The 144,179-nt window shown below is 39.2% G+C and overlaps 4 protein-coding genes across 7 annotated transcripts; 1 reads left to right on the forward strand and 3 right to left on the reverse strand.

Moving 5' to 3' along the window:
- Positions 1 to 30,577: 30,577 nt before the first annotated feature.
- Positions 30,578 to 41,233, reverse strand: LOC102234757 (glucoside xylosyltransferase 1). 2 transcript variants are annotated; one of them, XM_014473845.2, is made up of 8 exons: positions 40,806 to 41,231; positions 40,284 to 40,379; positions 38,532 to 38,715; positions 37,994 to 38,125; positions 37,644 to 37,895; positions 37,078 to 37,201; positions 36,773 to 36,945; positions 30,578 to 31,572 (listed from the first exon to the last, which is right to left on the reverse strand). In XM_014473845.2, the coding sequence occupies exons 1-8, from the start codon at positions 41,027 to 41,029 to the stop codon at positions 31,435 to 31,437; spliced, it is 1,323 nt and encodes a 440-aa protein (XP_014329331.2). In that variant the 5' UTR covers positions 41,030 to 41,231; the 3' UTR covers positions 30,578 to 31,434. The 2 variants fall into 2 exon arrangements, with proteins under 2 accessions (XP_014329331.2, XP_023182310.1); XM_023326542.1 differs by lacking the exon at positions 40,284 to 40,379 and having other exon boundaries at positions 40,806 to 41,233.
- A 1,151-nt stretch (positions 41,234 to 42,384) lies between these two features.
- yaf2 (YY1 associated factor 2) lies at positions 42,385 to 48,601 on the reverse strand. The gene is made up of 4 exons (XM_014473793.2): positions 48,464 to 48,601; positions 48,039 to 48,164; positions 43,355 to 43,507; positions 42,385 to 43,279 (listed from the first exon to the last, which is right to left on the reverse strand). The coding sequence occupies exons 1-4, from the start codon at positions 48,487 to 48,489 to the stop codon at positions 43,036 to 43,038; spliced, it is 549 nt and encodes a 182-aa protein (XP_014329279.1). The 5' UTR covers positions 48,490 to 48,601; the 3' UTR covers positions 42,385 to 43,035.
- Positions 48,602 to 50,210: 1,609 nt separating this feature from the next.
- Positions 50,211 to 73,777, forward strand: LOC102235017 (periphilin-1-like). The gene is made up of 10 exons (XM_005796403.3): positions 50,211 to 50,390; positions 51,762 to 51,819; positions 52,046 to 52,119; positions 52,238 to 52,465; positions 53,194 to 53,255; positions 54,247 to 54,306; positions 54,774 to 54,931; positions 56,882 to 56,958; positions 64,787 to 64,921; positions 73,013 to 73,777. Coding segments are annotated over exons 2-10 (990 nt in total). The 5' UTR covers positions 50,211 to 50,390; positions 51,762 to 51,818; the 3' UTR covers positions 73,208 to 73,777.
- Positions 73,566 to 104,767, reverse strand: prickle1 (prickle planar cell polarity protein 1). Of its 3 annotated transcripts, XM_023348653.1 has the most exons (9): positions 104,623 to 104,767; positions 104,385 to 104,552; positions 82,214 to 82,415; positions 78,306 to 78,419; positions 77,402 to 77,539; positions 76,513 to 76,716; positions 76,220 to 76,406; positions 75,291 to 76,133; positions 73,566 to 75,207 (listed from the first exon to the last, which is right to left on the reverse strand). In XM_023348653.1, exons 3-9 carry the CDS (start codon positions 82,400 to 82,402, stop codon positions 74,363 to 74,365), a joined length of 2,520 nt encoding a protein of 839 aa, XP_023204421.1. In that variant the 5' UTR covers positions 82,403 to 82,415; positions 104,385 to 104,552; positions 104,623 to 104,767; the 3' UTR covers positions 73,566 to 74,362. The 3 variants fall into 3 exon arrangements, with proteins under 3 accessions (XP_023204421.1, XP_005796388.2, XP_023204427.1); XM_005796331.3 differs by having other exon boundaries at positions 104,385 to 104,767; XM_023348659.1 differs by lacking the exons at positions 104,385 to 104,552; positions 104,623 to 104,767 and adding an exon at positions 87,257 to 87,624.
- Between the last annotated feature and the right edge of the window lie 39,412 nt (positions 104,768 to 144,179).

Consider the following 144,179-nt stretch of genomic DNA (forward strand, 5'->3'; position numbering starts at 1 on the left):
AAAAGTGAATGACATCAAACAGTGGGAGCAAACAAATGAACTGCCAAAGAAGTATAGGAGGTGAAGGTGAGACAAATGTCTGCTAACAAAGAATAGTGATAAGCAGTGCCACAGAATATCAAAAAAATATTCTTTCACATAGATTAAGACTATCTTTGTGAACTCAGAGTCAACATTGCAGCATGTATATGGAAATGCAGTGTGCGGCTCACTTCAGGTTGTGTCAGAGGGCTGCAATCAGTTAATTTCTACCTGAGGCAATCAGGTTTGTAATGATGGAGATGCATTTAATCAAAGTGACTGACAGCCATTCGTGAAAACTGGCAAAGAGGTCAAATATACATTGTTTTGATTTATGACTGCTGTTTAGCTTTTTATTTCCCAGGCGGGAAATCTATTCTTTATATGCAGTTTGGGAGTCATTTCACCTGCACTTGTGTCATGGTTTTCACAGTGCTGAAGGAAAATCTCAGTCCTGGTGCTATTTTTGGAAGCAAAGAAGTTGAGTTTTCCTTTTATATATATATATGTATACCCAATATATACAGTATGTATCCCAAAGCAGCACATACAACAAAATTAAATTAAGTATTATTAGTACTGTAACAGTTTTCTTTCTAAAGGTAAAATTATTATGTACTGCTCTGATGTCCAGATGTACAGGTTTTTGCATCAACTGAAGTTTTCCACATTTTGTCACAGTTCAACAACAGCAGAAAAACATCTGCAGTTTAGAAACACCTTTATTGTTTTTATAAGCAGCAGTTTGGTGTGTTTGCATTCATAACCCCAAAGAATAAAAATGTCCATTTCTGTTTGCTGTAATTTGAAAATACCCCAATCCACCGCTGTCATAATTGGCCAAAAAGCAAATTAACAGAAAAACAAATGATCCACCATCTCAGAGGGAATTTCCATCATTATCATTTGAAATTTCTTTAGAAAAAATATACCTAGATTCAGTTAGAGAAAATAAAGATAATAACCGTGTTGCATACTTTTGCACAGATTCAGATAAGAAGCATGTTGATTTAGATCAAAAACACGGCAGATCTTTGGAAGATAAGTTTATGTTTTTTATTCAGATTTTTAGAGACCCACTGTAGAAAAAGTACTTTCATCTGAATTTTCCAAATGAGTCATAACAATCCTGCTTTTACCAGGCATTGTGACATGTTTCCTCCACTGCCTGTAAGTATTTACACATACAAAAATTGGGGTGCTAACCTGGCTTCTACAAAGGATTTTGTCACTGTGTGTTTATAACATGAGTGTTTTATCACAATTTTTTATTTTTTATTTTTTTGGCCGAGTGGCTTTTCTGTCTGTGCCGCTTTTATTACTTGATAAAACCACCGCGCCTCTTTGCACAAGTGCATATGAATAGTAACCCTGTTCAATATCCTTTCCTTTTCTATTGCATGGTCCTCCATCTGTCCCTCACATATGCAGACTCTCACCTCATATTACAAAAGAAGGGTCTTGTGGGCACGTTGTAAATTAGATTCCATTGAAGAGTGGACGCTGAATAGCTTAGATAATATTTCTTTGGATGATTCAAAAGACACGTGGACCTGCTGGCCATTCAAGTGCGCTCATATTGTTGAAATAAAAATATTTGATGGCTTAAATGAACATAACAAAGAAACTAATATTTCTCACAAATATGACCAATGTGTTTTATCTCCTATGTGCAGCAGTATTGACAAGCTTGCCCAGAATGTCTGGTGCCATCAGTTACAGTCCAGCTCACGTAAGATTAGACGATAGCTGAAGAAATAAAGAACGGGACCATGTATATGTAGCAGTCACTGAAAATGCATACAAAACCACATAGATGTAATAATAACATAGAGTGTATCACAAAAGTGAGTACACCCCTCACATTTCTGCACATTTCCATGAAAATATATACTTAAATATCTGCAGAAATGTGAGGGGTGTACTCACTTTTGTGATGCACTGTATAGTCAGTCTTCAGAAGCACTGAAGGATTGTCACACACAACATTAACATCAGTAAGTAAATAAATAGGTGTTAGACAGTAGAACTGTAATAAAGCAAATCAATAGTTTAGTACAGATTCTCTCAGGGTGGAGATGTTTGCATTTCATAACAATATTGCCAAACACAGGTGAGACATCAGTGTATAGTATTTTAAACAGTGCATCAAACTGACACACACTTCGATTATTTTCAAATGAATAGTAACTGTTGAAAGTTTGCATCCCGGATGTGAAGTTCTCCCAGTTTTACTCAGACTCAGAGTATAATATTTCTAAACATCACCACTCTCACAACACCTTGGTCATATGTGCAAACAGCTCATTATGACTTGTAGCTGCTCTGCCTCTTTGGAGAGCCCCCTTACCTGCCGTAATTATGATCAAAGCAGGTGAGGTGCTGCAATTATACAAAACAAGGTAAGAGTGGCATGGAAGAAAATGTCAAGAAAAATATTTTTCATTGCATTTGAGAGGGAAAGCTAATTCAGCAGCTCATTTCCCAGAAAATGATTTTTTTAAAAAGAAAAAGAAAACAACCTAGACATAATCTCACTTGAGGGTTTTGTTTGTTCAAGCCAATATATGTGCCAGAAAAGTACTCTGCAAACACTTTCCATCGAATGGCAGCATTAACTTCCCAGCAGCTAAAATTGCATTTTATATTTACACTGACACACATAAGTATCATACATAGTTAATTTGTCACACACTTACACTTAAGGACACTATAGAGAGGCCGGTTGACCGAACATGCAAGTTTTTGATATGTAGGACTTTTAATGAAATTTGGATAAAGGTAATAGATAGTCTGACAGTATTTCATGAAATTTGGGCAGCTGAGGAAGGCATTAAATATACCTTTGATAGTAAGTTCATAAAATTTAATAATATGGGACCAAATACCAAAATTGGAGGTACTCCACAGGTTAACATAGTTTTGACAAACCTAGTTCGACTTATAAAGCAGAGAAAAATCCCTATCTGATTAACAGAACGTAAATAATTCAAAGACATAAGTCGGATGCTGTCAGCGCTTAAAGAATGAGTATCTATTCTTTTTAAATAAACTGCTAGTGATGATTGTCATTCGTTATTTCACGACCCGTTGTTGATAATCCTTTTGTACAGGTGTTTGAAACAGCAGCTGAATTATTACGTCATCCTCTGAAAATCTTGTTTAGTGGAAATCTTTTTTAAATCACTGCTGCTTAGCACTGAATTACAGTGTGTATTCTGGCTTTCACAAAGTGGAAAAATGATTTGCACTCTGCAAGCAAAAAGCAATGAGTTCCCTCTCTGACAGTGACAATGCAAAGACACTGGAATGCTACTGCAAAGCTCAATGACCTTCGGCAATATTTAGATGGGGTTTGACATCACCATATCTCACCATCTAGTCACACTCATCAAATGTCAAAAATCTGATGAGAATATTTCAGTGACCCAACTTGGGAGCACATCTTCAAAGAAGGTTGCTGCTTTCATGTGGTGACGATTTAGCAAGTATACTGAGTTCCCTCATACATACTGAACCTCAGGGGACTCAAAAAGAGAAAACAAACAGGTTACCCAGTTCTGGGATGTCATCTATTTTAGGTTATCTAAATAAACGCATGGCCTGCCTCAGCAATATGATAAAAGTGATGAAAGCCGCACCCCCCTCGGCAGGTTTTGGATGGGGGGTGGAGCTGCCAGGGATATCTGGTATGTCTGTCAGATCAAAATCGGCACTCAGTATTAAATGAGGGGAGAAGACGTGCAAATTAAATTCACCTGTCAATCCACATTCGTTTGATCCCGCCTGCCTGTCAGTCTGCATCAACATGCTGAAATACAACATAATTTCAAGACTTTAAAATGCAAACAATGTTCAGGAATCTGAAAAAGAAGTTATGTTTTATGATATCGATGTTCAGTAAAAAAAAAAATCGTTCATAGCTCTTTCTGTTCGTTTCATGATACAAAGAATTTTTGTATATTCACTCTTTCTTTGATACAATGGAATAAAATTGCAACCTATTGCCTTCAAACTTAACCCAATGGGTAAATAGATTCCATTCAGGTGTTGTGTAATCTTAGTTTAATCTCTGTGAATGTCTCAGCCAGAGGTTTGTTAGAAATTTACCATCCCTGCAGTAGTGGCGCAGGCAAACTCGGAATCAACATTTCATGCTGTTGAAATGTTTTTCTTTAACAGGGACAGAGAAGCCGCTCAACGTTTATGTTGAGACCCACATCCTTCGGTGTACTCTGCGTATTCTGAGTCACACGGACGATTGAGATTTCATAGTCGAGTAAACAGATTGCCGACATTTCTCGCAACAGATTTCTTTTTTCCCCACAATCTGAATGGATACTAGAAAATTTGTTGAGTTAGTTTGGTGCATAGCCCCATTTCTTCACCACCAGAGAAGCCACTGCACACCTGTCAGTGTGGCACAGAGAGTGCCAGTTACGCTTGGGACTGATTGCGCCTACTCTTGACCTTATCAGCTTGGTGTTGCACAAAGTTGTTCGATTTGAACACTGTTTCCAACAGAGAAGCACTGTGTGTACATGCAATTGGAATAATTGACGTTTTGCATGTATGTGTCCGGCAGACGTCTGATTTGAGTCCGCTTCGAGTATGTGGGGACCTCTGCGGAATGAAGTACGCCCGAGTATGTGGGAGCCTTTTATGGTTTGGTAGACATTTATTCTTGCAGCAGCACACAAACATGCAACCGGAGCTCCAGTGGATTGGATAAGACCAAAGCCAAGGTCTTTGCAATTTATTCCATATAATCTGTCATCGTCCTATATAAGTCATTTTATTTATTGTTTCTCTGCCAGTCATCACAGTACTTTGAGTTGGTCTGTCATATAAAATACCAATAAAATACAAATATGTTTGTATTTGTAAAAAGAAAATGGAAATGGGGTAAAGATTTAAGGGGTATTAACACTCATGCCAGACAGTGTAGATTCTTGTTGCCTTGTTAGTTCTCTCTTGCACTGCCATTTAAGTTACAGAACAATTGATTTACCCACTGTGGGTTGTCTTGCATAAATTACTTAATCGAATAACCCTTCAGGATACAGTGTCAATTCATCTCGTCATTGCATTAGACTAATAATCACCAGATACTTTCAGAACACAACCGTACCAGTGTCGTCTCTAAAGTCAACCACATCAAGATCCGAATGTCGCCTTTGATCGAAACCTATCAAATATTCATTTCTCTACAGCCGTCTTGAGCTTTCTCTTGTTTGACATCAGCTGTCAGCCTCCTAATAATCTTCCTGGGTTTTGTTTCATTTGTGCGGCCCCATTGAGAGGCCTGTAATCTCCTTCCATATTAATCTCGCGGAGCAGAAATGTCATGCAGGCAAACTCGGAGTCATTTAAATTCTTGTTTACCAGCCCTCCTATTTTACCGTGGAGCAGCCCGAGCAGCAGGCTTTCCTCTGAAGAATACTCCTCTTATTCTGTCAGGTACCAGAATTTGCATCCAGATCTATGGTCCTCCCACATCCACATCCCTCTTATCGTCCCCCTAATGGATCACAATAGCCATTGTGTGTGCTGGTTTGTGTGTGGTAACTGTTTGAGCGACGATACCTTCAGAGTCCTCCCCCCCTGAGGGAATTTTCTAGGCTTATTTTATCCTTTTGTTGCATGTCCTACTTCCTTCTCCCTCATCTCTTTTTCCAGGTCCCCAGACTCCTGCGGCTTTTATGTGGCATTACAGGTTTGCATACCTTGGCTAGAAGCTCCATATGGATTGAAAACTGATGGGCCTTGGCAGTTTGCCTGTAGGTTTTGTATAATTTGAGTGCTTACTGTGGGTGCAGGCTTTCGGGGAGGAAAAAAGGAAGTGTTGAAGACTAAAGGTTGTAGCATGCTTATTTTAAGGTTATATTTTATAGTAATCTCATGTGGTTTAGTCTAGATGTTGAAGAAAAGACATTATTTTAGGTTGATGCCATGTTAAAAAATACATCTAACAAAATCAATATTGGCATACACTTGCAAAAGTAGTTTTCTCTCTGCAAACACATATTTTAATTTCTATAAAATATTTTATTGGGGTGTTATGTGAAAGTCAAACACAGAGCTGTGAAGTAAAAAATGAAGAATGCATGGTTCTCATAATATTCCCATCAACATCAGTTACCTGAAAAGTAGCATCGCACAGTTATGTATGACATAGGCATGGTCGTCGTTGGAATTGGTGCGTTCAGGTTGATGTGTAGTGTTAGTTTTAGCAGTTTCCTCTGCAAATGCCAGGTTTGAAAAATTCAGCATAAGTAGTTGTCAAATTTTTTGCAAGATACTGTATCAATGATGAATAAGAGTTAGAGAATGTATCCACAGTAGAACAAAATCTCAGTCTTTACCTCAGGGCTAAAGTTCCACACAGTTTAACTAAAGAGTTTTAGCGTCATTTAATTAATTGTTTTGGTTTAATGGCTGGGATCTTTAGTGTTTTGTTGATACCAACTGCTTTCATCAAGAAAATGTTCCCTTCCAGCATTTAAAGTTTTTAAAATTTTGGTCATTTATCAGAAACACATACAACTTCACTTTGATATGAAACAACATTTCTGAGAGTTCTTTATTTGAAAATATACAGTTAATGAAAAAGTATCATAAATTGACAATTAATATGACAATTTGTTGCCAATGTTCACTCCCTTCTTTTACATTCAATTTCTTTAAATAGTCTTGGTGATGATTGCACAACATTTCCTGTATGGTAACTATGGCAATCACTTGTCTACACAATCTCCAATGGCTGATGGTGTGTCTGGGAAAGAAACCTAAATAATGATGTTGCTGGAATAGCTGTTGATCTATGAGTCATGACCTATTTGTCTAAATCTTCGGCATGGTAGAAGACACTTACTGCAACAACTTCTCACCGCACATTTAAAAACAGATTAGCATCCAACATTTTTATATTTATTTCTGCACAGATGTGCAAAACTGAACTAAACTTTATTTTATTGCTTGGATTTTTGTCCAGCCTTGTCTGTCACAGACCCCGTTGTTTATTTTTTAATTATAATCCTACAGTGCATAATTTTAAAAAATATCACCTGTTTTGGTAATTTGTTAACTTTTGAAGATCAACACCCATATGCCTCACCTGAAAGACATGTTTATTGTCTTTCCCATTTTGAAGAGTGTCAACTTCTTTTAAATAAATCGGGTTGTCAATTATTAACAATTATAATGTCATAAACACACAGACAAAAAAAGCAAAGTATTCAACATAAAATGCTTAAATTTGTCTTTTATTTTTTCCTTTTTGTGTTTTTTAAATGTGAATATTATCAGTATATAAAACAGCTATTTTTTAGTGATTAAATTTGGTCCAATCAAAAGTTGGTATTTTGCAACGAAAGTAATAAAATATGTTAAGGGAGCCATTAAAGAACTCCAAAGTGGTCTTTCTAAAGTTACGCTGTAAAGAAAATATGTAATTTGACAAAAAGATCACCAAGTTAAGTCCTCGGTCGCTATAACCATGATCCACGGAGTCCTTTGTGGAGATGAGAGAACCATGCAAAAGAACAATTTTCAATTCAGCATGTGACCAATCCAATTATGCCTTTGTAGAGAGGCCAGAAAAAAAGCCTTCTGTGAATTTATCAAAAAAGTACCTGACATTTCTGGGCAACTGGAAGACTGACCACCATCACAGGCATGTCATTCTTCAGGCAAAACACACAGTAATTGAACACAATTTCTGGGAAACGTTAAAAGATCCAAGCAAAAAAAAACAAACAAAGGCAATACTGCCAAAACATTGTGCTATGTTAGAACTAATTGAGTCAACGTAATGGCCTGAAAAGTGTTGGAGCCTTGCAGAGTAACACTTAAGAGTCTGTAGAGACCCACTGGACAATTACAGCAAGTCAAGCTGAAGTGGAAATAATCAGTGCTAAGTTGCCTGAAGCAGCTTAAAAATTGTAGAAATAACTCTCATTATGTTTCCTCCACGTTCTGGCACAGAGACAGTTTTATTTAACTAACTTCTTAATTTAACCCCTCGAGATCTCCTAATATTAGGCCGTATTGAACAAATTTACCTTGTTCTCTAATTTGTCCACACTTATTGATCCATATTTCCCATCAAAATTTGATCATGTGTAAGCTGGAGCCGAATGTTTTGGCCTGTAACTGTGCATTTTGCCCAGTTTAGAAACACAGGTGTTGGCGGTATTTAGACCAGATTTCAGATTAAGACCTCAAGCTCTATGGATGTCCTGGAGGGGCTGAGCCACAGAGGTCTTGGCAGTTCACTGAGCCGGTATATTGGCACTCACCAGCTGTTCTCTCCTACAAGCCTCCTCAACCTTTGTTTGCTGAGGGGTTCATTGGCAGATATGGAAAGGCACCTGTCAGAGTTCTCCACCGGGATTAAGCAGCTCCACAAACAATTGCACAACAGATGGGGAACAAAATATGGTCTGCCTTGTGCAAACTCCTGCTTAGAAATACATATGTGATTCCGTCATTAAAAAAAATGTTTTTACAGTGATTTGACTGTCAAATTAAGAATTTTTTTTTTTTTTGCACAGTTACTGGCATCTTCAAACAATTTCCTTTAAAAACAGTTGCTTTTTTTTTTTTTTCATTTGATTCAGGTTAGCTGGAGAAGGGCGTATCTGAAGGCCAGCGCTGAAGGAGTGGACTTTGTCGTCCAGTGCTTTGTCATTCTGTTTCCTGGGATATAAACATGATTTTATGGGATGTCATTTATTTAAATCTCTATTCAAAAAGGGAGAGGCAAGAGAAGTTGCCATTCAAGTACAGAAAATGTGTACTGATCTTCAGAATGCAGAAAGCCAGCATAAGAAGATGGCTTACTCTCCTCAACGTCCCCATATCTACAGCCAGATTTAATTAAACAGCTGAAAGCCAACAAAGAAACAGGAAAAAAATGTCTAACGATCTAAATTAGGGAACTGAAGCAAACACTAACATCTTGAGGAGACAAGATTTCTATATGTCAAAGAACTGCTTGACATATGTCTGTCCTACTATCTATGGATGTATTGGCTACTGTTCACTATGTTCAGCTGACCTCCCAATGACAAAACTTGAAACTTGTTTACAAACCAGAAGACTAAGATAAAGGGTGAGACCAACGGAAAATAATAGCAGTAATCATCTTCAAAACATAAATCTAAGCACAGAGCGTCTCGCTCTCCTTACTGCTGTAATCAATGACAGACCTTGGACTGTGTGTCATGTGCAGTCATGTCGGGGCTAACTAGTGGACCCATCATCAGTGCTGGCCAATCATTTTGACAGATGTGACTGTGACATTTTGTTTTATACAGGGAAAGATATTTGGTTACATTGGTTGATACGGTTTTCAATCTTTGCCGATCTGTGATGCTGCTGGCCTGTTTTACTTTTACTTGCAGTACAGCTAAATTTTTAAAGACTTTTTGTGCTTCTTTATCCAGTGTGTCAATAAATGCGGCCCAGTCTGTATAAACAACTCTGCTTCAGTTTTAACAGCTTTCAAGAGTTTAGCCCCCTTTACGCAGAATAAAGGCAAGAATGAAACAAAGGTAAGAAGAAAGTATTGGAGCTGTCAGGAACAATGAGTCTTTTGTTGAAGACCTGCTCTGTTGTGTGTTGTCAGCTCCAGCTCCAGGACAAAGGCACTGTCTGCAGATATTATCATTTCATTCAACCTGTCTATTGAAATTCACAAGGTCCTAGACTCGCGTAGAGATGGGAACATGCTTCTCGAGAGCAATATGCAGGGCGGTCTTTGTTTAACACAATGTCTTTTTTGTCCCCAAATAAATTCTCTGTCAAATTAGACGGACATCTGACTAATCAGAGACAGACAGGCAGCACATTATAGTACCAGAAGTATCAGAAGAAAATCTGATGTCTAGGTAGATAATCTTAGAAAAAATACAGCACCTATAAAAAGCATTCACTCTCTTTCATTTTTATGCATTCATCATCAGAATTTGGCTGTTTGGACAAAAAAAATATACAACAAAAAACCTTTAATGTCAAACTGAAAACCAAGTTCTACAAAATAATGTTTAACAGTAATTATTGAGAAGCATAAGTCACGAGATGGATACAAAAAAAATCTCAGTTCAGTTAAATCCATAATCAAGAAACAGAAGAAATATAGTACAATGGTGGACACCAAATACCACACATCATTACAAACACGTCATCTGCACTGTGAAGCACGGTAGTGGCATCTCTGTGCTGTATTGGGAGACCTATCCACTGTGCAGCCAAGGGTGCATCTAATAAATACTGACTTGATTTATGCAATCACATATTTTACGTTACATATTTTCATCTAAATGTCATAATTTTGGCAGAAACAAGTTTTCACTTTGACATTAAAGAGTTTTTGTATAATTTTTGGTCAAATAAGCCAAAATTTGTTGATCATCATTGATTAGTAACATCCAAGGAATAAATATGTTTTATAGGCACTGTAGGTTTGTGCAACAGGAAACTTTTGCAAACGTTTTTCTTTTGCCTGTTTGAAAAGTCCCACATGAGAAAGAAAATTGAGTGGCCATAATTTAAAAGATATTTCTGGAGATGCCTTGAGGTTAATAGATGCTTTCTTCTCTCGTCGAAAGAAGCCTGCAGTTAATGAGAAAGAATGGCGAGGTCTACTCAACTTGATTGGCAGACCTGTTAAAATCAATATATGTGAGATAGAAGTCTCACCTCATAGCAGGGCGTAATTCACCCATGATACAGAAAAAGCGAAAGAGTTTTTTAATTACCGGGAGTCTGTGATCTTTTTTTTTTTTTTTCAAATGCAATGATGCGAGACAGAAACGTACAGCTAGTGTGACACACAAGCTGTCACACTAGCTTTCATTCTGAGATACAGAATGGGTTTTGTCAAAATGATTTATAAAATTCTCTGCTAGCTTGTAATTTTTTATATCCAAACTTAGATCTTTTGGGGTTACTTTAAAGAACTGGCATTTGGATTATCGACCTGATGAATTATTTCAGTCAGTTTTCTAGCATCAGTTTAGGGTTGATTATTTACCTTTTACCTTACCTTACCTTGCCTTTCGAAGCTTACTTTTTGAAAATAAACAACCTTAATTAGCCAAGAGAAGAAATGTGTTAGAGCAAACAAAATCGGACCTTGTAACATTTTTACATTTTCGTCAGAGGTTTCCATTAACTCCTTTTGGACATAAATGAGTTAACCCTGAAGCCACGCTGGCTTTACCGGTGTTGAATCAGACTGGTGTGTTGTTGCTCTCCCGGTGAAACTGGAACTTTGTAAAAACCTTAAGTAGAATGCAGTACCTATACAATCTTTCATCTTTAAACTTCTACTTTAAAAAGCTGTTCATTTGCTCATCCAATTCGTAAATTACCTCAATGGGGATATAGTTCAGTAAAGTTTGACCACGTGTGATAGGGCGGCCATTTAATATCAGAGCTACTGTAACTCTGTTGACACTTTCATTTATTTTAAATTCAGATTAGCTGATCCCAGAGGCTGAAGCTAACAGTAGCCTAAGAGGGGCCAAGACCAAATTAATTAGACCTTTACTGCCTTAGAATGACTCCGACCATAAAAACATCACAGCAGGCTATGCTTAGGCTACTCTACAAACCTTAAAGCCATCATCATGTTTGCGATGGGCTGTTATTTACACAGGATTCAATGATAACCCACAAGAGAAAAAGAGGATGGAGGTGGCACATGTTCAATTCACAATGAAAGAGAATGGAACATGCGATGGATCTCCAGTCGCACTACCTGCTGAAGTATGGTTGTGTATTAATAAGAAATAAATGTTGCTCATGTTATGCCGCTGTTGCAACCGCGTGACATTGCCCAAGCGGTTTGCTCCGCTTTATTAATTTCAGTCTGAAAGAGAACCAGTACAAAAGAAGGTCAAAAATGTTCAGCATTCCCCATCTAACAGAAGAGAGCTCCTCAGATGAGCCCAGCATTAAAAAAAAAAACAACAAAAAAAAACTCTCACTGCTTCTGAGATGTGTCTGGCTTCAGGGCTTTAGCTCAGAGCTGTCTGTTCATTTAAATGTCTGCCAAAAAGAAAGATTTTGCTGCAGCACGTCTCTGTAAGATAACTTCCCTAACTCATCTGCGCACATCATTTGTTTAGGAACTTGTCATAGCTCATCCAAGTTAATTACCTTTCGAATCAATGTGAGGCTTTAACCTTTCTTGACCCGCGTGTTGTTGTGATCCCGTTTGAGCGAAACTCAAGGGAATTATGAGTTTATCTTCTGGTAATTACTGTTCACAACACAGACCAAATTGATTTCCACTACAGCAGAAGTGTTTGTTTAATTAACTCACACCCTAACCCCGAGACTAAATATTTATGAATAAAATGATATTCTTTTCTGATGAAGGAAACAGTGACAAGTATACACCTTCAATTTTACCTTTAAATGTGAGGAAGTGTAAACAACCAGCTCATCCATCTTAACAGGTGCTCAGTTTAGCACAATTCACATTTAAAGGTATGATCAATATGTTATTTGAATTGTTATGACCAGGAAACTGAAGGCCAGTAAATAATTGTCAAAGCATGTCTTGAAATATCTCATTCTACTAGTTTAGAGCTCAGTCATCTGAAATGATTTAAAATTAACTTCTAAAAGTTTTTAATAAATAGATGATAGATTTGTATATTTTTCTTTCGATTATTGTTTGAAAAAATTGTGGATTCTAGTTCAGCCTTGATTTTGTTTCACAACCACGTTTTCTAGAAAACAATTCTCTAGTGGGGTCATTAGTGGCTTACATTACTGTAACTTATATGATCTCTCTAATCCGACTTTCCAACTTTCCAGCAGCAATCCAACTTTGGATTGTTGACAATTTGGCTCCAGAAAGAGAAAGCATCAGTCATCTCCAGTGACAGATGAAAACGGTCGGTTTGTTTGTGAAGACACGATTTTGAAGCCGGATATAACAGATGCCATACTCTAATTAGTAGCTAGACTTGTTAAAACTAGCATGGAGATAAACACTTAGATTCTTGTAAAATTGTCCACAGTTCATGTTGGAACTCTCTTCCAACATGAAGAGAGTGATTTAAAATTTCATTTTAGTAGGTTTGGCGTCTGAGTATTTGCAACAAGAAACAGGTTATACTGTATGCAAAGTACATAAGGACAATAAAAACGTGTTTCTAACTTGTGTATTTTTCTTTCTTGTGTATAAAGTTCAGAGATGTACTAAATACAGAGATGAATGGGTGCTAAGAACTATGGGAGTGAAATTGTATCAAAAAGAATGGTAGGAGGCTAAATGTTTGTTTTTCCTTGAATAAAGAAAGAAAAACCTAATGATTTCTAGTAAGTAAGTAAGTAATATAGATCAGTCCATTGAGTGTATCCTCAAATGTTAGTTTTTCCTTTTTAATTTACAAACGTCTGCTGATTGTGTAGAAGTCACAAGAAATAGGTTTGTACAGCAACACTAATAAGGACTATCTTCAGACAGGAGAGTTCATCTAGATTTTACAAAATGTTTAGAATTTTCTTCTTGTTCATCTTTACATAGCCTTCGCGCCAAGCTAAGTCGTAGTTGTTTGAAATCTGCCAATGTTTATCTTGGATCTCATAGATAAGTCGTTTTGAAAAGCAGCAAGGTAGAATTTCGATGTCTTTTTTTGAAGAATTTTCCATTCACTGTCCCTTACCTTTTTAAATTATCTAAATTTAGAAGAAAGAGTTATGTAAGGTTTCATGTAATTGTCGGTGCTTCAATAGGAAGCCACAATTAGCAAAACAACTCAAGAGGAGAGAGTTTAAAAGGGGCAGGTGTTTTAATTCAACTCAACCTGAAGTTCAAGGGTGTTTTCACGCCATCAGATGCAGATACGGGATTTCTGATTTGCCAACCAATCAGAAAGAGTAAACTTATTGGTCCATGCACAGATTCCTGGGTTGATGGTAGTATATTAAAAATGGTCTCAGTTTGAAACCTGATGCTCTCTGAGTTCTTATGCATGCATTTTGTAAATACTGTCGTAGAAAATGCTTGTAACATAAATACTCGAAAGTGCTTCACTTTCTTACACCTACAGTTGACATGTAAGATACCAAAAGAGAAGAAATTCATGCAACACTCTACGTGTAAAAAGATAACAAATTTATTTAGTAAATGTTTCTGCTAGCATTGACCACTAAAACTATGGAGATTTGCCCATGAACAGCCTCACGTGTTCTCATCTGAGTTTTAATAACTCTGCAGGTAATTGATGCAGCTGAATCACAGTGTGTGGAAATTGCTTTGTTACACTCAAGAGTCTCGCTGTGAGGCTCTCTGTTGTCCTCTGATTTATATTGGGGAATTCAATTGTGTTTCTAATGAAGTTTGTTAATTCTGTGATTTTGTGTTTGTATTCACAGTTTCCAAAAAAGGCTCATGTTCGCTGTTGTGTTGAAGGTGGCCAATAAATCACCGTGCAGGAAAATAAATTTTATGTCAGCAGTTAAATCTAATTAGACCCTGATATTAAGATATTATCCACTGACTAGCTCTGAATTTCCACCATCATATTGTTGGCTGTAAGACTTTGACTGTCTCAGTAAGCAGGGATATTCATTGCCTGTGGTTCAGACGATCCATTATGTGAGTTACATGGTGTGAAGAGGCCCGGTTTTCTTTTCCAGATAAGCAATTTTCCAGTTATTGACTTATTAATATTTCTATCAGATATGCCACAAGGCTATTATGTTATTCAAAGTGTATTTTGCTTCTTTTTAAATGTTTAAAATGAATAATGCACCACACATTTATTTCACCTGCACCATGGCAGGAGGAGAGCAACACTGTAGACTGAGTATTTAATACTTTTTAATAATAGATAATTAAAAAGTCCTTCAAAAGGGCACTATTGTGTAAAATCAACTTTTAGGAGCTTTCCATCATGTTATAACGTCATTTCCTCAACAACAACATACCTGGAGTGTTGCATTAATTCTTTCATGCATTTTTGAGAAATACTTTAATCTCCCCCGGCAACCATTCAGCTATGCAAACCGCCTGCATGGACCGAGCACCGCCTTCAACGGTGAAGCTCCTCCTCGGAAGCTGTTAAGTTTCCAGCTCACACAGCAGCCCTCCCTCACCACTCGTCCACTCAGCTCCTTCAGACTAGCCAGAAGCAATTAGCAAACCCGAGCTACTTAGTGCAAAGCTGGTAAAAACATTGTTAAAGGGTTAATAGAGGGATAAAGCTGTGATGACTTCCTGAAGACATAGTGTCGGAAAAAGGAGGATTTTCTTAAAGAGACAAAGGCCCAATTTCAAGGCATTAAATTTTGTAGTTAAATTTATTTTAAGTCACAGTGAACGTATAGCATTTTTATAACAACTGAAGGTAATGTAGATACTTGATTGTCTCTGCTACGCTGCAGCTGCTATGTTACAAACCCAAATGCCATCAGACAAAAATGTTGAAAAATGTTGAAAGCTTCTTGAAGAAGCAGTAAGCTTCATAAATAAATATAGCAACCCGAGTACAATTTTGTGTAGGTCAGAATACAGATAAAACTAATTATTTTCCCACTCATGTTTTGTTGGGAAAGCATAAAGAAATATATCAGTGGCAGATAGTGACTAGGCACAAACAATTAAACAACATGGGTTATTTAAACTCCTTGTATAAAAGAGAAGTTGATGAGGGGGAAAAAAACAACATCAGCCACATCCTTCGATGATAGGATTTCTCATGGGACACCAACATCTGAATAACAATAAAACAGCCTGACAGTTGAGGGGGGGGAAAGAGTGTTTTCCACAAACCATACCTGTCACAATAAGAGCAAGAAAAAGAAAGAAAAAAAAGCTTCTAGTTATGGCAGATCTGAATAATTCCCACAAGGTTTACTTTTGGAAATATTCCCTTTTCCCCTTCGAAATCCAGGAAATATAGTGGACATATAGATGCAACTGGAATTACAATGACTACATTTTCAATCTCTGTGTAGGAATGTGTTCTCATGGCAACCTGTAAATAATTCAGGAACAAAAACATGTAACTGCCATTCAAAAAAATTATATGTCACACAATGTTTAACATAATAATCAAGGCTCTACTTTTGATTAGCGTCTCTGTCTCTACATAGCGGGCTTCCTTTCAGAGGTGTATTTTTTGCCATTTCACACCTTTTAGCCTCCTAGAGATACAGAGCAGTCATATTAAACAAGCTGAATCATTGCTCCTAACTTGCATGGAGCTCCATTTATGTAACTCGGGAGTCAGAGGACTGAAAGGACATTGAGCTATAGGAGATTAAATGCAACAGTGCACTTTGTGAATCAGCCATAAATGACAGGCCATTTATTTATGATACAGAGAAACTGCATATCTACCCAATGGTAATTGAATCCGGATCTTGGATGGGATTCCTGAATAGCTCAAGATGACTTCAACATGCATGTGCTTTTAAATGGCCCCAGCAATGAAATGAAAAGACCGAAGGTGTTAAAGACATCGTCCTGCTGAGTTTTTCCATTCACATCTCCCCGTATTTGTGTATTTATTTTTACTGAAATGAAAGAAGAGTGCAGCAAGCCGAAAATGTTTAATTTCTGATTGCAGTTGCTTAAAAAAAGTGGCAATCAGACTGAAAGCAAAGTACATTGCAAGTGTGACAGACCAACCGACATTGGCAGGGGCGCTGCCAGGAATCTTGGGACAAAAGATTAGATTGGGCCCCCCTTCGCAGCTGCTGTTACAATTTTTTGAGTCTATTTGACCCATAAAAAGAGTCACAAATTTAAAGGCATAAAAAATATGTTTCCTCCATATTTGTTAAAGCTGTCACCATGTCGTGACAGTTTGTTATGAGACAGATAATCTGGGAAAACAATCAATCTCCTCCACCTCCTCCCTGAGCTGCTATTGATGGATAAAGTAGTGCAACGTTTTTGAAAAGTTCAGAATGCGTTCGTGTTCATACCACTTTAGTGTGATACACCAAAATGAAATCCAGTGCAAACGTTTGTCATCAGAATTGTTGTCTTCATATAAATCCAGCTGTTCTGCAAAAGGCCTAATAGATTTGTTCAAACAGCATCATGGAGACCAAGGAAACATACCAGCCGGTTCAAGGAGAATGTTGAAGGAGAATTTAAATCAGGGTGAGGTTATAAATAACATCTCAATCTAAGAATGTTTCTCAGAGATCTGTCAATCCATCATCTGGAAAAGGAGTCAATCGACCGGACATCCATTAGTTGTGCACTCCACAAATCGGGACTTTGTGAAAAAAAGTGGCTATGACAATGGCCTTTTTGAAAGAAAGCCATGGAAAATCCCACTTACAGTTTGCTGCTAGCCATGTAGATGCACAGTCAACATGTACAAGACGTTGGTGGTCTGATTAGATGAGACCAAAAGAAAACTTTTGGAGTTACATCTAAAACACTGAACGGGAGGGAACATTAATCACCCCGAACACACCACCCCCAATTTGAAACATTGTGGGAGAGGCATCATGCTGTGGGGATATTTTTCTTTAGTAGGGGCAGAAGTGATGATGGAAAGATGAATCAACCAGGACAATCCTGAAAAAAAAATTCCTTAGAGGCTCCAAAAGACTTGAGGCTGAGACAGAACTTCACCATTCAGCTGAACAACTCTGAATATGCAACCATGACTACAATACAATGGTTAAGATCAAAATAAATGATTGTGTTGAAAAGGCTCAGTCAAAGTCCAGCTCCAAATGCAGCTGAGAATTTCCAGCAAGACTTGAAAACTGATATAAATCTGTCAGGTTTTTATTGCTCAAAAATGTTGTTTCCTTTAAATCTCACTTTAGAATTACGAACTACTCTGGTTTGGTCTGTCTCTTAAAATTCCAACGAGTAATATGCTATTAATGTTTGTGATTGTAAGGTGACAAATTTGAAAGGATGCAAAAACAAAAAAAAACAAAAAAAACTGGCAAGACATTATGTTAGTGAAATTATAACAAATGGTATGTCAAATGGCATAAACCATTCATATGCAAAAAGAAAATGAGAAAATTGGAACTAATTTTGGACTCTATTGGAGCATTGTGTGCTTTACTGACAAAAAGCTTATACTAAAGCAACATGCCTATATTTCCTATCCGTCTCCAGCATTAGAGTAAATTTATTCATCCTGCTGAGAGTGTAACTCTCCATGTGGTGAGATGGCTGAGCAGATGGAGCAAATGACAACTCCGACATTAAAGTAAGGAGAAAGCTGTTTACTTGTTTGTCTTTATCAGACGGAGCGCCTCCATAACTCTGAAACAGGAAGTAAAAGTCAATATAAGATTTTCCTCTATGACTGAGAGGGAGTGAGAGAAACAAATCTGGAGCCAAATATTTTATGATTTAACAAATGGCTGTGCTTCATGGGGAAGAAAAATTGAACGACAGAAACTACAGACTGAACACAGAATATGCGGAAGATGCTCACTATGCTGCTGAACACAGATCCAAAATGGCTCTTACTGGTATGATCCTACTGGTCTGATGACAAATGACCAAAGGCGGTTTTACTAGAGACGACCTCGGTCTGATTTGAAAATACTCTTCAGAGCTTCCTGATTTTTGTTTTACCTAATGTCATTTTTTTTAATCATACAAAATGTCTTAGCTGAATGATGGCCATAATAAAAGAATGTGATGTTTAAAAACACTGAGAAGAAGTGCTGTTTTTTTTTTTTTACTTATTTATCACAACCTCCTTTTTTAAATTAAAATGAATGATTTTATTTTATAGTCTTTGGGAAATCAACTTTCAATAAGCATTTTGAATATTTCCAAGTCATAGAATTAACCATAAATACTCTAAATATGAAGTTGAGAAGGGGATCTTGAGCAGCAAGTTTCTTTGGATGCCCCAAAAAGTGTGATCCTTTTTTCAGCTGTTTTGTACTGATCGTGACACTGCTTGCAGTTTGAGCTTAAGGACACAATGGCAACCATCTCTAAAAAGTCCTTACACATCAGATGTGCTTTCTCAGGGGGAAAAGGGATGTTATATCAGCCATGCTGTTTCCCTTTGTTAATCCAAATAAGCTAAATCGATGCAACTCTGCAGTTTAAAAATCTGTTCTTACCCGTGACAAGCTAGCATTGCAGAATCCGCTCAGTGACAGCAGTAGGAGCTGTGAGTTGTATCCATCATCTCCAATCTGACATGCACACACCTGTTTGTGTCTGCCTCCATTTCCATCTCAAAGAGCCGTCCAACAGTGGATCAGCTTTTACCCTCACTCCCTCCACAGTACTTTAATGTTTCATTTTGAAACACTCAGATTTTTGCAACATTTAGGCTTGACACTGAATGCATCCAGAACAACCTGATGTACATCTGCATTAAGACTCGCTTGTCGCCCAGAGGCAGTGTCACAAGAATTATTTATATCAGAAAGTCCTGCAGTTGTTGTCCAAGTCATTTTATCCACATAACCAGTCTGTGATTTACTACTAAACACATATAATTCTCCACGTAGCTTAGCTTAAAATCTTTGTGTTTATTTCTCAATGGGTCATTGAACAGGAGAATGCTAAAAAGTTATATTTCTCATGTGGCCGAAGGAAGAGGATTTCAAAAAGTGAAAGATAATCAGACTGAATGTTCTCTCTCTCGTTTGGCTCAGAAACATGAAAAAGAAACTATGCTTCTGATTAATGTGGGCAAGCCAGCAGGAGGATTGTCTGGACAGAGTGATTTCTGTTTTAACTTAAAATGCAGTTATTGTATTTGGTTTGGACAGAAGATGCATTCAATTGTCAGAATGTTCTGACTTTTCTTTACATAAACTGTGTGTCTCACATTGACATTCTCCATGCTTATCTGTGGCCTATCTTATTGGGTGAAACTTTCAATCATTTATTCCTTTTTTTAATAGATTTGATATGCTATTGATATGAAGTGAAGTGACAAATTAACCCAATTTTTACACTTTCTACCATAACTAATTTAATTATATTGGCAATAATGACATTCATTACCCTATTTGAAAATTATTATAAATCCTGCCCATGCAATTTCTATTGCATTAACGGCTGAGAGGATTATTACGCCAGCATTTGTGTGTTGGTAAGATCCGAGGAGCTTCGTGGATTATCCTCCCATGTGACGCAACAAACCTGAAAGATTAAAGCTTAATCTTATTAAAATGCCATTATGTTAAATGTGACACTTCTGCAAAAATAACGCATATCTTTATCTAAGGAGTCAAACACTGCCAGGATGTTTCCCTTTGTTCAGCATGTGTCGATTTCTTACATTAATGCAGAGGAAGACGTAGCACAAATCTAATCACGAGATTAAATAACTGCCTTATATATTCTGTCTCATGAATTATGTGTCCTACAATGTATAGGACACATTTAGGACACATAATATGTATCAGGTGATATTGTAGCAACTACAACAACAACAAAGATTGAAAATGATTGAAATTGGTAGCGTACATGTTTCTTTATACTTGCCAGGATTCAATTGATCTCTGCAGAAGTCTTCTATAGGTTGAGTATCGAGTGACAGAGCCACTGAATGTCTGCTGGGAGAAAGGTAAAAGAAAATCTATGCATGCAGGAGGAGGATAATGAAGTGGAGTGAAGTCAGACCCTACAGGCGCATGTCAGTGGCTCAGTCTGGATCCCGTGACAATCAAGATTTTCCCCTTTAATTAAAATCCAGTTTCTCCCTAGTTGTGACCGACATCTTTGAAAATAAAGGTGGTGCCGCCTCGCTCCCTGTTTTATCTGTCGATCCACGGCCTAATAATACAATTGATTTAAGTACAGGGCTGCCAATAGAAAAGAGAAGACACAATCTGGTTCATTGGATTATACAGTTATTTTGTTATTTTGCTAAAAAAAAAAAAAAAACAGGAAAAAGTATCCTAATCTCTGGATGCTAGTTGAAAATTTCTCACCTAAATGTCACATCTTGAGAAAAAGATTCAAATCAACAATCACTAAAGAGAGTGAAGAGGACAGGATTGATATATGGTGTGGAAAGAAAAATCTTAAGAAATGTGGCAGGCATTTGTATTCAGCCCCTTTTATTCTGACACGCAGAAATAACATTTTGTGAAACCAACTGCCCTCAGAAGTCGCCTAAATAAACAGAACCCACTGAAAATGAAAACATATTTTTGCTTTCTTACAAAGTGCCATTAATAATCAGAATTGAATGAAGCCTCCTCTAATGGATAAGTGTTTCAACTGTCAAATCTAATTGAAAAACTGATAGCACTTATGCCATTTTTGATGCAAGTATTGGTGACCAGTTTACCACAACAGGCTACGTGTCCTACAGAGTATTTAAATACTTCCAATTTTGGTAACTTTTCATCACAAAAAAATAAAAATACAACCAAAAATAAGCAAATCCTAAAATATGGAATTGGTGAAAAAGAATCAAACCATGTTGCCTTGAAATGCAGCTATTTTAGAAAAATAGGGCAGGAACTCTTAAAAGAATATATATTTTTGACCCTTCCTGCAACAATTTGCCCAAAGGTAAAGTAAGGAGAGCAACTGCAGAATCCTTTCTGTTCTTCAAATACACATAAGGTTAATTCATTCAGTCATCAGCTGAGAGCTCTGTAAACAGTCACTGGCTTATCCAAATGATTTCTGTAATGGTTACTTGGCGCAAACAGTGGACCCACCAACACTGAAACCGACATGGAAAGGATCCAACGCAACTAAATCACACACTCATGGTTTTTGATAGTATGTGGGTATATATATACAGTCTATATATATATATATATATATATTTTTTTTGGATCTGCGGTTCATACAATATGGAAATGTGTGGTATTTTCTCTGATTTATAAGTCTTCCCTAGAGTGGGAAAAGTATTGGGAAGACTTTGAGAAGGAAATTGAGAAATATTGGTATTTTCCAGACTATTCCAAATCCTTTTTTTCTTTCTCTTCAAAAATGTCTGCCACGAGTTCACTAAAACCTTTGGAATCGAAACTCCAAAAACGTTGTAAAAGTCTGAATGCTTTACTTAAGACGTGCATAGGGACAAACGGACAAAACTTTAAACTTTTAATAGCAAAATATTTTTTTATCCATCTAAATATATATCTTCTTTGTAACCTTTACAAAGTCATTGCAAAGTCACTTTTGCGCCGGTCAGAATTTGGTTCTCTTGAAAAATATCCCATTAGAATTTCTTGTCTTCATCACATGTTCCTATTTGTACTATTAATCTTCTCCCTGACAAATGAGGTCCTTTAGTCCCCCAAGCATGCATAAATAATGATAATGACATACCACAGCTTTGGCAAGAAACCATCTTTGTGTTTTGGTGGATGAAGTGTCCTTGAAAATAATAAGGGGGATCTGAAACATGTCTATCTTGGTGCAATCTACGTGCCACTGCTATTGGTAAGCTTAAATTGTATTATTGCTCTAACATGTCTCACTACTTGCCTTGGAGGGAGCAAGAAACACAACTCTAATTTCAAATTTGAGCTTGAAATTAGATTTTAACAAGTTCCACATGGGAAGCATGTCTTCACCTGAAACCCCCAGTTTAAACACATTTCTAACAAGAACCAATGGTCCAAGAGGTCGACGGAGTTCAGTGGAGTTGTGGAACAGTAACAGTAAATGGTGCAAAAGTATTTTGTGACAATACTGCCACAAGATAAGTTGTATTTCATGTTACAAACCAACACAAAAAAAGTGCATAACTGTGAGGCAAAACAATAAATTATTTCTGTCTTTGGCTGTGTTAGTCTTCCTGTCCAATCTGGTTAGACTGGACAGCAGATTGTCCAATCTAAGCATCTTCCTGCTGATTTTCTTTAGCAGGAGGAAAATCTGAAGAATTTTCTTCCTCCTGCAGGAAGAAAATTGTCCCAATTGCATGATACTGCCACCACCGTGTTCAGCGTGATGTACAGTGTCGGTGTTCCACCACACATTGTGTTATCTGAACAACTTCTGTTATGTCTTCTGTGTCCTCAACAAGGCTTGTGGCAAACTCTGAGCAAATCTTTTTATTGCTTTATTTTACAGTGTTTCTCCTTTTGCCACTGCTAACAAAATCTTTTATGGTTGCCTTTCACAAATAGATTAATGACAGTAATGATTTTTTAGGCTATGTTGTGCCGTAATCTCATTTTTTGGGTGGTATTTCAAACAGTATTTTATAAGAAAGCAGTGGCTTTATAGTAGCTTTAAAAAGTATAATCTTTTTTTTTTTCTTTTTTTTTTTTTAAATACGAGAAATCTGAAGATATTTTGTTGCATTTGATTCTATTTGTAGTGTCAGAGTAATGGGGGCCGGATATGAACGCTCGCTACACTTTCAAAAATTTTGATTTGGAGAAAGTACAAAAAAGAAAATAAATAAACATTGTCCTTCCATTTCATAAATATGCACATTTTTTGTTGGTTCATAACATTTGGTCTATCAAGCACGTGGTCTTGATGTGACAACTATTAAAAGTTCAAAAGATATAAATACTTTTGGCAGCCACTGTACTCTCAAATTCATATGAGACACTTTCTTGTCCTAAAAACAACTTTACGAATACCACAGTTAAAAATCATTAAGTCTCACTGTCTCATTTCCCTGAAACTTTGATTAGTTATTAGCTTATGTACACAGCATCCTATATGGTGGGTGGTCCAGCAAATCCATCATGTGTTGTCTGCTGTCAGACTCTGGGAAAAAACAATTAAAGCCACCACTCACAGGTCGAGTTGCTCCAATAGTTATCGCTGCAACCTCTGTGCGAGGGCCTTGGAGAGTTACATTCATTAGGAAATGCCACTGGAGTAGGGATGCACGCACAAGAAAATTAAGTAACCCACAGTATATTAGGTTGAGGACTCATGGGACTAAACAGATGAATGAAAATGACAATGAGTAAACTATGAAGTTTGCTAGGCAAACTTTACAACAGCATACAAAAACATCATACAGTCATCAATTATGAAACAAACATTACATTTTGCCAAATGCCATCATCAAAATGATCAGGCAAGAACACATAAAATATGTTGATTAATGTTCCAGTTACTGATAGTCAAAGGCATTTCGAAACCAATGGGTTTTTATCCTTGATGTAACGGAGCTCAATCTTCCAAGTTCTTTTGTGGTTTCCTGGGAGTTTGTTACAGATTTGCGGTGCACGTTAACTAATTGCAAAGACTTGCATCAAACTGAAAATGACACTTAAAAACTGATGTCACGATGGCAGCTCAAGGCTGAAGCAAACAATACAATCAGATTCTTGACGATCAGTTTACAGGCAACGTTTAGCTTCTGGCTGCGGTCATATGGGCGTAGAAGTACACATTCAATCAGTTTCAGTGAATCAAATTCTCAGTTCGTTAATGCTCTTTGTCAGTAGTGTCTACACAGAGTAATCAGGAAAGTGCAGGCTACTGAATAAAGGACAATATTACTGAGCAATAATATTTGGCGAGGCATTGATTTCAGCTTGCTTTAGGGTCAGATGTAGCTTCCCAATGAGACGTTTTACTAGGAAAAAAAGGTCAGCTGACGTGATTGATAACCTATTTATAACCCCACTTTTATAAAGGGTCGTACAGACAGTATTACTGGTGCATTTCGAATGCTCAATCTCAATAGCATTTGCTCCAACTGGGTCATAAAAAGCTAATACAGGAGCGGAAACTGAATAATGGCATCCTTATTTGTGATCCTTTGAATGTCATGCATCTATAAAACAGGCCTTGTACTCATTGAGGGAGGTGAGAGGCCTCTGGATCTTCATATAGGCTCTTGATGGCTTGTTGTTTATGGCTGCAGAATGAGAGGAAAAGCCACCTGCCTCCACTGGCTCAGAGTATTGATTATTTATTGAAAGTTTAATCTCCAAAGTGTTGCACAAGGAAGTGTGTCGTTATAACGGTGACCCTTCTGTCAAGTGTGTATTTGAACTAATACATCATGGGCCCTACACACCACCTAACTAAACCCACAACTCCCTTTATATACAAAAAATATTATATTTCATCAGAAACGTTCAGTTTCATTAAGTTAGACAGACAAAATATCCAATTAATTTAGCACTGAATCATATGGTTCAATTATATATCCGGAATAATGGTAAATAGCAAATAGCCTGTACTTGGATAGAGCTTTAGTCCAGAGGACTCCAAAGCTTTTCACATTACATTCAGTCAAGAAAAACTTTACAATATCTTCAGAAACCCCATAGAACTGTTGATATGTGCCACCCTATGGAATCCTAAGGACTACCTGCAGGAAGAAATACAACCAGCTAACCTTTGTTATCTTGCTACAGCAAGCTTTTATTAGCTTGTTGTAAAAGCAAGCTAACAAAAAACTTGCTACAATAAGCTCTTCGTAGCAAGTTTTTTTGTGAACCTGTTAGCTTGTCTTTTACAAAGACTTGCTTTTTGTGAATTTGTTTGTAATATGTTAGCTTGATTTGTAAAGCGTTCAGAAGTGCTTATTTGGCCTGCTTTTGAGAATATGAAGGGCAGCAGTAAAACAGAGTTCCAAGAATCTGTGTGCTGTTCATTTTTAGAAAATTAATAACAATTAATAAGGACAAGAAAAACTTTTTTGTTTTTCAAGTAAGCTTGGCCAGAGCAGGTGGACCGAGGAGCTCAAATTTATGCCTGACTTCCTTACGACTAGGTTAGCAGTAACTTCCAACATCATGTTGTGTCACATTAAACAGTCACTGTGTTGTGAGAAATGAAAGAAGGTATGCAATTGGTCAAAAACTATTTTTATTTAAATGTAGAATATATCACCAAATGAGACTTTGTATCTTATTCTGGCAAAGTGTTGATGAACTTAAATCAGTAAGAAATCACCAGAGCAAGACACTAAGCTGAACTTTCTAACAGATTGTCATTTCTACTCTCTGATGGGGGACCCTGAAATAGCCTTCCATTTTATTTTCTTATGGATATTTCTAATTTTCTTCTGCTAAGAGAGGCAAATTTACTTCTCAGCATTATACTAAATGATCCATACATAACTTATGCTGCATGGTAAATCACAATAATTGTTTTGAGCCCTGACGTACCAGCGCAATTATACTTGTCTCAGCACTGTTGGAAAATGTATTATTGATCAAAATGTTCGCTGGTTAAATTATTTTGGCTGTGGGAAAGGAAGAGAGGGGAGAAGTGGATGCTAGGGAAAGAAAAAAATTTCAGCCTGTTTAGTTTGATTAGCAAATAACTGTCAAGGCAAAGCAAATTTATTTATATAGCACCAGGCAATCTCAAGTGCTTCATAGGACATCGAAGGTTAATGTTTCTAAGATACACTGCCTGGCCAAAAAAAAAAGTCACCACCAAAAAATGGTCACACTCTTTAATATTTTGTTGGACCGCCTTTAGCTTTGATTACAGCCTGGATTCGCTGTGGCATTGTTTCAATAAGCTTCTGCAGTGTCACAAGATTTATTTCCATCCAGTGTTGCATTAATCTTTCACCAAGACCTTGTATTGATGATGGGAGAGTCTGACCACTGCGCAAAGCCTTCTCCAGCACATCCCAAAGATTCTCAATGGGGTTAAGGTCTGGACTCTGTGGTGGCCAATCCATGTGTGAAAAAGATGTCTCATGCTCCCTGAACCACTCTTTCACAATGTGAGCCCGATGAATCCTGGCATTGTCATCTTGGAATATGCCCGTTCCATTTGGGAAGACATAATCCATTGATGGAATAACCTGGTCATTCAGTATATTCAGGTAGTCAGCTGACCTCATTCTTTGGGCACACAATGTTGCTGAACCTAGACCTGACCAACTGCAGCAACCCCAGATCATAGCACTGCCCCCACAGGCGTGTACAGTAGGCACTAGGCATGATGGGTGCATCACTTCACCTGCCTCTCTTCTTACCCTGATGCGCCCATCACTCTGGAGCCGGGTAAATCTGGACTCATCAGACCACATGACCCTCTTCCATTCCTCCAGAGTCCAATCTTTATGCTCCCTAGCAAACTGAAGCCTTTTTTTTCTGGTTAGCCTTACTGATTAGAGGTTTTCTTACGGCTACACAGCTGTTCAATCCCAACCCCTTGAGTTCCCTTCGCATTGTGCGCGTGGAAATGCTTTTGCGTTCACAATTAAACATACTCCTGAGTTCTGCTGTTGTTTTTCTTTGATTTGATTTCACCAAACGTTTAAGTAATCGCCGATCACGATCATTCAGGATTTTTTTCCGACCACATTTCTTCCTGGAAGACGATGGTTCCCAACCATCCTTCCAGTTTTTAATGATGCGTTGGACAGTTCTTAACCCAATTCTAGTAGTTTCTGCAATTTCCTTAGATGTTTTCTCTGCTTGATGCATGCCAATGATTTGACCCTTCTTAAACAGACTAACGCCTTTTCCATGACCACAGGATGTGTCTTTTGCCATGGTTGTTTAAGAAATGAGGAGTTACTCATTGCATCAGCTGGGGTTAAATAACTTGTTGCCAGCTGAAAGATAATTGCCTATGCAGTATTTATCCAATAGGAGGCTTGTACCTATTTGCTTAGTTAAATCCAGGTGGCGACTTTTTTTTTGGCCAGGCAGTGTATAACTAGTTTTTGGGCAATTACAGAAGCACACTGGTATATATTTATCATACTGTCTGCGTGCCCAGTCAATGGCTCGGCTTGTTGGAGCCTCGCCTTAACCACACTGAATCTTATATTGCACCTGTGATTGTCGTATGCATTAATTGTTTATATTTTATCCTATAATACACTGACACAGAAAAATTTGATTTCCCCAAGTTTTAGGCAAACAAGATCTCTCTTTATGAAACTAAAAAAAAGAAATCTACATCACCATAAATAAAATACTAACTCACCCTCTACAGTGGGCCACTTCCGGTTCCTAACAACAATTCTCTCGTCGGACCTGAAATAGTCGTCACACGTAAGATACTTTTTGGAGGAAAACCCGGCTCAAATTAAACTTCCTGAGGAAACTCTAGCAGGACAACCTTCCACAGGAGCAGCTGTGGTCATCTTCTACACTGCCATTATTCAGTCTGTCCTGGGCATATCCATCACTGTGTGATTTAATAAGAAAAGAATAATAAATATGAAAATCCTTTTTATCTACCGGACAAAAATGCATTACTTTGTTTGTCTATCATAAATCTTATGCCTTGCAGGTTTAAGTTGCAGACAGGATTTTTTTTTTAAACTTCAAGGGCTTGGGATACCTGTGTAAAATTTGTAAAAAGCTGCTTAAGAAAATTAAAAGTGAGAATTGCTACAACTCCAATGTATCTTATTCTTGCTTCCTTTCCAATGTTGATGTCTTTAAATTCCAAACATTGTATTATCCTTAATTTTTTTATTTTTGCTTTGTACTGATTCCCTTTGGCCCTGGTTGTTTTTAAACGATTTCAGGTGTTTAAATCCCTGCTGAGTACCACATGGGGAGCAGGCAGAGCAGGCTGTAACATGAATAATCCATTGGCGGATGAGGTCTCAATCACCATCATACTCAGGGAGAGTAAAAGCAGGCTGAGGCAGCAATAGCCTGTCCACCTAAAAGCAGAAAACACTTTGTATTTTTAAGCAGAAAAAAAAAAACATTTATCTTTAAATGGGTTGCGCTTAAATATATTCACCATCACCGGGAATTTCCCTCCAGATGTATGAGCTCGTTATGTGAGATAAATAGGCCACTCTTAATGCTTAATCTCCTGAAGATAAGTAGAAAGAAAGTTGGCAATGCTTTTACAGCATCCAACAAATCCTATTTTGGAGTTAAGCAAAAGCTCATTTTGGAAGATTTTTTCAGACACTGTGTCATTTTACTAAGCACGGACAGAAGGACAAAAAGAGCTAACGGGCATTTGCAGCAAACGTACAACACAATAAAATCATTAATTTCCTGATAAATCCATAGGACTTGCTGCAGTTTTGTTTTACACTCATTTGCCATTGATTTACAGATTCAGAGGTAGATGTATGATCACTTTTCTGAAATTATTTCAAACCTTTTCCACACTTGCTGCACACTAAGCGACTCCTTGACAAGAACATGGATACATCAAGCTGGTTCTTAGCATAGAGTCCATTTTAAATTCATCACACAGAACCGTTGCCAATTCGGGGCACGTCCGTCGATGCGTCTGCGAAATGAAGAGCCACAGGCTGCCGACCCAGACACATCAGCTCCTCTTTTGGCCATCTAACAACAGTTTCTCAACTCCTCTTGCATTGATTTCTCATTTTCAGCTCACTGCACCCTTCAAGGATTGAGTCTATGCTCGGTCTCAGTGTGGCAGGAATGAGCAACAAGTAGGCACAGTGTTTAGGGTGGAAAAGTCAAAATTATATAGATTGAATGAAAACAAGAAACTGTCAGCCTCAGATTACTATTTTACTCATAGATTATCTGTGAAAGTAAACATAACCAATTATCCATATTCCCCATTACTTGGAAAGGTTATGTCTAAACCAGGAAGAACATTTATTCAATGTTACAACCCTGCAGAGTTTTTTATATTGTGCAAGTATTCATGGTGTTCATTAGCCACTTTGCTTTTACCCTATGTCTTATAGGAATTACCTTGGTTCTTTGTGGCATACACTCAACAAGATGAATAAATATTGCTTTAGTGATTTTGGTCCAAAATGACATTATATATATATATATATATATCATCTGGTTAACTTTGGAGATCATTGTAGTACAGCAAACTCATTATACTCAAGAAGCAACAAGAAGATGATAGGGTGCGTTACCATCAGAGGATGTGATCATCAGCAAAATTTCTACCAAATACGACAGTCAAACAATGCTCAGCCTCAGATTACAAAGACGCAAAAGTGCGCCAAGGAAATATTCTCCAATCATGAGACCGCCTCCAGTCCAGACGGTGTTCTGCACACCTTAGTCATAGACGTAGCAAGTAGCCTTTGAGCTACTGGTGTCTTTCTAGGGTACTTACATCTATATAGCAGATGGTCAATGGATATATCGCCAGATTATTTCTCTGGAAACCTGGGAGGATTTTGTGGGTGAACTTACATGGTCCGTGTATTTTCAGGCAGTTAGTTTTTTCGTTTGAAATGAAAAATGAAAATAGACTCATTTTTTCGTTTATTCGGAAATCGGATAACGGCTCGTTATCCGATTTCCCAACAAAAAACAAAAAAACAAGTCTTTTTGTTTTTTCATTTTTCATTTCAAACAAAAAAAAAAAAAATAACTGCCTGAAAATACACGGACCTAACATCACCAATCACTCCACGTTTTTAGTAAATACAATCCTGTTTCTTCGTATCTCGGAACTTAAACACACAGAGCTGCTGCTGTATGATTGGCTAGGCTCATGCGCCTAATAAAGTGGTAGGTGAATGTATTATCCAGTCAAACACGGCTTTACAGCAAAACAAACAACTGCTGTTTGTTTTGTTGTAGAGAAGTTTGAAGAAACTTTTTAGTCTTCCAACCTGCAGGTCCGACAGTTTTTGACTTTCCATTTTAACATGTTAAAACATGTTAAGCCTATATATTCTAAATTAAAACAACAGAAGCAGTAGAAATATTTTTTTCGATTTATTTTAAAATGTTTCCTAAACATTCAATATTATTTTCCAGTTTTAAAGCAAACATAATCAAGTACGTCATTAAATTCCTCATGATGTTTGGTGGTTTGATGTCAGAGCACAGTCCCTTTGAAGTTACATCAGTTACACAAACGGATTTTGTTTGGGCAGCAATAAACACAAACAAGACATGTCCAATAAAATATGCAATAAATGAAGAAGAGCGGAGTGTTTGAAATAATACCCACAAATACTTCCAAGTTAACATCATAGATGTCCAATAAATACTGATCCGATTAATATGAAATGTTTAATCAAGAGAACCTTTAAGTCTTTAACCAAAACCAAGAAAGGAAATACTTGTGCAGAATTATATTAAGAATCTAAAATACTAAATAAACTCTCTTTAGGTCAAAATGTTGTTTTCTCATGAAACTCAAAACAAATAAATGTCTTTACTTCTTTTCAAGCTCTCTCTGAATATAAAAGCAAAAAAAAAAATTGTGATTGTCATTGAAAACAGAGATTGTTGTCCTTATCAGCATCATGTCTGTAATCTCTGCCGGGCAAAGTGAAGACAGTGTATTTTCCAGGAAAAGTGAGAAAGTATCTGTGTCCTTATTGTGTCTACATCAGACAGATATGTACCAAAACTATCTATGTGTAAAAATAAAACACATTCTGCTCATTATTTTCCCATTCACATAATCTCAACGTACAATCTCAGCATACACAATGTAAACAAATTACCGTTTGGTCTTAACTACATCATCCAGTAGGTCATCTCCACAGGAGGAACATCAGTCAACAAGCATCAGGCACTGGAATGATATTAGCTTGCGATCCTAGCCATGTCTTCTGGTTAAACAAGCCTGATGCTCTCTCTTAACCTTTTGGTAAACAAGTGGCTGGATCGGCCGCAGTAGGAATGCGTAGTTGCCTGCAACGCCGCTTCCAGTGGCTGAAGCAGGGAGCTCTCCATGTCCTCGCCAAAGGAGTACTGGGGTCAGAAGAAACATGGATGGGTTATCATTATGTTGTCAGAAATCTGACAAGGAAGATATTATTTTATTCTACGGTTCGGTTTCTAGAGGGTCTGGGACCAATTCAACAATTCATGCTCCAATTGGTACCCACATTTTAACATTTTGTCCCAACCCACTTCCATTTGGCAACCATTTACTTGACAACAGCATGTTTTCACCACTTACAACCAAATGGTTACCATGGTTACCATTTACGTAACAACTGTGGTTGGTAAGAGATGGGATTATTTATACAGGCAACGGGACAAGTAATAAAGTCAGAAAAATATATATTTTTTCTATACTTATCAAGACTTGGAAAACAGTGCAATCAAATTCCATGCTTTTAATTATTGGATCAGTTGATTCTTATGAAATAAGGCAGACTCTTTATCAATCTAGAACAACAGTGAGAGACCCCAAATGGAAAGTTAACATTTTTTGATTCACAAAGCTACAGTCCAATTCTTTTTCACTTTAGTACAGGTAAAAAACTTCTGATGTTGCCTCTTGTTCAAGGTTGACTTAACATAAGGAGGACTACGTAACCTATGTACTGAATAGGTCCTTTATTGCAGGGGTTGCCACTGTATACTGTTCCTTGTGTTTGGTGTCAATTACTTCCATTTATTGTGAATCTTCCTCCAAATGGTTGAAGGGTCTTTTTTTCCAGAATCTTGTCAGTGCTGCAATAATCCTTGCTTCCTAAGCGCCTTTTCCAACCATTCTACTCTAACACGCCTGGATACATCGCTCTGTGGACAACCAGCTTCTTTTTCAACATGCTTTTATGCCCTACCCTCCTTGTGGAGGGTGGTAGTGACTGGCTGGATAACTATCAACTCAATGGTCTACCCTAAGTTTGAGTGGGCCACAACAGGATCATAACGCTACATCTTTAGAAACCCGCATCCACCTCTAGCATTAGCCTAAAATCTCTTAGTCTCTCTTAATTGTTGCTCTGTTTCAATCCAATTTGTTGATTTGACCTCACTGGTCAACATACAGGCAGCAGTCCATGGGAAGAGGAGAAACAGTGTCCTTAGCCAGTCTACATCCATTACTAGGAGAAGCCTAACCGGGCCACTATGAATGCAGGTAATGTTCTTAACCATTAGGTAAATGAGCAGGCTTCCTTAAGAGGCACTTTACTGATATATATTTAGGTGTTGTTCTATATGTTGGCTTATACGAACTAATAACGCATCCACATCATGAATTTGGTCTCTGTCAATTCAAGAGAGTAATTTGCATATCTCAACTAACATTGTATGTGGAATATGAATATCTATCACAAGAACAGAAATGGAGTTAGTAAAGAATGGCAGTATGAGACAAAGCAACATCTGCAGCATTTCTAATATGCTTCCTCATATATTCCTTGCCGTCTGACTCCAAGAGCAAAGATAAAACTTCCAGATTTCCAGCCAGCAGGGAAACCAAGGTTCCTACCATCTAGTGTGACAAGATAAAGATGCTGGCCTTTCACTTTCACATTGAGGAGAAGCAATCGTTTATAGCTCCAGTAAATAAAAGGAACAAGTATTTTACAGCATCTTATTTGACTCCAGTTTGGCAAAGCATCACATTACTCAAAACTGTTTCTTTATTATCTTTCATACACTGCGTCAGGCAATATAGTGCCATTAACAGCCGCCTATCGATTTTTATGTGGATGTGGCTGTTACGTTGTCCACACAGCCATCATGATGTCTCAAACTAGCATCAGCACTAAAAATTTTACAACTCTTCAGTGAGCTTGGCTCAGTAATGGTAGTGGCCTTTATTGCAAGCTCCTCTGCCGAGTGAGAGAGCCTGCCTTGGGAGCAGGGCTCACTAAGGAGCTCTTGGAGAGATGGAAATAGGAGTTCTTCCCAGAACCGTCTGCTTTAGGATGTTGTTCTCAAAGGAACAAGTGGGAACAAAGTGGGAGGGTACCGAGGGAAATGGAGAAAGAAGGGCGGATAATAAACTTCAAGACAATGAGGGAAACAAAGGATGGAAAGCGTGGTGGTTCTCTGAACTAATGGGATAATTTTGCAACAAAGACCAATTTTTGCTTGATGAATTAAGCTATTTTTTTTTCCTTCCACAAAGACCCTAAAATCCAAGGACTCTAATATGAGCAGTATGTGCTTCTCTGCTGCTGGGGAGACTGATGAAGCTGGCCGAGTGCCTCATAATGAAGCCTGCTCGTTTACTTAATGGCTGAGAACATTGCCTGCATTGATAGTGGCCAGGTAAGGCCTGTCCTGGTAATGGATGGAGCCCGCCTAATGACGCTGCTCCTCCTCTTCTCATGGATTGCTGCCCGCAGGTTGACCAGTGAGCTCAAATCAACAAAGAGGGATCGAAAAAGAGCAACAATGAAGAGAGACTGAGAGACTTCAGGCCAATTTACCTCCTTACTCGGGATGTGGAATATGCTGAGCCTTTGAGATCATCGCAGGGCAGTCAATACAATGAATGCTTGCTAAGCCAAAAAAATATGTTTGAACCGATGAATGTAACACAACAAGGGTTATGTTGACCATCACTTATATTCTAGGAGAATGAAAATGATGCATATTCTTTTGGTCTGCAGAGCTTAAATTCACTTTTTAGAATTGTGTAGATTTTGTCCCTTCCCTTCTACAAATGGTATGAATGTCACCATACCTATCTTTGTAAATTTACCTGTTCTTGTTCCAGAGGGAAATTATTTCAATAAATTTCAAAAACACAAACTATGAGCACATGAGTGTGGGTTTTCATATCAAACTTGTATATTAACAGGTTCAAATATCCAGCTGTGTCCGTTTGATAACCATCTGATCCAAACATGTCAACCTTAAAGACATGAAGGTGGTTATGATATCGGCAATTAAGCAGGAACTTTTGCTTAATTGCAAAAGCCCTTTCACTCTACTGTTACTAAAACAAGGCTATGTGAGGAATGTGATATCAATCCTATTCTGGAGACATGTGTGAGCTTTAACACCGGTTTTTATGACGCCTTGCAACACACGCTGCTGCTTTACACTGGATGCTCTCGGCACACAGCTGACAGTGCAGAACAGGGTGGCTGTGGGTGGAAAAAGCTTTTATGGAGAGGCAGAAACCAAAGTAAGGCTCTGTGCTCTGAGGGATATGGATATGATGCAGGTTATGGACTGATCAAACATTGATGTGGCAGGGGGCACATACAAAGTAATCAGATTAAATTGATCAGATTATGATTCGAAACATCTCCAAGGGAATAAGAACATTCTGCTCACATGAACCTACTAACTGGAACCCAAGTCTTATTTGGCAAAGACAAATTAAAATATATTTGCGATTGCACGTGGAGCCATTATGCTGTCGTGGCTGTTTCATTTTATAATGCAATGTCAGCCCTAAAAAAAACCCAAAAAACAAAAGATACCATCAGTGCACTAAGTTTGATTTTATCTTTTATTTTTGTTTATCTATTCCACTGCTATTACAGAAGTGCTTGTCCTCTGTTTCGTCCTTGAAATGCAGTCTTATTTTCAACTCCATCAAAACAAAAGACATTCGGTGCGAGTGAGGCAGCAGCTCCATCACGTCTCATCTCTCGCAGAAATGGATGACAACATGCATTTCGCCTCATCTAGCTTCACCTGTTCCTGACTACCACTACAAGCAAAATAACAGCTGAGCTCCAACTTCCTGCCAGCAAAGTTCAGCTCAGAGCATGCTGTACCTTAAGGTCACTTCTAGCAGACGCTGCCTATGGTGTGAGGTAGTGAGGAGAAAAAAAAGAACAAGCTGTGTCCTCCTTCGCAGAGGAGAATGAGCTCATTTTTCCTGTCTTCTTCCATTTCTCACTGCTGTGTATCCCAGCTGGATCCTTCCAGATTATATTGCTGCTGTGACCATCCGAGATCCCGCAACACGAAGCGAAACAGGAAAGATTACAACACACCCCGTGGGACAGCAGCTGTGCTTCCCGGTTAAATTACACCCGTCTATGTTCACACATCACAAAGCTGCCTTCAGCGGCAGAAGGTGTAAAAATAATGTGTATTTAACCTTTTGTTTTAAAAGGTGAATCAAACTGTGCAAATGACGTCTGATATTGTCACTTGACAGATGTAACCACTTCTGTGGTGGAGTCTCGAAAGATGCATCTCCCCTTTCTTTGGAGAACATAAATATGATAAAGGAAATATTTAGCAGAATATCGATTCTGCTCCGGTGGGCGGATGCATCCGTAATAGAAAAGCACAGCCTGAAGCGCCTATTGATAAGAAAATGACTAGCAAACGTTTCTCCAAATAGCTTACACACACACACGATCAGTGGAGGTTCTTGCACACATTGCGCTCTGAGTGGAACACTGATCTGCTTGATGCTAGGTCTTGTGCTTCATAAAAACAATTTTTGCTACATAGAGAAATGGACAGACAAGTCTACTTATTTGTATTTATATACTTACTAGGGTTGGAACATTAAAAATATGACTACACTTAATCACACTGTGGTGTGTGACCCAATAAACCATCTCGATTTGTGTTTAAATGAGTACATATCAGTTATCCAACTGCAAGTAAATGCAATGCATAATAATAAGCGAGCAGGGTTGCGCTCCCCCTCCTTTAATTTGTTTGAATTACTGCGGTAAAAATGCTTTGAATGCTGCCTTTGAGAGAAAACTTTACAGATGATTATTACTAAAAAGGCCCAACATTTAAAATCTAAAGCAGACTGGCTCACTGTTGAGGCCGCTGGGACCTGGGCTAGCGAGAAGCAGCTCCAACCAGCTGGCCCTTAGGAGATTTTCTAAAGCTTCAAACGGACCCCAAGAGAGAAAAATGTTCCCCTCGCTTTTTCATTCCCTTCTAAGAGTTCGCTTTGAGTTTCTTTAACGCAGCAGTGTGACTCTGTTCCCAACGAGAGGGAGACTGAAGGGCGGAGCAGCTGCTTGTGATGTCACGCTGCAATGGGTTTATTGGAGCCCAACATCTTTTTTTTTTTTTTGAGTGCATTTGACAGCCCTCCAGGACATATCAAAAATTGCCACTGCATGCAACTGCTCTCTAAGAAAACAGAACCAGAGAATTTCATCAACTCATTTCACCTTACACAGGATATTTTTTTTGCTCCATCATGATTTTTGAACAAACTTTATGATTTTATTTAATTTTTTTAACTATAATGGTGTCTTTCTACCTGTTTGATTGCCTCGTAGACGGCTCTGAAAGCAGGCTGCTTGTCGTTGTGATAAACTCCTCTGTTACCATGGAGAATAAAGACACCTTCTTCTTCAGCTTGTTGACAGTTGCTGCCATAGATACAGTGGTCGGGACGGTAGTTCCACTGGCAGGGAAACACGTACAGGCTTTCTGCAGAGGAACAAAAAATAAATAAACAAGACATAAACTTGCTTCTTTAATAACAGTCTACTACAAAACAAACAACAGAAACTCCCAACATATGCGATACAATAAACAATACAACAATAAGGTCGCACATACCAGGGTTGTGATGAAATATGATGTTAAGAAGATCCTGGTCCCCCCAGGTGATATTGAGTTTATACTTTTGAAGAAGAGGCTTCAGAATTTCCCCCCACTGGAGCGTTACAGCTGTCATGTCATTCTAAAGTGAGGGGAAAAAAAAAACAGCAACCCAAGAATTTATAGCAATTTACGTCAAGAAACCAACAAATCTGCTTTTCAGGCAAGTCAGTCTTTTTCTTAAGTCATTTTTACATCAAGGAAGTTGTTTTGGAGAAGCCTATGCAAGCTGAAGGAACTTTAAGCTAAAGTACAAGAGTGACCTCAACTGTTTGATCCGAGTACTGCAGCAGAACCACTGGAAATGGTATTTTGTTAAAATATTATTAAACATCCATGTCACTTTTTCAGTCATTAACTGATTGAACAATCACATAACCATATTCAAACCATCTGAGGCCAAAAATTAGCAACACAAATCAATTGCGTAACAGACTGCTGCCAAAGCTTCCAATAAATACTTCATTAATAAAGCACGCCCGGTCAATATTTCTACAGACGACAGTAGGTATCACACTCTTTACCTTGAAGAATTTTTCCCTGATGCGCGTCATGTTCATGAGCATGACCCCTGAGTTGACGCCCGTCTTGCCGTAGTAAGGGTGACGAGCGAAACGGTTGTACCAGCCAATACGAGGCTCCTCGTGCTCCGGTGCCATGGCAGCCAATTGGCTCACGTTAAACTGAGAAAGTAGGCCCCAGATGTCTTCCACTGGACGCAGAAAAAGAATATCTGTGTCTACATAAAGCAAAGAATCCACCTGCTTTAAGATTAGCTGGGGAAAAAAAAAAAAACAGAAAACAATATTAGAATTTCTAAAAAGATAAAGAGTTTCTGATGAATATCTTCTGATTAAAACGACTTTAGACCTACCGGCAGAAACAGCCTCTGAGAGGCACAAGGCTTGAAAAGCTTTTTCCACTCGCTTGCGTTCTCCTCAGGAAACATGATTGGATAGATGTTGAATGTAAACCTTGTCCGGATTGCCACAGGCCACATTTCCATCTTGAGGGATGAAAATAGGACACAGAAATCTGTCCGTTACTGTGCTTCGAATGTCTCATTTTAAAATGTTTTAGAGTTCAAACATAAAAAGACCTTTATAAAACCATTGGAGAAGCAAAGAATATCCAGAAATAAGACAACTGAGTTTGAGTTTTGCTGCAAGCACCAATGCCCATTCACAGAACAATAATTCACTAAAGCTAATCCCAAACTATCAGGAAACACGAACGGAGGAATTACAAGGTGCAACAAATCAATGATAGATGACCGTCTTCTAGATTTGTTTTTATTTCAACAATTAAGTCTATCAAGACATTGAAAATGCACTCCAGCCTCAGGGCCATAAAGGTTTTTGGGGCAAATCTAGGACTTTGAAAGTTTCCCTGCTGGTGGGATGCACACTTACAGCATTTCTAAAGCCGTAATGCAGATCATCTTCGGCGAAGATGTGGATGTGCACAGGCTTTCTGCTGAAGAGGACGGCAGACTTCAGCATGGTGAGAGTTTCCTCCAGCCTGGCACCGCAGGCCACCACGGCTAGGTGACTTCTGTCATTTTTAGGTTCTTTTGTAGCAGAGCTCAACTTCTCACTAACAGCCAAGACATGATTACATCAGTCATACATTTAGTCATTTTACAGCAGAAAAGATTAAGCAGGCATTTACAGCAACGCGATTATAAAAACCCTTGGCTTAATTAACGCCACGACCCACACAGGAGTGGTGAAAGAGTTAATGGATGCGTTGTAAAAGTTCTTCTTATAAAAAATTAAGTAATTTATTTACAAGCAATTTAAGGACAATTTAGTTTTTTTTATTTATGTGAGAACTTGAACATACACAACCTCAAATTTGCATTTAATAATACGAATACTGACTAAACTGAGAGAAACCTAAAGACCTACAGTGATTAACAGTGCCTTAAAGAAATATTAACACCGATCTGTCATTCTCACATTTTGTCACATTTCAAACACACACTTCAATGTACCTTCTTCAGATTTTATTGGACAGATAAACACAAAAAAGTGCATTATTGTTTCCAAAATTTCAAAGAAAATTTCAAAAATGTCTAACTTTTTAATCTGATACCCCTAAAAAGAATCAAGTCGAACCCATTCCCCTCATAAGTGGCTAGTAAACAGAGTGCACCTATGTGTAATTCAATCCCACTTAAGTTTCCTAAAGGCGTTTGAAGTTTTTCAAGAGAACATTATTGAACAAAATGCCTCATGAAGAGTGAACACAGCAAAAGGACAAGCGATAAAGTTGAGGAGAAATCTAAAGCGGGGTTATGAAATAAAGGCAAAAAAGAAAAGCACTTGAGACTGAGGTGGAGAGTCTCCTGTAAGCAGTAGAGCTACCCTAAACACACAGCCGTGGCTACAATGAAATGGTTTGGAGGAAATTGTGTTAGAAAGGTCCCGTCAAAGACCAAACCTAAATCAAACTGAAGATTTGGATAACAAATTGAAAATTGACATTCTAAGATACTCTCCATCTAATCTGTGTGAGCTTAATTGGTTTTTGCAAAGAAGACTAAGCAAAGGTCTAGAGTAGAGACTTAACCTGAAAAATTAACAGTAACAACAGGAGGTTCAAGAAACAACTGATTCAGGAAGACTGAATACAAATGAATGCCGCTTTAACAACCAGCTTTTCATGTCTCATTTTATGCACTACTTTGCTCATTACGTAGGACACATTGAAGTTTCTATCGGTGGCATGACAATATGTGGAAACATTCAACAATTAATAATACACAAGGCACTGTACTGATTCCTTCAAAAATGAGTGACAGAAAAAAAATCAAGCCCACAATTTATCACTGAAATAGGGTGGAGGTAGGGTGTGACTAACTGAATTATGATGAATCTCATTGTAATGGATGTTAGCTCATATAATAAACCACAGACGGATAAGATTTTGCTGTGTTGAAGAATATTTAACAATCATTGACTAGTAATGTGATTCATGGAACTAAACCGATAAGTACACAGTATTGTGACACAGCCTGGCAATTTCATGTACATTGGTTGTCAGTAATTCAAAAATCATCACAGGGAACAGTATGAAAGCTGGACATGCCTGGGGACTTCCTTCATTCTAATGAAAATTGATCACTAATAATCTTAGATGTTCACAAAATCAAATCATACCCAAGAGGTGATTCCAATAAGCAGTTCACTCCACAAACATCATCAGCAGGTAGTCTCCAATATGGATTCCAGTAAGAGACTGACAGTGATTTACACCTGACAGAATAAAAACATGGTCTTTTTTTATCTTTAGTTAGTAATCAACTTCTTGAACATAGCTTTCAGAGATCAGATTGTTGCTGAAATATCTTCTAAAGTTCATTAACAGATGGCTGTCCGCTAAATCCAGCATTAAGCTGACGTTAATGGGGTAGTTAGAATTCACATTAAGCCTGTCAATTACAATGTTAGCACTGGTGTTGATTTAATATAAAGCATGCATAACCACAATTTTCAGAATATATACTCAAACTGGCAACAGATATATAACTGAAAATGTACCTGTATGACTTGTAAACTTTAAGCATTATCTTATTAGTTAATGAGCTAAACACTAGGAGGATTAAATAACATCCAAAGCTCACTGTTACGAATTATGTTAATTGTCACACACACAAAAAGTCACGGCTTGCTAAAAGGTACCTGTTCTGTCCCCACTCTCGGTCCCGGAGGCCTAACACTCCTGGTCTTTTCCTGAGAGTGTGCCCGGCGTCATGACTGCTGCTGCCGGATATCCTGCCTCCTCCAGACCGCTCGTCCCTGTCCTCCAAGGTGGAGGCAAGCTGACTGTACACATACAGCAAGGAGAAGAATGTAAATGCCGTGCACAGGAGATAAGCGTGTGGATAGCATCGCATTTTGCGCATCAGTTATTTTGTGGAAAAAAAACACATTTTTTTCAGATCCTAGCTAGGTACCATGTGTGGTACTAGCGGCTATAGCAGTTAAATCATAGCTAGTAGAAGTGAGCCGTAGTTGGTGTTTATAGTTTTCCGCTCCGCCCACCGCTGTTACACGTGTTCCTGCCTGTTAACAAGGACTGTCTGCCAAGTGCCAACCTTTGTACACACAGACCTCCATAAGGTGTGTACTGTACACAAGGTTAGCCAACTTTTACTGACGAGCTAATATCAGAATCAGGACCAACCTTTCTGCTAGTAAACGATACATCTTAACTTCCGTTTCACGTGGGGTTTCCGCACAGATATTATATACATAAAAACTTAAAAGGCCTCATCCTGTGTCCCCATATCTGCTTTTAATGCAGATCTGTAACTTTTGTTTTTACTCCTATTCCCACTTCCTCACAGTCCTAAACCTGAGGCTTAGAAGTTTCTAGTTTCTGCCTGAATATTGTTTTGGGACCAGTGCTTAGGGAGACCGTTCCCCCCCCCTGTCTGTTAGACTATGAATGAAACAATTTTACAGTTTTAATATAAGAAGGTTGCATGACTTTCCTAGAACTGACATCAGTATACCAACATTCAAAAAACAGCTGGAAGATTTGCAATTTACATAGTCTGGAATGTGCCCACAAACCCACAGTCTGATGAAACAGAAGGCAGCCTCAAAGTTTTTTTAAGTTGCAGAAGTTCAGTTTTGCTTGCCAGGGAACAAATGTTGAATGGGTGCATAGGCGCAGCAGCACAGAACCCAATTGGTGCAACTTAAACCATACCTGACTGTATCTGTCATCTGGTCTTAATCTGGTTGTAATGCCTACAGTGACTCCAATCCTGGCATTCTGTTCTTCAAGTAACCTCTCCACTCATTCTCGTAACCTCTCGAATATTGAGAACGCTATTAAAAAAAATCTGAAAAGATGTCAGGCAACCATTTAGCCTTTTTAAAATGTATTTTTATTACCTTAGTTCAGATAGGATACTTCTGACACTGTCTCTGATATAACAAAACAAAATAATGCAACAGTTCTTACCCACGTCCTGAATATGCCACTGTAGGGTGCACGTTAAAGCACTGAACCCAGCAAAATGCCACACTCTGTGAAACTTCCCAAAACCTTTGATTGGGCATTACTTTATATTAAATTGAGAGGGCTTATCATAAAACTTTAACAGAATTTTAACTGTGAAGTACAGGTGTTAAGAAATGTAATGTAAACTGCAAAGCTTGGAGATGACTGCTGAACAAGGAAATATGCAAGTACCAGACACATCACAATTGTAAATCTTCCATAAAAAAATAAAATCAGAAACATTAATATATCTACAATTCATTTTATTCAATTTCTTACAATATAAACCATTCTATAGATTAAATCAGACTTGTGTCTACAAACTGAGGGCAAAGCTTGCTTAGTAAAATTGTATTTAGATGTTAGACGGTAAAACAGTTATTGCATTCAATGGCATAAAATGTGTGCCGGAAAAGGCAGGTAACCAACAGTGTTATAACACAAACATGAAAATAATGCAAAAAAAATTGTTACTAACACAAGATTGGCAACAAGTGCAAATTATGTTGAGAAAAAAAAAATATATTCCGAGATGATTTCTTCACATTTTCACCATGACCTAATTATTTATTGTGTGCAGCAACAATCAGTCTGTGACGCTGATGCAACACTGTTGAAGCACCAAGAAATGTGGCATGGCTACACACAGACATCCGAGTTTTAATGCTACTGCTCCATTTTCAGTTCATCATGATAGCTGCAGGAGAGCCTGGAACCGATCACACAGGGTAAAACATGGGGAAGGCAGAGAAATGTACAACCTCAAATGGAAGTGGATGCTATCATACTGACATTTAAGGTTTTATATGAAGAAAAATGTGCATGTTGAAGTTTATTCTCTGACTGAGACTGTGGAGAGTGCAGATCAGTGTGTTACGCCAACTGGGAGCGTGGGGGCTAGTGAGTCTCTCCATTAATCGACGAAGTCTCCCCGCGGGGCGAGGAGCACCTGGAGACTCCTCGCTCAGTGTTGTCGGAGCTCGAGCCACTTTGGCTGTGCTGGTCTGCTGAGGCAGCGCTCACTGAGGAAGATGTGGATTTAACTTTCTCCTTAAAGTCTGTGATAATTACAGTCAAGTCTCCGACCGTGACCTCCAGATGCTGGGCACTGCTCCTGTCTACGTTCTTTAACCTGGGCCTGCTGAAAGAGCAAAACAAACGGGTCAATGAAGACTGCTTAGAGAGGACACTAAATATTTCAGATTTTAATAATTACCTCATCCTTTTCTGGTTTTTCTTTTTCAGTGTTGGATCTTTGTCACTTTTGTCCTTCTCGGATTTTTCTTTCTTCTCTTTTTTGGGATGCGTCGGCGATGCGAACTGTTGATTTACTTGCTGTGCAACAAGCTGAGCAACGGGTCGTGGCTTTCTGAAAAGGACAGAGGAAAAAAATATATATATATTTTTTTAAAACTTTCCATTTAGTTATACAGTTGTGTCCAAAATGCCTCATTTCCTGTTTTAGAATGACATATCCTGGCTGAAGAGTTGGCATGAATGATTTGAATGGGATCCAGAATACACGCCTGAGACAGTGAGGAAGAATCTGCAAGTTGGCTGCAGGAAGTCTGCACCCAGGAGAGGTCGTTCTGATACAGGAAAATAGCCTGAATCTGCCACTTCACTAACCATCAACCTTTAGAAAAAATATAAAGGAAATAAAAATACACATCTGCTGAAATATGCCTTCTCAATTTTACAAGGACTTTCAGCATCGTCACAAACGACTTGACAATTTTAGAAAACTTTTTTTTTTCTTACAGATTTCTAACTTTGCAATGTCAGAAAAGGTAGGGCTTTTCTTATGGAAAATTGCAATATTTTTCTCATGACCTTTCATCAGTAAACATCCAAGTTTTTTTTCTTTTATATACAATAATTCCAATACTCTGTGTACACAGCAAATTCTTTACCAGTAGGTATAGAAGACTATTGGGAAACATGAAAAAGGCATGACATGCTTGCTGCTGACTCAGTGTAACAGAAACAATAAGATCCTTTTGAAAATTAAATCTGCACAGTATATCCTGTGGAAAACATACATCAAACAGTTGCCACTGAAGTAATGGCAGCAAATGTTGCTGGTTATAGTGAATTCCTGTCTGCAAATCAGTATCCTGCAACTGGTGCAACAAACCTCAATCAACTGTGTGCAGACAAGTTCTCCAGAGTCCAGCTAATGACCTTATTATCTAACTCAGGTGTGCTGAAACAGAGGTACATCAAAAAGTTGGAGGACAGTTTGTCAGGCAATCTCTGATTCAAGACATGGTAGCTCAGTTATAATGCTATCTGGTTGTTTCTTATGGTACTGTGTTAAGCCTCACCATTACATGAAATATTTGAAGGGGTCATGCTGCATTATTCTGAGAAGGAAATGCCTTTGAAACACACCATTAAGTAAACAACATTTTGGCTCCAGACCAACAAGATTAATGTTCTGGAGAGGCCAGCCTAATCCGCAGACCTTAATCAAGTAGTAAACTTGTGAGGGGAAATTAAACATGCTTTGGAGGCGAAAACCACAGAATGCAGAGGATCTGCAGAAATACAGATGTGTAGTTCTTAGAAACTGTGCTTAAATGACCAACATAACTTTACAAATCTTGAGGCTTTTTTTTCCAGTTTATGCCATAACTGTTTGATGTGGTAAACAAAAAAAAACATCCCTCTCACCTTCTGTTGAGTGGTAAATTAAATTGTTTTCCCTGATGTTTAATTTACATTCAAAGCTGAATTGTTTCCAATGCTTGGAAATGTATGGAAATAAAATAAATGTATTCTTACCTCACTTATATTTCTCTAAAAACAACTCTTATGCACATTACTGAAACTGTAGCTATAGGGAACATGTTTACATGCTACTTTCACTGTGGCCACAAATAGCAAAGGGTTTGTTCCAACAAATGCTAATTTCTGGCTAAATTTACAATAAATGAAAGAAAATTGGTAGGTCAACAGAAATTATTACTGCCACAAGGAATGGAAACAATACTATCGGGTCAATGTAGCACAAAGCAAACAGAGCTTGCATGTTGTGTCACTAGCTTGATAAAACAATTCCTTTAAAAAAGGGTAACTTAAGTTTTTATCCCACCTTGTTGCAGAGAATCAAACATAATGTCAATTCTTATGTTGAGGTGGTGATGAGAAAACATTAAAACTATGATCACACTGTACATTTATTCCTTTTCTGTTGGGAATAAAATCAAAACCTCCTTGAGGGAGCTAATCAATGTCTGTTGTTGTGACAATAACAAACGTCATCATCCGTTACCCAAGCAAAGAGCCGTGGGCGTGCAGGTGTTCAAGAGATGTCAAGTGGAACATATTCAAAGAATAAGCAGCTATGATTCAACAATCAAAGCAGACTACCTGTCAACAGCGGGGAAATGAAGTGAATGTTTCTGAGTTTACCCTTTTGTCAAATCTTTAAGCCAGGGGTGCCCAAAGTTGGTCCTCAAGTGCTGGCATCCTGCACATTTTAGTTCTCTCCCTGTTGGTAGTAACAACCTTTTCAGCACGTCAGTGTTTTTAGGCCTTCTAACGAGCCATCGTTTGATCCAGGTGCGTTAAACCAGGGAGAGAACTAAAACATGCAGGATGCTGGCCCTCGAGGATCGACTTTGAACGGGCATTATGGGGAGATTATAATAGGTAAACATTTGATCCATACTCCAATCTGGAGGGTGGTGGTAATGCACCAGTTGTTTGCCAACCGCCATAAAAAAAGAAGAAGAGGACCGACTTTGGGCACCCCTGCTTTAAGCCAACAGCAGAGGTCTAAAGCGGCGTTTCCCAATTCCGGTCCTCAGGCCTCCCTGCCCTGCATGTTTTAGGTGTTTCCCTTCTGCTACACACCTGGATTGAATATATGGGTGATCAACAGGTTTCTGCAGCACTTGATGGTCATGCAATCATTTGAATCAGCTGCTCTGGAATAGAGGCACATCTAAAACATGCAGAGCAGGGAGGCCTGAGGACCGGAATTGGGAAACGCTGGTCTAAAGCACAGGTGTCAAACTCCAGTCCTCAAGGGCCGCTGTCCTGCAGTTTTTAGATGTGCCACAGGTACAAAACACTGGAATGAAATGGCTTAATTACCTCCTCTTTGTGTAGATAAGTTCTCCAGAGCCTTAATGACCTAATTATTCTATTCAAGTGTGGTGCAGCAGAGTCACATCTAAACGTTGCAGGACACTGGCCCTTGAGGACTGGAGTTTGACACCTCTGGTAAACGAAATGTTTCCATTAAAATAGATACTGTTGCATTTGTTTTTTGAACATTTAAGGATGATAACCTATTTACAATGACTACTTTTCCCTCCAATAACAAGAAAGAACCAGCTGTTTGGAAATGTTTCCAGACAAGAACATCATAAACCAGGGGTCTCAAACTCCAGTCCTCAAGGGCCACAGTCCTGCAACTTTTAGATGAGCCTCTGCTGCACCACACCTGAATAGAATAATTAGGTCATTAGCAAGGCTCAGAGAACTGATCTACACAAGGAGGAGGTAATTAAGCCATTTCATTCCAGTGTTTTGTACCTGTGGCACATCTAAAAACTGTAGGTCTGCGGCCCTCGAGGACTGGAGTTTGAGACCCCTGTCATAAACAGTCCTGGTACAGAAACTAAGGCAGGAGTGCCCAAAGTCAGTCCTTGAGGGCTGGCATCCTGCATGTTTTAGTTCTCTCCCTGGTGGTACCAGCAATCTTCTCAGCATGTCAATGTTCTTCTTAGGCTTTTTAACGAGCCATCATTGGATCCAGGTGCGTTAAACCAGGGAGAGAATTAAAACATGCAGGATGCCGGCCCTTGAGGACCGACTGTGGGCACCCCTGAACTAAGGGAACAACTATCACTTTTAATAGAGCTAAAACTGCTTTAATGCTACGCTTGCCAAGCTGTGAGCATATTTATTTAGCCAGCTGGCTGCCTGGACTGGTAGCCTGACTTATAATCAACAAATTACTATCAACTTAATACACACTCAGTGTTACTCTAAGAAGAATAAAATAGTGGGGACAACAGCTAATATGGTAGGCATATTTTCTTGAAGACCCCCACTAGATTTAAAAAGTATATTTTTGTTTTACTCAAAAGATTTTAAAAAAAATGCTTATCCTAGAATATTTTAGTAGGAATAGCTGTTGCCCTCCTTCAGCAATCGTCTAACACTTAGACGATTCAGACGTAGCATTACAATCACCTGCATAAAAATGTTTGAATTCCCTCTTTGCATTGAGGCATACACTGTATTTTCTGTGTTTGTGCACTGTGGTATCTCATACCAGGATGTGAACAGCTGATTCTTTAAAGCCATGCCAGTTGTAAGGGGAGCATTGGATCGATGTCCAGCCCAGACACACTTGACTAAATTTGAGATTTGGGAAATTTAAAAGCCAAGTGCAAGCCTCCTCAAACTCTTTCTGAATGTGCTTTGTGGCATGGCACATTATCCTGCAGAAAGTCGTCATACCCGCTAATGTAGTAGAACACTGCCTCAAATCATCCCAATGTCTGGATTGTTGATTTGCTGCCTAATAAACAATCCACCTAAAAACAAATGTAATGTATTATTAACTGTAAGTGTACATGTGTGCATAAGATATTACAAATCAAAAACCAAAAGTGCTCACAGTTCTGGGATTACAAACACTGTATTTTTATTTCAAATAAAGCATCCACATTCACAAAATAAAAGCTAAACTGGATTAGGGTATATATGATCGTGAAAAAAAACAATCTTCTAGCAAAAGATAAAACAATCTAACCCTTAATAGCTACGCCAAGATGTACAACCAAGGTGTGCTTCATTATCTAATTTAAATCTCTCACGCATCTTTAGTCAGAGCCACGTAAAGGCGGATTTCTCCGTGTTAAAGTCTCTGCACTCACCGGGTTGACGTTCCCTTCCTGACATCACACATCAAGCACTTGAACGCCTCGGCGCTGTTCTTAAACGTGCACACGCTGCAGTCCCAGTACCCATCGTCGGTGAACGGCTTGGACTGCCGCTTCGGCCTTCAGACACAAACAAAAACAAACAGTCACAGGCAGCGGACATTTTAACAACGACAGCTGTGCTTTTTAAAACACTGGCCGCCATATGAAAAAGAAACACAGTATTTAATTGCTTGGGAAACCATTTCCTGGCCTGAAGCGGTCAGGGAGGCACGGAAAGCAGCCACACATTCACACTAAAGCAGCAGTCTGCCGCCATGAACACTTTCAGTACCACACAGCTCCATCCATTCACCGTGCTTTCTGCTCACTAAAAGCCCGTTAAAGTCATTATTGAAACATACCAGCGAAGCTTTTACCTTGTGGGACTCTTCTTGTCTCCCATTGTACAAAACTAGGCCCCTGAGGAGTTAGAAATGATCAACGGTACAGGTGGGGGGGAAAAAACACGCATTAACAGCTTTTCAGCTGTCGTGGAAACTCCAGTCTGGTGGGCTGGTCACGTGATCCTTGTTCAGCCAATCGCATTTGATGTAATCACAACGGCAATAAATGTGACAACACTGATGAAAGGCTTTTGTAAAAATTAACAGCGCTGTAAACTGAGCAGACGAGACATCAATTATGAGGAGAATTGCCTAAGCTGTGACAGAACACCAATCAAAACATCAATATAACTTACTTTGTATGGAGGTTCATTTACTGAGCTGTGCCACAGTTCAGTAAATGATTTATCGCTTATAAAATATTCACATAAAAATTAAAATGCACTTGTTGATAAATGTAAAATATCAATTAAATTAATTTGAATATTGTCATACATGATAATATCTAAATAACTGTATACATGGACTGATTCGCCCAGAAAGACTTCCTGCTTACTTTTCATTTACATAGAAAGTCTGTACCTATTTTGTGTATTTGCTCTGTTGTCTCAAACCCCTAATTGATCTTGGCAGTTGGCAGTTGGTACTTCCGGGTTTTGCTGGAGGTTACTTCCTGTTAAAGGGCAGTTTTTACTTTCTACTGTCGCAACATGCATGCTCAGTATGAGGGATTGCTGTAAAGTCAACGACACAAAGCAAGCGACTGCCTACTGTAGCTGCACACTTGTCGAGGAGGAGTGAATGCTGCAAGTCTTGATGTAATCTGCTGGGTTTCCTTAGATAGAAGCCTTTTGAACTAATTTGAATAATAAACTGGAATTCATGTAGGATTGGATTGAAATTACTGATGAAGAAAGGATCTGTGTATTGTTAATATATAAATAAATTGAATTGAACAGTTTTTAAAGAGTGAAATACATTTTACAATAAACTACATAATTAAATCAATGTTTAAACATTGAATTGTTTACTTTTAAAAATATTTTCTGATTTCCTGTACTTGATGAAAAACTGATTTTGTCAATGGCACTTATTACAGAAGAAATATTTACTTATTGTATGTATGTAATGTAATTCATATTTATATAACCACATTTATTTATTGGCTCATGGATGAAATTCATCAAATTGCAAAATAAATACTGCAATACATATAAACATGTAAAATATGTATGGTATATTTATATGGTTTACCATATGGTTAAATAACAAATTTATTATTTTACCATGTGGGTTTCAAATTCAGTTTTATAACATGAGGAGGTACTGAAATATAGGAAGCAATTCACCAATTACTCTGTAATATAATTGTAATTATATCAATAGAAATAAAAGAAAACTGTTTAACTGTAGTCCAATTAAAATACAAGTAAATGATTAGGTTAAAAAAATAAATAAATAAACTAAAACTGGCAATTACATAACTTTTAAACAGGTGAAAAAAAACTACCTTCAAATTAAATGAACTAAAACTAAAAAAGGTTTTTGAGAGAAATACTTCAGCTAATATTGAAGTATATATTATATTCTTTTATTTTACTTTTATATACTTATAGGTATACAAGTACATTCTTGATGCACGCAAAAACTATTTGCAGTAATTCACTTTACCTTTTTCCTCCGAGACAATGCCATATCTTGACTTTGTCCGGTGAAACATGAGCCACATAGACCACTAGAGGGTGCTCACCTTTTTCCAAAACACATTCTCGTCACCGAAGAAGAAAACAAGGAAAAATAATGGTGTTGCATCTGCAGCGTTCCTAATGTACTTTCTGTTGTAAACAGAGAGGAAAGAATCAGCAAAAAGCAACAGGAATTTTACATCCAAACAGAGATCGGTAGAAGGACAATGTAAGGCAGACCTCTCCGGAAGGGGCGAAACTGAGTTCATTATTCGGTGAGTTTCACATGACTTCCGTGTGTGCTGCTGGTGTAGCGGGATGTTTTCGCTAATGATGCTAAAACACGTTCGTCGGGTATTCATCAGAGAGTGTGGCTTTTTGCGTAGAGGTCTTAAACCTCAAACTATTTACAAATAAAACAGAACATTGACATGTATAATTTTATAATGGATCTTAACGTCGTGGTAGTTGGTGAAGCATTTGGACCATTTTTTTTTCTTTGGAAATAATTGTGTATCAAACACGTAATCAAAGTTAAAATGTTACTTTTATACTCTAAACGCTCCTGCAGAGATTTGGTTGAATGTCGTCAATCAACTGCATGCTTCTTTTTTTTTTTTAAGCTGTCAATAGCCTCTTCTCACAGTTCTGGATTGATGTTTTATCACCCTTTTAATCATAATCGGAAGCCTTCATTTAAATTAGCTTGTCTCCTATCATGTGTTTGGGTTTTAAGTGTAGTACAAGCCTACAAAAGAGTCGAGGTTTTAGCTGGTGCCATTCGATGCGGGTAAAGTTAGCCTGTGCTATTTGCTGTGAAATTAGCTTTGATGCACATTTGATATTTGATTCCTGTTAGAACAACCAGTTGTATCCAAATTTCAGCCATCTAGCTTTTGTATGATGCTACCACGCTTAAAAGCTGCAGTTAAAAAGCACCGCCTGGTTCTTCATTCATGCTGCCAGTCATTGTAACCTAATAATCGTTTTCACATCTCTACATAAAACATTTCTTCAGAGCGTTTGGACTCTCCGCTTGGCAGATGAAATTACAGTCACGCTGCTGTACAACAAGCCAATTGTTCCAGTTAATGGCAGACATGAACATTTGTAGTTCTTAGACTGTTCCTGAACACCCTAACCTAAGGTCTTTCACCTGCGGTGACATTTTGGCTCTTGGTACAGAGTTGGGGAAATTTGAAAACTCAACTAAACTCTTTGTATTTAAGTACAGTTTAATCTCGAGATGTTTAGAAATTGATTCAAAAGACTTTCCCCAAATTACATAAATCTATAAGTCTTTTCACTGAGTTCCTTGAATCTTGTAATTGTTCAGAGAAATAGAAAAAGAAACTACCGGCTGCTTTGAATCATGATCGCAAACAAAAGGTTAATAGGCTTCACTTTTTTTTCCCTGTTAATATGCTTTAGCATGTTCTACACCATGCAATAAAAGTCTTAGCTGAACGTATGCTTATGTAGCTACTGGGATGAATCTGACCTATTTCGCTGAAGGAAATCAACAATTAGCAAGTCATACTGTCCTGCTGTGTTGAACTGAGCTGAGACACTTGTGTGTGATTGCATGTTCCACACTGTGATAACTGGCTTTTTTATCATTTTGTTTTTATGTATTTACTTCATAGGTTCATTTTTCTCAACTGAGACATCGTCAGCAGACAGAGCAGAGAACATAACCTGAAAGTAAGTGTAATTAACAGCATTTTGCTTGTTTTTGCATCCAAATCTCATAGAAGTCATCTTTAAAACATGAACAGCTTCCAGAAAATATCCAGTAACTTGGAGGCAGAAGAGGGTTGTAATTTATTTAAAAAATACAAACTGAGTACAAAGTACTTTGGATTCCAAAGATAACTTTAACAAGTATTGCGGGCGTACATCTTCTGTTTTCTGTCACTGTTTTTTGTAGTGGCTTATCAGCATGGTCGAAAATCTATCAGAGAGGCATATGAAGAGCGCTTTGCCACAACGGATGCGAGAGAGGTATGCCAAACGGTTGCTTTGCGATGCCTGTTGGCATGCAGCATTGTGGTTATTACTGGCGTTATTGCTGCATTATACTAAAATCATTTCAATGAAATGTCAAAACCGGTCCTTTCAGGTAATAGTTCATCGAGTTGTCAATATTATTGACAAGAGGAACCCTATGCCACGCCCGGGGTTGGAATTTGACAGAGGATATGAGGACCAGCGGTACGGAGGCCCTCGCAACTACCAGAGTGGAAGAGGATATCACAGCGAAGACGGTTATCAACCTGATGACAGTCAGTACTATGACGAAAACCTAAACTATGGCAGCTATCGGAGAAATTCTCCACCACATCGAAATGTAAGTCAACTCAAAGGACATGACTGTGGTAGGAAAGGAGTACTCTGATTTTATTTTATTTTTTTAAGGCATGCTAATAGAACACACACTACTGATTGAATCAAACTTTTTTTTTTCCTTTACTGCATTTTTGAGCACATTGTAAAAACATAAAAACACTCCCACAGGCAATGTAGGAAGATTATGGCGTGAGGTGTAACAAAAACTAGCTGGCTTAAGGTAGATGCATGAATAGCGATTTATTCACTTGTTCATCAGTATGAACCAAAAGCATATATATTTTTTTGTTTACTTGTTTGAGTGTTGCTAGGTCTTGACAGGGTTGGGATAATATGGACTCCGCTTAAGGATGACTAGCAGCGCCCTCTCTTGGATGGCGGCCAAATTACAGCTATAAAAGGAGGTCTAAGTGGACGTTATTAGCTAATCGACTGGAACAAATTTTTATCTAATAAACCATCAATCGGCAATTAATAACAAGTCAGATAAATGAATGTAGTTGCTGCCATATCATTAGCTGATTTGCAATTTGGGCTAATAAACAATTGAACAGATGTACCTAATGAAGTAGCTGATGATTGTCGGTCCATTTATTCCTCCCTGTGGAATTTCTTAAGTTCTTCACAGATACCCAGAAATTTTTTCAAACACGATTAAAAATCTAAGTTAGCTGCATTTTGCTAGTGGTTATATTTTGTCATATTAAAATGTTTGTTTTGTTTTTACAGGAAGGCTCATACCCCCAACAGAGTTACAGCAGAGATGACTTGAGGCATCAGTTAAGCTCAAGGTAACATTGTGTTACTCTACTGGCTATTACAATCTCCACTGCATTTATGTTGTAATTTACCAATTTGACCACCAGATGGAGCGATACTTCTGTTCTATGATGATGAACATGAGAAGCATTCATGAACTTTTCTTTTCATGTAATAAACCTGGAGCATATTAATAAATACAGTTGCATCAAGCGTTACTTTTCTTTTAGCATTCCGCTAAACGGAAAGAATATGGTTCTGCTACTTTAAAAATTGGTTTGTAAATAACTATTCGGATAAAAATGTTTTACGTATACAGATAAAGTGTTCTTAATTGCAGAAATTAGGAATAGAAATTAAATCCCTCTCAGATCATCGGAGCGATTCAGCAATTATAACGACTCCATCAACGAACCTCTTACTTTGCTGCTTGTGCATACCAGCAGCTTCTGGTAGCAGTATAGGAGTCATGCCAGGCCAAAGAAGAGGACAAAGGGCACTAGTGTCTACTCACTTAGCCAAACACCCCTCCAGTCACTTCCCCCCACTCCACTCTTTACCCGTCTCTGAGAGGAGAACCAGCTGGACAGCTTCTTCCCCAGGAAAACAGACACGTGTGTGTCTGTGGAGTTTCTGAATAAAAATTGATGGTATGGTTTTGAGGTTTAACCACCTATTTGTTGACTTTGGCTTGCTTAGCTCTCAAAGGCATTTTAATCAGATTTAAACAGCATTCATTTTCAACGTTAATGGGAAAATTTGGTTTGATCTTACCTACAGAGATTCCCAAGACAATCAAATAGAGTAACTAGAAATGAAATACTCTTTTTCTAATGCTATTCAGCAAGAGCGATGTGTTGTCGAACACCACTCGTAGGTGGCAGAACGTGGGTACTATTTTTACTTTTTTTAAAAGTTTTGGCTAAAATTTTTTATCTTAACCCAGAAAGATGAACCTAATTGTACCCAGAATGCTTGTCTTTTTCATATCCTTTTTTTTCTTTTAAATTTTCCTGATTTCAGGAACAGGAGCAGAGGTCACAATCTCCCAAAGAGAGGTCAAGGGAGTGGTCCTCCTCCAAGGTGGGTGTCGGACATGTCGCTAACTTCACAAGTAGTGAGCAACAGAGTTCACAAATAGTTGGTTTTGTTAACTGGACTGATAAATGTTTTTTTTTCCACTTGTGAAGGGAAATTACTAATTTGCTTTCAACTTTCCTTTCTTTATGTAATGCCTTGCAAAAGTTTTCAGAGTCATGCAGCTCGGGTCAGATGAAACCAAAAATGCATTTTATTTTTCTCCCCACATGCAAAAAATATATTTACAACTCATTAGATTTGTGGGATTTTTTAGCTCCAAAATCCATTTTGTTCACTTTACTCTTTCCATAAAAACCTTGTCATGATATGTGCTTTTCAAGTACACACTAACTTTGATATGTAACATGAATTTACTCCCACTTAATATTTGATATGGAAAAAAAAATGTCCTGAACTTCAGATGTAAATGCGTCAAATTTTCACTGCGCTGCTTAATGTTTATATACTAGGGAGGATTATGAGGACTACAGGTCCTCTAAATCCTTGGTCATCACTCGAGAGCGCTCACCTGGAAGGAGGGAAGGCCATCCACCCATCCGATCCGGATCCAACACCAACAGGAGCTCCTCTCCCGACAGGGACAAAGGCTACACATACCAGCAGAAACGTAAGTGTGGTCAGATGAGTGACGCTCCTGAAAATGGTTCGCCCTCAGGTTGCCCTGATTTGGTTTTCATTAAGCAATTTCTCAAATATCCTAAAGATCACACCGAGTTGGTTTTCTCATTTAATTTACACCAGAGCAAAACTATCCGGTGAACCAAAACACGAGTCAGGCTGGTGTTAGTCTCGATTGAACCCGTCATGAACTCTCCTCCGCTGTGTTTCGTCTTCGATTGTGAATTTGTGCTCGGACCCCGGCACTAATGAATTTGACCGCCTGACCCGGTGACCAATGGCTTTTATGACATCTCGTAACAGACTGCCACTTTGAACCATCCGACACTCTGTTGTAAGGCACAGCCTAAAAGTTTTAACTTAAGACTTAAAGCGCAAACAGATCACAGAAGGAGTGCAGCAACGTAACACTTTACATGACACGTAACCTGTGAAAGTAATTCTCCTGTTGCAGCAGCAGCAGCAGAACAAAAATGTTCCCATGTTTCAGAAACGCACACGAACAATTAAAACAAAGGAATTCACTCATTCCAAGTAAGACATCTGTTTTTAGAGGAGGTGTGTAATGTGAAGGGTCAGGGTGGGCTGTAGCATGTTGGGATGTTAATTACATGGGCACAGACACACACACAAACACACACAGGCTCTGTTAAAGGTTGGGAAAAAGGATACCTTTGGTTTATTGGGGTGGTTTGTCATGGGATGCACAACATGACCTTTTCCTCACTGCGCGAGCAGTAAATGCGTAGCCTTAACTGTGTCTCCGCAGTGACTTTCAGTCTGTTATTTTACTTAATTTCTTTTTTGACTTTGGTAGCTGGACTAATGAAATAAGTTAAATAACTTCCACAAAGATTTGTTTACTTCAAAACCGGTGAGAGGACCGCACACATTTAAATTAGTAGATTTTGGTTCAGTCGTGTGTGAACCAGGAGCAGTTATTACTTTACTTGGAAGCAATTTATTGTTTCTGATAAGATTTATTCACAACCAAAGACTAACTGGTAGGTTTTTGTTTGAAAAATTTGACCGATTGCAGTTACCACCACCAAACACTAATAACAATTATAATAGAATACTCAGAAATCTTTAACCTGCCTGGTAACAGAGTGTATTGTCTCTGTCACATCTTCATTAATATCACTGTGTTCGAAACAAACTCCCTATTGGATCTTCCGTCTCTTTGTTTGTTTGTTTGTTTTTTTTTATTCCGATGGAAGGGTTGTTTTCCCGCCTGAATTTGTGAAGGAACAAAAGTAGCAGCTCAGAGGAATCGGTAATTTTTCACCAAGATGTCAGCGTACAGTTTGTTTGAAGCAAAACTTTGACCTGTGAACGGGTATTTGTGCCTCTAACTACGCATGGAAAAACTCAACATTACCTCGCTCTAATCACAATAAAACACTTTTCATGGTTTCAAACAATGACAAAACGGCCGACGTTTATCTACGTTCTCTTTTAAGTGAAAGCGGTGTGGCCAAATGAGGACAAACGGGGACAATTTCCAAACGACTGAATTGCACAAACTCATTTTTCTTTGACTTGGGAGGCCCCCACAATTAGAGTAAAAACAAAAAACAAACAGATGAGAGACATTTGCAGCTTCATCTTCATGCCATGACTTTATTATTGTGTAGGGATAAAGGAGGCTTTGTGGCTAATGTCAAACAATGGAGTTCAAGGAGGGAAGAAGAAGAACATAATGAGCATTGCAGTCCCTACACGAAGAAACATGCTGCGTTTTGAGGCGACATTTGTTCCAGACGGCAACCCACAAAGATGTTCTTCCGGGCTTCGTTTTAATAGGGAGAAGAGTAATTGAGAGAACGCTGTGGCCACCATGACTGTAGTCGCCTAATTTTTGTCAGACCTTTGTGTTTACTGTTGGAATATGAGAATGATTATGAACTGTAGCCCTTTCATGATTTTGTCTCCGTAGACAAGTCCAACACAACAAAGAGCTACACTCCCAGCAGCTCTGTAGAGGGCTCTCCTCACCGCTCACTCTCTGCTAAGGTAAAGTATTTGATCTGCACGCATTATGTACAAGTCTATATGGCACTGTGCAAAAGTTTTGAGCTACTCTTAATTCTTCCGAAGAGTCAGACTCGCATTCGTTTACCATGACATTGATTATTAGTTCTGCCGTTTTTCTGTAGGTTTTCTTGCTGCTTTTTCGCTCGTTTTCTGTTGTTATATGTAACTATGAAAGCATTTTCAGCAGTATGTTGTGGAAAAAAATGCCGATCTAAACTTCTTTTTTTTTTATGGTGGATCTGTTTTGGTTCAACTATAAAAGAATGAAAAATGCTGCCTTTGTGACTAATAAAGTATGAAAACTGTTTTTTGGGGGTAATTTGTATGTTTACTGTCACTGGTCTCTATTAGTTGGTTTTAAAACCTTTCTATGCTGAAGTGATTGGTAGGTTTAAAGTTAAGAGGGTCAAACAGCTTTGCAGTGAAAAGTTGCTTTTGATTGTGGAAAAACTTAATTTATCTTTTATGATTATATGCTTTATGATTATATCACCAATTAATACAGTAAGTGATGGTTATCGCAAAGAGATCAACCTATTTACCTTTTCGTGGACAAGTAGCGATATCCCCAACATATTTTCTTTATTGTTATTAACTAAATGTAATGAATCTTAATATCTATGAGGATATTACAATGTTGTATATAACTCACATTGAAACTTAATTTTGTTCCTTATTAGGCCTGTCGCGATAAACGGTAAATCAATTAATCGTATGATAAATTAAAACTATCGACGTCATTTTAATTATCGGCACTATCGTCTCTTCCGACCTTTTTCTCTTTCAGCTAAAGACACTGAATGAAAAAAGGCTCAACTCCAGTGCTCTCCACTGACCCTCCCTTCCTCATTTTACTTAGTGTAAAGCCCAGCGCAGACGAGCTGTCAGCCGATTGTCGGCCCATTTCAAACCCTGACAGACCACACATTAGCCGACAGAAATCCTAGATATAGCTGTTCCATCGGTTCGTTCCTGCCATGTGGTGTCCAACAATGGGCACAGAATAATGGCTACAAGTCCAGTGAACTCATTTTAAAACCAGGCATCAATCAATGCTTTACTACAATCTACCTGCAATGCATGTGGCTAGTGTCAGCGTAAAGTCCTGACTGAATGAAAATCATTATAACCTGTTTACGTCACGTTAACGAAGAACAGCTGAAAAGTTACCGGGTTTATCAACTGCGGTAGCAATTTCGCTCCAACTCCTCCCTTTGTCATTTCTATATTCTTTGCATGTTGAATAAACATTAATGTTGTTTCCACATATCATCTCCAATGTCCGCTGGACTTCGGGTTGAGCTGTGTCAGCTGTTTGGGATTCCCCTCCGTAATTTCCCCTCAGAAAGCATAGAGGAGAATCCTCGCTTTCTGATTGGCTACCTGTCACATTCGACAGGCTGCGTTAACGATCCCAGTGGGGAAAACCCCTGATTTAGATCGGAGCGGCAACGACGATCTACCATAACACACCACACAATCTTAGAAAGACCAACATTTTAAGATTGTTGTAAGGGGGAAAATAGGAGCAAAAAATCATGTAGTGTGAACTATTGCATCAGGTAGTCGATGTGCCCATCTTCTCTATTTAAATCTAATTATTACTGAAGGGCAACATAATATACAGACTTCATAATCTGCCCTCTTTTGGTTGAATGCAGTATTTATTTCCACTTTGGCTTTATGTTTAATTTTTTTTTTTTCAAGTGAGTTTTTTGTTAATGAAGACTGAGAATCCATTTTATTTTTGTTTTTGGTTGTTTTGTTTATTTTGTTTATCAGCTCGAGTGTTAAGTGTTCTTTTGAAAATAAAGTGTATCTAACTTTGGCAGGAAATTGCATGCATTATTACGTCATTTACATTAAATCAGTGTAAAAAAGTCTTCAAACAATATTATCGTTTATCGCAATAATTTTTGAGACAATTAATCGTTGAGCAAAATTTGCTATCGTGACAGGCCTACCCAGCCCCATGATTTCCCCTCAGTTACCTCATTAGGTTGGATATTTATTGGCTTGGCTAAGTCTGTGTTTTGATTTCATAAAGTATAAATGGGGCTTAGCTAACATGGAAATTAATTATTAATAACGTAGTGATTCCTTTAAGGTATGTGTGAAACGTAAAACAGATGGAGCTTATAAAGTCAAGCACTTCTGCGTGCTGAGAACAATTTTCTCTTTAATTTGTCAAAATTTGGCTCTTAAACTGGTGAAATGCTGAGTCTTTGATGGGACTTTCCAAAGTGTAAATACAGATGCTGCTGCTGCTGCTGCTCTGACTGTGGAGCAATTCCTATCCTGGCCATTAGGGAGCGCGGCAGTTTTGTGAGCAATGTTTTGTTTTGGGTGTAGCAGTGTAAATCGGCAGTAGCCACGTTTGGAGGCATTTTATGTAGTTTCTACAAGTGTGTGTCATAATACAATATTTATATTGTACAATATTTATATTGTACAATATAAATATATATATATATATATATATATATATATATATATATATATATATATATATATATATATAGTGTTTTAGAAAGATAATTTGTGTATTTTGTAACTCTGAACATTTTTTGTTTTCTCACTTTGTAAAAGCTATGGTTAAACTAAGCTAAGTTTTCGGTTTAACTAGTGATTTTTATCATGTTGCTATCTTTTACTTTAATTAACATTACAAGTAACTGAAACACAAGACTGGAGTAATGGGAAGAATGTTACCCAATATGGCTTAGGCCTAGTAAAGCCTTTTGGGTCTAGAAGACAAGAATGTGACTAATATGTTATGTAGCCTGCTAATATGATGTATACTTTGGATTGTAATTTGTATTATGTTTGTTTACTTTGTTTTGTAGAACCACACACACACTCAAACCCTCCGAAATCTACCAAAATGTACATAAATCTGCCAATTAAAGAACCAGACAATGTTCTGTCCTTGTCACTTTGGTCATTAAATTTCAATGACAATTTTATTTATTCTTAATAGGAAATGTTAAGCACAAAGTATTTTTCTTATAATTTTAATTTAATCGTGAGCAGAGCTATAGACATCTATAGACATTTTTGACTCAAACTCATGTATTTGTTTTATTTTAGAACATATATGATTTTTTTTCTAGCAAGTTTTGGACTTTTCAAATTCAGAGATTTTGAAAAGTCATGTTTTGTTTTCTTGCATCCTGCATCCAGGCACTGTGGCATTTTGATTCACCTTAGTTTCTTCTCTTATTTTGAAATACTGAAGGCATGTGGTGACAGATTTGTTAGCACACCTGGTGAAGACGTGTAAAAAGCCATTTTATGTGTTGGAATCAATCAGTCGTTTATTGCAGCAGCAACGTCTCACTCTGCACTGCAAAAACTTCTTATCAAGCATTTTTGTTTAGGTTCTAGTGCAAATATCTTAGTTTTATCTTATTTCAAGTGCACCAACTTACAAGTAACAGAGGCAGGTCCTGACTCGGAGCCCGGTCCTGACTCGGAGCCCGGTCCTGACTCGGAGCCCGGTCCTGACTCGGAGGCAGGTCCTGACTCGGAGCCTGGTAATGACTCTGAGGCAGGTCCTGACTCTGAGACAGGTCCTGACTCGGAGCCCGGTCCTGACTCGGAGCCCGGTCCTGACTCGGAGCCCGGTCCTGACTCGGAACCCGGTCCTGACTCCGAGACAGGTCCTGACTCGGAGCCCGGTCCTGACTCGGAGCCTGGTTCTGACTCGGAGACAGGTCCCGACTCTGAGGCAGGTCCCGCCTCGGAGCCCGGTCCCGACTCGGAGACAGGTCCTGCCTCGGAGCCCGGTACTGGCTCAAAGCCCGGTCCTGACTCGGAGCCCAGTCCTGACTCTGAGGCAGGTCCTGCCTCGGAGCCCGGTCCTAACTCGGAGACAGGTCCCGACTCTGAGGCAGGTCCTGCCTCGGAGTCCGGTCCCGACTCGGAGACAGGTCCCGACTCTGAGGCAGGTCCTGCCTCGGAGCCCGGTCCCGACTCGGAGCCCGGTCCTGCCTCGGAGCCCGGTCCCGACTCTGAGGCAGGTTCTGACTCAAAGCCCGGTCCTGACTCTGAGACAGGTCCTGACTCTGAGACAGGTCCTGACTCTGAGACAGGTCCTGACTCAGAGCTCGGTCCTGACTCTGAGGCAGGTCCCGACTCTGAGGCAGGTCCCGACTCTGAGGCAGGTCCCGACTCTGAGGCAGGTCCTGACTCGGAGGCAGGTCCCGACTCGGAGGCAGGTCCCGACTCTGAGGCAGGTCCCGACTCTGAGGCAGGACGAGGCTCAATGTTTGGTTCCCTCTGAGACGGTTTTTGCCTCTGATAATCGTCTGTATCCTCTAAATCAGGGGTGGGCACTCCTGGTCCTCGAGGGCCGGTGTCCTGCAACTCTTAGATGTCTCCCTGGTCCAACACACCTGAATCCAACAGCTGAATCTCCTCCTAAGTGCAGTCAAGTTCTCCAGAGTCCTGTTAACGACCTCATTATTTGACTCAGGTGTGTTGAAGTAGAGATGCATCTAAAAGTTGCAGGACACCGGCCCTCGAGGACCAGGAGTGCCCACCCCTGCTCTAAATCGTCTCCACAACAGACAACATATTGAAAGCCCTTCCATGCTTTTCTAAAATAGTCTTTCCGAAGGTTAACTTTCCTGGGACGTGCCAGGGTTCTTTTGAAACACTCTATGATCTTGTAAATCACTATTGGGTTGTCACTTCTTATCATTTTGAATAGCAGTTCTCGAACAACATCATCATTGCCACAGAGAAGTTGATAAATGTCTTGGCATTGTTTCCTTTCCATCTCGTCAAAAAAAAACAAAATCGATGTCCTTTACTTCTTCCCACAGTCTTGGAGCAAGCTTTCGTTGGACCGGTTCGGTGTGCTTCCTTTTATAATGTCCATAACTCGATCTATAACTAGACTTATAAATTAATCTCCAAATAATTTTCTGTACCTTATATTTTCTTTCTTCTTCGGTGCCACGTTTGAAACCCTTCTTCCTGGCATCCCTCAAAAACTGCTCAGGGTCCATGTCTGCCTTAGTATAATCCTCACTGAGGCACTTTTCATCTGAGTACAACTCCTCAGTAGGAAAAAATGTCTTTATGAACTTCTCTTTTGCAAAAGAAAATCTTTTCTTTGGAGGAACAGGATTCTCCAGGTGACATTTGAAATTTTCCACGATAGCTTCATGTCCTTCCTTGTAATCAAGCAGTGCAATGAAATGCAGCCCAGAAGCAAAGTGGAAAGAATCACTGGCAATACTTTGAAAAATTCTATCACTGAGTTCTTCTGACACCTCAGAGAGCACGTCCACATTTAACTCTCCGGTTCTTTTCAAAAGCAAGAGCAAAATTCTCCTATGTTCTTGCTGAAATATCTCTTTGACGAGATGCAGAGTTGGTTCGTCCGCAGATTTTTCGATCACTTTCCAAAGCAGTTGGCTAAGAAAATTTTTCTTCCTGTAGTCAGAGCTTCTTGGACAAGGATGGACTCTTCTGGAGAAGTTTTTTTTTATTTTTGTCCAGAAAGAGTCCTTAGGTTTCAAATAAACCTCACTCTGTCCGCTTTCTTCAGTCATCTTTGTTGAGCTGTGTTAAGACCAAATGAATTTTGTTTACTGACCAGGGAATTAGCTGATCAGCTGGTCGTGTCACGGACTCTATGACATCACAAAGTCATCCTTAGAAGGTCCGCCTGACACAGACATCATTTGAAGTCATGCTGATGACATCATTGTCAGCAGCATGGCAACTGTTGCTAGGGGTGATAATAGCACGCAGTGAGCATTATTATGAAATAAAAGAGAATCTGTGGGCACTAAATCATTATTCCCACAAGTCTGAACTGGAAGTGATCCGCTGGAACACGGGGGCCAGGGAACCACTGGTCCCTCCACTTTACCGTCCGACCCATTTTTATGTGTTATTTGGGTTCTATCTCCTAACAGATATAGGGCAAGTGTCAATGGGACCGCTACATCCAACCAGTTACTCAGCAAATCCACCACTTTAACCCAGAAGAGTTTCACCATTTTGTAGTCCAATATTCAGTGTAAAACTTTTATCTGCTCCCCTGCAGGAATCCGCTGCTAATGAACTGCAGATGTTCCGCTCGGTTCGGTTTGATCGCAGTCACAAGGTCATATTTATATATTTTTCTGTATATTTTACAAAGTGCTTCTCTGCCACCTAGTCATCCAGGCGAAGTCGTGAAAATGTATATTTTCTCATGGTGACTCACTAGTCTCAACACCTTAGGCGCTTTCAACACCATGCAGGCGCACAGCAGATCGGACAGCGACACCAATCGAGTCTATCAACGTCAGCTCAGGTCCTGGGAGTAGATCTAATTTTTAATACAGATTTTATAGTTAGAGGAACTTAAAACAAAAATTCTTTTACTACCTGGTCTTAATTTGAGCTAATTTAATTTACTACCTTTTACCCAGAAACCCTGTTACATGAGGCAAGAAGCTTCTGACCCACTGTAACAGTTTATAAACCACTGACCTACTTTAACACGCCTGATTAGCGCACCATTCTGTCCTAACATGCAACAAGTTTAACGCTGGCGGAAACACGAGCTAAAATGAAACAAAACCAAAATTAAAAAAGAAACAAAGGAGTAAAGCGATGTTGGGGAGGTCGGGGGATCTGTAAATAAAGTTTTTTATCCCCCTCGCCCCTTCTTATTATTTTCCCGTAAATAATAAATATCCGGAGGAGGAGGAGAATCCCTACCTGTCACATTCAACAGGCCGCATTAAAGCTCCTAGTCAAGGAAAACCCCTGATTTGGATCGGACCGGCAACGACGATCTACCATAACACACCACACCATCTTAGAAAGACCAACGTTCTAAGATTGTTGTAAGGGGAAAATAGGAGCAAAAAATCGTGTAGTGTGAACTATTGCATCAGGTAGTCGATGTGCCATCTTCTCTATTTAAATCTAATTATTACTGAAGGGCAACATAATATACAGACTTCATAATCTGCCCTCTTTTGGTTGAATGTAGTATTTATTTCCACTTTGGCTTTATGTTGTTTAGTTTTTTTACCAGTAAATTTTTTGTTCATGGAGACTGAGAATCCATTTTATTTTTGTTTTTGGTTGTTTTGTTTATTTTGTTTATCAGTTCAAGTGTTTAGTGTTCTTTGGAAAATAAAGTGTATCTATCTTTGGCAAGAAATCGCATGCATTATTACGTCATTTTCATTAAATCAGTGTAAAAAGGTCTTCGAACAATATTATCGTTTATCGCAATAATTTTTGAGACAATTAATCGTTCAGCAAAATTTGCTATCGTGACAGGCCTATTCCTTATCGAATTTGTTTCGTCAGTTTACTGATTAGTTCAGCAAAAATCGAAGTTTTAAAATGTTCTTATTGTATATATTCAGACAGCTCAACTAGGTGAGATATTAAGTAGAAGCATTTATAAGTCTATGCCAACACTGACTGTGTCAAAAATGCAAAGTCTTTTCATATTCGCTTCATATTTTTCTCTTTGTTCACCCTAAAGTCACCCTAAATAACACCCAAAATAATCTCTTTAATGTACAAAGTTTGAAGATATTTCATTTTTGCTGAATTTAAGTATAACTTATTTGCATCATGTCCATCAGGATGCAATTTCAGAAAGCTATTCCTAGATTTTGCTATTCCATTGACATGCAGACTGCTTAATAAGAGACACATGCAAACAAGATGCTGGCACCTGTAAGAGAGCAGACTTGTCTCTATTCGAAAGGCTTTGAAATCAGAGCCAGTTTCTAAACCGGTTGACCTCTGCTCTAAACCTCGACCTTTGGCCTGCCAGGAAAAACCATCAGCATCTGCAGCAGAGACAGAGGAGGTCGCGGCTGCCAGCACGGAGCCAAAGCTGATGCCAGAGGAGGACTTAAAGGCACGTCGATCGGAGGCCATTAAGGCTAAAGTTGCCGAAATTGAGAAGGTAAGAACATTTACTCGGAAAGTGGCAAAAGCTTTGTGATTCCTGTTGACTCTTTCAGACCTGAACGTTTATTGATTTAGAATGGAAAATGTATAAAACCAAACATTAACCTAAATATTTTCCAGAAATCTGCCAGTAAGTTAATGCTGATGCTCATTTTTACGCTTCAGATTTGCCTTCTTCTTGAATGTGAACAATGATACTGCTGTCCTGGTAAACTCAGCCCCAATTAATCTCTTCCCCAATTCCTACTTCCCTTCCGTACCCACATGTTGCCATTTTCACCCTTCTAATGGTGTCTTTTTACCCATAAACAAACTGTTTTCTCCCCACGTTTTAAAACCATTGAGTATTTCGGCTATGTTTGTATTACAAATGTTCGCAAAATTTTGTCAATGTTTGTTCACGCGACAAGTCATCAAATAACACTCTGCGCCACCATCCCCCTACCACTTCCTGTTGTCTTCTCCATCTTTTCTGCCAGTGGTAACAGCCGGCTGATGATCATGTGACTCGTGTGATACGGAAAAAGCGTTCCCATTGTAGTTTTGTGAAATGCTAATTCCAATAACGGAAAAACCACCTCATCTTAGCGCAAAAGCTTTTTATTGAAAAATTTGGGTTTTTTTGTTTGTTTTTTTTAAATTAGCGATTTCCATTAAACATATTTATTTTCAGAATTCCAATTTGCGTAATTATATGGTCAACGGAAACAGAACATCTTATCTTTTAACGAAATTTGTATCAAATCCAGACATAAAATGCTGCAATCCATTCCATCGTAATTCACCTGTCATATTACTATTATATTATATAGTAAAACTATATTATATAAAAAATATGAAATACGACAGCATATGAACCTTATCTACTCGATTTCTCTAGTGGGTGCAAATTAATACATCGTTATCCTCCTTTCTAGCTTTAATTTAGATGCATTTTGACATTTTTCTAATGCATTTTTATTGCATTATGGATACACGTTGCAGCCTACCTGTAGCCAACTGACCAGCAGTGCAGAGCGCTCATTAAAATTACTATAAATTGTAAAAAAGAAAATAGTGTAAAATTTTAACAGCTCTAAAAAGATTTGCCTACATGAGAAGGGTGTTCTGTTGATGAAAAGTCTGACAAGGAAGCAGGAGAGTCCTGCTTCAGATTGGGACTTCTGTTGAGGCCGTGCTATTCGGAGCTGCACTTTTTTCCCGCTCATTCATCACTTTACGCTACAGTACCACTTATCTGTTCCCGTTAAAGCAGGGCAGGAATTGCCCTGCAGGATGCAGGTGGCCCACCCACACTGTGGTGCATCCCTTGGCATTAGTGCACACATGCTCACCCTTCCCTTTCCAGCTGTCTCCACAGATATGGTGAGAGAATGAAACTCTGACTGCTCCTTTACTGTAACATCTAGCCCAGGTGTTGTGAAACACACACACGCAGGTGTTATTGTTGGGGACGGGCGGATCAGGTGGTGGGCAGAGCCGGACCACTGTCTCCTCACTTTGGTTTGAAAGAGTTGTTCCTATTGGTTGCTGTCAAGGCGAACAGGACCAAAACATCCTCACTAAGGTTTAGGGCTGATACAATTAATCCATTAGTAATCCATTTATTGTTAGCTGGAGCATTAGCTGAGACAAAAAAGGCTATTTACTGAAAGAATGACACATTCAGAGCAAAAAAAAAAAAAAGTAAAATCTGTACAAAAATATATAGATTTTGTATTTATTTAAGATGAAATAAGAAAAAACTACCCAAAACCCCTGTGGCATAGTTTTTGCTTTGCCCAGTTCAAATTCTCTGAAAGAAAATCTATTAATCACCTTTTGCTATCTGGTTATTAATCGGTTAATCAAAGAAAAAAAAAGTCAACAGATCAATCAGAAAGAACTGAGCTTTTCATATTTTGATGTTTTTGGCAAAGTATTGTATTACTCTGCAGACGCATTCTTTGCTACAAATGATCGCTAATTACATTTTAGGCAATGAAATGTTTATTTTCTCATTTAAAAGAGAAATTGAATTGTTTATTTGTTCATTTTTAATGTATCTATAATATTGTATAAAAAAGATTTTTTTTTATTTGATTAATCTTCAAAATGACCGATTAATCGATAACTAAAATGATTGTTAGTTGCAGCCCTGCTAACGTTACATGACTAAAGGTGCCACACTACACCAATGTCTTTTTTTTTTTTTTTTTTTAAGTACAACATTGCGAAGTGAAAGAGAAATCATGACCTAAACAAAGTGTGGGAATATTTTTCCAGGAACTCCTTTCATCCGGTGCAAATGAAACATGTCCATTGGGACTATTAGGCCGACCACTGTGAGGTCCGGTTTGAAGCTTGAGAGATTAAAACGGCTCTTTTAATATCCCCTAATGCGTACCAGCCCTCAAATCATTACCCTACTTCCCTTATTATGCAGGACCCCTGCCTGCCTCACTGCTCGTTTGAACTCACGAAAAAGTCCATGCGAGACCCCATGTGTGCATCTCGAACTACCCAACCCCCACGCGGTATTCCAGCAACGCTCCTCGCAGCATGTTCACAGTTTGGACCTCGGCAAACATCCTTTTTGCGTACAAGCCCGCTTTTCGAGGTTCCTCTTTCAGGACCCCAGATTTGCCGTTGCTCCAGGGGCCCGCTGTCCATCCTGTGTGGCCCCGTTCTATCAAGCTGTAAGATCAGCTTGTGGCTCCTAGTTTCAAGAGGGAATTAATGAAGGAGAACCACTGTGCAACATTTTTCTCACTTCCTAAAGGGTGTACGAGGGTCTAAAGTAATTAATCAATTAATTGCATGATAAATTAAAAATGATTTTGATAATTTCTAATCTGATGATTGATATTTTTTGAAGGGCAATTTTGTTTTGACCTCATAATCTGTTTTACTAGTAGTTTTGGTTGTGTGTGTGTGGTTCTTATTTCCTTTTTATTTATTGTTTTTCATTGTTTTATTTTGAATACTTAAAATGTCTTCCAATTGCAGTGTTAGTATTAACTGAAAATTGTCTCAAAGCGACAATATTACCTTCGTTGTGGTAATTTCTGGGCCAACTTGTTCTCCAGCAAAGTTTGTTAAATCTTTGAAATGCGCATAAAAGTATGTATTCCTCTTAAACACAAAGTGTGCCATAATTAAAGTGAAGTGGAAGATAAATAGTAAATGCTTTTCAAACTTTTTTAGATATAAACCTGACAAATGCTCTGCTTACTGCTTGTTACACCTGAATTTTCCTACCTATGGACAATAATGTTTATTTCAATTCTATTCTTTATTTGTATTCATACCCCTTTACTCTGCCGTCTCTTAAAGGTCCAGTGCAACGTACCTTCAGACATCACCAGCTGCGTATAATTATATTTCACTGTAAACGTGGTTTGTTAAAGTCTCAGAAGTTTGTTTGAAAACTTGAGTAAAAAAAAAAAAAACTGTCTTCACCAAGACCATCACCACACAGCAGACAGGTTAGTTTTAAAGTGGTGGAGAATAAAAGATGAAAAAACTTTGTTACAACTGCAAACCTAACGAGACATGACCGCCTAAGCTGATAGAAAAAGTGGCAGTATCAATAAGGATGCTGCAGTAGAGTGGGTCAAAGATTTTGAGATGTTCTGCATCCACTTTGACCGAGCTAGAACTATCCGGTTAAAAAATGTGGTTCTGCACACTTTATGCCGCACTTTTCAAGAGTTTTATTCATGAAATAAAAATAAAGTTTCAAACTATGTATTGTTTGAATGTGCCTGTGAAAAAGTCCAAAGTTGTTTTACTGCTTTTCTGTGTAATGGTGAATAATAAAGTGAACATTTAATTACTCTCAGCAGTGTAGCTTGGGAGATAAAAGGAGAAGACTTTGTTTAGAGAGATGGCAAACATTCAATCAACAGTGAAGTGATTTGGAAGGGATACTGGTTTGTGGGACAAGATGTTTGTGTCCCACTTAGCATCTGTTTTCTCTTTCATCTCTAAACCAGAAACGGGTTTTGTCATCCTTGTGCTTAATTTCTGTGAGGATATTGAGACAATGAGCAATGGCGCAATGGCCGTTCCTTTTTTCTTGCTGAGAGAGAACTGAGAAGTCGACTTGCGCTGCTGAATGAGGCTGACCCTGAGCTCAGCTGGCCACACGTGTTGTGAGTGCCCCACTTCCTTGTGGTCAGGCTAAACACTGTCATTACGCAGGGCCTCAAAATCGCTCGACATGATCTGCAGACATAAAAGCATGCATTTGATTCCAAACATCTCCCACAGTCTGGAATATTTCTGTCAGAGTTGATTGGATTCGCCTTTCCCAATGTGTGTGGTTGTTCGTGTACAGTGAATATTGTCCTACGGCCAATATTACCGGGAGTAATTGGTGTTTTCCCGTATATTCTTTAGTGTTGCAGAGAATGTTGACCCTTTGCAAGTGAAGTCCCACTCTTCAGAAAGTGGCCCAGTCTGCCATGATGGACCGCGGATTAATTACTTTAAAGCTTGTCAAAAAGCAGACTGTTTGTAGCCTTATATCGTGTTTATTCAGTTGATTTCACTGTAGAAATGAGTAAAACATAAATAGGGTGCCTCGTGGTTGGCTGCACAAGCGAACAAAGATGGAAACCAAAGTTGTCATTTTAACATAGCGATACCTTTAGATGAGGAAGGAACATGGCGACTGGTATCCCTCGGTTTATTCGCAGATTTGCAGGGAACATTTTTTATAAGGGAAGAAGATTAACGTTTATATTCTGCTTGAGGAGGCAAGATTAGTAAGATGCAATCAAATATTGCATTATGGAGAAGGTATGTATAAAATGCTCCCCCATTATGTAGCCTACCATGTATATAAAAAAACTGGCAAGCCTTTAGACTTTTTTTTGTACGTTTTTACGTCTACTCCGGTTTAAGTGTCAGTGTCGTTTTTGTCATAGTGGTGTGCATCATGTGACATGAATTCAGGTAAACTCTGTGACTTGACAAACCCAATAAACACGACAGAAGGGAGAAGGTGTCGGTCGGTTCCTAAGCTGGCTATTTCCAACTTTTCTAAGTACCGCTCTCTATGAGCAACAAGTAGGCGGGCTTCTTCCACAGATAAATTCGCTCGACTTGAACAAGTTGACGCCACAGCTGTATCGGCAAAAACAACCAGGGAAAACAATCGCAACCCCTCCATTCAGTACTCCGAGTCCTTTCTTCTGACGTCTCGGATGATTAAGTGACGTACTTGCAAAGGATCATTAAATAACACCATAGAAAATGACATCTGGCTGGTATGTCAAGGCCATAAGACAACATAATGATAACACTTTATCATGGTGTTTACACAGGATCCAAAAGAAAAGCGTGTTACCGTGAACCCTCGCTATATCGCGGTTCACCTTTCACGGTCTCACTGCTTCACGGATTTACATTGTGTTCTGCATACTGATTGGCTAAACAGTCTCTCCACTTTTTCTCTACCTGTGTGTCAACAACGTTGCGGTTTAATATGTACACGTACATAAAACAGCTTGCCAAATTTAACATAATCGATGGTGGCATGTCGGTTTATAATAATCTGTTTGCCCAGAAAAAATAAGAAAAAAGAGCGATAACAACTACCGACAACTATGTTCTTCTCTTGAAAAAACACACCTGCACCGCGGGCTTTAGAAAAAAAAACGCTACGGAGTGGAGTCAGGATGCAGCGGCTCAGTAAGAAGAGCAGTGAAATACACGTGAGTCACTATTTGTCCTACTGTACTTTTTGTTTTTTTCATAATCATTTTTTATTTTCTCCCCCTGTTCTAATCCAATAACTCAGGTCGCGTTGGGGGGGTTGCTGATCTCCGCAATTTGGGCATGGGAATCCGCCTTCAGTTCGTATTAAAAGTAGTATTTTACAGTACAGTAGTTATTTGTAAAAAAAAAAAAGTTTATACAGTACTTTTTATTTGTTAAACAAATGATTGGGCCTGTAAAAAGGTTTTGTTCTTTGGTTTCAATGTATTATGGAGTTTTTCATTGTATAATAATCGTAAAAAAATAAAGATTATTACTTCGCTGATTTCGCCTATCACGGGTTCTTTTTGGAACGTAACCCCCGCATAAAACGAGGGTTCACTGTATATCATTTTTTTGAACAGAAAAGTAGTAATAATCCCTATTTCTGCTTAAAGAAATTCACATACTGATAAGTATACCCCCATAATGTTTTACTAAGGGTGCAGTGAAGTACATCAAGTGTGGCACATTGAGGTTAAACCCTTTGCCTTTATGCGTCTGAACCACCAAGCACGGTGGTCACAGAGCTGACCTGACAGGTATGTGTGAAGAACGTGGCCGGCATGGGTAACCCTCCACTGTAACAGCCATCATCCATTTACTAAGCTGGCCTTTTGGAGTTTATGTGCGAACAATCAAAGGTGGCTTGAAGAAGGAAATGTCTTTGCAGACGTGTTATGAGTAGTTTAAAATTAAACTGTTGTTTGATCTCTTGGTGACTTGATTCGTTTCTTGCTTTTTTAAAAATCTCTTATATGTTTATCTTGTTCTGTCCTTAAATGCAGCTTTTTTTTTTTCTTTTTCTTTTTTTTTAACATCGGCTGCTTCTTTTAGTTGCAAGCACAGCAGATGATTGTCATGTGGTGAACAGTTTCCATCCTCATTGTTCCAGGCTAAACGTCACGTTGTTTGTGTTTCTTTGTCCTTCTCTGTGTATTTAAAGACCCACCCTTTTTGAGCTTCCGCTCAGATTTTGACCCTTATTTTGAATGCCCTTCATAAAATTTGATTCGCTCTGAGCGAAGTTTAAGATAAGTTTGTTGTTTTCGACCAGACCAACTGCTATCCTATCAGCAGGTGATGACAAAAAGGAAAAAGGAAAAATAATGTGGACTTTATGAGTAGTGCATTTTACAAGGCAAGGTTTGAGTAATAAATATTAAATGAAGAGGCTCTGAGGTCCTGTAGTGCTCTTGGGCCTTATGGCGTAGCCCTAAACCTCTTGTCAGCTTCAATAAAGGACCTCACTTTCCATCCCCAGGTGATAAAGACATTGCAAGATTGCACCTGGAGCTCTCTATAAAGAACTTAACAACCATCTTAGGTTAGCAGTAAAATCTAAGGGGGATGTGAAAGCTTTTGGCAAAGTAGTGTGAAAGAATGCTACAAACAGACCGACACCTTACTCTTCTCTTCTTATTGGGCAGACATGCCCTTGAATTGGCGCATACACTCTCATTCACACACCTGTTTCACGGAACATGTCCATAAAGCAGACCTGGGATCATTAGGGTCGTGGTTAGACATGAGGCGGTTCATTGAATTTAAGCAGCTGTGTGACAGAGGCACTCACTTATGAGGTTAACGTTTTTGCTTGGTTGGTGATAAATCTTGATACCTATCCTTTTAATACAGCTGTCATCCAGGAGGCACTGGTTTACAAATTATTTCTGCCTTGCCACAATTTTTTGTTCTGGATTTCTTAGAATTCCAGAGGAGTCTGGAATTTTATTTAAACATTTTTCAGGTCAGGATAATTATATCAAGGAAAAACTATTATGAAAAAAAAACAAAACTTCAGTCTTTACTCACCATACAGAAGTCTTATCCATCCATTTGTTTTTCCATCTGTTTACCATCCACCTAGTCATTCATCCGTCTGCGTTCACCCAGCCATTGAACCATCAACCCGTATTTTATTTAGTCCATCTGATTGAACAACCATTTCAATCAATCAATCAAGTCATTTTTAATGATCCATAAAAATTTTTGTGTTTTTATAATTCATAAATGGGCAGAAATTTACAGAGAACCTTTTTATCCTGGAGAATTATGAACTTTTGATATAAAAACATTCTGGAATACTATAATTGTTGCATCTACACATCTCATTTTGTAAACTCTGAAAGTGCAATACTGTAATCATATTTCCCATTGATCATAATAAAGCTTTTGTTGACATTTTTATCAAAAAGTAATGATATGTACTAAGTAAGTTTTACCTTAACTTAATATTGGGTTTGACAATAAACAATAGATTGTGATTTAACTTTACTGTGACTTCATTTTTTGTTCTGTATTGACTTTCCGTGTCTTAATCTTATTCTTTGATGTGCAGAATTACAGGCAGGACTGTGAAACATTCCGCACAGTAGTGAAGATGCTGGTAGACAAGGAGCCCAGTTTGGATGGTCTGCTGCAAGCTCCGCTGGACAAGAACTTGTCGGAGATCCGGCAACACTGCCTAGATGCCATTAAAAGCTTCGTGGTGGAGCTGGACGAAATCTTGGCACAGCCGGACGCGACAGCCTGACATGGTCATGACAGACTGCTAAAAATGACAATGTAAGGTTACTTGGACATGAGCTGGAAATCTGAGGACTAAAAAAAAAAATCTAATCTTTTATTCAAATGTTTTGCAAATATTCTGTTTATCATAATTCTACAGATGGAAAGTTTTGTAAATGACTAAAAATGTTACAGTGAAGTACATACAGTATTATTGAGTTAAAAGACAACCAAATGTAAAAAAAAAAATTTTTTAGCAAATCATATCCATACCAACTTTGAACTTTTACTTGCATTTGTACCGTGAATTATGTTACCAAAACTACTTGAGATGAAATAACATTCAGGTTCTAGCAGAACTTCTTAATGATGTATTATAATAATTTTTAGGAGTTGTTTTTTTTTTCCTTTTTTTTTGCTTGTTCCGCTGTAAGTGCAATTAACTTCAATAACTAGGGTACAACTTTATTGCTGCTTCCAATGTGAGCATACTTTAGTGTTCATGTGTTTTTGTTTCATTCTGAATTGAAGTTGAGTTTCTTCTTTTTGTTTCAAATTCATAACTTTTGAAATAAACAAATCCCCCTTTCCTTTACATTATAAGATTTAATATATCTTGCAACAGCACAAAAATCATTATGTAGACATATTTTATTACCATTATAAATTATGGCCTTATTTTCCGGTTTGTACAATGACACAGTATATGTTGAATGGTTACAATACAGTGAAACCATTGGTACACTCCTTGGTGAAGCAGAGTAATACACACAGTGCTTTTGAATTACTCACGCAAGCCTGGAAGCAACACAATTGAAGAGTCGCAGGCTACATAAATCCACATTTAATGGTCCCGAACCAACTGCCAATAGTTTGGGATCTATGCTATTTGTTACAAAGACCATCAATAGTAATCTCATTTTCCATTCAGCAGTTTATATATCACAATAGCATTTTAAATAAGCACTAGCACTGTGTGGATTGTGTGTTATAAATATGTATTACAATAAAATACTTTTCTGGTTGTTTTGTAATGCCACAGACATATAGTGTCAACACCATTACCTGGGTAAAGTGAGTGCGGTGAGGCAATATATAGCAAGCAAACTGCTATTGTACTTTAAATGATTAATGAAAGAAACAATTGTGAGTGGCAGCATTACATAAAGCTCAGCAAAGCCTATGAAATTATACAATTTTTCCCTTTTCGTCCTTTTTTCTTTTTGGACTTGGTCCACTGGTCGTAAGGAGGAGCAGTCTTGCCTGCAATGGGGCTGGCTAAGTCGTCAGTGTAATAATGTCTGTGTGGTCTTGCCTGAGGTATAGGCTGTCCCAGAAAAAAGCCTTCTTCCTCTGAATCAGAAGATGAAGAAGAACATGTAGAACACCAGTCATCATCATCGCCGTACAATCCTAAGAACCTTCCCCTATCCGGGCCCTGTAGTCTGTAGTCCGACATGGCTGCTGGATTGAGGTGACCGTGGAAGACTTGGTGTCCCTTTGGTCCAAGCGACCTGCCTCTATGGTCCATCTTGTAGCACACTGGTGCTCTTTCCTTGGGTAGCAGATTAAGAGCATTGTCAGATCGAGACTTACGACTGCGACGCCTCCTGTGGTGGTGACTATGGCGACCAGATTGAAGGCTGTGCCCCTGGTCATCAAAGTGGTACACTCTCCTGCGAGTTCGTTCACTCATAGGGGGCTGACGTAACGGAAGGTCACCATAATGGCCATTGTCCACCACGTCGTCTGAGAACTTGACTTGCTGGGGCCTAGACTGTGAGCGTGCCCTTCTCAGGGCAGGCACATGAGGTTTGGGCCTTTCCTGCAATGGGACTTCTGCCACTTCTGTAACATCTTCCTCTTCCTCCAGACTTTTTAGGGAATTTGCACTTCTATGTAGCATGGATGAGTTGAGGGTACCCATGTTGCTGGTTTTATCACAGTCCTCTGCCTCATAGTCATGAAGCGTCTGGAGAGAATACACTTGAGGCCTTGCTTTATAATCACCACATACTGAAGCCCCTGGAGAAGAGACAAACCAATTACAAACAATGTCAAGATGAAGACGGGATTCTGTTGAGACATTTTCTTTTATATCTACTCACCAGTAATATTAGAGAGAGCAAGAGACTCCACGGAGTCCCGAGCGCTCTGATCAGTTTTCTTGAACTCTGTTGTGATGCACTCCAAAGAGTTGCCGTACCACTGTGGCTCCTCTCCAGGTAGACCTCCTCCAGCACTCTGATCCAGCTCTAGCTCTTGGATTTTTCTGCTGCTTGCTGGTCCCGGATGGCTACCGTACGCAGAGTCCCCCAAGCCATCCTGTGATTGTGTCCAGTACATGTCGGCCTGGTACTTCTTACTCACCAAACCTTTATTTTTTGATGACTCCTGCTTGGATTTAACGTCCATTTCAGCTATCCAGAAATCTGTGGGTCTAGAGTCACTAGTTTGCTGAAAAATTCCATGATCGCCAAACTTTAATAATAACTGGGTCATGTAGTCTTCATGTTCAGCCCACTCCTCCTCCTGGTCCTCCGGTACCTCAGTCTCCTCTCCACGCTCCCTCCACAAATGCTCATCTGACAAGTTCAAGTGAGTCATTTTCGTCAAGGTGTCCTCAGCATTTTCACTAATTCCTGGGAACTTATAGTTGACAGAGGGAGAGAAGAGGAGTGACTGTCTGCATTGGTCAGCTGAGCGACTGCTCTTGCCCAACCGAACGCTACAGCGGGATTCACGTGAACGTGCTGATTGGAAGGCGGAGTCGGAAGAATCGGAGGCGTGAACGTCTTCCCCAAGAGCGCAGGCCTTGGAGCAGTAAATGCGGCCCTGGTGTGGCAGGAAAGGACAACCGATGAGAGAACTCTTGCATTGGCCACAGCTGAAACAGTTCTCAGTGGCGTGCCAGTGGAGCCCATCGTAGGTCATCTGAGCGTGGTCAACTCCTGGACAGAAGGAAATATGAACATAAGCAAGGTAGAGTGTGTTGATTTTTGTAAATCTGTGAATTTATGTTAAATAGATGTCCTACCAATGTGTTCTCCACAGGCTTCACAATATTCTGCATACAGCGATTCAAAGCAGCCACAACAGTAGGGTCTACCGTCTTTCATAATGTAACGCTGCCCTCCAAGAATGATCTCACATTCAAAACAGGAGAAGTGCTTCATATGCCAGTGACGGCCCTCTGCCTCTGTGCATTCATCAGCAAAGATGATCTATGGTGAGGAAAAAAAAACCAAATGCATTGAAAGAGAGAAATAGATGCCAACAGAATAAAGACTTGTAGTTGTGTTTTACAAAGTATCACTATTGTGTTTGTACCTCGTCACAAGCTGAGCAGCGTGGCTTGAGCAACTCAGCATGGTGCCTTCCACAGTGGATCTTTCCGTCATGGTAAAAGTAGATCAAATCCACCAGCAGTTCATTGCATGTTGAGCAGGCAAAGCATGCTGGGTGCCAGCACAGCCCAGAACTCGCTCTTGAGGCAAACACTCCCATTTCCCCACCGTTCATATCCTCACCACACTGGAGTCAAAGGCATAAAAGTCTGATTTTAACATATGGAATTACATATCAGTTGTACTTCAACTTTCTTATTCAGAGCAAAGCCAAGGCTATCTTTGTCTAAATTAATGCAGTGTAAAGAGTTAATTAAATCCCATTTGTATGTTCATTGAAATATTTATATATTTTTATTATTATTATTATTATTATTATTATTATTATTATTATTATTATTATTATTATTATTACATTAGAATTGTTTAAGATGGTAGAAATTTGGTTTGGAATTGGCTCCAGCCCAAACGTCTATGTATTCCAAATTAGGTCATTCAGAGGGTGATATTACTGCTTGTAAGGTGCCGAGTGCTGATGGCAACTCATCATAACCCCACATAACACAAAAGATAGTTAAATGCAGTGCCATTACTGGAAGTGTGTTGGAAACTGCAAAGAAATTGAGCCTAGAGGGGATGTGTCTCTTACAGGACAACTCTGAACATGCAGAACATATTTGTGTGTTAAAATCGTCCACTGATAATCTGAATTTGCACCCAGTTAAGAATCTATGTCAAGTCTGGAGAATTGCTGTTTATATTTTGTTACAAGAAACTGTATATGAGGTTAGTCATTTTTGATGAATATGGGCTTGATTCTTGATCACAAAGCAACTTCTTTATCAATAAAACATGTAGAGAATATGACTCACATGCTCACAAATGGCATTTTGAACACTGCAAGGCATCAGTTTCACAGCTCCCCTTCCCAGTGCTTCCTTTTTCCTCTGGAGACTGAACATCTGCAGCTCCTTCTTCTCTTCCTCGCTGAGTGACTGGCAGTAATGAACCTGGAAAAGAAGGTGATAAGCTATGTTTAATAAAACCATTTGATGCATCAGACTTAAGCCAGAATTTGCCATGTTCTCTCATTCTGGAAGCAAAGGGGCATAAAAGTTTTGCACTGATTTGATCTTTTATTTGGCGCCTGTTGAAATATTGTGTTGCAGGAATGTGGGTGCCTAATAAAATTTATGAACTTAGGTAAGTTTGGAAAAAGGGAAGAGAGAATACCAGAGTGTAGTGAACAAAAGCAACTGTTGACCCCAGCTTGCCCTTCCTACACCCCACAACAGATCTCCACCCACCGCCCCTGTTTGTGAAGCAAATTTTTTACAATGGGTCTTTTAGATGTTCCCCAAAGGCCTAACAAGAGGGAAAGCAGACGTTTACACAAACAAGGTCTGTGTTTAGAGTGGATTCAAGAGGGTAGAAGACAAAGGGAGAGAGACAGCCAAGTTGAGCCGTGGTGCCACTGCGGTGGTGGCATCATATAAAGTCTCTTTCAACCAGCAGCCCTCTCGCCTGCTGAGCACTCCTCGTGAAAACCACTGCTATGACAGGAATCCTGCTGGTGTGGGCTTCCAGCAAATATCATAAAGGCATCAAGTCAAACGTCACCTACACTACCTGCCTTCAAGATTGCGGTACAAAAATCCCCAGGTGGGGTGTCAGCATCTTGTGAGATGGAATAGTGTTCGACATTATCGAAATTGCTAAAAGTAAAACGTCCAGTTGGAATGAGCTGTTCTTTACTCTGCAAACAATATTTCTCACCTCATTATCATGTGGTGGCAGTTGGTAGAGGAGCTGCTTGATTCTGAACTTCTCTCCCGGACTGTTCACGTAGGGAACCTTGTCCTCGGGTAAACAGGAGAAATACAACTGCACCTGAAAACAAATCATTGCATAGAACACATCAGTGGTTCTGAAATGTTCCTGCTTCCAACCTACAAAGTAAGAGAAAAGAGACTCATGACCCAAGTATTGGTTGAGAATGCAAGCGTAGCAAGTAAGACAAATAGCTTCACTAGCTTATACAGTGTTTTTTTTCTATTTGTTAATACTGATTGATTTATCTGTTTTTAACTGTAGCAATTTTTGTTATTTAGTTTTATCTCTTCAGAATCGCAAGATTCTATACTTGATTCTCAATCCTCAGTACAGTCTGACCCCGACCTTGGGAACCATAGAACAAAGCAATATAACTCTGACACAAACCAGATGCATACACTACATATCAATCCAATACGATGTTCCCGTTTTTTCCTCTAGTTTTTGGTTTTAGAATTTCAGTTTATTAAAAAAATCAACTAATGCCACAGTATTTTTTATTTTGCAATCAAATTTTATAAATGTAGTATTTAATACATGTATTAAAATAAGTAGATAAAAATGAAAAAAGGATAAATAAATTTATTTAAACAAACAAACATAACATAGGTCTGAGCAAGAAAAGGATGAGAAAAGACATACGATGCATCTGAAAAGTATTCACAATGCTTCACTTTTCTCTGAATTTTGTTATGTTACATCCTTAATTGTATCATCCTTGAGATGTTTCTACAGATTAAATTGAGTCCACCAGTGGTAAATTCAATCTATGTACACCTGTCTATATGTAGCCCCATAACTGACAGTGCATGTCAGAGTGCAAAAACCAAGCATGAAATGAAAGGAATTTGTCTCTAAACCTCTGAGACAGGATTGGCTTGAGGCACAAATCTGGGAAGAATACAAAAACATTTCTGCTGCTTTGAAGGTCCCAATGAGCTCAGTGGCCTCTATCATTGGTAAATGGAAGAAGTATGGAACCAGCAGGGAGAATTAAGGGCCTTAGTCAGAAAGGTGAACTATTGCCACCCTGTCAGAACTCCAGCAATACACCAGTTAGGTGGATGTATGGTAGAAATGAAAGCCACTACTTAATCAAATTAGCCCATCTGCCAAACGGCACTTGAAGGACTCTCAGACCACAAGAAACAACATTTTCATGGTCTGAGATTGACTTTTTGAACTCTGAAGAAATCTGAAAATGGCGACCTCTCATCTGACCTAACGGAGCTGGAGAAGAACTGCGAAGAAGAACTGGTGAAATTGCCTAAATATAGGTATGCGGAGCTGGTGGCATCATTTTCATAAAGTCTTGAGGTTGTTAATTGCTCCCATTGGTTGCTCAGCAAAGTATTAAGCAACGGCTGTGAATACTTATGTAAATGTGATTTCTTTTTCCCTTTTTAATAGATTTGAAAAAATCTCAAATGTTTTTCCACATTGTCATAATGAGGTACTTGAGTATAGAATTTTGAGGAAAGAGATTAATTTAATACAGTTTGGAATAAGGCCATAACAGAAGATGTGGAAAAGTTAAAGTGCTGTGAATACTTTCTGGATGTACTCTATATGGGACAGTGTTATCTAAAATGTCTGGAATAAGAACTCTTGGGAAATTCTACTACAATACGACACCTCATATAGTCATTGGTACTCATGATTATACAATTGTAGGTATCACAGTCCTCATAAACTACACCAACCACAGCAGGTCAGCAGGTCAGATCGGTTTAACAGTTGTGTTTGCCAGTACTAAGCTTGTCTCTATAGGTGCAGGACAAAAACAGCCTGTTATGCTGGGACGCTGACCTTTGGGGCTGGCCAATGAAATCTAAACTTTATGAGTGAGGGGCTATTACAATCAGCCAGATAAAGAGGTGGGTTGTGCCTGTTTTGTGTGTTGTGGGACTTCCTGCAGCTTCGGGGCGTCTGGAGGTATGAGGCAGTTTACATTCACATTCACTACCTATTCCTCCTCAAACACCATAAATTATGCACATCTTTATGCCACTATTACCCCTCATCCAGCACCCCTGGGGCTTGCGAACAGTCAGTTATCACCCAAGACCTATCTGTTTCTAGACTGTAGTGATGACCCCTAATGCAAAGCCCATTTAGACAATTGACTGCAGTAAAGGCATTACAGTTGACCTCTGCATTTTCCCAATAAAAATGCTTTTGAGCTCTCTTTAATTGCATTCTGATGTTTTGTTGCATATCACCTGCCTCTCACTGTTTCTACGTGTTGGTTTTGATAAGTCTGATGACAAAGGGATATTAGGAGCAAGAGGGAAACATGGAAAAAAATCACAATGTATGGGATGTAAGAGAAGTTTGGCCTTGCAGACACAACTAACAGGACTTGTTAAGAGAAAGCCTGTTGTCTTCTTTGGCAGTCAGAAACAGCAAGTTTCCCTAATAATCTCAAGCAGACATCTTCCACTTGCAAAAGTTTTTTAAACTGCTTGAACTTTTCCCCCACTTTGTCACATTACTATCACAAACAGGAATCTTTTTTATTGAGATGCTATGTGAACGAACCAGTTAGCCAAGTGGAAAGAAAATAATACACGTTTTTCAACTTATTGTAAATCAAACCTGAAAAGTACACCCTGCATTGCGGGGTATACTTGTATTAGGCCCCATAGAGTCAATCCTTTGTACAACCACCCTCGGCTTCTATCATGGTACCAAGTCACCAAGGGTGTATTTGCAAAATAACCCAAGATTAGTCAAATTAAACAGACATGTTCTATGAACAGCAATTTTCAAGTCTTGAAATAGGTTGCCTAACTGAACCAATTTAATGTATCAACTATCTAACTTGTAGTTCAGTCAGTATGTTTAGGCTCATTGCCCCACTGGAAAGAGAATCTCTGGCCTAGTCGGAAGTACGGTGCAGCCTCTAATAGGTTTTCTTTAAGGAGAACGCTCCATCCATCTCTCTTCTTTACTCAGCTACCACCACCGTGCTTTACCAAGGAGACAGTGTACTCAGACAGAAGTGGGATATTACTATTTTACCACAGTTTTTCGCAGGTAGATCAAAAGCTTCAGTTTTGATCTCAAGTGACCAGATCGCCTTCTCCAAAATGTTTGTGGTGTCCCCTCACATGGCTTGTGGCAAACTTCTTTCAACAATGTCTTACTTCTTGCTACTCTTCTATGAAGGCCAATTTCCTGAGCAGTGGATCTTCACATCTATGCTACTTCTTTGATTGAGGCTAATCTTGGTTGGCCTGTTAATTTGTGTGGACAACCATGTATTGGTAGGTTCAACTTTGAACTCTTAATTTTTAGTTTATGGACTTTTTGTTTGTTTGTTTTGAGGAGTATTAGGATAAAGGGGACCAAATAGACATCCAAGTAAACATTTAAATGTTTTTAAAAACTTTTTGAAGTCATTGAAGTTTGAGGTGATAGCGAGACAAAATGCGAAACAGTTTAAGGGGTTGGGACATTTTTTTTCTTCAATTATCTGTATTCTGCCTCTCCGTGATGGCCTGTTAAACTGTGTCTAATAAAAAGAGCCAAATGAGTTTCATGAAATATGCTGTTCATCCCACAGGCGTCATTCTCCTGTGAGTTGATGTGTTGTTCACAAAGTGTGCTGAACACCACTTATCTGGGACAGTTAAATGGGCTAAAAGGGAGATAGAATCAGGTCGGAGCTCTTTTTATTCTCCATTAGGAGGACAGATGAACATTCACTGTGGTAATCTGGAGAAAGTCAGGGTTTGTGAAGTAAAGAAATTGACATCACTTCTTAAGAGAGTGGCCTTGCTTCTAAGTCAGATAGCTGCTGCTAAGCCAAGAAAACAAGCATCCCTAATTGCCCATTTTCTTCTTACCTGTTCCGGTCGAAGGCCAGGTGGCACCCAGGCATACTCCTCCAATGCACAGCCCGAATCATCGTCAGACGTAGAGCTGCGCTGAAAGCCAGAAGTTAGCTTACTGACTTTCTGGTCCATCATAAAATCCCTCTGCTGTTTTCCACGTTGGAGGTGGACAGCTGGTCCAGCTGCACTTGCCAGGCTCATCAGACTCTGTTCACTGAAGAGACATGGAAAGGGAAAGAAGATTTAGAGGTTAGATGCATGCTTTCCTCATGCATCTAATTAGGTTCCTTTGGGTTGTATGTTAACCAGCTGAATCACACTCATTGAGTCTATAATCAGGGTCACAGCTTTCCCTCAAAGCCCATTACAGTATCTTTTCTTGGCTCACTTCTGTCGACAAGTCTAACTTCATAAAGATGGTCATAAAGATGACTACACCCTGTCACAGCTATTGTGGTAGCTGCTTAACATGTGGAGTTCTCATGTGGCTCTTGAGGATGGAGAGACAATTAGGAAATTCCAAAATCTTGATGGGTCAATCACCAATCTTATCATAGTAACAGTAACAAACAGTATTCAATAGTATGCTAAAATAAAACATTCAAGTATTTGAAAAAAAAAAAAATCTATAAAGCAGCATTCAACAAGAGCGCTTCAATATTTTAGATTTTCACATCACTGTAATTATATCAAACCGATACTCTGACTAGAAATGCTTCACGTGTTCCATTGTATATTGTTCCTTTGTATATAAGTGTCTCACACAGTAAGGGTGGTGCACCGCCACTTAACTCTGTTCTCCATCTAAGTACTGTAATCACCAGCTTCTGGGTAAATAACCGTGCAATGCAAAAATGGCGACGGTTTAACGGTCTGTCGCACAACATCAAATCACCACGACCTGTTTAAGACTGAAGTTATAGACAGTAAAAGTCCACTGTGGTCTCATCTAAAAGTCGCTGTTAGCTTTAGCCTCCTGGTCTTGCTAATCCAGATTTATGCAAAATGAAGATACAGAAAGAGCTACATACTTTTGGTGAAACATTTATTTAAAAAAAAACTAATTGCACATCTTTGAAATTTTAATCACTGACGTAGTGTAGGTTCACATGAGGCTTTGTTGCTGAAATTCTACATCTTTCTTTTTTCCCAAAAGGGGCCACCTGGGATCTGAAGCTGGCCTGATCAGTTGAGTCTGAGGTCTGTATAAACACCACCCTTGCCTTAAAACAGGCCCACCATATGGGAAATGCCCACAACTCAGCTTCTGTCCCTTCATCTTCCTTTTCTCTTTGACCCGTTTGTTTTCCAACCTGCTTCAGTGAGTGTCTGATCATTCCTCTTATCTTTCAGTTGAACAAAGATGTGCCAGACAGGTGTAGCTGCTGGGATCGGGAAGGTTGGAGTGGATTTATGCTAACAGGACACACCACCAGGGAAAGAAATATAGCAAGAAGATCAAAGAAGTGACCAGTGGTGTATTTCGTATGTGGTTAGTTCAGTTAGTAACTTTTCTTTAGATCAACAGTAAAAAGAAATGTTGGGGAAAACTTACACAATAAACTCAATGAAGAAACTTAATCTTCAAAGTCCAGCACAGAATAACAATTTTAAACTAATATGTTAATTTCAGTACTGGCAGTTCTTTAAATGGCAGACATATCTCAGTGCAGATTAATCAAGAGGAAGCTTCAGGACTCAAGCTGTTTAATGTGTCTGCATCGGATTTTCAATTGCTTGTTTATAGCCACTCATTGAATGTGGCAACACACCAACCAATAGTACAAGGCTCATTACCAAAACTAATTTCTGTGATATTTACTTTTGAATTTGTGATTATTATTATTACTATTATTATTGTTATTATTAATGTTACAATAAGATGGCATGTTTGTACCCAGCAGTTTTCTAAATTCTGCTGTTCAGGGTCGTGTTCAACCTGAGTCTGTTCTAATTGCAATAGGACCAGTCAGAGCTGGGTAAGAAGCAGTGTATGTTGAATCCTTACTTGAAAATTCCTAGGCAAACACTGAGGTACATACAACAAATATCTGTGCACACTCAACCCTCACTCTTAAGGTCATCATGGAACCCTGAGCTGGGCCAATTTGTGTGTTTTTGGAGGCCACACGTGATTCATTGTTAGTCAAACTTTTTGGAACTGAGTAAGCATGGCTATAATGAGTGTGTGTCCAGTTGTGGTCATTTCTCACAGGCTGAGGGTTTCTAGCTGAGATCAAATGGGAGTTCAAACCAGGATCCAGCAAGCTGGTCTTTGCTTCACATCCCCCTTGAACGCGTACCTCCCTCACCCCCCCTGTGGCTGGCCAGGGCACAGAGGGCCACAGAGAGACAGCTGAGAAAACCAGACGCCGTCGAGCGCTACCTTTGAACAAAGCTAAAGGGCCTAAAATCTGTGCTTTCTTTCCAAGAGTGATATATCTATATGTCTGGCTGCTTCTTGCAGAGGGAATGCGCAAATGGATGCAGGTGTGCAGATACATGGAAACAGGCCTCTCTGTAAGCCATGACAGTGTTGAGACAGTCCAGACAGTAACCGGCCATTCAGATCAACTTATCATCCTCAAGAACAAGTCAGCCACGGTGGCCTCTGTGTTATCTGATTCCCTTTCAAATCCGAGTGTGATGGATGGTGGTGGCTGCGGATTCGTTTGGAACTGCACTGTGCCTGAGGGTTTCAGGTCAGGCGGATTTTGTCATAACACGTCCCAATAAAACGCCTCTGATGTTCTCAACAATAGCACCTTTGTGACTGAATCTACTGGCTCAGTCAAGAGTTTGTTTGGTTTCAATTACGTCTTTTTTTTTTTTGAGATTGAAAGTGTGACAGAAAAATGAGAGATAACCTGTCTTCAGCTGAGGAAGCAGGTCAAGAAATGAGACACTCTCTTGTTCCAGTCAGATCTGTTGACTTGCAAATGACACCAAAATAACCTGCAAAAATGCGGCCTTGCTTGAGAGCAGCTTGGGTTTCACATGGAACATGTGTAACTATAGGGGAGGATCTCCCTAGGACCGAGCGTATTCACGGCTTTATAAACTCTGCTTTCAGACGTTGGCCGAGAATCAGCGAGGACGATTCACATAGTCGGACCTGAATCACAGGAATGTGAAGCTTGAACTTTAGCCAAGTTCTCAAGCAGATGTATGCACCTCAGAGCTTTTTTTTTCTTTTTAAATGGCCACATCTGCTCACATGTTGATTCTTCTTTAAGATGTCCTCCAGCTCATTTCCTTTGACTTTGCCCCGAACACTTCCTTTTCCATCATCAATAAGAGAAGCACTGAGCCAGCAAACTTTAAGAGGCTTTCGCCGATTCATCACTTGCAGAGGTCTTTCAGAATTCTGCTCCAAACAAGGGATCCATGGTTTGTGATTGTACTTTTTAAATTCCCTCTCTTTGGCCCCTGTCCTTCCGTCCCTGCCCTCCTCCCACACTTTCCAGACCCCTGCAGTCCCGAATGTTTAACAGTCCTCTCACTCTTTTGTAAAGGTGCTTGTTAACATGGCTTTGGGGAGCTTGGAGGCCTTGCATATCTGACTGATCTGCCCACGTAGGGCTGGAGGGCGGTGGGGGGTGCGATCAGAGTGACACTGAAACAGGGTGACGAACATGAATGAAAATGTTAATGCTGTTTCTTAACAAAAGGGGAGGAAGTTGAATTTAGGTTGGGTGAAAGATTCTTGCATTCAGCCAACGCAGATCTGGCAGTAAGCAACCAACAAGTTATGTAAAGTATGAAAAAAGGCTTGTATTCTACGATGAACCTTATATTACAAGACATTTTACATTAGTGGGGGCTTGGTAAGTGAATGAGTGCAAAAATGACTTACTGGGAAATGAAATGACCTCTTTGCATGTTTTGGACCCTGCAAAGGATTGGTGCTTCGCTGTGCTGCCTGATTCCACTGCATAAGTTAACTGGAGCGGTTAAGTTATTTATCGCTTTGTGGGATACAAACTCTCAAAGGACTACAGAGAGAAACAGAATAATAAAAACAGACAAAGTGGCATTTTTTGTAGGATTCAACAGGACTTGAGCTAGAGCCACCTAAAACCCAAGTCCTTGGAGCTTTTAGATTTACAACCCTTAAGAGAGTGAAGCAGCTTCTTGTCTGAATTACGTTCTATGTTCCTTTAGGAAGTGGGTGATGGACATGCACACAGCCAAACACAGTTCTCTCTGTCACTTTGCACTAACCTAGCATGTTTAACTTGGCCTCTGCTCCCTCAGTGATGCAGGTCTAACTCTAACTGGAGAGGAAAACAAGAATTTCTCCTCTGTGCGCCTGACTGCTTGAGCTTAAACTTAGAAAAATGAGTTTATTTTTCATGTCAGACAAGATAGAAAAATACGCAGCGCATTAATCGTTTCCTTGCACACACATTCTTTCAAAGGCAAGTCTGTCAACCTTTGGCACACAGTCTGCTCTAGTTGTTAAAAACATAAAGTATAATACGTTAAAGACAAGGACTGATTTGTTAAACAGCTACACCCTTGTGTGAACCAGTAGTCACTTCTGTGTACTTAAGCAAATCCCAGTTAAATCCCCAACTTGTTACTGAAGGATCTTTATATTCCTGACATGAGTAAACAAACTGATGCTTATAAAACCATGAAATAAGAACCTTCATTAGGCGTGTTCATTTGCAGCTTTGACATGCAATGTACATGTTAAAGTCTCACGGAGAGCTTGCAGACAGGAAATGTACCCTACTTTAGAGCCTGAGGGTACATTTTACCAGAACCAAATCAATGGGAATGATGTCTACGTGAGGATTTACGATTATTAGACCACTAACTATAACAAAAAAATCCATGACCAGAGACTCATATGTCACATCCCAGGGTTCAGTTTAAGATGACCTCTTCAAACAGTAGAACTTGTGAATGTAGACAACAAACTTTGAGCAAAGCAACAATTTTAACATTTGTACCTCATCAAATGTCTACAAGGTTTCGTTTTTTTTTCTTTCATTTTTTTCTTAAGAAACCAGCTAACATCTTCTGTCACTTTTCAATTGTTCTTACCTCAGGGTATGCCGACTCTCATTGGGCACTCAGGAAACAGATCTTATCACCCGTATCCAGTCCTAGATTCTCTTCCAGCCTCTAGGGTCCATAGCTATGCAAGATCCTGTGAGTTCTGAGTCCAGGACAAATTTGCCAGAGCTGTCAGCATAACAGCAGCCCATGTCTCAGCTCAGACTGTAAGAAGTGAGGGAGATGTCTGAGTAAATGGGGGAGAGGTGGTGTTGGGGTGTGCATGTGTGTGTACATAATAAACCCAACCAGATGGTCACCCCACTCTTCTTTCTCTCTCTCTCTCTCTGTGAGCCATCACTTTTCCTCCGCCTTTTCCACCTCCTTCCCAACCTTCTGTACCCCAGCCCGGCCCCTCATCCTCACAGCAGCCAGTCAAGGCAGAGTGTGGCAGAACAAGTTCTCTCTCTCCCTCTCTCTCCTTTAGCAAACCCTCCCCTCGCATCTCAAACTTACGCTCGCAAATTAGAAACATCGGCAGAGCTCACAGGAACAGATCTTGAAAGTAGCACATCGGTGATGGCTGAGCTCATTTTACCACTATAACCACTTCGAAGCCACAACTGCTTTCGCATGACATTCTTCATTCCTCGCTCACTGTTGCAATTGAATGTTGGAGTTAGGTTTTGGTTAATCTGGCGGTTTGTCTTTCCTGCCTCTTGTGCTGCAATGTCACCAAGTAAGAGGGTGGTGTTTGCTGACTCACAGTCTGATGAGTGATGGCCAGATGAAAATTATTAAATGTTTTCATTTAGCCTGCTACCGAAGCTTCCACTTTCAACTGTATCTTAGACCAACTCCAGCTGTTAACACTAGACATGGTCCATGAAATGTATACTTCCACCCGTCAAGTAAAACTCCCCCGCAAGGGATAAAGGCTGACCTCTGCCTCACTTTCCCCTCTGGAGGAAAATCAGAAACTCCATAAACCACCCTCTGTAGGGCCCTACAGATGGCCCACTCTCCGTCCCTCTGTAGGGAACAGGTTTGTTAAGTCTACAAGCTACTGCAAATAGCCTTTCTTCTGATTTCCTTTGGCTCACTTGATAAATGTCCAAATAACTCATCACTTTTGAACTCACATTTAGACTGGAAACTTTGTTATGACTTCTATTGTCTCTGGGGGCGCTTTTGTTAAGGATTGATATCTGGATCTAGTATTCCAAATGTAACCCCATTTCTCTCTCCATCTTCTGTAACTTCTGAGAGTGAAGTGTCCTTGTATGCCTTGTCCTCACCTTTATTTTTACTTATCTAAGTGTTTTGGAGGTGGGAATTGAAATAACAAGAACGAGCAACAAGCCTGAGCACAGCTAAAAGGCAAATGTTTTAACGCCCACACTGAACCAAATGTATTCGTTCATGAGGACTAGATGATGTAACTTTGACAATGCATTTGATTAGAATAAAATATCTATTGAAGGTTCTTTGAAATGTCCACACTTTTCTGTATTTGCTGAACCAAATAAGGCGGAAAAATGTGAGCTACAAAGAATGAATCAGCAATTTCTGTGTTTTACTGTCTGCTTCTGATGGAGCACCACAATTCTTACTTTTCCCAATCTTCCTTGCAACAAAACCTCTATCTCAAATTGAAGAATTCAGCTGAGCAAACTGCATGATGACAGGTGTAGAATAATAAAAATGCACTCTTGCGCTGTATGAGCATGTGGATAAAACCATTGCAGCAGCCAACGCCGGAGAAGAAAGCCACCCTTTTGAAACAAACTTGAGCCTTTTGTGTTGGTCAGAAAGACCCAGAACCCTGCTCTATTAGCAAGTCTTTGAGAGAAGAGCTGACACAATGCATGCCCCCAAAGGCAACGTTTACAAAATGCAATGCTAAATTGACCAGCGTATTTACCCAAGAGTTGCAGAGCAACAACAACAGCAGTTATTTCTTATAGTAAAATGCTGCCAACATGTATTAAACTTCAAAGCCAGTGGTTTTAGATCAGCAGTTTTTAGCAAAGTAGCTTTTAAAGTGCCTACCACAAGCCTAGTGTTAAATGTTGGGATGTTAACAGTGAACTAAAATCTGGGCATTTATTTAAAGACCCTTACAAGAATTTGTAAAAGAATACCAAAGCTTCATTTCCCTCTGCGATCATACCACTCGAAACTATGAGGTACATGGCTGGTTCAAGGTTCACCTTGGATAGTTGAACAACAGAAAACTGGACACGTCTTGCATCCCTGAACTTTGACCTTAGAGAGCAGCAGATGACCCATAAATCTGTGGCCTCTGGGCTTTATGGCCCATTCCCCAGCCATAGCTACAACGACCTGAACCTCATCTCACACCTGGTCTGCACCTTCTCACCGCTGTAAAAGTAGAGCATAATGTGCCCTTTGCTAAAAGCGAGGAGCTCCGACACCAGCATGCCCCAACAACGAAATGGTGAGGATGATGATACTCAAACCCAACACAAAGTGATGAAGCTGCATTCTTCTCCAGTTTCAACATGTCTTAGAAGACAGTGACCTATAAAAAAAAACCAAACAAGAACTGGTCAAAGCCAAAGCTCAATGTATAGCTATGTATATTCCAATGTTGCATTGACAGAGGAACCATTACAATCAATTTAGGTTTGTAAACTTTTTGTTCTAAAGATGTGTCATAAATTTGGATTCTGAAGAGGGCAAAGAGAAGGTCAGCTCCCAACTTACAGTCATTGATGAGTGCCTCCCAAAAAAGTTCTCACTGGTGTGTGAGCTGCCTATAAAACATAGCCATTCTAAAGGTTTGAATGACTTGCCAACGGGTATGATTAGGACCAACAAAAGCTTCAGCTATAAAGCCCAATAAAAGCCTATCACCCTACTGTAACAACAATTCCTTTTCACGCCTTGAAAAAGGGAGGAAAAGGTCAACTGGTGGAGCAGTCGGTGCATTGATGTTGACTTAGCTAGATTGGCGCTGACAAACTCAGGTCAGACTGTGGTCTTGTTAGCCCTGTAACCCTCATATAACCCCTTTTAACTGTTGTCCTCTGACACTGAAGGCAGCTGAGGGGGGAAAGCCTAGATCTGATCTTAGAGTTTCTCAGAAGAGGCATAAGAGCATTAAGAGTCACAGACAAATACTGACTCACTTGGTGCCGATCCAAAAGTTAATGCACTTCTCCTGAGTACTGAATTGAAAAATGTCCAAATTAAATACAGAACTCAGGATTTATTGAATCACTAATAGGTAGCAACATGTGTCATCCCTCCACCCCACCAATGTATTTCTTGAACATACACATGGGGATTATGCTGACAGGTCAGAAATGTGGTGGTTTCAACCAAACATTGGGTTGAAAATTGTGATTCCAGTTTGGATTAGAGAGAAAAATGTGAAGGAGCCTCTTTATTTTCACAAGATAGCTATTTTGAACTATTCAATGAAAACATTAATGTCAGTGGATTATGTTAATGACTTTACAACAGAGAACCAGCCTTTTCCACTTAAGCAAGGTTGTCAAACTCCAGTCCTCAAGGGCCGCTGTCCTGCAACGTTTAGATGTGCCTCTGTTGCACCACACCTGAATAGAATAATTAGGTCATTAAGGCTCTGGAGAACTGATCTACACAAAGAGGAGGTAATTAAGCCATTTCATTCCAGTGTTTTGTACCTGTGGCACATCTAAAAACTGCAGGACAGCGGCCCTTGAGGACTGGAGTTTGACACCTGTGACTTAAGGTAACATTTACTGTTTACCTCTCAGAGAGTTAGTGCAACCAGGTGGCAGCATTCACACCTGCTGATAGCTGCATGACCAGAAGAACCAGTCATAAAGTTAACAGAAATAAGCAATGTCGCATTTATTTATATTTTATCAGTGTAAATATGCTTCGTTCCTGAGTGGACACAATTTAAGTCAATAAGACAGCAGTAAAACCAAATAGAGCAGAAAAAATGGTGAAGGGTTTACCCCAGTGAATTTTATTCTAATTCTAATGTTCTTGACTCTTTCATTTCCAAGTGACAATAAATCTATTGAGAGACGTTCCAGATTTCTATAAAGTTGAAAATACTGGAAGATTATGTGGTTAACAACATGGTAAAAACCAGCCCCGTGTTCTACGCTTTGTGTCATACAGAGAGGGTCTGGACCCTTGGCTACTGAGAAATGAATCCTGGAGTTTCCTGTGGCAGCCATTTGGGGTTGCCTTAATGCTTGCTCATCCAACAGGCCACCTATTTACTCAAAACTCCACCTACAATCATCAGTCTCTACCTGTGCTCCCAAATAGCACCCCTCCCCTGTGCCTCACCAGCACAGCTCCACCAGACTAGTGGCAACACCAATTAGCCAACATCTGGTGGAACTGTGCATCTGTTGAGCTTATTATGCAAAACCCACAATGTTCCTAAGAACGGTTGCAAGCATCATCATGTAATATTATTGTGATTATGTACTTTAGGAGAAATGTCGGAAAAGGTACAAAGTTATTAAAGAGACAGAAGCCAATTTCCAGGTGTCCAGATACGACTATGACGTCGAGTCAGATTTCTTTTAGCTATTACATGCAGCACTTTCATAACAACTGAAGGTAACACATATTTGTTTGTGCTATAAAATGACACAATGTGCCTGGAAAGTACATAATAAGATTACATTGGGTTTTTAACTGCTACATAGCACAAGCTTAAACATTTACACTGTGATAGACAAACTGCTCATTAGCAGCACGTAGAGAAAACGTCTATTATTATATAGTAATTCTGAATATTTGTTATCAAAACATACATTACAACACAGCTCTTTTTAGGCAGTATGTTGTTGTCTATCAGTTATCTCAATTAAAAATAAAAAGGATTTCATTTTTCACCCATGGTGTTACATATTTAACTCTTTAATACATATTTATACAATTAAAATGTCTAAATACGTCCAGAATATAAACCTTATTCAGCATACATGGGTCAAATCCATGACTCAATCCATTCAATCCATATTTGATCCAACGGTGGGTTGGCAAAATAATCAAATTGTTTGTTTTTATAACCCAGCAGTTTTAACGGTGTGAAAAAAGGCTCTTGATCGCGTTATTTGTACCCTATTGTCCAACGGTTTGCCTAACATTTCATTGATTGCGATGGGTCATATTTCACTCTTGATTTGACACCTATTCACCTAGTTGTAAAAGCTGGAGCTCATTGGGAACAATGAGAAGTGGAGCAACACTGCTCCTGGGGATGTTAAAGGGAGGAAGCCCTTTTATTTGAGGATGCTACAACTCAACAAAAGCCTGTGGCTGTCTACCCACAAAGCAGTCGCTGGATGAATGGGCTGGTCTTAACATTACACAGTTGCATTGACAAAAGCATGGGATTGGCAAAATGTGTGGTCTCCAGGGACAAACTGGGATGTATATAGACATAAATGTACAAAAGGGGACATTAGGAGCGCAAACAATATGCTCAACCAGCTCTCTTTCTTTTTGTTAAATCTCCAATTACCTCGAGTGTCGCAGTGCAACCAAGTTTCATCGTTCCAGAAAAAGCTCTCATGTCTGTATTTAGGTTCAATATCTTCTTGCTTAAGTGCAAGCTTCAGTGATTTACACACATCTGGATTTTTTTCCCCCTGAACCCTGCTATGATAGACTGTTCAAATGATTGAACAGTCTATACTTAAACGCATTCATTTCCTGTGAGCATCCAGCCCTGAGCTTGCGTAAATTGCAAACCACCTATGGCTGCATATCAGAACAGGGAATACTTGGGTGTGAATTGCACAGGAGAATCATTTGTTAAGAGGAGGAATCTAGTTTTAAGAAAAGCAGAAAAAGAAAAAAGGTTGAGAATTTTCACATGTGGAAGCACTTTCCTGAACCGGATGACTTCAAAAAGCAATCCAAGGAATCCGACAATACTCAGACATTTAAGAGCTGCTCAGTCAGGATCCCACTAATCATTAACATTCCTGAAGGAACGCTCTGTTACAGTCGTTTTAAAGAGTTCTAATTAAACACATGCTCCAGTGCCAGAACATAGAAGAACTCTGACAACTGCGAGCAGGGATGCTTCTTTCCTGCTCTGCTTAATTGGACACAATTTAAGTCATTAAGCTGGCAGTAAAACAGCATAAAGAGCAGAGGAGAGACCCTGTGATTCCCCCTGTAAGCTTTCCGTTGATCCGATGCTCTTGACCTTTTCACCTCCACATGTGACTCACAATAAAAATCCAGAAATCCAAATGGATGTTTGATTCAGAACAGACTTTTTTTTTTTCAAAGATGAAAATATTGTTGGATTATGTCATACACCTTTGGCACTAATCTATGGTCTTGTTGGCCTAAGTTGCATGAGTTGATATAATATTTCTTTCACAACCTTTAAGCCGTTTTTTTTCAATTATTATTATTTTTTTTTTTAGATGTGCATTCTCTGCTTTTTATTGCAAAGTGCATCGTAGGAGTTTTTTTAATTTAACATGCAAGCAATGGGTTCTTGTGAAACCATATTGCATCAGTTTTTTTTACAACTACATGTGAACTAATTATTAAAAACCGCACCTGGGTTTTTGAAGAACAGATTTCAGTTGCACAATATTACAAAATACAGAGTTTTTACAAACGCAACAAAGAAAAAAATGCTAATTTTGCTGAACAATGACATCACATAAAGTACAAAGTGAGCTAATTGACAAACTTTATGGTGTACGAGACACTTTTGAGCAAACTTTGAATCATCATGTCTTTCTTTTATACGTCACATGAGTTCTTAGATAATTGAAGACTGGTCATTCCAGCCTACATCGTTTCTCTCCAGAAACACTTTCCAAGTGTTCAAACCAAAACAAAAAAATGCAAATGAACTCAAAGAAAAGAATCAACTACCAGATAGCTGATAGGACATCACCAGAAAAATGCGCAATATGAGATCTTGTTTTTCAAACGGAAGATCTTATATTGAAGAAAGTGAAATCTCAAACAAAATTTCAAAATTGAACTTAATGTAATTAAATCCTGAATCTTACTATATGACTATATTGTATTGGAATAATTTGGATTGATTTAAATAGACTTCGGACTAGTCTGCAGTCTTCAATATGAATTGGGCGTGTCTTTTAAAATGTCTTGGCATTGCATTTGTTGTGAACCGGTGCTATACAAATAGCCTAATTGAATTTGAGTAAATTCAATAATGCGGAAATGTGCTTCTCTCGTAGCAAATTATTTGTACTTAAAAAGAGAAAATAGAGTAACTCACTTGTGAAAAACAAAGTATTTTCAATGTATGCATGTAAGACTGTGTCCTGGGGTCCAACCTAAGTACCCAGGGTAGTCTCTGTCAGTTTATCAGATATACAAACCAGACATTACTCATTGGCTTCTCTCTGCAAATGGGTTTGCATCCATCTGTTGGCATCATACATGTGTGGAATGGAAAAAGGAGTACAACTAGCCATCTTATCACTTGGATAGCAGTCTCCCAGAGCAGGGTTTATTCTTAGAAGCCATCCATGTAATGTGTCTGTTTCAGTCAGTATCAGTGCGTTATTTTAGGACTGCTAACCCTGAGGGAGCTAATAGTAACAAACTTCATTTAGCCTCGGAACCTACGATGAGGGATTACTTTTAGTTTAAAAATTCACCTACTCCAATGTGAAACAGACGCAAAGATTGTATTTTTTAATTTTTGAAAAATCAAAGGAAGTAAAGTTCAACATGCAACCCTGAGTTGTGAACACTGCCTGTTTTCCTGCAGGCTGGACACACAGATCCAGATGCACACATCTGTTGTGCCTCTGCTCTTGTTTTCTTTGGGAGCCCAGCCCCTGTAACAGGAAGACAGAGCAAGCACAGCAAACAAGAGCTGGATCACTGAACTGGCCTCTCCCCAGGAGCTCCAGTCAGGTTGTTGTAGCCAAATGATTCCTTTCTGTGTCACTCACAGAGCCCACAGAGCCCAGACTGTGGATCAACCTGCCGCTCTGCAAGACACATCCTCAGGTGGCGTTTGTCAATATTAACCCATCTGTATGCTATCCGACAACATCTCCCTACACTAGGGGTGCCAAAGTCCAGTCCTTGAGAGCTACCACTCTGCAACTTTTAGGTGGATCCCTGCTCTGACACACCTGAATGTCTCCACCTGCAGTCGTTCAGCTCTACAGAAAAAAATAAAAACATCCAATGAACAAGCAGTTCATTGGATTCAGGTGTATTACAGAAATAATGCTTCTTACATTTGAAGGATGGTAGATCTCGAGGATTGGCAGTGGGCACCCCTGACCTACATTAATAATAGTTCATTTTCTCTGTAAACATCTCACAGAGCACTGTTCAAATTCATCTGAAAATGGAAAGAAAATAGCACAACTGTAAACTTATGGGAAAGGGGGTCATTAACCAGAGAAGCAGCCAGGAGGTCCATTGTGGTTCTTGAGGAGCTGCAGAAATCCAAACCTCCGTTTGGGACATTCTGTTGACATGAAAACTATTTGTTGAACACGGCACAAATTTGCCCTCAGTGGAATAGTGGCAAGAAGAACGCCGTTGTTAAAGGAAATCCATGAGGAGTCTTTCATTAGGCCATGTAAGGGACCTTTGGTTTATGTGTAAAATGTTTTTTGACAGAAAAAATTAACAAACACTGCACAACACCCTGAACACACCATCCCCACAGTGAAACCTGTCAGTGGCAACGTCATGATGCAGTGATCCTTTCATTCAGCAATGACAAAGCGGCTAGTCATGGTTCATGCAAAGATTAATGGAGCTAAAAACACTTCAAACCTAAAATAAAAACAACAGGTAAAGGCTGTAAAAGAGTTGAGATGGGGGTGAATATTCACCTTCTAGCAGTGCAACCACCAAAAACAACCAGAGCAGTAATGGAATGGTCCAAAGTATATTCTTGTATTCGGACGGTCCAGTTAAAGTCTAGACCTAAATGAGATTAGAAGTCTGTGTTAAGTCTCAGGGGTCGGTGATATGAACTTGATGTTTTATGATGATATTTTGAGGTACTATTGTGGTAACAATAAAGGCAAAGATAATGATATTCTTTCTTCTTTAGGTAATTGTAAGGCTGTGACTGCATCACAGAGGAATCACTGCCCCACAAACACAAGTTCTGGCCTTGAAAGACACACAGACTTGTAATGCGCTTCTTTAGGACACCAGTCACATAAAGAAGTGTGATTTGTATCACTAAACAGAACACAATAACTGCAATTAATCATATTTTCAAGTTCATTGACATTTATTGTTACTCTCATTGAACAGTGGAGACTAATAAGACCAACAATCAGTACAGATTGTTTTGTGTGAGTTTAAACATCAATGACAGCAATAAACCAAAAATCTTATCATAATAAGAAATGTATCGCAATAAATGATAAACGATGCGATAAATGCCCACCCCTGTTAAGACATGAAAACTGATGTTCACAGACTAAAATCCATCCAATTGAGCTACACTTGAGTTGCTTTGCAAAGAAGACTGAGAACAGATTCCTGTCTCTGTGTGATGATATCAATCCATCGAGTAAAATCTCTTTGTAAAATGTCCTTTATAAACTAAAATATTTAGATATTAAATACAACCACATTTTTGTAATGCCTCAAAATTCTCTCAAGATATTTGAGACAGAGCAGCTCTTTGCTTTGTGACTGCTTCGCTTTACAACACATTGAAACCAAGTACCATAGCTCCTAAAGCAAAAAATGTTTTCATTTTCTTGGTTGATACAGGTACAGCTGGTCTACATCATGGAGCCAAAGCGTTTCTCACAATGTTAGGCCACTTCAACGCTCTGCATGTTTTCAACCAGCGATATATCTGGACTGCAGACAGACCAGTTGGGCACCAATCCTCTTTTCTTTTCTTTTTTTTTTTTTTTACTACAAAGCCATCCTGTTGTAATATGTTTGGAATTTCCTTGCTGATAGAAGCAAGTCATTCTCTAAAGAAGCCATCATCTGGATGACAGATTATTTTGCACTAGGCGGCTGTGGGAGGAGTAACTGAGCAGTGGGGGAATAAATGGAGTGAGAAATCAAACTTGCCTTATAAAAAATCAATAACGTCCACACATTGCTTCATTGTCGAGCTATTTTATTGGACTTGAACCCCCTGCAGGGTTTTTATTAAAACTAGTGTGAGGTGTTAATGTTTGCATTATTTTCTTAATCTCGCTGTGGCTTCCTTGTTTTAGCATCTGTTGATCATGCACACCTGTGGGCCAGTTCTTGGTCAAGTTATTAGAACAAAAATTATTTTAGCCCCTTTTTATTGTATTTCAGCAGCAGTGATTGCATGCAAAAATAATTAGGAGGTAAATAACTCTTATTGCATGTAAGAACGCTTGCGAGCTGTGTGTTTAATAAAATAAAACTCAAAGTTCTGGATGGTAGTAGAAGTCATAACTTGTATTTTAACAGATAATCAAGAAATCCCTATTCATGGGTTTGAATTTTACTAAACTCAGAAAAGAGTTTTAATGGAAACACTGTTGGTTGGTTTACTTAAAGACTGAAAATGGCAGGAGTTTTGTGTTTTCATAAATGTAATGAACAGGGAACATATTCGGATTTTTCAATGCTTGACCAATAAGACATCACTGGCAATCTTTTGCCATTTGGCTTCTCTATCTTTACATAGATTGGTGTGAAACCAAGTACTCTTATTCGTATTTATGAAGCCTAATCAAGGACATTGCAAAAAAAATGAAAGAAGAAAGGGAATATACTGGCTGACATCCAGCCGCTCTCACTCAACTCCGCGTTTGCAACCCATCTTTAAAATCTCAGGAAACATTTTTGTTGCCAGTCCAAAAGTCCCCACATGACTTATTTCCAAACACTGTTGACCTTTTTATACATCATCTGTGCTCCTTAGCTCCATCCCTGTAATAATGCAAACACAGGAGAGCCCTGAGTCACAGGAGGAAGGAGTGGGAGGAGTGTTTGTTTAGCATATTTCACTAAAGGTCCTGAAACATTCAACTGGATCCACTGCTGTTGTGCGATGAAGGAAATGAGAATTGCTTTTTAATGGTTATATTGATGTAAATACGTGCTTATTTGCTTATTTAGCCGCCCACCCCTTAGTTTCTGACTGTTTTTGCTTATTTGTCACACTCAAACATTTTGGTTGAATGAATACATTCTGCTGTCAAACCGAGATAACTGGAGGACTCACAAAGAGCGATTTTAAGAGGATGATGTCATTTATTGAGAGGAAATGAAGCAAGCAAGTGTCTCACATCATAGTGGAGGAATTTTGGCACGTTCCTCTTCGCAGAATTGTTTAATTTAGCCCCTCTGGGGGGGGTTTAAGCACTAACCAATAAGACATACTGTAGTCTCGTTAATGTCCTGCCAGAGCATCTAACTCAGATTTAGGTCCAGACTCTAATGGTGCCATTCCAAAACTTTTATATATATATATTTTTTTACTTGTTTAGGTGTGGACTTGCTGATGTGCTTTGGTTCATTGTTCTGCTGCAGAAGCCAAGTGCACTTGACCTTAAGGTCAGAAAATGACAGGATTTACTACAAGAGAGCAGATATCATAGTTCCATCAATTACAGCAAGTACTCCACAAACCGTCACACCACCGTGTCTTAGGGCAGATAAGTTATTTTCCAGAAATGCTGTGTTTTTGATTTGATCACATGTAACAGGATGCACACCTTTGAAGAAGCTCCACTTTTGCCTTGTTAGTATACCGGTTTTATTTACATTTTTTGAATCACTAAAATGTTTATTGGCACATCTGTGAAGGGCTTTTGTGTTCGTTTTGGTCGGCAGTAGTTTTCTGTTAGAAAAACCTTCCATGATGCCATTTCTCACCAGTTTCTCTCTTATTGTTAAATCATCGGCAAAGCTTATGATATTGCTATGGGTTCTTTTGTCACTTAAAAATAATAATGTTCTCGAGTTTCTGTAGATCAGGACATGAGATCTTTTATCATACTTTATATTGTCTGACAGATTCTATTTAAGTTAATCCTTGATTCCACAGGTCCAACTTTAAACTCACCTGGATGTGTCTGGTAAAATGTAAAGCGTGTCAGGATCTGTGTTTTTCTGTGTGTTTATTTTGAGTTTCCTGTGTATCTGTGTCTCCGTGTTGTCCTGTCTCCCCTTGATTAGTCCCCAGGTGTGTCTCGTTCCCTGATTACCTCTTGTGTATTTAGTGTCACCTGTGTGTCTGTGTCTTTGTTGGGTCCTCATCTCATTTGACATCTGTTCTGCCGTTTGTCGGGTTAGTCCATTCGTGCTCTCTGTTGCTACCTGTGTTGAGCCTCAGCTTCTGCTCAGCAGTGCTGCCAGGGATTTGGACTGTTTGTGTGCATCATTTCTTCATTAAATCTACCATATCTCTCTTACCTGGGTCTCCTAGCATTTTGCCTCACCACTCATCCACACCACTTCATGACAAAGCGGCATTATAACAATGTGATTAATCTATTATGATTTAACAAGGAATCAGAATTCCTCCTTCCGCATTATTTATAAACTGCATTTTTGTTTGATCGGATTATCTTAGTCTCATTCTCAGTGTCAGCATTGTTCAGATAAACTTTCCCAAATCCGTATCACTAAAGTCGCTGACACATCCTTATGTCTGTTATTCCCCTTTATCAAAGACAGGCACAGTGATAATAAGCAGCTTTTGTGAAACTGCACCAATGCTTATTAAGTAGTACACATCCAGAGCCGAGCATCATGCCTATACATGGTGGTGATAATGAAACATGTGCGTCGAGCATGACTTTCATCATCGCGGTGGTCTGACGGTTGGTCCCGCAATTATGCTGTGCGGTTACAAGGATTTTGCTGAGCCAAACCCATTTTCCTCTCGCTCCATCCTGTAGCTCCTCATAAACACAGTTGTGCCTGGAAGCGCTAAGTAACCATAGCTACTTTTAATCACTTCAGAATAATGCTTAGCATGTGGATCCAGTGTGTGCCGCTGCTCTAGGCAAATCCCCGCTCAGTCTCACACACAATGAATGTACAAAGTTAGAATCGGTTCACAACAGTCATCCCCCCAGCCCTCCACCCCTCGCCCCCTTATAAACGACCACACCTCCTCCCCTCTAAACGACCACACTGTAACAGTGTCCTAAATTTTTACCATCCCAGCCACCATCCGTCCCGCAAGGCAACAGTGACTACACATTCAGGGACCACCGGCGTTTAAACAAGCCATATTTCATCCAGCCTTCTGCCAGCCTACCCCAAACAGTTTACAGTCAGTGGGCCCGGCCCTCTGGAGTTTGTCTGTGGCAACTCGACTCCGCGCCACATCTCATCGGCCAGAACTGCGGAGGGACTAGGCCTCCTCTGACAGCTCCTCACAACACCCGGCCCTGTCCTGGTCTGCTTTTAGCCTCGCTGCGGTAAACCGGAGCACGTCTGGAGGGATGAAAGGTTGCCAAAGTGTTTGGCCTGCAGGCGATTTACACGAGGCGCAAGGTGATTCATTCTGTCCCTGCACAAACAGGTCTCTGTGAACGTTTCTTCTACGCTGACCATTTAAATCAACAGTGGCGAACATATACACTGGTACCAGGACTTACACTCTGACCATTCAAACCCGGCTTGGTGTCGTGCTTTAAGTGCTTGCACTCACATACATCTGGACAAGTTTGTCCCTGTCCATGTCAGGAGAGAAACACGCACACACTCAGACAAGCCTCATTGTTTATGCTTAAAACTCTTTTCATTTCCATTATTTGTTTTCTCTTTCCACTAAAGTGTACAGTTGTTACAGAACATTTTAAGATACTAGCACATACAGCACTACAGACCATGCCGTGTTGTCTTGTTACATTTAGCTACAACACAATTACACATTTTTATGTGTTTTTATTGAGGTTTTATGAGAAATCAACAAATACATCAATATTTTTTCCACAAACATTAATCTGAAAAGCCCGGCTTTCATTTTGCGTTGAGCCTTCTTTATTGTTACCCCCTGAACCAAATTCAAAGAAATCAACATGAGGAAGGTCAGGGATAAAGTTGTAGCAAAAGTTTAAGGAATGATTGGATTATAAACATTTTTTATCTATCATCTGAAAACGCAAACAGCATACCGCAGTCACAGAGCTACCAACACATGGTTGCCTACCTCATATGACAAGAAGGTGCTCTGGTGAGATGAGACTCTGTGTTGTGGTGTAAAACACACCATAATGGCAGCGTAGTACTGTGGGTTGCTTGGTTTTAGCTGAAGTAGGAGAAGAAGATGAAAAAGAAGAAGAAGATGGATGGGGCTAAACGCAAGGGTTAACCTGGGAGAAAACCTATGTGAGACTCCAAAAATCACTAAAATCCAATCTGACTGAACGTGAGTTATTGTAAAAGGAATTGACAAAAATGCAAATTTTTAGTTGTGCAAAACTGATACAGACATAATTTCAAATAATAGCAACTATTGCAGCAAAGTATAAACTCAAAGTTGAGAAATCTTCAAGTTCAAGGGGTATGAATACTTTAGCAAGGTACTATAAATTACTTCGACTATATATCTATATATAGTCCCGATATAATAAGCAAATACTTCTTAACATCAAAATGACTGAGCAGCCACAGAGCCATTTCCATTTCTGTCTCCAGAAACAAAACAACGAGAAGGTCATCTATTCTTAGTTCCCTCTTTTGTCTCCCTGCAAAACTAAACAACTCTGTTTTAAAGCCTTTCAATTCTATTACTGGCATCTTTTGATTTGTCTAAGGAAACCGGAGAGGAAACATTCACAAGGAATCAGCAGGCCGCTGCAAAAACCATCACTTGCAGATCTATTATTAACATTCTGACGAAATTCTCACCTGCAGCAAATCACAGAGGAACTTAGCTCAGCTCACATCTCCCCCAGCGCATGCCTTTTCTGCTACATCATCGCAGCAGTGCAGCCGGCAGCTGGGGAGTGTGGACCAAATGCTGCGCTGTGCATTTTGAACAAAACCCTGGATTTGACATCATGGGACTGCATGGAGCTCGCATTAAGCCGTGAGATCACGGATGTAGAAACACGTAACATTTATTCAACCACAGGCTGAACTTGTAAAGTCATACATTGATTCACTCACTTTGGTCTATGTCAGGGATGTCCAAACTTTTTGTCACATGGGCCAAAATTGTCAAGTCAAAAGTACTTGTGGGCCAAGAAAAAGAAAAAGAAAAAAAATTAAGCAAATGAAGCAGTGATTCGATGTTATTCATCGTAGATCCAAAAATTTACACAGGATTTTGGACGTTTGCTGTATTTAAAGAAATGCATCAAGTTGCGTCACTTTCTGTCAAAATACTTGCTGTATTTACTCAGGTTTAATAAATTAGATTAAAGTTGATTTGGATGCAGAAAAGTCGCATTTTTAGTAGCAGACATGGTTCTATTTATTATAAAAGCTTGGTTACAAAAAGAAAAACTTTGGATTGTTGTAAGGAAATTATGTCGGTTACTTTTATCACAAATAAAACGTCAAGTCATCCAGTCCCCATGCTGGTGGGTCGCACAAAATCAATTCAAGGGCCACAAATGGCCCCCGAGCCACACTTTGGACACCCCTGGTCTATGTGAACTTTTTTAACAAGAGCTTTGAACTTACTCCACACTTTGATATGAACGCTGGGGCTCAAAGACTGTGAAGCTGTCAACCTGTAGTCCGACCACTAGGTGACACCACCACCTTGTTCCTGTTCTTTGCCTTCGTCGTGTTTCACCCTGTTTCGCTAAAGCTCTCTCTTTACGTGAAGTGTTCCTGTACTAGCAGTCTTTCTGTGGCCTAAAAAAAGGAGACAATCCTTTAAAGTGCCACATAAGAACGGAGAAGTATTAAAACAACTTCTGGTTCAGTCATAGCTTCATTCTAACTTTTGGATAAACATCTTGAGGCAGCACTATTAAGATGGTTCGTTTTGCTGCAAAACAAGCCCATGTTTATGTCCGTCACAAATGTAGCTGTCCTGAAAATCTCTTAAACGTGACTGGTTAAAAACAACAACAACAACAACAACAACAACAACAACAACAACAACAACAACAACAACAACTTCTGAAATCCCAGCCTGCTGTGCTGTCCACGCCGCTTTGCAAAATGTTCACATTTCTTGTAGTGATATTTGCTGTGGCTCGACAATAACAAAACATTATTTTTGGACGTCTTTGGCTACACAAAACAGCAAAACTCTTCTGTGTCTCGCAGGTTCCTTGACAGCTTGGGATGTAAATGTCTTCTAGAGGGTGTGTCAGAGCCCTACAGAGGAAACATTTTATGATATTTTCACCTCTGTTCATAAAGAGGTCTATAAGGAGCCATAAATCCGCTGAAGCAGCTGGTTTCGGTTTTCTTTTTATTTCAAGAAACCAAATCTGTGTGTATACGTTTCTTCATTAGTGTTGACCCAGTTTCAGAAACAGCACGGAGGATATGAAAACAAATATTAAAAGTGTAGAAAAGAGTGATGCATTTGCTTATGAGATGTTATTTCAGAGATCATAGAGCAGTAAAAAAAAAAAAAAGCCAGCGTTTTAGATTGCAGGTCTTGTAAAATGTCTCGTTTGACATGCCCCCTCCACTTCCCATGTCATTCTCACCCCATCTATCATGTTTAGAGTTTGTAGAACGTAAAAGAAACTTCTCATGCTGTACTACATGTAGGCCGTGGTGATGTTGTGGCACCACATTTCTTCCCACTCAACAGCTCTCCTGACAGCTATGGACCCGTGGCGGACGGGCAGCGGTCAAGGAGCGCAGACCAGTTGTCACGGAAGTGACAGGCGACAGCTGAGTGCATGCATCTGGAGAGGGGGCAGAGTCCACACTCCCGCAAGCCCGACGGCTCAGAGTTTAGTTTTTTCACCGTCAGGGTATGAAGTTACTTTCACCGCACGCGTACGGAAAAGTGATACGTGTCTCTTTGGAAACGTGCTGCGTAAAAGCGCACGGAGAGGGACTGAGAAACCAGTATGCGGCGTTTTTTAGCATTTGCAACAAAAAAAGAGAGAGTATGCTTTGCATAGAATGATATGATGATGTAAAGTGTTTATTTTACCATGTCAATAAAGAGTACTAAACGCTTTTCATCTGTTTGCCATTTACATATGACCGTTTATTTACACAGACAGCAGATATTTGATCAAACTGGTCCACTCACCAAGAAAAGAGTTCAGTCGCAGCAAACCGAGTATCCGGAACCAATACTCCTGGTGAAGCGAAAGAAGATTGCAGAGGGTGTCATCTGGATTAGATGCAAAGTCCAGAAGGAAAATTTAAGGGGGTGGTGGGGAAGGAACCACAGCTCCGCTGGGATCGAACAAAGAGCCTGTGCAAAGCGATACGCTTAAAACCCAGGAACTGGCTGCTCTGGAAAGGGACAATGTGACTTTACGCACCGTCACCGCATCGCAGTCGCTTCAGCGGGTCACGGTGAAATCTGCGCCGCTCCTCCACGGTCACAGTGGAATGACATTAGTGTTCCTCCCTGCCTATTGGCTTAAACTGGAAGCCCCCACCGCTCATGGAGAGACGGACCAGTCTCAGCAGCACAGTGGACAAACACTGCCGAGAGTTTTAACTCTTGATGCTGCTGCTGCACGGGGACGGGGGGTGGGGGGTGGGTGGGGGGTTGTAAGACTCTAATAACTTCTTGGTCAATATTGCTGGTTCTGCATCATACAGGGCATCGGTTCATCACTTATTTCCCATTTGTGACACCGGTTTAATTTGCTCAGTCAATTAAGAGTCTAACAGCACTGAAACTGATAAAATAACAATAGGTTGCCTATGTAAAAGATAAACTGCAACAAACCATCTTTCAAATAGTTCAGGAAGTGCTATTATGAATTCTAAATATGATGTAAAATAACTACAAAAGCATGATATTGCTCAAAGGACAAAGCATAGAATTGGACTTGTGTGACCTGCCATTGAATTTGTTTCAGTATCAGGACCAATACAGATGTTAATATCGGATCGGTGCATCTCGAATTACAATCACAAACTTCAATGTGTAAAAGAAAACAAAAAGAAGAAAAATGACGCCCTGATTTAATAATTTGTAAAACAATCTTATAATTTTGCAGTTAGTCATTTGGGATATTTTTCCAACATCCTTACATGCCATGTCTTTGCAAAGCAGCTTAAGCTCACTGACATGGGTTAAAGAGAGTATGTCAATACACGTTCTTCCTAGGCATTCTTAAGTGAATGTAGTTTTGGACTTTGACTAGGACATTCTCACATATAGTACAGTTGTTCTTTGCAGAAAAGAGTAAGCTTAGTCAGATTAGATAGAAACCATACACTGTTGTTTTTGTTGCCCTGCCTGTATGTTTAAGGCTCTCATCCAGATGGATCGATAATCTCCACCCCAGCATTAATTCTCACACAGCTGCTTACTGGTTCACTTTCTTAATAATAAACAATGTTGAAAATGTAAAAAAAACAAACAGGCATGCTGTGGCGGCGTAGGGGACAGCGTGACCCACGTTTTGAGGCCTTGAGTCCTCGACGCGGCTGTCGTGGGTTCGATTCCCGGACCCTGCGATATTTGCCGCATGTCCTTCCCCCCTTTCCTGTCAGCCTACTTTCATATAAGGGACACTAGAGCCCACAAAAGACCCCTGGAGGGGAGCACAAAAAAACATGTTTAACATTCACTTTCCAACCACTTTGAAATATTCAAACAGTATGGATTTATTTTGCAAGCCGTCATAGGGCTGAATATATTTATTTATTTTGTTTTTTACTTAATGCACATCTTTAGCAAAATGTAGAAATGTGGTCTTTTAAAATATTCTGTATGGATGCTTTGACACCATTTCAACATTTTGTATATTCTCCCATACTGACTGTGTAACATATCTCCTTTTCGGTGCGTAGGATGAAAGGTAAGTCTATATGTATTGAAGTGAAAAGAAGCTATATGTCCATTGAGTTGCACAAAATGCAAGTGGATGATCAAAGATTTGAAAAGAACAACAGCCACCCATTAATCAATAATGCATGACCACAATACACACAGAGACCTAAGCTGTTCAGGCTGGGGTAAAAAAATAAATTAAAAAAAGAGAGCAGTTTTCTGTGTTCTCAACGTTCAGGTGCCGACATCCTTTACCAACAACGATATGTTTTTCTGCTAGAAAACCATAAAAGAGAGAGCCAGCCCTCTGCGACCCAGATAAAGGATCTCCGTAACATTGGGAGTGACAGAAAGCCCACAAACAATTGAGCCAATTCTGGATCACTCGTCTGTTTTTGAAATTAGGATCTTAAATTGCTTGTGAAATCCTGGCCCTCTTGTGACACTTGAGACAACTCAAAACATAAAATTGACCAAAATGTATCTGAATAAATCTACGCACTTTGACCTGTATAGTGTTATGTCTTTGGCTAACCCAGGTTACGAACCCAATCACCATTGCATCGATTTGTGCGTGCGTGTGAGTGTGTGAACGTGTCCTAAGCAAGAACAGGTTCTGTAAGCTAGAAGGGGTCAGTCATTCTCCAAACAGTTATGACTTTAAGCAAGCAAAGTGAGTTTTGTGACACAGCTTATATAAACCAGATGGATGAGACCACTCATTAGCAATAATTCAGTTTGTAAGCATACTCAGTGTTCCTTTCAGTGCTGCACATTTTAAAACATTTGGAAGGGTGGATATTTTAGATCTGGAAAACTGAAAATCTTGAAAATGTAAATTTTATGGGGGGAAAAAAAGGAGCACTCTGAGTCTTTCGATGGCTATGAATGATAACGAGCATCTGGGCCGGTACCAAGTTGACGTTGCTCTCTCTCCATGACAGTGGACGTAAGATGGAATCCTCTTTTAATAAGAATATGTGGAATGGATGTCTGAACACTTAATGGCAACAGAAAAAAAACAGAGAGAGCACATCTGCTTCAAAGATCATCAAAGTTTGAAATATGTGTGAGCTCATTGGAAGCAAATGGATGAAGAGAACATATTTCTCTTCGCCCACCAATAAAATTGATCTTTTCATTGGAAATATTTTTTTTGCCCTACGATTGTAAAACAATGGAACCTTGGATTGAAGCAACAGAACAACCCAGTGCTGAGGGGAGAGGACACAGCACATTTCATGCCCCAGCAATGACGGAAACCTCCAGCAGGGAAGTCAACAATCAAGCCACTAAGGAAACTGCACAGGGTTATTCATGAGCATAAAGTTTCTCAGGTGAAGGAATACAATGTTGTGTGTGACTGCAGCTGTCATCGCAGTGTTTCTCATCCACCGCATGTTTTGGCATTTGTTTGTTGCGTCTTGTTTGGGGCCATGAGACATGTTGTTCCGAGAAAGCTAGCTGCTAATAGATTAGCGGCGTTTCAATGACAGCCGGTGTTTGGAACTAACCTTTTGACAACACATCGGAAAAAATTGTGGAAAAAGTGAATTTTAAATAATTTCTACCTGGCTGTCTAATATTAATTTTCTTTTCTGTTTGTACGTACGTATGGTACAGCTAATGGCTGTAGGGTATCAGTGACAATTCTGATCAAAATCAAAGCAGAAAATGCAATATTTTCTGCTAATACTGCTAGAAATGTTGTGTACCAACTTGCAGTTTTTATTACCAGTGGCTACTGGAGTCCCCACATGGAACTTTTAAATTCCTCCATAGTGTGCCAGTTTACTAATTATCCACCGTCCTGCCCTCAGACACCAGTTCAGTTTTTTGACTATACATGATGTAAAGTGCCTGATCTCAGCAAATTAATAAAGCAGATAACCCCCCCCAAAAAAATTAATTAGCATTTCGCTTTCTCTTTAGGATATTCACTGAAAATCAGTTAGAAAAAAAGAAAAAAAATGGAATCTTGATGATTTTGGTCAACTCATTTGTTGAGTTTGAGTCAGGCTTCTGGAATTGCTGAACCTAAATATTTTTACTTGCGCAATCATCTTAATCTCGTTTCAGCATCGTATCTAGTGAGACATTTATGGCAGTGTTGGAAAGGATGAAAAAGAAAACGATGGAAATGCTCACACGTAAAGATGCCATGCATGCTTTCCGGCTGCAGCGCCAGCACGCCTTTTCTCCAGCGCTCCTAATAACACAGAACCTGGTTTTGACTCCAGTATATCAAATTTAATCTTGCCAATTTGCATTAGGGACCCAGTCGCCCAGCAGACATTTCTGCACTGCAGTTATTGTTTCTGCTAGACAAAGCAGCAAATATTTTCTTCACCAGAGGATCTCACAAGCTACAACTGTTTTTATAATGTTCACATAACATAACACCATACAATGACTATAAAAATGACTTGATGATTTTCAATAGGTATCATTTTAACTGAATTGATACAAATGGCTAAATAATTAGAAAAGTAAAGTCAAAGTCAATTGTTTTACTTTCAAATAATTAAATAGGAGGTACAGATCTTAAAAAGCCATTCGTAAAAGCTTTTAATTCCACCGTGTCAATGTGTCCAATGGACGTCATGGTGTACATTTTAGGTCACATCAAGGAAGAAATATAGAATATGAAAAAAAAGAAAGATTTAAAATATTCTAAATGGCTGATAAGCCGTAGGAATAATGCTTGCCCGTCCATTTATCTATCCATCCATGAGTGAAAAATGACTAATTAAGTTTATCAAACAGATAAAAGTACAAAATGAGCTTCTACCTGCAACATGATGTGACACGTTGTTCCTGTCTTCAGACTATCCACATCGAGTGGTTTGTTTGACTTTCATTTGCTTTCCTTTTTCCGTGTGACTGAATGTTTCTTTAAGCTGAGTGAGTTTGAGGAAATAAGAAGCCGACATGCTTGTGTTCACTAATTGTGCTGAGTTTATTTGTTTTATGCAACCTGCAGCTTCCCTTTAAATGTGAACGCAGAAACCAATGCGATAAAAGCTGCGCCTGGCCCAGGGAATACAAATCACCACACACCGGTTTTAATGGAAATACATTTAGCACAACAGGTGCCCGCTTTTAGTTAGGATTCTGGGCTGTTATTTTAAATTCTTCTGTGCTTACACAGGAAATCTACAACCCAAACAAAGGCAGGAAAGCACAACAAACAATCGACTGAGAAGGAAGGCAAAGGCTTGACCGGTCCACAGAGCCATTGCAGACTCCAGGCCTCCATGTACACAGACAAAACCCAACCAATTAGAGGCCAGCCTTCGAATGAACTTCATAAAACTTTTCAGACTTCAAGTCCCACTAAACTGTCACTGAGACAGTTGTTATGGACACTCTCTTGGCTTGTTGATTACATTCTGTGAATACTAGATCATTATCGCGGACACACTTTAGCCTTTGTAGTCTCTAATTGGTGCTTGCTTGAGCGCTTCCAAAATAACTACAAACAGCCACTAAAACAAGACAAGGCTTGTTTACTGACAGCATGCTAATTATGGAACTGCTGCCTGGCAGAAGTGGAAACACAGTACTTGAAGCAGTGTCATTACATCCACTGGACTCAGTCAATGGGATTCGCTGTCTGTGTTAAAGCTTGCCCGTATTAACGTTGTATGGCAATTATCTCCCAGCTGGGTAGGAAGGAGTGACTGGCACGGCTGTATCCATGATGTCTACTGCGGTTTGCAAAAGCACTGATACCCCGTAACTCTTTTGACTTTTTTTTTAGATGACCACCATGTGATGTCGTTTATCTTATTTATATAAACCAACACAAAGTAACAAACAGTTGTAACATTGTGAAGGTGGTTATGCTTGTTTTGTTAACTTTGGAAGTCACCTGATCAGCAAAATCTGTCCATTTAAATGTACAGTAATCTCAGTGCATGGTGGTGGCAGCATCATGATATGATAATGTGTATCCTTAGCATGGACAGAGAAGGTGGCCAAATATGACAGCTGGGCTCAACAGATTTGTAATTTCAAAAAAATTACTTTTCCAGACTTTTCAGAAATTGGATGGATGGATGGGAAGTATTGTTTCACTTTTTCCACATTTTGTTATTGTATAGCCTTATTCCAAATTCTATTAAATTAATCTCTTTCCTCAAATTTCTAAACACAAACACCCTGTTATGACAATGTGGAAAAAACAGGTTTTGAGTTTTCTTTTGAAAACCAAAAAATTGCATTTACATAAATCTTCACAACCTTTGCCAAGAAGCTCAAAACTGACTTGTTTCCACTGATCATCCTTGAGATGTTTCTACAGCTTACATGGAACCACTTGCTGCAAATTCAGTTTAAAGGTGCACACTTGTCCATATAAGGTCCAAGAGTTGACAGTGCAGGTCAGAGGTCAAACACCAAGCATGAAATCAAAGGAATTACCCTTAGAAATGTTTCTGTGTCCTTTCCCAGATTAGTTCTTGAGGAACAAATCTGGGAAAGGACACAGAAACATTTCTATTGATTTGAAGATCTCAATGAGCTCAAGATCCTCCATCATCTGTAAATGGAAGAAGCTTGGAGCCTGACCTCATACTAGGTCGACGGTTCATTTTTCAGCAGGACAGCGACCCAAATCACATGACTGTAATCTCAAAGGAATGGCTTTGGAATCACGGTGTGAATATCCTGGAGTGGACAGGCCAGAGTCCAGCTTGAATCAAATTGAACATCTCTGGAGATTGATGGCTGCACAGATGTTTCCATCCAACCTGATGGAGCTTGTGAAATACTGCAAAAAAGGATGGAGGAAATGCCTGGAGCCAGGTAGGTGGGAAACTGACTAAGCCAAGCCAGTAAATAGATTTGAGTCTCCCTTTTCCCCTTTCCTTGCCTTCTCCCATCACTAATGGGCTTTAAATCCTTGCTTGGGTGGGTGAGTTTGGAGCTGAATTTGTCACACCCCCATTGAATGTTGTGCTTCAGTTCAGACATGAATTGTCAGGGGATCAAACTCTCATGTTTTCTGGTTTCCAATGCATCTTTTTGCATTTCTCCATCTTCTCTGACCCTTTCATTTTCATCCCAGATTTTGCAGTGCTTCTGTGGCTGAGTCCCAAGGGGCTGAGCTCTTGTAGGCATGAGGCGTTCCTCAAACTGTCTCCTCTTTCACCAAGGAGATAGTACAAAACAAAACTTAAAACTGCTATTCACGGGGCAGTATTATGTCTTTCCCAGACACATAGTGCAATTTTAAAGCATAGTCAAGTAACTATATTACCTTCAGTTGTAATAAAAATGCGATATGTATCAGATATGACTTACAAGAAATTTTACTTCCTGATTGAACACCTTGAAATTGAGCCTCTGTCTCTTTAAAAACTCCTGCTCTTTCTTAAACTCCGCCTTCAGGAAGTCTTTGTGGTATCACTACTCTAGTAATTTAACAATGTTTGCACCTACATTTCACTGAGAAGTAGCTCGTACAATGAGCTCAGCAGGTGCACAGTTCCACCAGGTGTTTGCTAATTGCTGCTGGCTAGTTTGAAGGAGCTGAGTGGACATGTCGCGGGGCAGAGCTACTCTGTGAGGCGGAAGCTTGGACACTTGGAAACTGCCTCAAAGGCGGTGCTAGGTCCACCCAAATGTTTTGAACAGCTGAATGGTTGCCATGGGAGATTAAAGGATTTCTCAAACCTGCATAGAGGAATCAACAATGCAGAATCACAAACACAGGTGGGAAGATGAGAGAGGGGAGTTAATGTGCTGTGTTCGGTGGCAAATTTTGTTTAAAATCAACCACCTTGCAAAGGAAGTTTGGATTAAATGAAGGTAGCATGTTGCAATGATGACTTATCTTTCCACTGAAACACAAGCAGTTTGTAGTTAACGTTGCTGAATGAATGTTTAAAACAAAACTACTCCTTTTGAACGTTCCTGTATAAGAAAAACTTGGAAAACTGAGAATCTGCAGACAATTTGGTTTGAGACATTACAACATTTTTTGAAGACATGCATATTTTTTATTTCAAGCTTACAAAGTTAAACATAGCTACTAATCATGATTAATCACAGTGACAGCGCGTGATTAATCTGATTAAAATTTTTAAGCGATTGACAGAACTAATTTTGATCCATCCATCTGACAATGATGGATGGAACAGGACCAGCTTCCCTGTACACAAGATGCTCAGCATGATGATGCCACCACCATGGTGTTTTCAGGGTCATGCACCCCAAAACATTTGAGATTTCTGGTTATGATGTGAAAAAAAAACTACTTTTACAAGGCAGTATATGTCCTTTTCCTTAAAAAGTAAATTTCTTACATTAATGGAGGTTTTTCTGAGTGACTTTCATTGCATTTTTGCAATGCATCACTTCATTTTACCAGGCTGCTCACAAAAATAACTCTCCCAGAAGGTTTGCTTCTATTAAAGAAAGCAGGGACATTAGTAGAGATTTTCTTCCACTGCTCACAATGAAGGAGGCTGATCTTTTTCACATTTGAAAAAATTGCTGGATGTAAGTTATATCCCATCTTTAAGAAATCCTCATTCACCCATATAATGTATTCCTTTGGCACTGGGCACCGTTTTCAGATGGTCAGTGCAGTGAACAGAATATCTTTCCTTTTGCAATCTCCTGCAGCTTTCAGTAGTACCGGGCTGCAATTTAATGTGTGCCTTTGGAATTCAGCTCTGGGTCATATTACTTGACTTAAATGCCATCAACAGCTTTGTTCCACCACAAAGAAATGCATAACCAGAATGAGGTCAGTCACACATCTTGGTGACATTTCACAAATAATATATGGCTCTTTAATGACTTGTTAGAAGCTCCAAAAAGCCAGATAACCAGATTTACAACCGTCGCAGTTACAGCGGCACTTGCAAGCATATGTTTCTGTGTTTTGCTTCAACTTGCAGCACCGTGGTAATGGAATTTTTACTGATAAAAAGGGTCTTTTCCTTCCAAGGTCCTTTTGTCTTCTAGTAGATCGGTATCCGAGGATCATCAACTTGGGGCTGAGCCAGAACGTCTCTGTCTGCACCTCTGTAAAAGAGGCTCATGGCGGAATGTGCAGGGAAGCTTTCAAATGTAGTCTAAAGGGTAGTAGCCTCTCAAAAAAATGTGCCCCATTACTTAAATTCCTCAGGAGGCAAGCTGCTCCAGATGAGAGTGATCCATTCAGAGATGCTTGTTTGTTGCTGCCCATTTTTGGGGGGAAATCTTTGGGTTCCCCCCGCGCCTCACTTCTTTCTCCACAATTACTTAAATAACTCCCTTATCCTTATTCATCTCCTTTTCGTTCCCGGCTTCTGTCCTGTGGAAATGCGCCATCAATAGATCTTTATCAGAAGACTCATCCCTGCATGGGCTCACAATTTGACTTTGTTTACTTCACCCACCAAGTGCTGAGCCAGGATGAGGGATTTCAGTGTTCTCTCTCCCTGTGTGTGTGTGCTGGGTGTGTGTGTTTTGAGGTCCTAATGTAAAACTGATGTGGCTGTGGTTCTGACAATCCTTTTCCATTCTGAAATTGTAGCAGTGAATGATAAGGACATGAACCCATGCCTGAGTAACAGCGCTTTGCGGTTTTTGGCCGGCCACAGATTGTCTTGCTTACGGATGACATAAAGAACAAGAATGTCAAAGCAAGCAGCAGACAAGAGCTGAAACGAGAGGCAAAGTGGAAAAGTGGGTGGAAAATAACCAATTACCAAACTTTAAAGATATGTAAATGTTGGAATCACGCATCAAAAAAAGTGAATTTAGCTGATAATGTTTGTTGAGAAGGAATTGTTTCCTTTGTGGCCCATTTATATGGTCATGCTAAATGAAAAATATATTGAACAGTAAAGAAAACACAAACCAGAAGGGGGGACAGGCAACTTCATCTCACTGATGGTGTTGCAGCAACAATCCTCTTTAGAGGAATATAAATTCCTCTTTAGAGGATCTACAGATCTGGCCAGACGTTTTACATTCACTGTTTGCATGAATGCCATGTTTGCTTAGGGGACACATTTCAACGCTATTTGGTTTTCCAGAATTGAAAAATTATGCAACGTATGACTTCAGTGATTTAATCAAACAGACCCGAGTGCAGAAGTTTGAAATTATCACAACAAAAATTTAAATTGGTTCAACTATTAATAAAAACTGACTCACATCAGATTTTCTGAGCAGAATCCAAAAATATTCAGTTTTTTTTAGGGTTAAGACCTCTTTTGAGGACTAACGGCAGCTGCTTTACAAATTTTGAAACCAGACACTTTTTGTTTGGAACCATTTCTGGCTGAAACACTCAACAGCATATTTTTGTATGTTATAAACCTCTGTATGGTCTTTTAATGATAATTACATTTTAACTTTTGTTTGAAATTACATGCTTCTATTTTGCTTTGCAGCCAGTAGACCTGAATTTTGCCACTAAGGGAAAATAATGGTTACTTCTATTCTATTTGAAATAAGAACATATAAATCAGATTAGAATTAAAAGATATTCAAACAAGACTGTAAGACTAACAGTACAGGTCACCGATGTTAAAGATTCAAGACGCCATCAGCTTGGGCTATGAGGTCATGGAGGCCAATCAAACATATTTTTTGAAGGATCTTGATGAAATTCGTTAAATTTGATCAGATGTAGTGTGTTTTGTGTACTATACATTTACCAACAGATACAGTTATTGCATTCTTCAGACAAAAAAAGATTTAGTTTGTATTTTTGCAATCTTTTCAATCTGTAAATGCAACTACAGTCTCTTTTATTGACTTGAGGTTGATTCCAGTGATATTTTTGTTCTTCTTAGTAATTCATGACCAAAACGTACAAAGACATTTACTTTCATATCATGTCAATAATTTTACTAATTTCAATATAACCTTGCACTTCCACTTTTTCTGAAATGTTGCCCATGCCTCCCCCCTAAACAAATTTCAGCTTTAGATGTGCTTTAGCTCTTTAACAAAGAAGATTAAAAAAAAAATCCCAATTAGCCACGTCTCATTTCATGTCAGATAAGCTTTGTTTGTATTTAACATCAATGCACACTTGCAAACAGGCAAATCCAGTGACATCAGCTGCTTGAGTGGGGACGTCTCCTCCTCAAACAGCCTGCTGGCCTGTCAGTCAACAATCTTCTAATTAGACACCTTCCTATCTGCCAATATAATTTGGGGCTTTTTTTTTGCTTTCCAAATGATCTGCATCTTTCAGTTACAATTTAATGAGGTGGGAAGAGTGAGTGGAAGTCGGGAGCATGTGCGGCGCGTCTGTGGCTCTCCTAATGGCCGAGATTTAGCAGTTGTCACATCAGGCCATTACCCACTTGCAGTGTGTGCTTTCCATTGTGCATCCATGCTCGTTAAAAGGTGTCACCGAGCAGAATTAACTTCTCCAGCCTCAGACAAGCGCACTTCTGGCCTTTGAGGAGCGGATTTTCGAAATTAATTAAAAAGAGGAGCCTCTCTCCTTCTCGAGATCAGCCTCTTAAAAGCCTGCACGCAATCTTCAGAGATTTGGGAAAACAACCCAACACCTGTGTCAGGCAGGGATTTATTTGGATCTGATATCCAGAGAAGCCATTATTAGCTTTGATCCAGCGTAAGTGTGGAATGCTCAATGAAGGGTTTTGAATTGCAGGTGGCTACATACACACACACACACACACACACACACACACACACACGCAGGCTTACACACGCAGACAGGGTGACACATACACACACACACACACACACACACAGTCAAGAGGAGAGTCATGGGTCAGTCTGCCCCATTAACAGCCAGTCTTCTGTGACGTTAACAGAGAAACACTGCTAGCATATTTATGACTCATTTTCACAAGCCGCCGCTGGTGTGAGATTTTGATAAGTGTCTCTGGAAGAAATGGCTTGTGGGTGATTCTGGCTCAAGAAGCAGTGATGGATCTCAACTGTCTGATGAGAGGTGTCGGTTTAACTTTTGACACTGAATATTTCCAGCCTCACACGCAGCTGTGGCGCGGTAGGTAGAGGAGTGCGATTGCGCACGCCAACAGGTCAATGGTTCCATTGTGGCTTCCCATGACTACGTTTCAAAGCTGTCTTTGGGTTAAAACCTAAACCCGCCTTACCCTCAACGCATTCATCACTGTATCGCTACGGGTACGACAGGGGAAAGTCAGTGCCTATGAGAAATTTCAGTAGATTATGAAAGCATATGTGAATATGTTATAATATTTCAAACTTGTTCAATTTAATGTACAATTCTTTTGGTACATAACAGATTAGTAATCTTCCATTTAACAAACAATCCCAACCTTATTACCTCCTTGTGTGAAATGTTAAGTTTGTGAATCACCTTTAGTCTAAAGAAGTTACTACACTATTTTCTCTTTATGATTTAAATTATATTTATAGGAATGTCTTATCTTGTGATTTAATTAAAGTTAACTATTTATATTCAAGATGTATAAAGATGATAGTGGAAGGAAATTTTTAGGAAACCCAACTTCCATCATTGAACTTCCATTCAAATTAAGGATGGGTTTCAAGTTGTGCCATTTGTAAAGCTAAATATGAAAAGTACCTTTGGCAGCTGAAGTGGGCAGATTCAAAGGGGTGACAAAAGACAAATCTCATTAGAGTTTTCTAAACTTAGTGTGGGTGAGAGTGAGAGTGAGTGTATTATGATTTGAGAAATAGTGGTTTTGTTTTTGGTTGTCTGAAGCACACATATGAATGAAGAGACTTTTGTTTCAGCAATATTTATTGAACATGCTTGGCAACAAAAATAGGAAGTTTTGTGTCCTCGATACTCCATTTTTGCTACGGAGTTAAATTTCTGTTAATGTTTGCTAATGTTTGGGAAGCTTGTTCAGTATCCATCTTGGCATCCTTATAGCTGTATATAATATATTGTGTATTGTAAGCCCATGTGGACTGGTCACCATATCATTATGCATGACACTAATAAGTAATTAAATCAATTAGTCATATTTTAGTTGTAACTTAGGGTGAAAAATTCCCTAACATGCATGTATATTGAATTTGGGTGGAGATAACAACACATCCACCCCCAAGGAGAACATCTTAATTCCACATCAAAAGCATGAACCTGGTGCCTACAGAAATATTCACACATTTTCAAGACACAGAGTAGATGTGAGGAAATGATGTTAACCACTGGTGTCATCCTACATGAACTTTTTTATTTACAGTTCTAGGTATGTTTTACATGAAATGTTTTATTCCTTCACTCATTTTTATAGAGCAACCCTGTATTCTATGTTCCAGTAACTATACCAGACCTTTACGACACAGTTAGCCAGAGATTCTCCAAATCCTACCTCAAATTATTCCCTTCTCCTCATTTTTAGATTTTAGACTCTAGAATCGAATAGTCTGCATATCTGTGGAAAAAACCCACTTGATTAACTGTTTGTTTGCTGTGCAACTCTTTAGTCTTCAAGCAGCTCAATTTCAGCAAAGTTCAGGGATTTGTCCAGAAAACTAAAGTCTCCTGCCACTGAGGTTGTGCAGTTTAACCTCAAGGTATACATCGTTGTCAACTGCTTTCTTTCTCCAGTTTGAGTGCTTATCCATCTCACTTGTTTACTGTCTCCTGCACAATCAGTGACGAGTTGTGTGATCCGAGAAAACGGGGGGCTCGACTGCCTGGAGCAAAAGAGAATGTCATCGCCCATGTTTTTTTGGTCTTGAGTCAGGCATTTGGTATTCGGATCTGCACGGCTGTAGATCACCTACACATTCACTCAGACGAACAGCAAGGGCTCACAGGACACCACGGCTAAACAGCTTCAGGTCAATGAGGTGACGGTCAGAGTGCAGGAGCGATGGTCCAACATAATGGGTTAGGATTCAAAATAAATCTGGTAAGGAAGACAAATACGAGAATACGAAGAAGGCCGAGGACACTGAAGTGTTATTTTTTACAGACAATCTTTTAGGAACACAAGCTAGCATTTTGCAGCTGATTTCAATGTTTGATCAACCATTTTTGAATATGTGCAATGGAAGAATATCGGAATCCACATTTTAAGCTTTAAGTGTAAAGGTGTCACCTTTTTAAAAAACTAGATTACAGGGAAACGCTGTGTTAAGTCACCCTAATCCTGAGCAAACCCAACCACTTGAGTTAAATAAAGAAGCACTTCACTCGAAGTAAACAAAGAGGCACTTTACCTGATCTCTTTCAAAAACCTAAGCTGTGAGCTTTAAAGCCTCAACACTCAATATTTGTTCACGAACAATAGACTAAATGACAAAGAGTCAGCTGACAGGATTCACTAGCAGTGGGTGAAACCTCAGAAGCAAAACCCAAGAGCCCTGGGTGACTGTCGGACAGACTTTGTCCTCTCAGCAGACGATTCCCTCCCGAAGCAGTGATTAACTCCTCGCAACTCATGATGGAGATTTAACACAATTGGAGAAACTTTTCTTAGACTGATGTCAGAAGCTATTAAATAAAAATAAAATTAAAAATCACTAAAGAATCACATAAAGTGGATAGCAGAAGCTATCTCTTAGTTTAGTCTTCAGCTCAAAAACACTTTCTTGTTCAATAACAACTTTCTCTCCAGCTATAACTAAAAATGTGATTAGACATCAATATGTGACCATTTCATGATAGAAATAAAAAGAACTGAATAACTAATGGGGTGCGTCAACTCTTTTACATTACTGTATACGACAAGTAGCTTTTGACCAGACACACCCATGGCATAAACATGAGTGAAAATAACCATTTCTAGTTATAAAAGCTTTTTATTGCATATGTACCTGCCACAAAGCAGAAAATAAAAATTATTAAACATCTAATTGCAAAAAAAAGAAGGTAAAAACTTCAGATCAGTCATTAAAAGTTAACATGCCTTCCAGTTGTACTCTTCTTTGAGGACGTCATTGTGTAGATCGCTGGGCGGCGGGGTCTTCAGGGGTTGCCATAAATCTTGGGAGCTTTCACCACTTCTTCTTAAATTCGCACTTAGCGTCTCTGCTGGGAGAACTCTGCAGATTTCTCTGTACCACTGAGTTATAGACCTGTCTTTCTTAAAACGGGGGGGAAAAGTACAGTATGTGTAGAGAAGCTTTGTCATATAAGCCTAAAAACACTTTGAATGCTCCAGAACCTCAGATCGTCCATAAATACTTAGCTTCATCAGGTTGTTTTATCTGCGTTTTCTAAAGAACAAATCATATCCAATGTTTTGTGTTATATTGTCACTAAAAATGACTAATTCATTAAGGTTTTCTCAAGCTTCATTCTAACACCTGCAGAAGGAAAAGCAAAGCTCAGCCAACTAGTATAAGCAAAAAAACAAAAACAAAACACTTTTAAATTATATACAAAATTGACACTTGAACACACGGCATTGGGTTTTGTAATATAACACTTTACATAAAATCTGCTCTCGAGCTTCGATTAATGAGCACCCTCTGGGCAGAAAAGCCCTGGATAACATTACCATTTGGCGTCTGAGAAAAAAAAATAAGCCTTGCTATAGTCTGTTATTATGGCGGCAACACAGCAAAGTGCCAGACAGATGTCACTGCGAATGAGACGAGCTCAGATGAGTTGGTTGAAGCGGTGTCATGAATGAAAGTTGAAGAGACGTGAGTCACTTTGTAGACTTTGTTCACCGTTCTTTCTCATGCTGCGGGCGGATCTTTGACTCGTTCCTGTACTAAACCAGGAGCTGTCAGAGATATTATCATTGGCTGGCAGGGGAGGAAAAAAATACAGGGTCTGTGTAGATGAGCCTGAGAGAACAAAGCACACAGCAGTAAAAATACACAATAGATGATTGTGCGTGAGCTGAGTGTGTCAGTGTCTGTAGTGCAGACAGGCATTCTGATGACTGCACTGTAGTCTCCTGTGTAAACATCTGCAAATGAAACCACAAGAATCAGAGTGTCAAAAAAACAAAACAATACTGTTTACACCAACACCCACATCATAAAAAGTACGGACTGCTTGGTAGCTTAAAAGCAAAGTATCACCAAAAATAAAAGATAAAAAGCTGTAGTATTTTCATTGTTATGTTTCTGTAAAACCACTTTTGTTCCTCTAATCTCCTTCAAGATACACTGTGTGTATCAGTTCTCTGAGAAATACAAAGCATACCAAGCGTAGGGTGTCATAAAGTGAAATCGGAAACATAACACAGTCTGACATTCTGTAAAGATTTATGCTGGCTCACTGTTCTGAGGTGTTGCACCCATTTGGTTGAACACAGACCACAGCTGAAACAATTCAAAGCGGTCCAAACCCTCACTCCGTCATCAGTCCACAAATCCTAAGAAACGCAGAATATGGAGTATTGTTTCTGAACAAATGGAAATTTTAATGTTAAAGCAGTGTAGAACAATGGATGGAATAGCAATCTTTGTTTTGTGCCACGGAAGGATGGATTCTGTGGATGAACCCGTGGCTCTGTCTAACCAACATTTACTCTCTGCTTGTGGTTGGACTGAACCTGATGATTGGATTGGGATGAACGAGTAGCAGATTATGCGGATTCTGCTTCTGACATATACAGGCACTGATCCCATCTATCCTCTTACCCTGTTTTGTTGTTGTTGTTTTTGTTTTTGGTAATACACTGAATTGATTGCAGTTTTAGCCAGCACCCATCAATCCCACAACATCATCAATCCTGTTCTGTAAAAAGACTTGGGGTTAAACCAAAGCAGCCAAAGCACTAGTATGGGTCGTGCTTGTTGCCAACGATGACGTTTTTATGTCCTCCAAACAATAAAAAATGACCTTACTGTACCTTTGTCTTATGGTCATACTATTGAAGAGGGCACCATTCTATTCAGGAATGGTGCGGTGTAGATCAGTTGTATAGATTACTTTTTCAATAAAAACAGACTAAATAGAATCTAAAAGTGCACAGAGCCATGTGATTGGCTCGTTCACTTCTTATTATTAAGCAGTGTACCCAAGAAGAGACTGACGAGTTAATTTTATGTCATCACATTATCATGTTGTACATCCAAAGCTCTCTTTAGCGATTTACAGTATTTTAAGTCGATGTATAAGCTCAAATCACAAATGCTCTCTATACCTTGGTGTGACTTCTCGGATTACCGTCTAAGAATTCAGATAGCCCCAATGTTTCTACAACCAGTCCATCACAGCGCTTGCACATGTTCCCACTTATTATTTTGCGCAATCACAGAATTGATAATTCAGACAAACACATGCATGTGTTTGGAAGTTGGAGGAAAAGTGTTTACTGGACGTTTAAATGACTTTACAGACTGAGGGGGGCAGAAATGTGGCGGCTGACCTTTTCACACATTTTGCATCACAAACCTTGCCTTTTCAGCAAGAACAAAAATATGAAGTTGGTACGAGAATCAAATAGACATTTAGTGGAAGAAAAGTTATAGGCACTAGTTAAAATGTAAGCAGGTTGAACCTGAAAATAGATGCTTTTATTTACAAAATGACAATGTGGCTACTCAAGGTTTCTTTCTTAATGAAAGAAATTTACTTTCAAATCAAATGGAGAGAATATAACTGTATATACTGTGTATATGGGAGTTTATACAGATGCAGCCAAGAAGATATGAGTTCAGCCGGCTCTGGTTCTGGATTGCTTTTAATTTAAGCAGCAGCGAGAAAAAGACAATTCCCAGCTGGGGACTGTGCAACATCTGTAGTCAGGCATTATTGAATGACTCTATATATTACACTGACAAATTGAATGTCACCAATGAGTTATGGCAAAGGAACTGTGAAAGAGCGGCTGCCACAGTAAGGTACAGATACGAGCATCTCCAAATGCAGTGATGCATGAGTGCAATAACAGAGACATGTTTGACCAAACAGACTGTTTCAGTGGGTGGTCCATGGGACTTTTTGTTTTGTTTTGTTTTATTGCAGTTTCTAGATTTTATGTTTTTAGTTATCTTCTTGTTCTCCTTCTATTTCTTTCTCTCTTTTTTTGTTGTGTGCTGGTTTCTGTTAGCATTAACTTAAGTTTCATTCCCCTTAGAGTCAGATTATAGAACTGGAACACACAGATTGTTCACACTCACAGTTTTGGAAGGAGTTTCCAAATAGCTAAACTGTACAAGTATCTGGACTGGACAGTCGTATTTGCTTTCACATAGGATAACCCATTATTTATTTTTGCCAAAGAGAGCTAAATTATAACGCTTTATCTCCAGCGAAGTAATAGTTTATTTACTTCACATTTCATAAAACATGATCAGGCATTACTATGGCTGCCACTTACTCCAGCATCATTTCTCTCTGACAGAAACCTTCCAAAATAACTCTCTGTACTATCCATCCATTGCTATTCTCTTTCATTCTTCTGGAATATTTAGGTTCAGATAGCGGGGTCAGCAGCCTAAGTAGGGAGGCCCAGGCTTCCCTCTCCCCAGTCAGGTGGGCCAGCTGGTCCTGGGGAATCCCAAGGTCTTCCCAGTTGAGAAACACATGGTCCCTCCAGTATCCTGGGTCCTCCACTGGGTCTCCTTCTGGTGGGACGTGCCCAGAACTCCTCACCAGAGCTCGTGACTATAGATGAGGCAGGAACGTAGATCGAACGTTAAATTGGGAGCTTCGCCTTTCGGCTCAGCTCTCTCTTCTCCACGACAAACCCGTTCAGCTCTTACGTCACTGCATTGAAAAAATTAAGCAGGGACATTTTTGAGAGTATGCACATTTCAGACTGTTGGACCAAGCTGTAAGTTGATCTTCAAATTAGAGAACAGAAAAAAACACAATGACAAAAAACAAAAAGAAAACAACCAATGAAATGTAATCAGCTCGTTCTTTGTCTAATAAATTAGAAATTTATTTTTCAATGCCGTGGTGCTCTCCTGCAAGTTCGTAGTGTGGGAGGAGACGAGGACTACAATTTGGAATTTTCTTTTTAAACTATGGATTAAAAATAGGTATACCTCATAAAACATTAGAGTTGAACGGGCTGTAGCTTGCTTAATAATAATAATCCTGTTACACTACCAGCATAACCTTTCCCCAGACAGCTAAACACTGACATACCTTCACACACTATGAGCAGATATTTTGATTTGCCAAACGACCATGCAGTACAGTCTATGCTTGTGCAATAGCTGAACTTACATGGTGGCTTTACCCCTCAACACTGTTTGACAGGAGTCTTTCAGTGCATTTGTAAACTATGTAAACACAGAAACCTCTTGCTGGATAGAAGTCTGTCTGAATCCAATCTCTCCTCACAGTGGGGTTTCAGCGTACAGTATTTAGAGCTGCTAAAAAAAAAATAACCCATGCTCCGTCGGACTAAATGTGCAAGAACATAATAAACATTCACAAGACTGTGCGCTGAGAATAGTTCTGGGTTCGCCCAACACCTTCATCCCCCCCATTCACTCCTCCACCCCCTCGCTGGCCGTTTTGCAGCTAAAAAAACGCGGCAGTCATATGGTTTCACTTTGAGGATTATTCTTTCCTACATGCACTCTGCGAAGCTCAGGTTTCCATTTTCAAAGGTGTGGTCTTTTATGTAGGTCACCACAGAACTAAGAAGAGAGGAATTCCCTGTGCATCCAAGAGAGAGAGGACTTTAATGAGCCGCTCGGTGACTGAGATGGAGTGAGTCCGCTTGCGTTCACACTCATGCGACTGCTGCTTCGCTTTGGGAAGACGAGGCACGGTTGAGCCCAGCGCTCTGCGAAAACACTCATGCCTCTTGAACATCTTCACGTGATGTAACATCGCAACCACAAATGTCTATGCATCTAACTGGGATTTTTGTGGTAGACCAACGCTAAGCAGTGCGTAATTGGGAAGCCGAAGAAAATCAATGCAGCTTTTTCAGCCAAGAAAAGTGAATTTTTTAACATTCATGATGATGCCCCGTAAACAAAATCTGTTGAAATCTTCATCTAACTTGTATTGCACTGCTGTGTATTATAAAGATACAAAATTGGTCAGATTTCGGGGGGGGACTTTACACTTCACCTTAAAGCATAAATATGTCCCCAAATATGTGCCTCAGATCAGTGGTGCCCAAAGTCGGTCCTCGAGGACCGGCATCCTGCATGTTTTAGTTCTCTTCCTGGTTTAACGCACCTGGATCAAATGATGGCTCGTTAGAAGGCCTAAGAAGAACACTAACATGCTGAAAAGGTTGTTACTACCACCAGGGAGAGAACTAAAACGTGCAGGATGCCGGCCCTCGAGGACCGACTTTGGGCACCACTGCTTTAGATCATAGTATGTGTGTGTGTGCTTGCGTGTGTGTTGGAATGGGCCAATAAAGATTCAGACCTAAATCTATGCATGATTTTTCGTCAACTTCAACAGTACTGTTGATCTATCACAAAAAAAAAAAAACTCAAATAAAAAATCCCCAATAAAATATATGAACACTTGTGGAAAAATAAATTGGTATGGTCAAAAATTGTGCCTGCTTTAACAGTTGACAAAAAAGCGGGTGTCAAAATTAAGACAGCTGTTTTAAAAACTGGATCACCCATTTCTGATTCACACATCCCCAATTCTTCAAAACCTGCACACCAAATAATATTTCATATGTATCAAAAATGTGTTCATGGAATTGAAGGAAGGAAGACGGGGTCTGGCCACAGCTCTCACTCAGGACAGCTATTCCTGATGAATAAAGAGGATACTTTATGGCCTGTGGTCCTGGAGGGTTTTGGCCAGTCACACACCATAGCAATAAAGCTGTCCTCAGACAGCCAGACTGCTATTAGCAAGTAAAAAGTACTGACAAAAAAGTCCACAAAGACCAGGCAGGTTTATTAAACGGGCACATGGCTAAGATTGTAACATTCTATACGTCAATGTGCTTTGAAACTGGGCATTTGATCAGAAGTTTGCAACAAATCAGCACTCGTCTGGTTCCAGAGAAATGCAACATGTAGGGGGTGAGGGGGGTGTAGAGGAGAAAAGGGAGTGACTTCATGACTTCATCTTCGAGAAACAAAAGATATTCCAGTTCCTTGTGTGTCATCATCCAATTATTACCTTCCTGGAACCCTCTGTAAACCTCTAAACTGTCAGCAGATGTTCATAACCTTTCAGTTTCCTGTGAGACATCTCAAAGGCTGTTCTCCTGCCTACTGAGGCATGTGGGTACCTGGATGAATGGTCAGGATAAAGTTGTTTTATTTTTTTTGGGGGGGGGGCTGGGGCTCAAGATAACTTTTATGCACTTTACTGATGAGACATTATCAGTAAATTACCTAAATGTAGTTTACTGCATGTTTCAACATTACACAACCGTGGCCTTGCATCAACCTAAATCTATTTTTGCCAAATAGGTAGACTAACGAGTTACTGTTTTTTCCAAGACATATTATTGGGGCGTGACTGGCTTGACTATTATGCATACAAGCCAACAGAACAATGCCTGACTTGAGAGTTGCCAAGTCAGTTTTCCCAATTGCAACATGTTTGTTTTGATTCATGACTACAACTTTGTTGTCATTTGACATTAGACTTAGCAATACATTTTCCAGTGAGAGTTTTTCCTCATCAGGGACAGGGATTCATTTTCTGTATCCTCCTTATGGATCACAACGTGGGTAATTCAGAAACAGAACGTCTACACAGCAACAGGCTTTTTCCACTCAAGCAAAATGATAGATTCAGATGATATTTTCAAGTCATTCCCTTCGATTATGATTAGAAAACAAATGCACTCCTCAGATTTGTGTTTGTGTTTTCTTAAAAATGTCAGGTATCGTATTTCTTCCACTTCATGATTCTCCGTGTTGGTCTATGATGTAACCAAGGTTTGTGGTAGTACTTTGAGAAATGATCCATGCAATTAACCGATTTATTCATTTTTTAAATACATTTATATTTTTGTTATTCTCAATATTAACAAAATAACCCAGTGTCATTGAAAAAGGTAATATGCCTTTTCCAAAGACAGTTATTTCTGGAATAAATAAATAAATAAATAAATAAATAAATAAATAAATAAATAAATAAATACATACATACAACCTTTAAAAACTTTTGTCCTCATTTTGATGATGTCAAAAAGACTTTATCATGCAACAATTTTTGTTTGTGTAATGAGAAGCCTCAGTAAAGCACAAGGTGGGGCGGGGGAGGGAAGTAATGTAAATAAATGTAACACTTAAGTTCTACTGAAGGTAATTTCAGGGGGGAAATGGCTCAAAAAGCTGAAATGAAGAATGAAGCTTTATGAACACTACACCCGTCCGTAATGACTGACTCAGGTAAAACCGTTGTTCCATGAAATTTGAAGCCTTTATCGTTTACCATGTTACTTTGCTTCGCTGGACACAGATAATTTGGGGAGTTTTCAGCAGCATCAGCAGCTCTCTGTGGTGTTTGTGCCTGGGCACACACTATTTCTCATGTGTGCAGAATCTTGTGTTCTGGACTGTGGATTAGGGGCTCGGTCTCTGGCTCTCGTCAGCACATGCTGGACAGGCCGCTCTGAGGCCCTGCATTCATTCCATGTTGTTTTCATTCCCCCCACCTTTGCTAGGTGAGCAAAAAATGTTTTCTCAAGACTCTGCATTCCAGCAAAAAAAAAAAAGAAAAAGTGCTAGGATTTACTTTTACACACATCACCTGGGTTGTGCCTGTTCATTTGATACCCAACATTTTTCAGTCATGCAGCACAGCCCTGAAGATACGAAGCTTTACTCCCTCAGGACTAAATGGTTTTGGCACTCTGGACGCGCAGGCAAACTGTAGGTGATGCTTTAATAAACACATTTCCTAGCCCCTCATTTATCAGGGAAATCTACAGTGCATTTATCAGCCATTAGTAGAAGAGCATGGCTGAATATAAATGAATGAGCAGGAGTTTTCTCTTGCAGACAGGCCCTGTAACTCAGGAAGTATAAAGGCCTGTAATTACCGTCATACACAGAGGCAAGGAAGTGAACCCAAATTCCTGATCCAAGTGCAGCCCAAGTGAAAGATAGAGACATTTTCTACCACAACTTGTTAATTTATTATTTTGCTTTAGACATTCCACAAAGATGTAGCACTTTTCTTTTCCTACTTTAATGCATAATCAGTCAAGGTTTTGAAGCTAGCACATATACATATCATGGTTTTACTCAAGAATAGGGAAAAAGCTGTCATTATGTGTTGATGCAAACTGCCATTTGATTGGACCCAGGAGCCAACAGGAAACAATTTTGCACGCTGGGAGATATTCTGAGTCAGGCCAGCAGAGCTGCAGACACTTGAGCCGGACGTGTTGTGTCATCTCATTGCCCTGTTGCCTGAATCAGAGTTGACTTCTGCCCTCAGCAAACCGCGCCACATTGTCAGAACAATCTGCCGTTAAACTTGTCCTTCTCTCTTGCCCATTTCTGAGATCAGTAAATGTGGATTCAGTGTGCATATGAAGGATTTCCATGACCCTCTTCTAACAGACACAAATGGATTAGTGCATTTGCTTAACAAGATCCAAAAAGAAGACGATGAAGTCGGTAGTGTCGCACCTTCCACGCTTTTGATGCTGTATTTAAGAACGTCTAAGGATGGAACTCATGATATTTCAGTCTCAGTGGGTACATTTGGAAAAAGATATGTATTTTGGTACAAAGAAAGACAGAAGTTGTTCAAAAACATAGAATAGGTCATTAGTGGTGGAAAACATTCATTCTTATAAGATCGTCAAATCCACAATCTTTATAGAATCTTGTTTTCAATCAACAAAATACAAAACATGTATCAAAACAATGAGTACTAGCAGGTTCTAATAGCATAATATATACATTATGGCATTAATTATTACAAAACAAACCAATACTTCCCATGTTAGAAAAAAACACAAAAGTGCTGCAGTGCATCTTGGGAGTTCAAGAATATCACATGGCATCTTCAATAAACATTGAATGTTTAAACCGAAATTAAACTTTGACCCAAACACTTTTGTGCTAGGTGCTCACTAACATTGGTAAGACATGGTCTCTGCATATGATCCTTGTAAATATATGTGCAGTCATTGGTATTAAATCAAAATCAAATCAAATTTTATTTGTATAGCACATTTCAGCAGCAAGGCATTTCAAAGTGCTTTACATCATATCAAACACAGAAACACAATGCAACATAGAATCAACAATCAAACCATGACATTAAGTAAAGTTCCATCAATAAATTTGTAATTGATTATGTTTCAAATAGAATCCTAACCAGGTGGGTTTTTAGTCGAGATTTAAAGGAAGTCAGTATTTCAGCTGTTTTACAGTTTTCTGGAAGTTTGTTCCAAATTTGTGGTGCATAGATGCTGAATGCTGCTTCTCCTCATTTGGTTCTGGTTCTGGGGATGCAGAGCAGAACCAGAACCAGAAGACCTGAGAGGTCTGGAAGGTTACAGCAGATCTTTAATGTATTGTGGTGCTAAGCCATTCAGTGATTTATAAACTAACAACAGTATTTTAAAGTCTATTCTTTGAGCTACAGGGAGCCAGTGGAGGGACTTTAAAACTGGTGTTATGTGCTCTATCTTCCTGGTTTTAGTGAGAATGCGAGCAGCAGCATTCTGGATCAGCTGCAGCTGTTTGATTGATTTGTTGGACAGACCTGTGAAGACGCTGTTGCAATAATCAATACGACTTAAGATAAACGCATGGATGCGTTTATCTAGATTTGGCTGAGACATTAGTCCTTTAATCCTGGAAATTAATTAATTTAATCAGGTCAGAGTCCATCACTACTCCCAGGTTTCTGGCCTGATCGCTGGTTTTCAGTTGTAATAACTGAAGCTGTGCATTGACTCTAGATCGTTCCTCTTTAGGTCCAAAAATAATAACTTCAGTTTTGTTTCTGTTCAGCTGGAGAAAGTTTTGGCACATCCACACTTTTCTCTGTTCTAAGCATCTGTTCAGTGATTGGATGGGGTCAAAGGTCACCTGGTGACATCGTAATGTAGAGCTGTGTGTCATCTGCATAGTTATGGTAGCTAATATTATTTCCTGTTATAACCTGAACTAGTGGGAGCATATAAATATTGAATAAGAGGGGTCCTAGGATTGAAACTTAATGCATAGGGGAAGCTTTTACTACTTTTACTGTGGGAATAAAGTGATTGTTTTTACTGGCCATTGATGCACCACAAGAGAGAAATGCAGGGTTTATGGAAGGCTTTATTGTTGAAGAACAGCAAAATTATAACAGCACACATGCACTAAAGCCAGGCCTTACAATTATGTCAAGATATTGTATAAGAGCTTGTCAGATCTCCAATATAAGATTCTCAAAATTAGCCAGGTTGTGTTGTTTGACAGTAGGGGCAGACTTTAGCCAGAGTTTTGAATGACCTGCTGCTGGTACAATGGACACTAGGATGCACATCCACAAATCACACCATCAGCAAGAGGAAAGCGGAACAGGCGGTGTTGTGAAAGGCTCTGGGCTGTCTGTGTGGTGCAAGAATGTCAGCTTCCCGTCAGCACAGCGCATCTTTCTGGTATGAGGTCATCAGTGTGAACTGGGGTGGATAGGGGCAACAGGCTTACTGAGAAACACACAGGCGCACATTCCTCTGACCTAAAGATATACACAGATACACACCTTTCAACACACAAATCATTCGATAGCCACGACTGATGACTTTTGTTTGTGATTGGAGAATAATGCTTTATTTATAAAACACAGTGAGCATCTTTTCTGAAGACTGAAAAAGATTAAACTAGCTAAAATTAATTTTCACTGAGAGGGGCCTTGATGATGATTGCCTAACATATTGTGATTAAAGCTTTTAAGATAACAAGATGCCAGTAGCTTTTGCTCCACAGTTTGATAATAAAAATGTAACTTTTAGGGGAAATCTCTCTTGGTACAAGAAAGCTATTTTTATCCTTGGCTCCATGAACGGAGATCCTGTTTTTTAAAGTTTTCAATGGAGATAAGGATGGGCTTTTAAAATTTATCATTTCAATTCCGGAGAAGCTGAATGGCCAACTGTCTGGGGAGGACTTGATGGGGCAAGTTGCCTGAATTGGAGCATTTCTGATTTACCTGCAGGAAACAACTCTGAATACAGATGAACGCTCTAGCTGTTCAGGCAGCTAAATGTCTGTATGTCTGCATCTGGATAATGTCCAAGGCATCAGAGATGCCTTCCATACAGACATTAAAATGAAAAATCTCCATCCTGATGACTATCTGACTTAAAGCTCGGCGCAATGTTGAAAGAATTGAACATCTGCTGGTTACTATGGAGATTGGATTTGGACTTGTGGGCAGGTATTGATGGCCAATGAGTCACAGTACCTTCTTAGGCAAGTCCTCCTTGTGTTTGGGTGTCAAGGTGTACCAAGAAACCGTTGCACCATTTCACATATGGTATCACAGGTTGAATAGGTTGGAATGGCACTCTGAGTTGGGCTGTTTCTGTAATCCCCCCTGAATCAAGAGGGATGATGGATTTGGTCCTGAAAGATCTTGGAGGTGTTAAACAAAGAAAAAGGCTTCTGGTTAAAACTCCAATAGGGTCTTGGCAGCTCTAATTCACAGGGGGCAGAGGACCTGATGTCTCTTTTAGGCCTTCGGGGCGTCTGGACGGTTCCCAGTCAGCTGTGGAGGGTCTGCCTTCGGAGACTCAGGGTTCACCACTCTATGAACTTCACAGAGTCAGGGGTCAAGAGCCTAAGGCTAGGCCACAGCCTGCACAGCTGACAGTTATGCTTTAAAATCGTACTCTGCAACCTGATTTGTGAGGTTTATACAAAGAATGGGAGGATTTGTCAAACAACGCTGTTTATAGCCTGACTGTTTACCTGCATCCATCTCTTGGTACACAATTTACAACGTATTATTTTAAACCTGGAATGTTGTTAGCAATGACTCTGTGGCCTATGGCTGGACCAGTAAGCCACTTGCCTTGCCATCTACTTGCCTCTTCCAAAAGGTGTGTGTAACTTATAGTCGAGGCTTTTACACGGTTAGAGTGATTATCTTTTAAATAGTGATGACAACAAGAAAGTGCACCCTCTCAGAATCTTGTCCTGTATTTTTGAACAGCACCGTCATAACGCCTCCCGACCCGGGGGGAGAATAAACATTCCATTTGGCCTTCATGACTTGCCAGCAATTACCCACTCAGCCCCAGGGCCTTGCTTACTGCCTCCCTGCCTCGCTAACTGGCTGGTTTTACTTGGAAACAGACATTTCAAGGAGCGTGTACGAATTTTCTAAAACCTTTCTACCTCACATTAACATTGCAGAGGTATGTTCACAAGGGGCTTGTAAATTCACTATCATAAACCTCAGACTCAAAGCAGGCAGGTCCTGCCTAATGGGACACAACGTGTATAGGTCTTGTAATGGATGCATTTTTGATTCTTCTAAAAATTCTATAAACTGAAGAAATAAAACCAGAACACAACATCCATTGTATCCTGGTTTTGGTTAGCGATAAAGCTGCATCTCTCTTCATGCCACTACTAATGTGTACGGGACGTAACATTGTTACTGTCTGGCATCACTGATGCAGGACTGATGGACTGACAGATGGTACTGTTGATCTGAACTCACGCACACAGATCTGATTATTCACTGTTTGGCTCCGCTCCCTTATTATCTACATCCCTGCATGTCTGGGACCTTTACCACGGCACTCAGGCCTCTACAGCACAGACAAAGCCAACAATGAACATTCAAACTTAGCAACACTAGCTTGTTTGTTCAGGTGATTTCATGAAAACATTTATTCTGCTGAGATGTTCATTGAATTTCACAGCAGGAAATATCAGTTCATTACCATTTCTTCTTCCAAAAACAGGAATTCAGAGTAAACCTTATGTCACTTTGTCTTATTTTTCTGTGTAGGATTATATATGTAAAATTATACTTCCCAAGGTTCTAAATTGGAAAATAATAAGTCCATTTTGTAACTATTTATATAAATTATTTTTTTGTAGATTACAATGTGTGTGGGGGTGGGCGTGCGTGTGGTGTGTGTGTATGTATAGTGAGTGTGTATTGGGATGAAGGGTGCAAATTCTGCTGCATCAAGACATAGTAAGAAATACAAATTATTTCTTTCTCATTCCATATTTGATAATTTCCTTGACCATCCTTGGCTAAGAGTTCAATGTTCAAGACTTAAATTAAGTGTTTCCTGCAACATTGAAGCAGTACTTGTGTAAACTCTGGCAATAAATTAAATAACTATGGCCTAAAACTTTAACAGAAATCCTTAAATATCCTTTTTAAAGTTGTGAATTTTGAATGGCAGTGAAATAGTATGAGATTAGGGCCAGTGAAGTAAATACCCAGACTTTCTTATAGTAAAAGCTTTTATTCTTTCATACTTAATGTCACTCTGGATGATCTTCTACATGTTCTTTGCCCTGAATGATGTTTATGTGACCACAAGAAAAAAACTAGATCGCTCAAAGATTCTTGTTAAAAAGTTTTATCTGACAGAAAATATACGTATATATATTTTTTAATTGTATAAACTTTAAATTCAAATGAATGCAGATTATGGCTGCAGAGGGACCAGAGTCCAATAATGTTGCTCTTGTTGGCATAGCAACAATGTCATCCAATCAGGTTGGTCTGTTTCAGTCTAAGTATTAAATGAAGGTGTTAGTTTAGAGAGCTAGCATGTATCATAACAAAACCATACATTATTTTTAATTGGCTGGCGGGGTTTGGTCTGGAACTCGCGCTAATGAAAATGCAAAGCCTCATCTAATAAACTGTCTGTGGCACAGTCCCACAAGCTTGTTCCTACAAGTTCCACAAGCGGTTTACCAATAAAACAGAGCTTGAAGAAGTCATAAAGCATGTTAGCTACCTCAAGAGGTTATGGGAAAAAAGTTTAAGGAAAAAGAAAACAAAGCAAGAGAGCATGTAATTGAAAACAGAGGAAACTTAACTTGTGTCCTTTTTATTAAAATTTAACTCACAAAATTCTCTAAGTGAATTTGATATTACAGTGCCATGTTGCCAAGTGTAGGAAAAATGTGTTTTAAATGGCATGGGGGAGGCAGCAGGGGTGAATGCAGGTACTGTTCGTATAAAGGCCCTCTCTAACTATATGTTGACTCAACCGCTCAGATGTCCAAATCTAAGCAGGAAAAAAAAAAAGTCATATTGCAGTTTTTTTCCACATATAGATTAACCTTTAGATTCAGGTTAACAGTCCTCTAGTGGAGGAAATGCCTCTGTTTCACATGGTAACAGGGCCAGCTTGCAAAATAAATGTTGGCTTGAGTTGCGACACCATGCTTCTAAAGTTTCTAAATTTAGGACATCTCGATTACTGCTGGTTTTTGTGCAAATGACACACTTGACAATTTAATTTATTTTCAGTTTACTGAGACATATAGACAACTTGGAAAAAACAAAACAAAAATCATAATCCAATGTTTTTTTATTTTCACATTTTCTCATGTTCCAACCACAATTTTCTATGCATATCATTGGGCTTTTATAAAGCCAGTACAGCTATTGAGAAGTGAAAGGAATGTGACTTTTAAACTAGCTTACTAATATAAATTTGAACACTGTGTATCGTTCTCCCATTAATCTGACCGTTGTTCAATCTGTCATGAAAATGTATGACAGGCTTTACTGACAGGCTGGGTAAGGACGGCATTAATTTGTTGACAGAACAACTAGTTGAGTTCAGTGCCTTTATTGTCCTCGAAGGGGGGGGAAATTTTGCAGCCAGGCATTTCAAACATACAAAACAATATAAAATACGTAAGAAAACGTTAAAAACAGACAAAGCATGCAAGCGCCAATTCAAAAATATATAAAAAGACACACAAATTTAGGGACCTGATTGCTGTGGGTACAGATGAGTTGTTCCATCTGTTGCTTTTAATCCTAGGAAACCTAAATGTCTGCCAAGAGGGAAGAAGCCGAAACTCCAGATTTAAAGTGAGTGTGGTCTGAGCAGTGTAGGATGAGCCTTGCTTTCTGAGTGGTGTGACAAATGAAAATGTTGTTAAGGGGAGTTTGGGCTTTCCCAATTATCTTGCAATCATTTCAATTTTGTTGAGCAGTTTCTATTCTGAACACTTTAGTTTCCAAACCATACAACCATTTTGGTGACCATTAGTCATAGACACCAAATATACAGTATATACAGCCTTGAAAAAGAGTTGGAAGGCAAACTTGTATTTGTCATAACCCATGTAAGGAACAAACATGTGGAAGAAGATGCTTTGGCCAGATGAGACTAAACTTGAACCTGAACTTTTTGACTCACATCACTGTGGTGTCCTGCTGTGAGGAGGGAGTGCTTTTTTTCAGTATCAGCAGTGAAGCAGGGTACTATTGATGGGAAGATGGATGGAGTTAAATACAAGAAAATCCTGGTTAAGACCTATTGGGAACTACATAAGGCTTCAGACTGGAGTAAAGTTCTCTTTCAAGCAGAATAATAAGACTAATTATAAGGCCAGAGCTATGATGGAATGGTTTGAATTGAAAAATGTTAATGTGTTTAAACATTAACGTCCTTTATGATCCAGTCTTATGTATCATAAAGGTGAACCCAGGCAGGTGGAAATCAATGTTTTGTGGATTTTTTAAAAAGAATAATTCTGTTCTTTCCACTTCACAAGAGCATGTCACTTTGTGTTGGTCTCTAACAAGTTTAATAAAACACATTCAAGTTTGTGGATTTTTTATGACATTTTTGAAAATGATCAAAGAACACTTTTTCAAGACAACACTGTCACCGATGTACCCTAAAAAAAGCAATGATGCTCGGTAAACTTAAGTGAGTTAAATTGTGAGACAGAGGAAGACTCATTTTCTTTGACATATAAAGAAATAAAACAAAGACGGAGCTGTCGGGGTCAAGCCACATTTGAAGTGATCAGTGATAAAAGTACTCTCAGGGCTTTTTGAAGAAAGGCTAATAGGGCGAATTTTCCATGTCTCTGTGCACCGAATGTCTTTGTAAATAAGAGGAAAGAGCTGGTAAGGCTCTCTGAGGGCTGTGGTCTGTGATCAGACCTTATAAGGAGGCTCACTAGTCAACACAGCAGTCGGTAGGACATTTGATCCTACGAGACAAATGGAGAGCACTTGCACTGGAAACAGTGGGCAGAAAAGGAATCTGGGGGAAGGGAAGCGTATGGTTAACCATCCTGAAGGTATCAGTGACATGCCCTAAGGCATGTTCCAGGACATTAAAACTAAACTGTAGCAGGAGTAAAAGTCTTGGCATCATACAGAGTGAATTCTTTACTAAAGATGCAACTTCTTCTTTCACTTGAGTAAAATGCAAAGCTAACTTCCTTTAACCTTGAGGCAGCATGTTTCTGAATCACAGAAGTCTGGGAAAAGTAGATGATGTCGACCTTTCAGAGACATCACGCGATTGAGGTGAACATGTTCATTCCTGAGAGCCGTTGACAGTGGATCTGACATTCAGGTCAGCATGAGCAAATGTCATCCACAGAGCTCAAAGATTTGTTGTAAACTGCAAGAAAACAGCTGGTACTAAGCTTTCCTCCCAACCCTAATCCATTCCTGTCATGTATTCCACTTAGCCAAGGTTGACTCAACTAGAAGAAGTAGACATGCCTTCCTGACAAGTACATGCCTTGACACAGTACTGTCAATAGAGTACTATTGTTACTAGGTTATTCCATCAGTGGAAGCTTTTACAGTCTTAGATAACAGCACAGTAACTCTATTTGACGTCTCTTTACAGTATATAGCTTTTATGTTCTATTTCATTGGCAAGCCAGTGACCATGTGGGGCCTAAAGTGGCAGAGAAAATGTTGTAGCTGTAAGAAGACTTTAGCAAGAGACATAGAGGATAAGAAGAGGCAGATTACCTAACGGATCACATTTGTTTTTTGCTAATTGATCTGAAGTACAGGTATTATTACCAAGGGGTTCAGCTTGATGACAGAGGGCCTTATGAGCAGTCAGTGAGTGAAGACTCAGCATATTCAACAACATGTAAGCCCACAGGGAGAATGTTGGTCACAGAGATGCTGTAAGGACATGGTGTTAAGTGAGTGACATTGCATTGATGCAGCTGTGTGGCTCACAGGCTAAGTAGCCAGAGGCAGGTGTGAAGACCGGACCACCTACGTATCAAGCTGACACACAATTACAGTAGAAAATATTCTGAGTCTTTCAGAAATGGTCCAAGTGGATTGCATTATCTCAGTCAATTTAATTTCAGTTTTACTTGAATTTGTCCTGACAAGTCCTTGTGATTATTGGAATTTGTTCAACTGCCAGAAAACTGCAGCAATTAACCAAGATTTGTAGTTAATAGGTCCTTAATCTCAGGATGCGTGCATTCTACTTAGGTTTAAGATGTTTTCTAAAAATGACAATCATAAATATCCCAATATCATCATCATAGGTGGGGATGATCCAATATAATATTGATACTGGACCCGATTCTGATGCCATTCCTGGATCAGATATTGGACTGAGGCCACAAGTTCATCCACTTATCCAGATAGCAAGGGTTTGTGCGACTGAAAGTCATATTTGACCCATTTTACGTTGGTTGTTTAAATTGTCCACTAAAATAAAGTTGTAAATATTTATGTACCATGCATCATAAGCTCATAAATTGCATATGAACAGAAGTTTTTATTTTATTAAGTTAAATTATTCAGGCAAGTTCAGGCAAAGCTACCAACAGTCCTCCATCAGTATGGCTTCTGTTTGACCTCACTAGTTCTCTTATTTTCTCAGTGGTACTGGGAGTCACAGGAACCATTACTTTCCTGTCTGAAAAGAAGGCTATTCATCTTTGTTTTCTCAGGTAGCATTACTGGGATGTATTTGGATTCCTGCAGATGTAACTATCCTAACTCAAGCATTACAAGCAACCTAAGATGCTCCCCTCTTGTTTTTCTGTAGTTTTTATTATTACAATTCTCTAAATACCCCAACAGCTAACAATGGGGTAAATCTGCAGGAACATCCACACTTGGAGAGACATACAATTGTCTCCAATAGGCGCTTGCGGGCCAGACAGTGTGAAGGGCTCTCTGAAGGCTTTGGGAAATGAAAAGTTTCAATGCACCCTAAAGGGCTTGTTATGGTTGCATCTGCACTACCTGAAAATAGGAGTGTTGAGTTTACACAATGGTTGTTCTCACCAAGAGACATCAGACCAGCAAGCTGTCAAAACTTCTGCTTTGAAGAGAGAATATAGCCTCTACTCATTTGATTACATTCTAATTCAAGCTCAAAGCTGCATCATATTTTATCTCTTTGTCCTCAGAATGCATTTACTTAAAAATTCAGTCATTGCTTCTTCATTTTGACTTAGTTTGCTATGTGAACAAAGACATTGTGTAACACGGAATATGGTGTCCATCCATCCATCCATCATTTATACCCACTTGTCCTCACAGTACTGTGGGAGGGTTGCTCTCTAACAGTCATTGTACACCCTATAGAGGTTACTTGTCCAGCATCATTTGTTTCTATTATTTTAACAGTGTTCCTACCAAATGTTACAGCCAGGAAAACAACATAATGTTGTATATCAAACTCATATGCAAACAATGAGTTGTTCTTGTAGTTCCAGAGTCATTTTATGTGTTTCTTTTATCGTGTGGTTCTGTTCAGCCCTAAAGTGATTTTACCCAGCAAGAGGTAAACAGAGGGAGCAGACGTGCTGCTGAAGGGCTGCTCATTCATCTCGTCATCCCAGAAACATTGACAGCTGGCTTTCGTGACCGGACAATGAATCCGAAGGGAGCTCCTGCAGAGAGAAGCTGGCCCTTTCTCTTTTCTCTCCAAAGGGGTTAAAGCCTTAATCCGCCTCTATTCTCTGCGGAGCAGGGATTAGCCAAGCAAAGTTTAATGTGCACACCTTCGGGTTAGGAACCAAAGCGAGGCCCCTGCTCTGCGGTCACACAGGCGGTCAGAAGTTTGCAAACAAAACACAACCTTCACCGTCCCTATTGGCTGCAGCGACTCCACGAGGACCACATCACTGGCTGGTGATCAGCCCGATTTTAATGACCTTATTGTCGGAGGGACAGATTGTTTGACTTGTCAATTTGGACTCTGTGCATGCACTTAACCCCTGAGCAAGGCCGTGACCAAACTGAACTTGCATTAATTCACTGCGAAAATTTAGCAAAAATGTGTAAACAAACTTATAAATAAAGAGATGACACGTCTGACGCTGCAGAACATCAAAAGGACATTTGTTTGCTCTGTTCCGCTCATAAATATTCAGTCGCCAGTCAACCACTGCTGCTGCTGTTTGTCAATTCAAGTCACTGTCAAGGGAAAGATCATAACTGAGGTCTGCGGAATAATAAGTCATTAGTTCTTAAACACACTGGTATGCCAAAAAGATTGTTTGTCTTTTGTTATGGAGAAATGACAACAGAGGCAACATTTAGAGGGAAATAAACTTGGCATCATATTTTGATTCTGAGCACATTCTGTTCTGAGGACATCTTCTGTCCACGCTGATCTCCAGTTCTTCCCTTGTATTTCATTCATGTCCAGTCATTAACTGGGACATTCCAGTAGCTTTATGTTCTTTTTGTGAAACTGAAAGAGTTTCCTTAACTTTGTGCTTGTGATTATATTGTTAGCTATATAGTCAACCTTCTGTTTTAATTCTGTAGATTTTTATGTCCTTTTGTCCTTCGATTATACAACGTCTGGCAGTAGCTGTGCTGAAAAACACGCCCAGGTCAACATGTTTCCAGCTCTAAACTTCACTCTTGGGGCGTTGTCTTTGGGGCGATGCTGCTTCTCCTCCTGGTGAATGCAGTAAGGTCCCAATAAATCAATTTTGGCCAGAACATTTTCTCGGAGTATTTCATTATTTTATCCAAGTTTTCACTATTGAAGAAAAATATTTTTTATCTACATGCAAGAAAAGCATATAATGTTGAAGCTGTCATATGCTACCAGCATGTTTTTTCTCTCCATTTGAATACATCAAACTTTGTGTTTTGTATGTCACACCTTCAGTATGAGAAACATTTTTAATAGACCATTAAATAGAACTAAACCAGTCAGTCTTAATTTGCACTGATATGGATCAGGATCAATTTTTAAAACAAATTTCAGTAATTGCTTTGGCTCTCTATGGCTTTTTGCAGTTGTTTTTCATTGTTAGATTTAGTTGGAAGCCATATTTTTTTACATTTGCTTTATGTTTCTTGCTGTATTTCAAAAACAACTGCATGTCTTTAAACAAAAAGAAATGGTAAATGATTGATTTTCTTTATTAACAAGACCAAGTGCTTAAAGCAAGCTGAGTGCCATCATATATGGTTGTATGCTTTAGCTTTGTATTGGCTCAGGTAAGTGCAGGCTGGCATCTGGCATGTTGTGTAAGTGAAAGCAGGTGCCTCAACTGGTATAGGGCCATACTGTCAACATCTATACAGACTGTATGTATCTGCAGCTCTACAGTCATGTTTATTGTAGTATTTTCTCTTGGTATACCTACTTGAATTTGATTGGCAGCTTTACGTTGAAATGTTTAATCATCGTAATGATCAAAAACTGCGTTTACAAAAGCCAACTAACAGCCACAATTGTTTTTTTGGAGTAACCAGCAGCATTGTTGTCAATCGTCAAAATTTTGGATTCTTCTGCATCAGGATGGGGTGTGTTAGATTTAGCTTAGCATCACTGTCTCTATGAACTACAGTAAATTTGTGACTGTCCCCAAGTGACTGAAAGAGGAATTACTTGAATTAATCAGGGAGCAGATTGGTTTGTCAGTTGGAGCCACTTCAATCGTCTTTCATCAGTGCAGACTGAGTGTTTGCATAAATTAGCATTAGATCGAGTTACATTATGTTGCTGCAACTTTTGAGCAACATTGTGAAATAGATGGAGGTGTTGTTTTAGCACTACAATCTTGTGATCAAACTACGTGTGTTGTAGTTTTGAAGCTGTGCGCATTGTTTGTCCAGATTTGTTAAATAATTAAATGTCATTTATCAAGACACAAAGAAGTCAGCCTAGGATTATGTGAAGAAATCTCAATGCTGTCTCTTCATGTTGATGTTGAAAGGATACCTCTGCTCATTTTGTTTGCAAAGATTATAAATCTTCCCACTCACCTAAGTATCCATCATTGACATTAAAACGTGATTGGCCAGCCAGCAGCTTCAACGTGGCTTAGATCCAGATGAGACTCCATCACTCAGTGGGAAATCTTCAGCTTTCTGACTGGCTAAAAGCACATGGTAAGAAATCTGCTAAAGAAGGGGAGGCTCTGGATGAGGACTTTAATTCATTGTGAAACCAAGCATCTTTTATCATCAAGTCTCATTTATTATGTAGAGGATTAAGGCATCCCTAAATTAAGGACGACTTTGATCATGACTACTGGCTGCTGGAATGTACAAAGGATTGAGCATAAGCCAAGGCAACAATTACCAGCCGACAGAGAGTCATTAGGCAGGGAGCAGCTGCCCACGTTCCAGACAGGGCCCTTCCTCTGTTCTTTAACCATTACCAACCAAAACCTTTGATAACATCAAACCCACCTCTGCTCGTCCACCACATTTAGACCGAACCAGGCTGCATGACGCTAAGTACAACTGTGCCAGACTCCGCAGAGATCCAGCATTCCCCACAGCTAAACTGGAGAGGAGTGGCCCGACAGGAAGTGTCCAGGGTGGGCCAAAGCTGGGGGGGGTCAATGAGTTCGTGGAGTACTGCCAAGATGTAGTTTAAATACGATGCTATCTTTTTAGGAGTTACTTGCATTCGTCTTCTCTTACTGATTTACAAGGACACCAGCAAAGTTATTTACATAAAGATGGAGTTTCTATTGCAGTTATTTGGATTCCATTATCCATCAAAAGCTGATGACCATAAGATGATATAAGATATCAAAAATAGATAAATTGGTCAGAATTCGCCTTAAAAACTTGAGTTTCCAGTTATGATCTATATTTAGCTGTCAATAAAGTTTATTCGTCACACATTCTCTCGACCTGATAATATCCAAAAGAACTTAAAACTTCTTTTGGATATATTTTATATCCTATGTCCTTTTTATTAGTCTTTAACAGAAAATTTACAAAGTAGTTTGATTTTACCAGGTGTCACAGTCATTTTTTGTTGGTTTTAATCAGAAACAACAAAAGGCTGTCTCCACTGAACTGCCTGGGTTTGATGTTAAACACGAGGCTGATCCTTGACTCATCCCTTCTCTTTGGCCTTTTGACTTCAAAGGTAACAAAGGTTATTTAGTTAAGGTCACAGCCGGTTCCTGCAGGGATAATGTTGCTGCAAACTGGTATATAGAGGGCCATGAATGTACTGAGACATATTACCTTAGTGATTCTTGAGAAGGGGAACAAAATGGGTTTAGAATTTCCCCAAAACATTTTTAATTATTCATCAAGCTTATGTATTCAAATATGACAATGTCTTGAAAATGTAAAGATGCCAAGGTGCAGGCTCCCAGTTGCAACATTTTTTGAAAATTAAACTTTTAATGGACTTGACCCAGAACCATATGACAAAAATAAATATAAAATAATTTTTTAATGACCCTGTTAGTGATATTTTTACTCAGTTTTACAGACAAATGCTTCTCAAGAAACAAAAGAAACATTATTTAAGTTATTTGAGTTTTTGCTTAATTATGTTTCTGTATTTTGCTTTAAAGTCCTATTCAGTGTACCTGAATTAATACACTGAACAGAATCAGCAGATTGTAAAAAAAAAAAACAAACCCAAAAAACAAACAAACCCTAAGCTTTCAAGTGTGTGTTCTCTGGTTATAACTGTAAACAGTACGTGAGGGAAAAATAGAGTCATCTTTAACTTTTCTGGGAACCCTCTCTCTACCTTGTTATCAATAGTTGACTGTTTATGTGTTTTTCCATCTACATTGTTGTTGAAAACCACATAATTAAATGTCACCCTTTGGTGCACTTTACCACTTTGAAACCCCTGCAGCCATAATTAATTCAAAGGATTAGGTCACTTCATAGCGCAGTTACAAGCACACACAGCCATTTCTTTTTCTTCTTCATTTTGAATACTCTGAGATCTAAGTTGCTTTTCACCTTCTAAAGAAACACTAAAGTTAACCTCTAATCCCTGTAAACTAATTTTAAAGCCATAGAGGTTATTTTAAGGATTAGGGAAATGTTATCACAGGCCCAGCAAGCTGAAAGCTTCTTCAACTCCTGCTTTCTCTGTATTACGCTTCAACTCTTTTACCCGCTGTTGGTAGTCATGAACTTGGAAGCGTTTGCTTGATGCTGTGTGAGTTCCAAATCAAAATAGCTCTTGACATGCACAGGATGTGTTCAGTAGCAGCTGAAACAACTCACATATTTAAGAAAACTTATTTGTTTAAATTAGTTTAACCGCAAACAGTCAATCTAGTATCATTTATCCAAAATAGTCTTTCTGTAAGAAGGTCACATTTGTTTATTACTCTTTTTTTTTCTATTGGCAGACATGCAAATTTAAAAGGTAGTCTGTCATTAGCTCACCAATGAAAATGATAAATCTCCTATCTTTATTCTTCTTAATCCTTTCCATGGGTGTAACGTACATTAGTCATGACATTTTCATAAAGTGTATTCTAGATTTTCAAACAGCCCAGGAGCTGAGAAACTGCTCACTGCTTTAGTGTCGAGTTAGTGTGTACTGTAGTTAAGTGTCTACTTTAGCGTTAAGTACTATTAGTTAAGTACTATATGCTATTAAAAATAACAAGACTCTTTAAGTAGCATAGGGATGTTCTTTGGTGTCTTTTAGTGCCGCCTCCAGGACAGGATCTCTACAACAACTGTAAAAAACTAATGTTCACAACTTTCCATGTAAGTCTGTAAAGTTACTATGGTGTTGTTGGGTTGAATATCATTGGACGTTGACAACAACAAAGTTCAGGGTTCAGAATACTTTTTTGCTAAGGGTGCAGCATGGCTGGGCTGACACCGAACAGTCGGCTCGCAGTCACATGGTTGCAGAATGTTGGTTTTCATGCGCTCCTTTCAACATCCTCTAGACACACCGTACTGACCTGCTGTGTTCCTCTTCCTGCTGTCATTTATGCTTGCCTGTGTCCACAAACAGCTACACTGTGAGATGCATATACCCACAGCGGGCTGGCTTTAAGCCGCTTAAATAACCGGTGTGTCTGACAGCAGACAAAAAAAAAAAGCAAAGACAAACCTCTTCTTGATGAGAATCATCTCCTTTTTTAAAAAAAAATATTTGATGTCAAGCTCTGCTGCATGAATATCTGGTCTGTATAGATAAGATATTGAAGGCCTGCTGTCTTTGTGTGAGGAAGACCTGGAAGGAATACATATTATGAGGATGCATAGATTTAGAACAGTAAGACTACAGCTATTCATACGCAATAGAAAAGGAAAAGTAGTGGTTATTTAGATGGACAGAAGGCAGGTTTCTGAAATGTTTCTCTTTAGGACTTTTCAAGATAAAACCTTGACGAGTGTTAATCTGTTTAACCCATCTTGCTTAAAATGTTATAATAAATTCATGGTAGATATTTTAAAAAAACAGCAATATGTACCAAAATGTCTAAGAATGTGTTCTACAGTCAGACTTTAAATAAGAAACATAAAAATACTTGCAGAAGGAAGGAAGCCAAGAAAGATGGATGGATGGATGGATGGATGGATGGATGGATGGATGGATGGATGGATGGATGGATTGATGGATATTTTTCTAGGCTGTCCAGGAACACTGAAAAGCGCACAGTTAGTGTTTTTTTTATATTTTATTTTTATCAGATTCTAGCTCCTCTCTGAAGACATTTGGTCATTTTCATCCTCAAAGTGAAGAAACTGATTCAGCGACTGCTGAGCAAGCACTTCAAAGAACAAGGATAAGAAAAAAATATTCCCCAATTGCTGCTTTCCTTGTGTCTTATCTCTGTTTCTGAGGAATCTCTTGTACACGAATAGATGTGTCCAGATTTGATCATTTGTGCCCACACCCAGACAAAAATGTCTAGTCTCTCTCTTGGATTAGCAGGCCTTTCCTATTGCTTTATCAGATTCGACTGACAGACATGACCGACGGCTTTATCGTTGGTGTGTGAGTAGGCTTCATTTCCCTTTATCTTTTCTTTTTTTCACACTCCAAGCCAGATCAAAAGGCTCAAAGCTGCTCAAAGAAG

The sequence above is a fragment of the Xiphophorus maculatus genome, chromosome 2 (assembly GCF_002775205.1).
Source record: "Xiphophorus maculatus strain JP 163 A chromosome 2, X_maculatus-5.0-male, whole genome shotgun sequence".
NCBI classification, from domain to species: domain Eukaryota; kingdom Metazoa; phylum Chordata; class Actinopteri; order Cyprinodontiformes; family Poeciliidae; genus Xiphophorus; species Xiphophorus maculatus.

Coding starts and splice junctions, on each gene's coding strand:
- LOC102234757 (XM_014473845.2), bottom strand. CDS start 41,029: ATGCGCAAAATGCGATGCTATCCACACGCTTATCTCCTGTGCACGGCA. Junction 38,126..38,531: donor ATTACGGCTTTAGAAATGCT/GTAAGTGTGCAT, acceptor TCATCCCTCAAG/ATGGAAATGTGGCCTGTGGC. Junction 37,896..37,993: donor CTCAGAGGCTGTTTCTGCCG/GTAGGTCTAAAG, acceptor TTTTTTCCCCAG/CTAATCTTAAAGCAGGTGGA.
- yaf2 (XM_014473793.2), bottom strand. CDS start 48,489: ATGGGAGACAAGAAGAGTCCCACAAG. Junction 48,165..48,463: donor GACAAGAAGAGTCCCACAAG/GTAAAAGCTTCG, acceptor TTGTGTCTGAAG/GCCGAAGCGGCAGTCCAAGC. Junction 43,280..43,354: donor AAAAACCAGAAAAGGATGAG/GTAATTATTAAA, acceptor TTGCTCTTTCAG/CAGGCCCAGGTTAAAGAACG.
- LOC102235017 (XM_005796403.3), top strand. Junction 52,466..53,193: donor ATTCTCCACCACATCGAAAT/GTAAGTCAACTC, acceptor TTGTTTTTACAG/GAAGGCTCATACCCCCAACA. Junction 54,307..54,773: donor GGGAGTGGTCCTCCTCCAAG/GTGGGTGTCGGA, acceptor TTTATATACTAG/GGAGGATTATGAGGACTACA.
- prickle1 (XM_023348653.1), bottom strand. CDS start 82,402: ATGAGCCTGGCAAGTGCAGCTGGACCAGCTGTCCACCTCCAACGTGGA. Junction 78,420..82,213: donor CTGGCCTTCGACCGGAACAG/GTAAGAAGAAAA, acceptor ATTTGTTTTCAG/GTGCAGTTGTATTTCTCCTG. Junction 75,208..75,290: donor TGCTCTCTCTAATATTACTG/GTGAGTAGATAT, acceptor TCTCTTCTCCAG/GGGCTTCAGTATGTGGTGAT.